This window comes from Indicator indicator, chromosome 3 (genome assembly GCF_027791375.1).
Source record: "Indicator indicator isolate 239-I01 chromosome 3, UM_Iind_1.1, whole genome shotgun sequence".
Lineage (NCBI taxonomy): Eukaryota > Metazoa > Chordata > Aves > Piciformes > Indicatoridae > Indicator > Indicator indicator.
Window position 1 is genome coordinate 6,065,613 of NC_072012.1, and position 123,381 is coordinate 6,188,993.

The 123,381-nt window shown below is 42.7% G+C and overlaps 1 protein-coding gene across 2 annotated transcripts; it reads left to right on the forward strand.

Annotated features, from left to right (window-relative positions):
- The first annotated feature begins 40,096 nt into the window (after positions 1-40,096).
- On the forward strand, positions 40,097-111,724 carry FAR2 (fatty acyl-CoA reductase 2). 2 transcript variants are annotated; one of them, XM_054399633.1, is made up of 11 exons: positions 40,097-40,285; positions 78,101-78,276; positions 80,306-80,485; positions 86,729-86,906; positions 88,214-88,258; positions 92,745-92,863; positions 95,414-95,486; positions 101,295-101,464; positions 108,231-108,360; positions 110,100-110,227; positions 111,554-111,724. In XM_054399633.1, the coding sequence occupies exons 1-11, from the start codon at positions 40,097-40,099 to the stop codon at positions 111,714-111,716; spliced, it is 1,551 nt and encodes a 516-aa protein (XP_054255608.1). In that variant the 3' UTR covers positions 111,717-111,724. The 2 variants fall into 2 exon arrangements, with proteins under 2 accessions (XP_054255608.1, XP_054255609.1); XM_054399634.1 differs by having other exon boundaries at positions 95,414-95,481; positions 101,293-101,464.
- The last annotated feature ends 11,657 nt before the right edge of the window (positions 111,725-123,381 follow it).

Sequence of the window (123,381 nt, forward strand, 5' to 3'; positions counted from 1 at the left end):
CATATCTCTGGCAGGCTTCCTTTCAGACAACTGAACAGTTTTTTACAGCTACTTCAAAAACATCATTTCACAAGTCAGGCTCTGAATAGAGGTAGAAAAGTTAGAATCATAGAATCAGTCAGGGTTGGAAGGGACCACAAGGATCATCCAGTTCCAACCCCCCTGCCATGGGCAGGGACACCTCACACTAGATCAGGCTGGCCAGAGCCTCATCCAGCCTGGCCTTAAACACCTCCAGGGATGGGGCCTCAACCACTTCCCTGGACAACCCATTCCAGGCTCTCACCACTCTCATGGTGAAGAACTTCTTCCTCACTTCCAGCCTGAATCTTCCCACTTCCAGCTTTATTCCATTCCCCCCAGTCCTATCACTACATGAGATCCTAAAAAGTCCCTCCCCAGCTTTCTTGTAGCTCCCTTCAGATATTGAAAGGCCACAATAAAGGTCACCTCGGAGCCTTCTCTTCTCCAGACTGAACAGCCCCAATTCTTTCAGTCTGTCCTCATAGGAGAGGTGCTCCAGCCCTCTCATCATCCTGGTGGCCCTTCTCTGGACACGTTCCAGCATGTCCAGATCCCTCTTGTAATAGGGGCTCCAGAACTGGATGCAGTACTCCAGGTGGGGTCTCACTAGAGCTGAGTAGAGGGGGAGAATCACCTCCCTTGACCTGCTGGCCACACTTCTCTTGCTGCAGCCCAGGCTCTGGTTGGCTTTCTGGGCTGCAGGTGCACATTGACAGCTCATGTTGAGCTTCTTGTCCACCAGCACCCCCAAGTCCCTCTCCTCAGGGCTGCTTTCTAGCCAGTCACTGCCCAGCCTGGATTTGTGCTTGGGATTGCCTCCACCCAGAAACTCATGTTTTACTAATTTTAAGTGGAACTGGGCAGAGGGACCAATTCCTTAAGCAGATAAGTTTCCACTTTGGGTTGAAGAGGGTGTTTTGTAAGTTAGTTTCTGGTGCTGTTTTTCTGGTTTTTAACTCTGAGTGGTTCCTGAATTTATAAGCATCAAATGATTCCTTGGTATAAATTTCATCCTATTGGGACCTGCACCCCATAAATGTCAGGGAGAATGAAAACAACTACTTTAACTTCAAAGTCACTGTTATTCAAGACATTGTCTTTGAAAGCATTTGGACATTTGGTGGCACACCCACGTTGCTGTGTTTTACAGCCTAAGCCGGTGCATTACAGATACGGCACAAAGAGATCTAGCTGGAAAAATCCCAGTAAAACAAGTTTTGCAAACTGTCTGCCCTGGCACATTCCTGCCTGCCTCCCAAGGATCTGCATCTCCTGAATGTTGTTGCTCTGTGCGCTGTGCCCCAGGACACTGGGCTGCTTGCCACAGAGAGGGAAAGGGACAAAACCCTGCGAACAGTAACTTCTGGGGGGGCTGTGTGCCCTTCGCCCTCAAGTCAGCAAGCATCTCTGCAGCCTGGAGTGATGGAGTGGAAAGCTTTGAGTGTTCTGGTTGAGGATCCTTTACCTGCTTAGTAAGATATGTGTTTTTTCCTTGCAAGGGGCAGAATGAATCAAAACCTGAAATTGCTGGTGTTCGGCATAATGCAAATAAATAAATAAATAAATTTGGTTATTGATGCCTATGAAAATATATCTATATGTATAGATATAGATATAGATATAATTTTGAAGGGTTGTTTTGTTCCTAGCACCACATGTTAGTCCTCCTGGTTGGGCACCTCAGCTAGGAGTTGCTGGATGTTCTCAACATCTTGCTGTGAATATACAAAAGAATTTTGAAGACAAACACTGATAAAAACAATAATTACAGATAATTAGGAAAGAAAACTCTTTGACTAGGAATTGCTGACTATCCATGGCTAGGAATTACTGACTATCCCCCTGCAGGAGCATAGTAATGCTGCGAAATAGCACTGAGCAGAGCATCACCATGCAGTGTATAAATGCACCTGCCAGGTATGCTAAACATCTTCTTTCTGATTTCTGTCACGTCTACAAGAAGGTAGAAGTTGGGGTTTTTGATAGCCCTGCCCGGCTACTAACACTTGTTTCTAACACAAAGGGGCTTTGATTCAGTTGAACAGTCGTTGGGATTGGTGTTTAATGGAATTAGGGAGAGAAAGTACCCCTTAAGTGCACTGCAAGCAGGATGGTGTACACAGGCTGCCGTTACTTTCATCTGTTCTTTATCAGTGATCGTGCAGTTTGGGGCATGCTGCTTTGTCTCTCTTTTTTGTAAATCTTGGTAAAACTTTAATTGTCCCATTATCCTCCCACATCTTGCTCTCTAGCAGGTCTCAGGGATGGAAATGCATTTTCTATGAAAGTAAGAGGTTGAACTAGGAAAAGCATATGCAAATTCTTTGATTTGGGTATGTTCCATATTTGTTATGTGTCTTGTCTTTCCTCAGGTCTTTTTATTATGGGACTTTAACTTTTCAAATTGTTTTTTGGTACTGGTGAACATAAGATGACCAACAAGAATGTTCTGTTTTACTGGCTTTTGAAGAATTTTCACCGTAGAAAAGAGAAGGAATATCTTACTTCTTTTAGCCCCAAACATTATGCAGTAAGAATTGCCTCAGCTTCTGCCAAACCTGGCATTTTACCTTTCCTCTGAAGAGCAGTGACTTTTAATATTTATGCAGCATCCCAGCATGACAGGCTGAACAGAATTAACCTGCATATGACAACAGGAACACCATGGCAACTTTATCTTCTGTCTCAGTTGTGGTAATACTTTAAGGTTGTTATGACCTCTCTCTTGGAGACCTTAAAATGGTAACTGTTTATATTTAATGATAGCTCTTTGTTGTGCTGGAGTTTTTGTTCATCTTGGAATCTGTTTTTGTTTTGTATTTCTCTCTTAACTGTGCGTCTACCAAAGCAGGATAATTAGAATATTTTAGTTTGCATTTATTAATAAATGCTGGCACAAAAATGTCAAGGGTGGTTATGTTTAGGTAGGGTATGTGATAACATGAGGGCAATCTGGAATTAAACAAAACCTAAGGGCAAAGACATGGGCAGTTCAAGTAAGTGCCAAGCCTTGTCATCCACTCAATTTACTGTCTGTTTTATGTGTTTCATGTTGCCCCAAGCTAGGATGATGTTGAAAGGAGCAGAAGGTACTGGCATCTATAAAATCTTCAGATTGGTGTTTAATGTTGCTGTGCCTGCTTTCCAATCTCAACACCGAGTAAATTCACTCATTTCCTAAGCAGCACACTGATCAAATTGGCAGCACTTTATCTGTGAAAATTAAAATATATACAACTCTTTATGTTCTTCCTACCTCTCCATTTTGGCACTCATTCACATGCTCTCTTAGGAGTAATCTTTGGCCACGGTCTAGGGCACCCGGATCAGTGGTGGCAAACCAGGGAAGAGAAGTCATGAAAGAAGAGTGTGTGTTTGTTGGCTAGTTCGATAGTGTCAAGCTAAGAACATTTTTGTTGTGAGATATACAGAAAGTAATTTCCAGCAGGGAAGACAGAGTAGATGCTGCTTTACTGGCTCGTCCTTTAGAGTCACTGATTTCATGAATCCAAGGCCTAGAGTCTCATTGTCATTCATGTGCAGGATGAGCAGGTAACAAATCCAATGGTGGAAACTCTATGGGATGAACTGTTTCAGTCACCTATCATGTCTGCCTGCTGGATTGAAGGGAAAATGAGTGATTGCTTTTTAAAAACCTCAGAGCTAAGCCAAGTTACTTTTGATAGTAGCTGAAGTACCTCTGTGAAAGGTGAAACCTAAAAAGCAGCCAGACAGGGACAGCTGGGGGCATTTGTTGAATGAAGTTTTAAGGTGCTCCATGGCAGTGCAGTAGAAGAGTGAGAGGATTAATTGCAAGTTGTTAACAGGTCATAAATCTTTCTTTTAAAAATGAGTCCTTATGTGACTTCTTAATTCTGCCTGGTCGGGTGCAAGGAGTAGAAACCATCTAATGGTGTCTGAGAAGTGGAGGGTATCCTACTGTAACTGGCTTGGTGCATCATACCCTGTTTTTCCTAAGTGAGGCTTACGGAAAGCTTTCCCTTTGTTCCCTTCCCTGGAAGCGCGTGTGTTGTAGATGGCGAGCTTGTGGTTCTTCTTACTCATTGTTTCTTTTTATTGAATGGCAGCAAACGGATCTTTCATTTTTATGCACGTCTCCCTGCTAGCAAAAGATTACAAATACAGGGTATTTACATGGATCTTTGTTTTTTCCAGGTAGATATTATGAAAAGCTTATGTGATGCTATTTAATATGGGGGGCATCAAATAGGTTCTCAAAAGTAATCACAAAATTCCTGCCATGCAGGAATTATTGTTCCTGCTACAAGGTGTTAAGTAGAACTATTTGGAATCTATTTTCCCCAGATACCCATACTTTCAATGTCAAGACTTCCTTCCAGTTGCTGTTTTAAAGCAGTTGAGTTCTTCTGGTCAAGAACTGTCTCCTTGCTTTATGTTGGTGCCTATGTAAATGATGAGTTCTGGGCTCCTGGCTGCAATTCAGCAATGGGAGTTGGAAAGCTGATTGTTTAATCAGCTTCCCGCATCAAGCAGTTTGTGAAACAGGTTAACAGAATGAAAAACACGGTTTCTCTGAAATAAAAAAAAGCAGGGGTTAATTTTCTGCCAACCATAATGTCATTTCCTTTGAGTTTGGTTTTGTGTGGATTCTTGGAGAGCTGCAACTTTTCACCTTGGAAGACACAGTTTCACTCCTGTAAATATATCTGTTAAGAAACCAGGTCCTAAATCAGCTGAATTCGTAGTTATTTTCATTTGTTACTTACTGAGGGCTGAATACACACAGAATACTAAATTGTTAGAAGGGAAGCTTGTTCAATCACTGAAAAAAAATATTAGCACCCTTTAGTTTTGTCTCTCCTCTGAGAAGAGTCTACAAGTTCAAGCTCTTCTTTGGGGAAAAAAAGCACATATATGTGCATAATAACACTTTCTGCACTTAGAAGCCATATCTTTCTATTGTTTTCATTGTTCTTTTTTCTTAAACTACTGGTAGATTTGTGTTTGTATAAAAACTCTGCCTGACAACTATTTCTCTCCTTCCTTTCCCACCTGATCACTTTACTTAGTAAGACTGTAATTAAGAATGAAGGGTGCAGGGGGTATGAAGTGGGGAGAGACTATGCATCCTGTATCAGATATTTATAAGACTCTGCACTTGCCCTTGTTGAATTTCCTTCAATTTCTCCTTGCCCAGCTCTCCAGCTTAAGTCACCCTGAATGGCATCACAACCCTCCTGTGCCAGCCACTCCATCCAGTTTGTGTCATCAGCAAACTTGCTGACAGTGCACTCTGTGCCCTCATCTAGGTCATTGATGAATATATTGAACAGCTCTGGTCCTGGTACCAACTGCTGAGGGACTCCACTAGATACAAGTCTCCAACTAGACTCCATCCCATCTCCATCCAACCCTCTGACTTCTTTCCTTCATCCAGTTCTGTGTCAGTGTGAGCTGAAATTCCCCCCCCCCGCACCGACAATAACCAGGCTAGCCCAGTCTGGAAGCAAATGAAAGCTGTATTTACAAAGCAGAATCTACAATCTATGATGAAATGCAATGAATATGTACAAATATACAAAATTCACAACATTTACAAATATATGCAATCAACAGAAAAAGCACAACCAATCTCCCTTTGCTTCCCCCCAAACAGGACCTTCCCCAAAGGGGCCTCCCTCTCCCAGGAGCTTCCCCCCAGACACCCCTTGGACAGAAAGCAGAGTTAGTTAAGCAGAAAGTTGTTAACTTAGCTGCCAAGGTCAGTGTGTGTTATCTTCAGCCAGAAGAGAAGAAGAAGAAAACAGCAGCCAGACAGCCCAGCAACTGCCCCCCTGCAGAACGCAGAATGTGCAGAGTGCCTACTTTGTTTTGGGTAATAGTTCTTAAACATTTCTATCTATCCAATGGAAGTGTTTAGAACAATCAGTATTTTGATTTCTTACACCCAATAGTGACTTATTTACACTCTTTCACTTTCTCTGTTTTGAACTTTGCAAGGAAAAATTAAAAAGACAGTTTCAAACCATCACAAGTTCCCATCCACCTCACTACCTGATCATCCAGACCACACTGCCTCACTTTAGCTGCAAGGATGCTGTGGGAAACAGTGTCAAATGCTTTGTTGAAATCAAGATAAACCACATCCACTGCTCTACCATCATCTATCCACCTGGTTATGTCCTCATAAAAGGCTATTAGGTTGGTCAAACGTGCCTTCCCCTTGGTAAAACCATGCTGACTGCTCCTATTGACCTTCTTGTCATTGATATGCCTAAGGACAGCACCAAGAATAAGTTGCTCCACTCCCTTTCTGGGAATGGAAGTGATCCTGCTTTTCCGTGGAAGGAGAAAGTGATCTGGTTGTAGCTGTTGGGAAGAAACTGCTCACCCCAGCAAGACAGGCTGTCATAATTGGACTGTGTGTTACAAACTCTACCTTACAAAGACAGGGATGTGTGGATTCAGCCACCCTTCTTGGGATTGCTTGGGAAAAAAATTGCCTTTCTGTCTATCTACTTCTTGTGGGTGCAGCAGCACACACCCATGATAAGGCACAGTTCCTACGGTAATTTGGGGCACTTATGAAACAGTGGAGGATGTAACAAATGCTCTAAGATACGTGCAGAACAAACAAGTTTCAGACACTGCATGTGAGCTATGGAGCTGTGTCTGTGTCTCACTAATACTTTTCAGGGCAGTGCCACAATCATTCTCTTACTCCGTGCTTCCATATGTCTTGTGAAGGGTTCAGCCTTATCTGTTATTTTTTTCACTGTGTTTCAGGCATGATGGCATGGAGAAGCAATGCAGTTAGGGAACCTGCTCCCAGCATTTTCTTCTTCCTGCAGCCTTCTGTGGTGATACTCCTCTTGTATGCCATGTCTGGGTTGGGGGGACCTGTGTGCCAAGTGAAAAAAACAGTGCTGGGAGACCTATATTCTATATAGCCAGCCAGCTGCTTTGCTCAGCAGATGCTTTCCAGATGTTGGATCCAGCAGTTGGGTGGAAGTACTTCATCTTTCAACAACCTTCTCAGTGAAAATCATACCAAAAATTAGTTTCTCTTCTGTAGCCTGGACAGCAGTATGCAAATGGGAATGAGTGGATAGGTGCCTGTAACGCCTGACCTTGTTCCAGTGGAGATGAGTCTCACTCTACTTTTGTCTGATTGTTACTTCAAAAAAATGGACATGTTCTGGACTTGAATGGTTCAGTTTCTGTCCCTCTGTTTTTCCTCCATCTTCTATCTCCGTCCTTTTCATGTGTAGTGGTCATAGCTGCTGTCACTGCCATTTCTTTTCTGAAGGCCTTGAGACTCCAGCCACAGCTAATTAAGCCTGTTAGAGGCATCCAAGCCCACCTGGAGCATCTCAAGTGTCTATGCACTGGGCTTCCCCACCTCCCTGCTTTGGGGAGTGCAGCACAGGTGTTTGCCTAACATTGCAGAGTTCCTTCTGGCTGGGACTCTCCTGCACACCATACTGGCAGCATCCTCACACTGTTTGAGTGAGGGTCTCTTTAGCCATGGAGATCATCTAGTCAGTGAAACAGTGTCCACACAAATGAAGTGGCACAACCATTCACCCCTGGCGTGTTGTTAGGGGGGCTGGGTGATAGGCAAGGGTGTCAGAGTGGTGCCAGTAAAGCTGGGTACAACTGGTGGCAATTTAATCACTGTGTAAATACATGCTGGGTGTGTTTGGTGAGTGTTCTCTTTATAGATCACTCATTTCATAGGAATGTGAAGAAGGAAAGAGTTTTCAATTTCAGATAATTAAGCACAAGATGTAACAGTCAAGGAAGGTTCAGGTGAGTTGTGCCATCATGGCTTTCACCTCAGAGAGCAAAGTGTGTGGCCAGGTGTACCTGCTTATAGCTGCCCGTGCAACAGAAGAGAGACTGCAATGGTGTCATATTAATAGTATTTAAGGGTAGTATCATTGGAGTCAAGATTCACAGAGCTTTACTTCATTAAAATTACTGCACCTTTGGAGTCTCCACTATCTCAAAGAAGTTGAAGGCCCATAGATAACATAAGCCTATTGTTTCAAGAAGCTCAGCCAGCAGGAGCAATGGAACACAGTTTGTAAATGTTCTGTTGGCTGAAGGAATGTTTCATTAACACAGGAGATACAGAAAGGGAGAGTCTCTGCTCTTCATAGAATTTTTCAAAGATTGCAGCTTATTATAGCCTGTTTGTTAAACATCCTCCACCTTGCTCCACCACTGGTGCTTGCACTGGCAGATAACAAAAGCTTGGAGATAAATGAGGAGGCTGTGTTCCTGTGTGGGTGAGCTGGGAGAGGCCCGAGGCCAAGCAGTTCTTCCATGTTTGGGTTTTCACGCCCATTAGGGCAGGAGTAGGGAGCACATTGCAACTCGGATGCACAGGCTGGAAACTGTTGCATCCTTTGTTCTGGGTCAGTACCCCCAGTTCTGCTCTTGATAATGTCTCATTGTGCAGTTGGGAGCTGGGCAGAAGGAAAAGGAGCTACTTCTGTAAGCCCTCCCATTCTTTTCCCTTCCTGTGCAAACGAAAGTCAGAGTGATTTTCTATACTCTTGAATCACGAAAGGAAATGACTGTTCTCCTGCATCCTTTTTCTTGCAAAACTCTATTATACCTTTTGCCCTCTCCCTTTTGCTTGGCGTTTCTCTTGCTATGTTTTCAGGAGAGCACTGGTTCCTGAGAGCATTCTGGTGAAGTTCCACATGGACCAGTCCAGAAGGTCCTAATTCTGTTCTGGTGAAGCATTGGTTTGCAGTGGTTAAAGCACTCAAATTTCTTTAGCAGGAATCACATTCTCTCTATCTAGGTTTGACTCCTTAGCAGACATACCTGTTTCCAGGTAAATCAAGTTGGAGAGAGCCCTTGGTATGAGGTCTGACCTGTAGTGACAAGCTTTAACATCCCTGCCACTATCCCCTTGATATCAATGTAAGTAGACATTATCTTAAGCTTACCACAGTGATGCCACTCTGCTCTAACTGCAATGCAGCCTTCAGAATTGGAGAAGTTCCTCTAAATATAGATTCCAGAAATGAATCAAAACTTCTACCTTTTTATTTTGTTGTCAGAAAATCACCAAAATTCTATTTTTTTTTAATCTAAAAATACCATAGATATGAAAAAAGGTAATAGGTAGATTTTCCAGCATCCTCCAAATACCAGGAGCACTGAGTACAACTGGATTGCTTTAAGATCCCTTCTAGTATTAATGTAATTTATTTGCATCTTTTCTCCCAGCTGCATTTTTCCTGACTGAGCTGCACTTGTTTTCCTTGAGAGAATATTTTGTTCTCATCCCACTGCCACTGCAAACACTCATACCCACGGTGAAAGACTTCTTAGTGAGCAGAATTTACCCATGTAATTGTACCCTTTTTCTGATCAGAACATTTACCAGATTCAAATAAAGCTGTAAGGAAGAAAAAAAAAAAAAAAACAACCAAAACACAATAGCTTTGTTGTTTAAACCTTGCCTGAATTGCCCACAAAAACAATTCTGACAGTGCAAAGAGGAGGAAACTCCACTACCACTTCTGGTTTGTTTGCCAAAACCCCTGGTAAAATCTGGCAAGATGCAGTTTTGTGTTTGTGCGCTGGGGTTTTTAGCTGTCTTTATAAAGCTTTTCTCTTTGGTGTTGCTGGTGAACAGAGCATGCTGACATTCAGCAAGGGGGCCCAGGAAATGACAGAGGCATGGAATTTGTTTTAATGGCTTCATAGAGTAACATGGTGTCATCTGGTGAAAGGAGGGTTTGACTAAAATAGCAATTTAAAATTACGGGTCTTCCTGGTCACGAAAAGAAATTGTCCCCCTGCTGCAGAGACCCGTTTCCCTGAATATAAAACAGTCAGAATAGAGCTGCCCACAGCTTAAAGTCTTTTGCAGCCCTGAAGTTGTACATATTCATGTTTGTGTTCTCTCTCACATCACATTTTCTTCTCCTGCCATGATACTTCTCATGCAGATCCAAAATGACACTGCATGCATCCAAATCTTTTGCTCCTCTTAACTTCAGGAGGATCGATTTGCTCCCAGTCTGTTGCTTTTGTGACACTTGATGGCTGGGGTGTTCTCTGTCCCTTGTGCAAGAAACAGGACAGCTAGGAGGTTGTCAGGTGGGGGTATGTCTGTGCTGGACAGTGGCCTGATGTGTGGAGAGCAGTCACTGGGCTGTTACTTCTGTGTCACAGCAGGATGTTGAGAGCTTAGACACTCCAAATGTGTTCCAAGGTGTCACTGGCATCATTGCACATGGGTGACAGGAGCAATGTTAATTAAAGCAGGGAGTAGTGCTGTCTAGAGCTGATTTTTATCTCTCCTCAGTTTTGGAAGCAGCTTGGTCATAGCTACACCAGGGCATTGCTGCAGTTCTCTGTTGCAGGGCAGGGGTCTGCTCTGTGGGCATGTCAGCAGTCTGTAGCCGTGGTTCTTGCCTTGGCTGGTGATTCAGGTACTGCAGATGAAAGGGTTTAGCAAACACAGTTCTGCAGAAAGCCAACCCTGTAAGTGGATGGTGTCTTCAGGGTACTGGCAGTACTGGGATAGCCTCGAGGGATTTGTGTGATTTTGTGGGGAGGTGGGCTTGCCTATTGGAGCTGGTCTGTTGTTTTCTTACACTGCTGCTTTGGGGGTTTATTAAAATGCAAAAGATCAGGGTTTTGTATGTAACAGAAGAGCATTGTGTGAGGAGTGCTGCGAAGGATGGTGGATATGGAATGATGCGTGGGGGTTGTATTTTATTGTTTTGAAGACAAACATTGCCCCTCCTCTCTAGCTGCAATCTGCTAACTCACTTGGAGAAGCAAGGTCAGCTTTCATCCCTCCTCTCTGTTCTTTTCTTCTTATACTGTAGGAGCATTTTAGAATATTCCTTGTTCGCTGCCAGAGAGCTTCATGCTTGCTTTCTTAGTTTTGCAGTCACAGAGGGCTCCTGGGTGCTTCTCACTATGTTTGCTTCACACCCCACCACAGTTTGAACTGAGGCAGATAAAAAAGTCTAATAGCTGGGAAAGAAGGACACCTGGAGAACAGGTCTTATGAAGAATGGCTGAGGAAACTGGGATTGTTCAGTCTGGAGAAAAGGAGGCTGAGGGGAGACCTCGTTGCTTACAACTCCCTGAAAGGAGGTTGGAGTACAGTTAGTGTTGGTCTCTCTCCCCTGGCCACAAGTGACAGGACAAGAGGAAGCAGCCTCTAGTTGCACCAGGGGGGGTTTAGGCTGGATATTAGAAGAACCCTTCACAGAAAGGGTTCCTAAGCACTGGAACAGGCTGCCCAGGGAGGTGTTTAAATGATGCAGAGATGTGGTGCTGAGGGACATGGTTTAGCACCAGACTTGGTAGAGTTAGAGGATAGTTGGACTCAATCTTGAGGGTCTTTTCCAAGCAAAATGATTCTGTGCAGGTCACAGATATGCTAATAGAGGAGGCAGGATTGCCAGCAGCAAGAGAACATCGAATGCTCTCACATCTGTTTGTGCGACAAATTTTAAAGCTGGCCAGCTAGGACGATGGTCACTCACATGCAGTTACACAGGACTTGCCATACCTCACACTGTGAGTGACTGCAGCTGATTCACTGCAGAGAATCACAGCAATTCAACCACTTTTGGTGACATCAGATTTCTGAAGCATGCAGCTGGTGCTCAGCAAAAGGAATGCATCTGCTGCATGAGAAGAGACAAAAATGTGCACCAACAGAAGACCACTTCAGAGTGGATCAAGGAAGGCCTCATGAGGAGAGGCAAAAATAACATCTTCAGTGCTAGATGAGCTGGTTTTGGACAAGAAAGATTTTCAGACACCTCTCAATTAGATGACTGTTGCACCTTTTGTTTTCAGGCCATTGCAAAATACTGAAGAGGAGTTGGTGGTGGTGACACATGTCAGGTGGCTTGGAGATAGGGTATGAATCCTTGCTTCGGTTGAAAGGAGCAGTCTTTCACCACTGCACTGAAGCCACAATTTTTGTTTCTTTGTCTATTTCACCATCTGTTAATCCTGGGAAGTAATTGAGAGAGGGAGCATTGCTAGTACTTGCAGTTACAGTTGAGCATTGTCCATGTACAGCTGTAAGATAAGACCATTTTTCTCTCAGGAACTTCCTGGTCATTCGCAGCCTTGGTGGCAGGTGATGGATGACAATGTAGCTGTTGGGGCAGCCAGACAAATGAGTAGGTTTGGAAAGCTGCCTTGCCTGAACAGATGTTTCTTGAACAAACAAATTTGGAAAACCCCTTTGAGCAGGTAGTGTGACCAGATCATTGTGTTTAATTTTTGTGGCAGAGAAATCAGCAATTTTGAGATGGAAAACTTTCTTAAAGTTCCTTTCCTGCTGTTCTGATTTAATCAACAAGAAATGGAGTAAGAATGCAATTATGAAATAAGTAAAAATGGCAAACCTGTCATAACATTTTATCCTATTTCTATCCATTGCCAAACACGGCAAGAGGGTTATTTCAATGAGGTAACAAATATTTCATTTTGTGGTGATATTTGGAATAGAGAAATTCAAGGAAAGATTGAGAGTATGTGCTCAGAGGAAATGGTAATTATGAAGGGAGTACATCTTTTCAGCTTTCCAGTGTTTGAAGTATTTCTTTACAAGAGCCATATGCTGCCTATCTTCTGTCAGCACTGGTAAAGGCGATGCCTTGCTGCCTTGGCTACATTGCTACCAGCCAAACTTTTGCAGTGAGTTCTAACTGGCAGATCTGATCCCCTCCACCCCTCAGATGTCCATGGAGAGTGTTACCTTTGCTGATGTGCATGGATAGCCCTGGACTCTGTGTATTGCTGTCTGCAAACTGCTAAACACCTGGCCTGTGGAGGAGTTCCTTTGATCTCTTAGGAACTGGCATAGAACATTCTCGCACCTGTTGTTGCATTTCTGTGAGCTTATATGGTAGATGCTAGGCTTGAGAAGAGTGAAGTAAGGTCCAAATTATTTCCTTAAGAATTAAATATTTATATTGTATCAGTTTTTTTAAGAGCTTCCTACTTAACTGTTCCCATTAAAAAAACTTAAATGACTCCAGCCAGTTAGAAAGATCTTCCCCTAGCACTGCCAAAAGATTAAAAGCAGCATTTCTCATATAGACTTAGTTACACAGAAAATCCTGGTTTCTCCAGTCCTACCTTCACCACACAGGCGGTCTGAGACATTTCACAGGTTGTGGTTATCCAGCAAATTAGAGCCACAGAAATGATTAAGGGAGTGGAACATCTTCCTTACGAGGCCAGGCTTCAGCTTGGAGAAAAGGAGACTAAGAGGTGACCTCTATAATGTTTATAAATATATAAAGGGTGAGTGCCGAGAGGATGGAGCCAAGTTCTGCTTGGTGATGCCCAATGACAGGACAAGGGGCAATGGGTGGAAGTTGAGGCATAGAAAGTTCCATGGAAACAGGAGGAAGAATTATTTCCCTGTGAGGGTGACAGAACACTGGAACAGGCTGCCCAGGGAGTTGTGGAGTCTCCCTCTCTGGAGATATTCAAGACCTGCCTGGATGAGTTCCTGTGTGATTTGGTATAGGTGATCCTGCTCTGGCAGGGGGGCTGGACTGGATGATCTCTCAAGGTCCCTTCCAGCCCCTAACATTTTGTGATTCTGTGAAATTCTTACGTCTAAATATATGCATTTCTGATTTGCAACCACCACAAGCCTAGGCTGGGATTTGTTGGAGCAATTGACACAAGAGCATTCCCAGGCCTGCCTGGAGCTCAGCTCTGGGTGGGGAACATCCCATGTGAGGCAGTTTGAGATGAGTGCCTCCTGAGCAGCATCACTGGCAGTAAATGTCAGGCATCTCAACCTACTTGAGCTTCCAGGTAAATGCTCTTGAACCACTCTATATTTTCCCTCTGTCAAATACTTCCTCACCTTGCAGACTGCTCTCCTTATCCTTCTATGATCTCTTCCCTCTCCCCAGCCTTAATGCAATATCAGTGCTTAATGCTGCATGACGGAGTCCACTTCCCTTCCTGATGCTTGGCTAAATCCATCTTATTCCTCACTGAAGGCAGGGGCAGCCTGAGAACAGGTTTAATGCTACAAGTGATCTGAAGGAAACATTGCTCTGATGTCACTGTGCCTTAATGCTTTGTTAATTTTTTTTTTAATTATCTGACAATTTTTCTCATGCCTCTGTTAAGTTTGAAATCTGGTTGTATACCAAGCATCTTGGACTACCAACAGCCTCTCTGAGTAGGAAGAGCTGCAGGTCCAGGATTAGTTTAGATGGCTGACTTTCGTTGTGTGTAGTGCTGTGGTGTGCTAACCAGAAGGACAGGTGAGGAAATCCTCTTCAGATTATGATTGTTCAGTGGTGGTTGCAGCTGAACACCCATCTCTGTCCTTGCTTTTTTAAGTTAAGCATAGCTTTGGGGAAGGAGTGGAGAGTATCCAGCATGGCCAGCTGTGCTGGCAGTTTTGCCTATTTTCACATTTAAAATTAAAAGAAATAGGGTACACAGGGCTCAGCCTCTACAGCCACAGGATTGTTGTACCTAATATTGGAAAGTTATGATCATCCTGTTCCTATTTTCCTCCTTCCAAAGAGGTCTGAAATGATAAGAAGCTGCATGCCTAATGATGCCTTTTGAGTTTATTAACTTTGCAGGACAGGCCCTTTAAATTGTCTTTTTACAATTAGAAAATCAATTTTTTTCTGCAGATTTCTCAGAGGTCGGTGACTTGACTTACCCTCCCTTAGCCCCTGGGCTTCATTTAATCTCTAGCAAGCTCTGGCTGCACTCACAGTCACCCTCTCTTTTCCTCTTCTCTTGCTCTGTAACCTTCTGCCCCCTCTATTCACAGTTCCCCAAAGTGCACAGCTGGTGTGTTAAACTGTCTGCCCTGTTAGCGCTTGTTTTCTGCTTCTCACTCCAGATTTATTCCTCCTCCATTTTACTCTGGAATCCCTCCCTAAAACCGTATTTGTTGAACAGCAGGCTCTTCTTTTGCCTAAGTCTCCTAATTGTACACTGAGTCCCCCTAGTAGGTTATTATCCTCAGGCTTTGTCCTCAGGTTTTTATTTTCTGTGGTATTGTTCTCTACTGCTGCACATTCACAGATCTTGCTGGCTTCTCTCCAGGATATAAACAGGTAACAAGAAGTCTCATTGTACTGTTACCAAAAATGGATATTAAGATTTTTCTTAACAGGGCAGGTCCCATCCCTGCAAGGGAATCCAAGCCCATTTGATCTTTTGACCAAATGTTGCCTCCTTCAATTATATATAGAAAAAGAAAGGATACAGCGAGCATTTGGAACATATGGGAAGAAACAGTAAGTTCTTTCCTTTATTAAAAACACCAGGAATAACAAAAACTACTGCCTAAATTCAGATGTGTGTGGGGACACTATAAGGGGTCAGTGTGGAGCTGATTGTTACAGGCAGTTTTGGAAATGTTTATCTGTTTACATCTCAGCTATCTTCTATAGGACCCCGTTTACAGCTGTAGTTTGGGAAGAAAGTTGTAGGGGAGCACATTTACTTTTATTATCATTTTGTATTAGTTTTCCTCACTTTTTCCCCTGGCTTCCTTCTGATGCCTATGTAGGATGCAGCCTCATTTCATTAATGGCCATCAGGATTTTACCCAGCAATATCTCAGCATCTTCAGCCGCTCCAGCAGCTGTTTTTGTTTACTGTGTTTTCTCTGAGCAGTGAAGAAGGATAATTTACTCATAGCTGAGCAGCAACTAAGAAATAGTTTTGTGCATGGTGTAAGACAGCCCCCTCTTACAAGCAAGCCCCCTGCAACAGGCAGGAGGGAAGGTCACACAAAAAACCTGAGCTGAGATATGGAGTTGTTTAATGGAATGACAGGAGTACAATTAATTTAGCCTGTTGCAGAAAAGCACAGCAAAAGCAGAATCAGCAGCAGAAGCCAGCCATAAAACAACCACTGCCACTCCCCAACCCTGTAGCCAGCCCAGCTGAAAAGACCAACACCCCAAAACCAGCACCAGGAAGGCTCCCATGCTACAATCTGAACTACAGCCTCATGGTGCTTTGCTCAAGCCAGCACCTTCCTTATACAGCTGACAGGACAGCAGCCTGGTATTGAACAGGCATCATCAGATTCACTTGGCTAAAAACACGTGTTTTGCAGAAGTTTCTTGCTCTACAGTGTTCCTAATACGTTAAAGGAACGCCCCCCAAAGCAGGCACATCCTCACCCCAGCCTGTAGGACTGGTGCTGAATGGATTCTGTAAGAGAATGAAATTCACCAGAGCAGAGCTTTGCTCTGTTTTCTCCTGTTAGGTTTCCAACTGTCTGCTGGATTATTCCTTTGCATCTTTGATCAGATCCTTAATTTCCAAGTGTCCACCCCTAAGCTGTCCACATCTCACAACGAAGCAGTGAGCTGGAAACAGCTTTGCAGTGCTTGTCTTAAGAAAGAACAAAATAAGGGAGGAATTAATAAAAATCACAAACTTTTGTGGATTTGGATTTATTTAAGGGTGTCCAGAAAGTCTGCAGTGAATAGAATTAGAGCCTAGTTACTGTAGGGTCTAGTCTAGCAAAGGCCATTCTTGAAGTAAAAGCCCCAATCATGAGGTCAAATTAATTCTCGTAGTGTGTATTGTAGTAACTACAACCAGATAATTCTGTGTCTTTAACAGCTCTGAAAGAAGATGGACGTACATTCCAATATTCCTTAACTATGGCATTCCTCAAAATATGTGGGAAAGTCATAGGGTGAATATTTGAAGCTCTGGAGTGAATTGAAGTTACTTTAATACAAATTTCACCCTCGTATATATGGTTGCACTTAACAGAAAAAATGTATTTAAAGTCATTTGATTAAAGTGTACCAAAGGTATTCACTCCACCTGGAAACTGCCTTTTTCTTTCTGAATCAATCTTCCTGCTTGGACACTCCCTAATTTTACTCATTCAGTAGCTATTTGGAGAGTTTGCCAATGCTGGAAAGATAAAAATATTTCATTTGAGTTTTCATAACCCTATTATTAAGCAAGCAATGTTCGCTTGATGAAAAGGAATTGTTTTCTGGGGAGCAGGTTGAGGCAGGAGGCTGAGACATCTCAGGAAAGCCTCTCTGGTCAAAATAATTATTAGGTTCCATGGCAATCTATTGTGCAGACCCAGGATTTGTTGTACTAAGAAGCTAGGTTTGTGTGGTAGTTTGATTAGTGCACTAAGAAAAAAATGTGTAGGGAAGTTGCATAACTCTGTAAACTCCTGGGGACGGGTGGTTAGAAGGGCTTGTGGTGACAGGATGAGGGGCAATGGTTTGAAACTGGAGCAGGGCAGGCTTAGGTTGGACATCAGGAGGAAGTTCTGCACAATGAGAGTGACAAAATGCTGGAACAGGTCTTCTAGGCATGTGGTTGAGGCCCCATCCCTGGAGACATTCAAGATCAGATTTGATGTGGCCCTGGACAGCCTGTTGTACTTGGAGGTGTCCCTGCTGACTGCAGGGGATTTGGGCAAGGTGACCTTTGAGGGTTCCTTCCAGCCCAGTGCAATCTGTGAAGCTGTGAATGAAATTCAGTGAGTTTGAAGGTATTTTTATTTCTTTCTGGAAAGAGTTCTCTATGAAGCTTGGAAAAACTAGGTGTGTTTATGTCCGTCTATAATGTCTAAGTTGGTTTTGGCTAAACTACAGGAGAATTTGTACTGAGCTTTGATTATTTATTTTTCATCATTTTCACCAGTGTTAGTGAAAACTGTTTCCAAGGCCTGCACTCAGGGATATTTGCCAGAGGCCAGTATGTCATTTTCAGCAAGCAAAAACTGAATATCAGCACAGTAAACAAACTGATCTTCAACTATCCTTCCCCTTTTGTGTTTGTCTACTTCTTCCTTGTCTTTCTCACAAGAGAAAATGATACAAACTGTGGTTCTAATCATAGTATTCAATAATTCCTAGATTCATAGAATGGTTTAGGTTGGAAGGGACCTTAAAGATCATCTAGTTCCAACCCCTTTGCCATGGGCAGGGACGCCTTCCTCTAGACCAGGTTGGTCAAGGCCCTGTCCAACGTTAATTCTAGAAACATGGAATGGTTCATCTTCCACCTTTGCCAGTTTTCTTTCTTCTTGTCCCTTCTGGAGATGGTCCTGACTTCTGCCTTTGCTTGCCTGTAGGTCTGTTGACAGCCTCCATGGCTTTCCCAAAATACTGGGCTCTTTTCTCTTGTTTACATGGGCAAGTTTTTTCAGCCCCTTTAAATGCATCCCATCCAGTCCCACAGAGCCTTGTAGGTCTGCCGTGCCTCACTTTCATCTTCCTCTACCAGGCATGACGTTTTGCTCCCCCAGACTCTGCTGTGTACCTGGGGAGTCCGAGGGCAGAACTTGCAGGTAAAAACTGTACATTTATATTCTTCCACAGTCTTAGCAGAAATGTAGAGTATTTCCTCTACTGAAGTGAGGGTTTGCTATCCAAACATCTACATATGGTCATGTGGACTTCAGTAATTACACAAGAAACAGAAGAGTAAAGTGATGGAATCCTAATGTCTCTGACTCCATCCATCAGGGTGTGACATTGTCTGCAAATCATCCAAGTTTATTCTCCTCAAACTGGGCAACACCAGCTGTTATTTCATCAGGTGTTTTTGGAATGCTGACATTATACTGGGAGAGTGTTGTAAGGAAAAGGGAAGGAGAAGGCAGAAGAAGAAATGGGTAAACAAACAAGAAAGGTAATTAGAAAAAGAAGACCTCCTCTCTTGTGTGCTTTCACATATTGTATAAAAATATGCAATTTCAAATACTTTATTTTAATGTAGCTGCTTCTGTGTGAACTTGCAAATTAGAGAATTTGATGTGACCTTTAAGTTACAGGGAACCTCAAGTGGTTTTAAAAGGCTTGTGAAACTTTTTTATTCTTTTCACTTCCAAGGTGAAGATTTTTAGCTTAATCGCCATTTGCAGTTCTGGCTAATTTTAGTTCTGTGATTGCACTATGCCAGGAGAGTGCAGTACTCAGAGCATCTCTTTGTCCTCTGTAGCTTGTGTATTATCTGCCATTACAGAGGATGTGCCCCTCTGAGAGAATGGATTTTATGGGCAGAATAAAACAATTTCATTTCTTACACAGGCACTCCAGAGAAGTTAAGGGTTGACAGCAGATAATAAAATGAAGTTTGGTTTTTGTGGTATGGTGGCAGGAGAGACACAGAAATGATGAGGGAAAAGGCAGATGCAGCTCAGTGATGACTGGGCAGGAGAAGTGCCCAGGCTTCCGAGGGCAAAATATGAAATGGTGATGGACACAGTTTCATCTGCTCAGACAAATACTTTGTGACGCTTTCCTGTGGGGGAGAGCTGTGTCTCATCTATCTCTGATACTCAGCAAACCAGAGAGAGTTTCTAAAGAACAACTTAAGTAAAAGATTTGGCTGGGAAAGATATATGAGGAAAAATTTAATACTAGAATACATAGCAAGCAGTGATTGAGATTAACTGAGGAGGAATAACTAAAGCTTATTTAAAACTCGGGGAATTCTGCTAACTTCAGCATTTATCTTTGTGCTCGATAGGAATTTAAAAAAAAAACAAAAGTCTCATTTTTTAGCTAGAATGGGAGGTTATGAAAAATGTTGTTTTTCACAAGAATGGTATGGGTTTTTTTTTTACAATGGACATTATGTCTTCTGCCTCTGCTTTTGATGAGTCCTGGGAACCACAATGCAGAGATGACTTTATTGATCACTGTGAGCTGGGGTCACTGGCCAAACACTTGGTGAATCACATTTATGTGCTTCTTGCTCTGCATCCAAAGACTCTAGCATAGTTGAAGTCACAGTATACAACAGGATTTCATAGAATCATAGAATTGTTAGGGTTGGAAGGGACCTCAAGGATCATCTGGTTCCAACCACCCTGCCATGGCCAGGGACACCTCACACTACAGCAGGTTGCTCACAGCCACATCCAGCCTGGCCTTAAAAACCTCCAGGGATGAGGCTTCCACCACCTCCCTGTGCAACCTGTTCCGGTGTCTCACCACCCTCATGGGGAAGAATTTTTCCTAACATCCAATCTGAATCTACCCATTTCTATTTTTGTTCCATTCTCCCCAGTCCTATCACTACCTGACACCCTAAAAAGTCCCTCCACAGCTTTCTTGTAGACCCCCTTCAGATACTGGAAGGCTACAATAAAGGTCTCCTCAGAGTCTTCTCTTCTCCAAACTGAACATCCCCAACTCTATCAGCCTGTCCTCATATGAGAGGTGCTCCAGCCCTCTGATCATCCTCATGGCCCTTCTCTGGACAAGTTCCAGCACATCCATATCCTTCTTGTAACAGGGGCTTTGGGCACCTTTGTCTCTGGGGAGATACAGCCCATCAAGAGGCCCAGGCAGTGATAACAAAATCAAGACCTACATAAGCTAGAACTGTCTTTTGGCATGATGGCAATACAGGTGGATGCAGATCAGTGTCGAAACGAGACAGGATTTGACAGAATGACAGATCCCATTTGATTCTGAGTGGCCTTGGCAGCAGGAGAAACATTTTACTTCAGGATTTTTGGATGGAAAAAAAATCTAAGTATTTCAGTAAAATGACTGAAAATATATTTGTAAATTGACAAGGTGGAGGGAGTGGGGGAACTGGCTTCCCCCTGTATATGTAGCTATTCCCAAACTGGCTTCTCCGTATCAGTGAAGTTACTGCATGTTGTGACATGGTGAGATAGTGTCATGGTGTGTATAACATGTTGAAGAAGCAGTGCGTGCTCATAAAGAAAAAGTGTGGTGCCTGTGTTGGTCTGGGTAGAAAAAGGAAGGTAAAATAGTTTATTGGAGCTTACTGAGTTGAAAAATAGGTTTTATCCAGAGAGATTTGTGCAACACTTGATAAAACTCAGGTTTAATTTAGCTGCATCTCGAAGATCTCTAGTTCAGATGTGTACTTCATCCGTTGCCTGTATAACAGCCATCAGCTGTTACCCTTCAGTGAATGTTTCTGTGAAAGGGGTATTTATTCATGTGGGAGAGTACTTAACCAGGATGGTCTCTGGGGGAGGAAAGCCTCCATAGTAGCTCGTACAGATTTCTTTCTTTGTCATCAGTCTATAAAACACCTGTTGTAGGAGTCACAGTAAAACAGGAAAGAAAAGAATTATATCATTTCAAGGGTAATGCAGCAAAGATATCAAACTGGTATTTGGTTATTTTTTAGCCTGTGGACTAAAGTGATTCCTGTAGGAGAAATGGAAGTTGTGATGGATATAGAATAATGAAATGCAGACAGGTCAAAGCCAGTCCCTCAATACACAGCTTTGCTTGAGTGGAGCAGAGCTCAGCCAAGCTGTTGAGAGCTCCATGGGAAACAAGAGCCCTTCCTGGATCTCTGAGTGGGGAGGTTTCCCACACCAATGGGCAGCACAGACTGGAGACCCAGGGTGGAGTTCATTGAGCTCTGTTTTTGCTAGGTGGTTCCTGCCCTTCTTCTTCCCTACAAACCCCTTGTGAGTCAAGGGAGGCTTTTATTAGATTAGCAGCTACTCACTCTGTTTGTTCAGGACTGTGGGTTTAAGGTCTTTACGTAAAAAAGAGCTTGTCACTTTTGCTATGCCTCTAGCTGTGTCAATATTGTCCTTTGCAAGTGAGAGGACAAGTTACACGAGTCAAACTTACGTATTTTCACTTGTAGTTTACCAAGCTTTCCAAGAAAACTCCTCTGGATACAGCTGAGAAAGGTGTGTCCTCTGTGGGGAGAGAAAGTAATGATTATTGTGCTGAGTTTCTTCTTTCTTGTTGGACTGAGTGGTTTTGCTCTATGGTAGGGCATGAGGAAGAAGTACAGCTTGAAATCTGTCTGCTGGGAGGTGGAGAACACTGAAGCATCTAGTAGGCTATTTCAGTGCAGTAAAAAGGCCTTAGGAAAGGAGTGCTAAGTTGTCTTGCCAGAGTGTATTGTACGCACAGTAGTTCTGCTCTCACAGGCTGAAACCTGAGGTAGGAACAAGCTGGTTTGTGATCGTGACTCATCTTGCCATTCAGCTGCAAATGAACAAAAACACTAAGCTCCTTGTGCAAAGAGCATCTCCTGGGAATGGCTGTCAAATAAAGCACTGCTCATGTTGCCTCAGCCTAGCTGTTGTGGCAGCTTGTCTGTCAGTGTCAAAAGTCTCCTCCTGTGTTCTGTAGGGTGCAGTGACTGTGTGTGTCCAGTGTATCTTAGAGCTGGTTTATTTCCTAGTAACTGTTGGCTTCCCTGCTTCCTGCCAACCTTGCTGTACCTCCCTTACAGCAAATAGGAAGGAGGTACCTCTGTCCTGTGCTGCAGAGTTCCCCATGTCTGGCTGATCTTCCAGACTAAACTTGCTGTGTGCAGATAAACTTCTGATTTTTGTCCTTGCTTTGTACTGAACCTTCTGAGATTCTCCCGTTTAAGGAACCTTCCCAGTCCTCACTTCTCCATTACTGTCTCCGCATTTGGAACTCTCTAACAGAAGTTGTGGATTAAGGCTAATGGTAGCTACCAGGGTTTTGGGTTACTCCTCTTTTCTCGGTGGTCATGGAGGGTGTGATCCTGTTATAAGCTTCCCATTTCAGAGGACAACACAGCAAGTCAGACTGAAGCATAGAGAAAGGGAAAGAAAAGAAGGGATTTGAGGGGCAATTACAGAGTATTGGCAAAACACCCACAAGTAGCTGGAGAGGTGGCCTGAAGTTACTCAGGTGAGGCTTCATGCAAATCCTGAGACAAGTCCCTTTTAGCTGTTAGGATTGTTAAATTTGAGGAGTAGATTCCTTCCTACAAAGGAAGATGAAATGTTTCAGTCAGGAGGCCACAGTTTCACAGCACAAAGCCTTGGCAACAATACAGGACAAAGGAATTCTTCCTTTTTTCCTGCCCCTGCCTCTCATCCCACCACTGCCTCACAATGCCCTCAGTGGTGCTGACACAGCTCTTTCTCAAGCCGCATTGTAAACCAGTCCAGTGAATTTAACTCACAGCTTTATCCCACAAGGATTCTTCTTGCATGTGTGAAGGGGCAGGAAAAATATGGCCTGAGATGCTACAAATTTCTAAAAAAAACTAAAGCTGCTGCCGAAACCTCTCCATTTAGCCACCGTGCAGCACCAGAGATGCATGCAAGAGGGCAACTGGGTATCTGTAATGGTTTTACCTTGTGAACTACACTGCCTTGATTGTCTCTTACTGTCAGAGCTGAGGAATGTTGCAGTTAAGGCTTGTGTTTATACACATGGAGCAAATCAATTGACACAGACTGTCTCAGAATTAAACTTCAAGTGTTTTAAATTTGAAAAGATGAACCTCCTATGAAAAAAATGTTTCTGTGGTGTAAAGATGAGCTTTGTTATCACCTCTGGGCACCTCTGTGCTGTGTAGTGATGAGTGGCCCTAAGAGCTTCCATAGACCATTTGCTGCCTGGCAAAGCTGACATCTCCCAGCCTGCTGAACAGCCTGGCATGGCAGAGGTGCCTTCTACTTTGCAGGTCATCATTTGTCTTTTAGATCTTAGATAGGAGTTTTCATTTTTATTTCATTGTTTCTAAAGTCAAGGTCTTGAAAGTCTCCCTCTTTGGAGATTTTCAAGACCTGTCTGGATGCATTCCTGTGAGACCTGCACTAGATTATGTGGTTATATGGTCCTGCTCTCACAAAGGGGTTGGACTTGATGATCTCCAGAGGTCCCTGCCAACACCTAACATCCTGTGATCCTGTGATCTTATCAGTTCTTATAAATACTTGAGATGTGCCTTTATATAGATGCCTATCTATAAAGTATGCCTATAAATACTTAAAGGTTGCGTGTCAGCAGGATGGGCCCAGGCTTTTTTTCCAGTGGTGCCCAGTGACAGGACAAGAGGTAACAGACACAAATGTGAACGTGGGAAGTTCCATCTAAACTTCTTTACGTTGAGGGTGGTGGAGTACTGGATCAGGTTGCCCAGAGAGGTGGTGGAGTCTCCTTCTCTGGAGCAATTCCAAACCCACCTGGATGCCATCCTGTGTAGCCTGCTGTCTGAACTGAGTGCCCCTGTCTCATTTTCAGGATGTATTCCTGGGTCTGTAACTAACCTAAATTTAAATTATTCCAAAAATTAAACTGTGGGTTGACTTTTAAGAGGACTGTGTGGGATCCTTGGAAATAAGAATTTTTTTGTTTTGTCTTGTAGATCATAGTAGGATGAGAATCAGGCTGTGGGGGAAGTCAGCATTGTGAAATTTGTGGATCTTTTTCTTTACCAGATAATTAAGATCTTAACTCTTAGTCACTGAGACAAACAACAACAAAAAACATTAATAAACCCCCTTTATTCAGTGTAGGAGCATGTAAATTTTGAATGCAGAGCTTCTTAAGGACCAGAAGGTAATTTGATATTCAGGAAAACGTGTGTGCTAATTTGAACCGATTACAAGATTATTCAAGTGCTTTAAACTTAACCTTTTCTTGACTGTTTAGAACCAAATCATTGCTTAATTGCATCTTTCCATTCCCTCCTTGCGTTTCAGAGTGCAGGAGATGTATTAGGTGACATTAGCACAGCCTGACCATCCTTTTCTGATGCTGCACTTATGTTTTATTCAGTGCTGGGTCTTTTTGAACTTCTATAAATGTGCCTTGTCATTTCTCATCAGCCTGACTTCTAAATATTGGAGAAAGGGGGAAGAAAAAAAAATCTTTCCTGTATGTAGAAAAAGGGTAAAAATTTTTTTTTGCACCAGTGTATGCCAGCCAAGAGGCATTTTCTATTTACATTTTATTATCTCTTCCTTTTGGAGAAGCCAGCGTGTTTCAGAAGCTCTCTGCTGCCTCATTATTGAGAGCTGCTGATGTGCTGAACAAAGTTCCTTGATGCAGATTTCAGCCACTCCAGGGAATTCTCTTTTGAAGTTTCCTCTTCCTGCTCTTCTCCCTCTATCTGAAGAGGAAATATTTGTGTTTCTTGGAGTACTTAGGGGAGACAAATCTGCAGACTGTGATGCCTATCTTCCACAGAAACTGAATAAAGAGATTTAAAGAGTTGTGTTTTTCTTGGAGTTTGTGAGGAAATCTGATTTGGAAGGGTATTAATGTTTTGATCTTCTGCTTTGGCTTCTTCCACATATAATGATAATTTCCATTCTGAATCCACAGTGTGGTCTGTGGGCTCTTGAGTGACAGGAATAATTGTATGAGAAAACCACCACAAACAAACACAATGCCAAATGCCAAAACCCACCAAAACAAAAAAACAAACAGCAACCCAAACCAATCAACTCCAACAATACCAACATGTTAAAGACTTTTTGTTTACATAATGCATATGAAATTGCAATGCTGCAACAACTATTTTGGTCAGATCAATGTTTCTTACAGCACAGATAAGTCTTTCTTGCTGCTGTGCTCTGTGGCTTGTGAAATGGCAACTGCAATTTCAAAGAACTAAACACAACTCACAAAAAGAGGGGGAAAAAGGGCTCCTTGACACTGCATCATTAACTCTCATTCATTAACAGCCCCTGTGAATTGCCTTGCTTCTAATCATGACAATAATTAAATGCATATCTAGGTTATTTCTCTGGAGCATTTCAGAGGTCATCAGTTAGTATGTGTAAAACAGGGTGTAAAGAAATACACTAAATGCAATCAGCAGCATAAGGGAGGGATAAACATTGCTGTGCTGTGTTTGCTGTGCCTGCCCTCGCTTTATGACTGATTTACATACACAGATTCAGAAAAAATATTTCCTCTCTGGTACCTTCTGGGTGACTTGGTTGTGGTGATAGACCTGTTCTTTCTGGTACAACTGCACTTGGCATAGTTCCCATCCTGGAGGATTCAGGATGCAGCAGATCTGTCCTTTCTTCTGGAGGGATATATGTTACAGAATAGTCCATCCAGCTCTGTATTTTCAAGCAACATACAGACTTGCTTCACATTTGCTTTTCAGTTTTATTTCTCTTTTATGTTTATCCTAGTAGAAGAGGGAGAGATGTATTAGCTAGAAGAGTTGGAAATCCTTAAACTCCGTCTCATGAGGATCAGCAAAACTACCTCCTGAGAGTAACTAAGCTCTCAGAAATTAAGATACTATTTAGTATCAAGAGTGCCATCAGTTGAATTATGAAAGATTTTATGAAAATGCTCTCACTTTTAGAGGGATGAGGGATGCTCCTAGCCCACAGCTGGGTTTCAAGTAAGGGAAGAGCTGGTGAGAGGTAGAAAAGGTTTGATATATTCGTAAGAGCAAATAAGACCATGATGTCTGCCTTGTTGTTACCTCCTTAGAAACTGCCCCTTTAAATTTTTATCTTAAAATACTGTAGCATTGGCTTGTTGCATGGAAAAATCTCTTAGGGATTGGTATTGATTAAGTTTTCAGAGATGAGAAAGACTCAGTCCATTTCCTCTGAACCAGCTCCTGCTTGACAAAAGCCTCCCTCCTCTGCAAGCTTTGACTGGCACTCATGTTGCCAAATAGCCATAGAGTGCCAGTTGGCAGATTCTGTGAGAAGTGTAAGCTTTACCAGGTGCATGAGGAGACCCTTGTAAGTTGTTTTAAATTCCATTCAGCTATTAGTCTCTTCTTAGTCTTAAGGAAACCTTTTTTTGGAAGAGCTTGGTTTCCATATCATTAGCGTTGGAGATCACTGTGATACCACCCAAGAGGAATTTGGCTCAGTGCATTTAGAGATCACAGAGTTACTGTAAATTTTGAGGTGCTGTGTATAGTTCTGGGCATAGCATGGTGAGGTCTCTTGGGTTTGCGCAGTTGGTTTGTTGTGAGATGCAGGCCTAGTGGTAGGAGATGACTGGGAAGCCCTCTATAAACAGACTGACTCAGATACTAATCAGAGAGTCCTAAAATCTCTTCTTTTTGCTGCTCTCTTGCTTCTTCCAATTTTTAAAAGAAAAGCTACACGATACAGTCTCGTATTTCTTTTTCTGTTGGTAGCAGTTAGCACCCCAAATATGTTCACTGTCAGCTTACCCATGTTCAGTAGAAGTTCTTCCTCTTTGATCAAACACTGGATTACTCTGTTGAAAATCCTAGCAGCTACCTTGGAGTTGCCTGTTAATACATATTGCGTGTTTTCATGTGGTTAGTAAAAATTCTGCCTTAGCTGGGCTTCATCCTCTGTTAAAGTTTCCAGAGAAGGAGGCCCTCTTGCTCATCTGTCCACATCTGTGTTTGTTAAACCCAGCCACACTCTGAGGATGGCATTTTTTGTTGGAAGGGGCAGAGGCAAAGCCAATAGTCTTGCTGTGCAGCAGGAATCAGCTGTGCATTCTGCCTTCATGCTTCTCTTGTCTTGCTAGAAGCAGTAGATCAAGGACTGAAACACTTGTGAGTGCATCTCTGCAGGGAGAGGCAGACAAAGCAGGGGAAAAGTCTACCCTAAATGGTGAGGTGTGATGGAAGGCAGAAATGCCACTGAGTCTCTGAAGTGCCTTCTGGCTCACAGACTTATGTCTTAAGAACTATTATGCTTTATATTTTTATTTTAAAAAACATTATATACATAAAGTCTGAAGCTTTTTTGCTGTTATATTTCCTCACCCTCTCCTGGGAAAAAGGCAAGCCCTATATTGCTGTCTCCATTGCTTCCTCCCAGTGCTCCATGCACAGGTAGTGATGGCATGGCCTGCTAAGGTCTCCTGACAGTGGTTTATGTGCATTTGCAAAGGGTGAATGAGACGTTTGTGAGTTGATCACATTTGCACAAGAGTCACCACGTGGCAGCAACCTGCCAGCTGGAACAGCTGGAGCTTTGCAGCTGTGACTGTCTCGCTGTGCACCTTTACACCTTGCCTGTGCAAGGTCATTCTCTTAATGCCAAGGCCTCTGGCAGCAAATATGTCAGTGTAGCATGGTTGTGATCCACCCAGAATAGTCCCAGAATATCTCCAACAAAGCAGGGGATGCAGGGAATTGATGAAGAGGTGGGCACTGCTGCTGGTGTTCTGGCTTGCTGCAGAGTAAGCCAGCTAGCAGCATGCACTAAGCAAAAAATTCCCTATGGAATTCCTGCATCAAAATAAGCTTTGGCTGCATTTCTTCCCTGTTCCTGAAGGGCTTGATCCTGGTTTGTCTGCTGAGAATTAAACTTGACAAGAGAATTTGCATAGCAGAAGTCTGGATAGCTTCTGTCCTGTTTCTGATGGATTTTTGGGTGCTCTCAAATCCTCCAAGTGTGAAAAATGGAGTATTTTTTTAAATAGAAATAATTATAAAAATAATTTACTTTTTATTGGTAGTTAGCCTGACTTTTGACACAAGGATGAGGTAGATGTACAGGCAAAACTATAGTATTTCCATCAATAATACTTCCTGTTAGGTTTCAATATGAAAAGGAGACCTGATGATGTCTTGAATCTTTGGTTTTGAAAACACATCTTTATTTCTATATTCTATGGAATTGATAGTACAAGCTCCCACGTCCATCTGCTCATCCTTTTAAGAAGACTTCTCTTGGTGGGAAATACTCCAAGCATTTTTGTCTTTCAACCCCAGCAGAGTCAGGACTAGGGTTCTAGGCTGCACTTCTTAATAAAACCTGAATATAAAAATGTTCAGACTGCTGAGCATAGCTTTCTGTTGGAAAGAAAAATAATTACAGTTATTCAATTAACCTTAAATCTGAAGCCAAACACAGCAGGTAATTTTTTACACTCTGTTAGCTCTGATACCTAAAGTGTGAAATTCCATTTGAGCTTGCTGTCACAGGACTTCAAGGCTTCTCAGTATGGTCACCAGAGTTTTCTGTCAAGCAGCATGCACCACACTACTACATGATACTGGAGGGAGGAGGGGGCAGCTGCATCTCCTTGATGGCAAACGACAGGACCAGAGGAAATGGTTACAGGCTGCATTTGTATTTGTTTTGCACAAAAGCATGCATGCTGCTGTAAGGAAAAATTAATCCAATCTAGAAGTTCCTGTTCACAACAAAGACAGAGGCGTTTTGTAAAACTTTTTTCGAATAAAGGGAGGCTCCACAGTACAATTCTCTGTGGGCTCTCTCAAATTGCTGGAAGGCACAGCTTCCCTTCTTAGTTCCCTGACGCAAATTTCCCTCTCCCTTTCCCTCTTTGGCTGAGGTGCTCAGGATTTACAGCCTTCCCTGATACGCCTGCTACGTGTACCCCTTCACGTGTAACCACCCTGCATCACACATCTTGTGTTCATTTAAATTAAGTTCTTCACTTCTCTGGGTGGAGAAATTAATACTCAGTAGTCTATTAAGCCTGTGCTCTCTCCTAAAAGTTCAGAAGTTCAGGCTATGTTCAGACAACCTCCCACTGATTTACAGCAAGATCCCAGGTGAGGCGCCTAGAAGCCCTTTGCAATTTACATACACATATATAAGGTGAACTGTCTGGTTCTTCCTTTGTTATTTCAGCTTCCTCTTAGCCAATTCTTCCTTTGTGAAGGCACTACCTACTTTTAATCCCATTACTGCTGAATCTGCACAGGAGTACAAAGCAATGAGTCTTTGCTATATGCAGCTTCCGTTGGATATAGCTGTAGAAAATGTTGTAGGAACAGAAAGGCAACGGGGCTGAGACAGTCGCCCATTGATGACCCTTAAGGAGGCATTGCTGTGACCACACTCCTGGTGCTGCTCTGCTTCTTTTGGTGTGTTGCGCTTTTTGTAGGTTTTGTTATGAAAACATGAATGCAGTTCTGTTTGATTTCATTAAGACTTCGTGACAAGACAGCAGGATGGTGTGGTAGTTTTAGGCTATGCCTTTAAAATTTTTCACAGATCTTGAAGAGAAAGTAGCAAAATGTAAATAAATCACTATGGGGTGTGAAAAGGAAAATAATTATTATTTTAAACAATCCCATTGAAGAGGTATCTGCCATAACATTTGGTTTCCAAAACAATCTCTCTCCTTGCTTCCTCTGGTTGGGAAATACTGACTGGCTTTACTGACCTTGGCTGCATTGTTTTGACTGGTACTAACTTCTCTGCTTCTGTCTCTTGTCCCTTTTGTATAGGGGTTTAGGGAAGGAAGCAGGGAAGGGAGAAGCTGTTGCAGCTTCCCCTTGTCTTTGGCCAGGAGGGTCCTTGTGCTGTTCGTTAGTTGTAGATACCTGTAAATATTGTATATTTGTACATATTCATTACATTCCATTGTAGATTGTGGGTTTGCTTGTAAATATAGCTTTCATTTGCTTCCAACTGACTTGATCTGGCAAATTTAATGTTGGGGGAGGGGGGGAAATTTTCCAACCCACCACAGATGGAGACTACAGTGACAAAGGAGAGAGTTTTAAGACTGAAGGAGGAATCCCTCAGGAAGGCAATTTCTCTCCATCATTGCATGACAGATTTACTTATTGATCCAAGCAGAGCATTGTATGGTATCACTGCTGACTCAAAATCTTGAATGAAGACCATTCTTCTTTACGTGTTGACAGTGCCTTTGTGCAGAACATGGTTGCTGCAAACACATAAATATTTGCATTGCTCCCATCAAGCACTACTTTTTTTCTTTTCTTTTTTTTTATTTGTTACAGAAATAGCCAGCATTTAGATTCTTTTGGTTGTAGTTACCCAGTCTGTTTTGAGGTAACTATGGCATGGTTTTCTATCAGCATTGGAATGTGGAAACTTGGAGGAAGTAGAAGTCCTGATACTGCCCTTCACAGCAGCTGTGCTAGTTGGACTGTTCCAAAAGTGGGTCTTGAAAGAAACACCAAAACACTTCAGCCTGCTGTTATTCTCAAAATGTATGCTGGTCTTCTTAAACTGGATCAGTCATGGAATAACGGAGTCATTTAGTTTGAAAAAGACCTTTAAGATAATTGAGTCTAAGTGTTAATATAGCACTGCTGAGTCCACCACTAAATTGTGTCCTTAAGCACCCCATGTACACATCTTTTAAATATATCCAGGGATGATGACTCAACCACTTCTCTGGGCAACTTGTCAATACTTGGCAACTCTTGTGATGAAGAAATTTTTCCTAAAATCTAACCTGAATCTCCCCTGGTGCAACTCAAGTCTGTTTCTTCTTGTCCTATCACTTTTTTATTGGGAGAAGAGACCAACACCCACCTCACTACAACCTCCTTTCAGGGAGTTGTAGAGAGCAATAAAGTATCCTTGGTCTGAACTCTTTACCAGCTTCATTGTCCTCCTTTGGACATTCTTATAGTGAGGGGCTGAAAACTGGTGCAGCCTCAGCAGTGCAGAGTAGAGAGGGGACAATCACTTCTCCAGTCTTCTGGCCACACTATTTCTGATTCAGGTGTCTGAGAGAGGACTGCTAGTTGTAGAAATGCCAGTCAGAGCTAAAGAAGAACAAGGTGATAATGGCTGTGAAGAGTGAGCTAGTAGAAAGAGAAGGGGGAGGATGGCCTTCAGAAATGCTGTGACATAGGATGTCTGCATTTAATTATTCTGATGCAGGGCAAAATCTATCTTCTAGTCCTCACCTGTGCACAGCACCTAAACTTTGATCCTGCAACTTGATCAATGGCCTCTAAGGTAAAAACATGTGGGGACAGTGAGCACTGTCACTGGTCTGTCATACAGAAAGGAGCCTGCAGAAGTTGTACCTTTAAGTCTCTGAGAGCTGCTGTTCTCACCAGTGGGTTAACTAAATGGGAGTGAGGCAGAATACATCTGTATTTGAGCTGCTAGAACACCTGGGGTTTAAAATCCCATGTCACACGTATGTAGGTATGTTCTTAACAGAATTGCTCTGTCTGAACTCTGAAACACTTACGGGCTTGTTTTCATCAGTTTTAGGGGGAGTATAGTGAGACTGAGAGAAACTAGCAGGCCTCAATGAAAAATCAGGAGGCTGCTCTTGGATTTCATTGCACCAGGGACCCCTCTGCTTCATTCATTCTCTTCATTCTTAGTGGCAGTTGAACAATTCAGGCTACTTAGGAGAGTCAACCAATCTGTGAAGCCATCGAGATAATGCTTAAGCAATGACCGAATCTTGAAATCTAAGCTTTTTCCCTACATCTGGCGTTTGTTCTGCAGGCAAATCTCTAGCCTAGAAGCCACAGCTCTCAGTGGTTTCTGTAGGGTTGAGAGCTTCTGTCCACATGTCATGTAACATTCAGCAGCTTGTGGGATCTGGCTGGGCACTCTGCTCATTGTCTCTAGCCCTTTAATTATGCTGTCACACTGCACTGTCTCTTCAGATTTAACTGTCATGAATTGAAATGGATTGCAAAGCTGGTGTAATTTTTCAAGCATTGGTTTCTGGGAGCAATGAGTGTTTCTCCTTGCTTGTTGCTACTTGGGTATGCTGTTAAAGGAATCAAGTTGGTACTGTTGGCAAACAAAAAAAATTATTTGAAGTCTGTTATCTGCAGAAAAGTGATTTAACCTTCAGGCTGCTAGCAACAACATTTATATTTGGTGTAAATTGTTTTGGAGCAAAATATCTTTTGTGAAGAGGATTATCCTCAGGAGTTGGTTTGGCTGTAAATGTGCTCATCTTTGAATCACAAGATTTTTATTTCTCTGAGCTGTATTAGCATCTATAGTGCCTGTACAAGGGATGGATTATGACCTCCCTTTTCATTCTGCAGCTAAATGAGAGAAGGTTTATCTTCACCAGTTTGTTGTTGTTGTTCAGTTATTAAGGCTATTAAATAACTGTGGATGTTTTGCACACCATAAGAATCTTTTAACTTGTCCTTTGGTCAGCCATTTTAACATCCTTTTTGTTTTGTTTTCTGCCATCAGTAAAATCTCCCCTACCTTTTCCCAACTACCGTGTTGTACACAAATCAGTCTGCACCTCAGAGACCTTTGAAAAGGTATTATGCAATTTTGTAGATTCATAGAACGGTTTAAGTTGGAAGGGACCTTTAAGATCACCTGATTCCAATCCCCCTGCTGTGGGCAAGGACACCTTCCACTAGCCCAGGTTGCTCAAGGCCTCATCCAGCCTGGTTTTGAACACCTCCAAGGAGGATTCATCTACAACATCCCACAACACCTGCACAGTGTGGAACTCAGTGACACTAGGGCCACAGCATGCTCTTTTGTTTAAACATGTCCTGGGGCTAAAAAGAATCTTTGAAGTGTCTGAAGCTGAGCCTAGGGCTCAACAAGACCTTGACATCCATTTAAAGCATCTCAGCTGAGGGAGCCAAGCACAAGTAATGTAGCTGTACACATGACAGTTTCATTGCACAGTGATGGGTGATGTTCTGTGCCATGTTTCTAGTGCCAGCACATAAATGAAACCTATAGCTGCTTTTTGCACTTTTCTGTGTCTTTTGTGGAATGGAGTGTTCTGTTACTCTGAGAACCAGAAGGTTGGAAAGCTGCTGGGAAGTTAGACTTTGCTCCATAGGAGGTGGTCTGCAGGTGTGGAACTTTTAACAGTATTCCTGCCTCTTTATCCATGTCCACACTCTCCTTGGATTTGCTTCAAAACATAGAGTTGTTGTAGATGCATTAGCCCTGGAGGGGAACCTGCTTGGTGTTCAAGTATCCACCAAAGTGAAGGGATCAGGTTGTTCCTGCTACAGTCATTGTTGTGGGATTATTTGCTTGCTCATGATTAACTAACAAGAAATCACACACAAATGCTTTGGTGTACAGAAGGCAGATGTTAGAAAGAATTGCTTTTGTGCATGGTGATTACATAGTTTGAGAAGTCCCTGTCACATGTCTGGAGGGAGGGAGTGGTAGAAAAAGAAAATAATTATATGAAGATAAATTGTTCTGACATCCACAGTGTTCAGTCCATTTTAAACTCATAAAATAATTAATAGACCGAGGAAGCAAACTGATGAGATTGAAATAGTCTGTGACCACTTTGTATTGCTGCTGCTGCTGCTGCCCTCATCTGTCCAAGTTCTCTGAAGTGACAAAGGAATATTTTTCTTAGTGTGTGCTAAGTTAATTAGGACTCCTCCAGAATCCTAAGTAAAGAAAAGATTCTTATGTATGATTAGGTATTTGTACCCAGGATTAAAAACTTACATTCAGTGGCCAAAACCTAGTTTGTCTTAAAGGACTCTTGCTGTCTGTAGCTTTGTTTCCAAAAAAGTGTTCCTTGTCATTAATTGTGATATTAGTTGAAGCTGGTTCATCACATTTACTGTGATGTCTAAAAGACTCATCTGACTAATACCCCCTTTTTGTTTTTCAGAGGTTACACCCCCGTGTAAAGTTGTGGAAATGCACTAGAAAGGAGAAAACGTATGAAACTCAGACTGAGGAGAAAGAGATGCCAGAAAGAACAGTTGTGAATCTAGATTTAGGGGCTTCCTTTTCTCATGCACAAAACTGATTTTTGTTGTTGCTGTGCTGTTGAGTTGGAAAGGTAAATTCCTCAACAGACAAGCTTCTGAAATGTCCACTGTGCGAGTTGAGGAAGGCACAGAAATCTTGGCACTGGACCAAACAATAGTGAAATATGAATATGTTCCAGTCTCTACCTGTCTTTCATGGCTAGGGCTCAGTTGTGCCATCTCACTTTAACACCCTGCTGCCACAGACCCACTCTGGGCAGCAGAGGCACATTTAGATAGAGATATCCATTTAGATTCTGATAGACATTTCCTTTCCCATTGCTCTGGCTTTGGTAGGTGTCTGACTCTCGGCATTACGCTGTTGTAATCTGAATGCAGATTTAGCATCATTGAAATACGCGGGGATGAAGACAATATATAAGGGTTTTTTTGTTAAGTATCAGCTCATTCTATCTCCTCTTGCTGGGGGAAAGGTGTCCTTTACTCTTCTGTTTGCAATATGAGGGCTTTGTTTCACAGGAGGAAGCTCCTGGGCTGGTAGGATTCCTACCTTTCACTTTGCTTGTCCTTTGGCATATGCCCCTGGCACAAGATTGTGGCTTTGTATGTAATGCAGCAGTGTGGATTGTCCTTTATGTCTGATCCAGAGGAGACTGTTACAGGCATCAGTACGAGATGCAGCTTGCGTACTTGTGTCTGCAGAGATGCTCAGTGTGATTCCTGGCTGACTGTCCAAAGGTGTTATTTTCACACTACTCTTGGAGATGAGTCACCGTAAGAGAAATGCATACTGCTGCAAAGATGCTGTGTTCAGTAATTCAGATGGCACCAGTGATTGCTTTCCTGCTCTCATTAGTGCCTAAACCATCAGTGTAGCCTGTAATTACTCACTCAAATTGGGATTCAAGAAGCCCTTATATGGGTTCTTCTCCACCATTCAGTGGCTTTCTCATCTTCGGTCAGTTCTGGAAGAGACAGGAACCTCAGGCTCTCAAACAGTCTTTAGCCTTCACTTTAATAAGGGTCAGCTCACTTCAGCTGCTGACCATGGTTCAGACTTTGAATAGTTTTCTTTTATCGAAGACTTAATCCCTTGCAGCTTAATTGACTGGGGAATAGTTTAATGCTCATTATTGGCTGTTTATTCCTTAAATTGAAAGCAAAGTAAAAGATTCTGCAGGAAACTTTTTTTTTCTTCATTTGACTGAGTGCCAAAATTAAAAAAAAAAAAATGCATACAGTTCCTTGGGTTCTGAAGCAAATGGTCAGGTCAGCAGGTTTTACTTGGATCACAACCTTTGACCTTAGAAATCCTCTTGTTCCTTAAAATCTTCATAACTTCTGCCCTCCTTTCTTTCTGAATGCCAAGCAAAATCAATTGAAACAGAGAAGAATAAATTCTGTTATAAAATCAGACTCTTAAAAATATAAAAGTTACAGCAGCCTATATTCCCTAAGTTAAAAGGAAAAGGTGTTGGCATCCTGAATAGAAACTGGAATCCACTTTTGAATTAGGAACCTGGTAAAAGCCTCTTTAAATTTGCCTGTACAGTGGGGATTCAGGTATCTGTCTGAACATAGTAGATTGTAGCACGGTGGCTTTTGTATTGTTGATTTCAAAGCTTCCATTTGTTTGTGCACATTCAACAGGTACACAGATCTTCTTTGCTGATAAATTAGCATGGCTTTAGGTGGGTGCAAGGTTATTGTCTTATAAAGCTAACTCAGGAAAAGAGAAAAAAGAAATGCTGCAAGGACATGCAAATCTGATCCCAGAATAAGCAAAGCAAAACAAAAATCTGATTCCTTATGGCTCTTTCTTGTGGATGAGGCCCTGAGCAACCTGATCCAACTCTGAAAGTGGCCCTACAAGCTGCCTGAGGTGGGCTACTTCAGTATAGAAAACAGAAAGAATGTGGTTTTCTTTCCTTTTAACACTTATAAGGGTAAGTCAGTAACCACGAGGAAGAGTAGATTGCTTTAGAAATTCAGCTTTCTGTGGCTGTCTCTGGTGTTTCAGTTGTCATCATATCGGAGTGGTTTGAAAGATGCAGTTGTTCTGACTTTTTGGAGTCAAACATTCACAATGGTCTCAAAACTGCATGGGGAAGAACTGTCAGTTATGCCTGCAGTTCTTGCCAGAAATAAGGAAACCCATCTGCACAGCTCATTTTAGGGCTATTTTAGATTTATCTGATTTTATTTTATTTTTTTCTGTGTTCTGGTAGGCATCCAACGTCTGGCCAAAACAAATGAAGCCCCGTTTGGATAACTCAAACACAGAACCCAACTGAAACACCATAATAATTTGATGTTGACATTCAGAAGTCTTAGCAGTTGCTTTTGCAGTAGTCTGCAGCTGTAATGCAGAGCACTAATGTTCAGTGATGTAGGTTGGGTCTGTTCCCTGACCGCTGGAGAAGAGTGGTTCCTGTTAAACACTGCTAATATCCCAAGTCTGTGGCATAAAGTACTTTATAGATGTGGACTATTAGGTGAGGTTAGGTAGATAGGATCTTCTGAATACAAGTTCAAAGTAGGTATCCAGCGGCTGGTAATGGTCTTATACTTCATATTTTGTTTCCTTATGTTCAGTATCGTTTGTATGGCCTCTAGAGGCTAAGAACTCTCAATTTTTCTGCCTTTCAGGACATATATTGTACCAAATTCTTTTTTCATCTTCATCTGGCTAAAATAATACCTACTTTTGAACTCCTATCCGCTTTCACACACTTTTGGGTTCTGCAAGTCCCTGTTTTCCAAATATCACTCAGCTTTTCCAAACCTGAAGGAGAAGTGATATTTTATACTAAATAATTATCTAATAGTTTAACCTGTTTGGCTAACTTCCCAAGTGGCCAGCTCCTTGATAAAAAGCAGGTTTTTAATAGGCCTAGATGAGCTTGTTAGGGTCATTTAAATAGTGATCTAGGCCATATCTGAAAGTAGGCTAATACCCGAATTCACTGAGCCAGAATACCCACAGCTATTAAATTGTAAAATAATGTCCTTCAGAAGTTATGTGCTTGACCCACTTTATAAATTGCATGGCACACCAAATGATTTGTTTCAGATAAAGGAGTTTGGGGATTTTCATTTGTTTGATGTACTGCAGTTCCAGGCAGCACTGGGAAAGAAGAACCATGTTTTGTTGGGCTTGAGTCTCTCGTTTATGTGTCTGTGCTGTAGCCTGTTACAAACATGCATTGAGACTGTGGAATAGGCTGCCCAGAGAGGTTGTGGATGGCTCCTCCCTGGAGATGTTCAAGGACAGGTTGGATGAGTCCTTGAGCAGCTGAGTCTAGTTGAGAGGTGTCCCTGCCCATTTCAGGGAGGCTGGAGTAGATGAGCTCCAGGGTCCTTTCAAATCTAAGCCATTCTGTGTTTCTATGATTCACTGTTTCCATGCAGCAGTGCAGTGATTGTGAAAACTGGCAGAGTTAGGAATGAAAAGTCAGGTATGGGTAGATGCATCAGCTACAGATCCAGATAATGACAGCACATCAACACAGACTGTGGATCACTTTTTACTGCTGTGAGTAGTAACACCTTGGGGATCACAGCTAAGCACGTTCCTGAGTGTTGCAATGACCATCATACACCTTGTAACGTGTAGGGGTTGTAAAGGTTGATCTCTCTTGACCACTGTTGTAGAGTAGCATTTGCCCTTGCTACCCCCCCCCCCCCCAACAATTGGAAATTCACCCCCAGAATGGAGGTTACCTCCAGAATAAATCACCAGACTAGCTCAGAAAGTTTGGAAGCAAAATCAAAGCTGTATTTACAAAATGTGAACTAAATATGAAATTATATGAGGTGATAAGACATGTACAAAATACATGTACATATATTTACTGCTCAACAACCACAGAAGCTCCTGCTTGGAAAGATTCACAGCTCTCTGGGCAGCCCAGAGAGAGACTGCTTCGCCTCCCTGCCCTTCCTCCCTTCGCTGTGCCTCACTGACACAATAAAAGTCAGTTCAGCCAGCAGAAGGTCAAAAGAGAGATAAAGCAGCCAAGCCGAAGCACCAGCCAGAGCAAAGGCGAGAAAGAACTATCTGTTCTTTCAGATATATAGGAAATTAGAGAGCCAATGACATGAAATAATTTTATCACTATTTACTTTGCTTAGCCTATTAGAAAAGTTCTTCCAGCCCTTCACCTGAATTCCCTGGAAGGATCTAATTCTTATTTTCAATTTAAGCATAGCTTATAACTGTAACAACCACATAGCTGATGGTCAATTTTCTGGGATAAGATACCTCCCTAGATCTTGAGGAATGCCTGGGCTGTAGAACAGGATTTATTTCTCTCATGGTCCTGTGTGGTGAAGGGAATTCTACCTACTGTTGCATGTAGCCAGGGTTCTCCCAGTATGTAAAGCCCTTTGTTATTGTTCATTTGTGTTGGTCCAAGCCAAGGCTTGCAGGTTTTGCTTCTAAGCTAGGCTACTTCACTGTCCCTGAGTGGTTTACTAAGTTTCAGAAACACAAAAGTTGGTGAGAACCTGGAACCTTGGAAGACTGCAAAAATACTTTGAAGTATTTGCATTTTGTTAGTATGTAGTTGGCTCGTGTCATGTAGAGAAACTTGAAATGGCCAACAATATTTCTGAAGCTTCTGCAGGAGGAAGAGAAGTTTTTCTGGGCTTCCTGAAGATCTTTGTCCTGTTTTTTGAGTTCTTGATTGACAGTGGTCAACCATTCCTGTTTCAGATTTGGTAGTGTGGTGGTTCATTTGCTTTTGAACTGAGCTAGCCTGGTTATTGTCAGTGTGAGAGGGATTTTTCTTAACCCACCACAGGTAGGCTTTTCCCAAAACATTTATTTATGTTTTTCATGAGCCTTTCCCTTGCAATATTAGTGGTTTGTGCACACTGTGATCTGTGGCACTTCAAAGATAGGAATCCTTTTTTTCCATCTGTTAGTCTGATAAAGAGAGAGGCAATTCTAAGAGGAGTCAGTCAAGCCTTGTTTGTCATTCAATCAACTTAGAGTTTGAATCGGGATGGCTGGGACCATGTAGACCTGAAACTATTGTATCTAATTAAAATACTTAACTGGGACACTTCATGTGGGAGCCTAGGCATGTCAGTCCCCTTATACAGTCAATAGATCTCCAAAGGGAAATTCAAACAAACTCTCCAGAGAAAGCATATGACATCTGTGCTCCTTAAACTGGATGAAATTTGGCCTTAACAGACCATAATGGGTGGTTATTTACACACAGGAGCGTGGCATTGCTGTCTTGCAGAGCAATGTCATTGCACTGTGTCTTACATGAAGAAGAGCTTTCTTCATGGTTTTATTTCAAGAAAAGACAGAGCACATTCCTGATTAATGGCTGGCAAGAAATGCAGCAGCTCAACACAGTGGAATTAAAATGGAAACGACAGCATTTGTATCTGTAGTGCTCATGAGGAGATCTGTTGATCTGTTGCTACTTTGTCTTGTAAGGATAGCTGCATATCTTTATGGTGGCCACTTCACAGTGGGCAAGGTAAACACTGTTCAGCACTGCAATGAGCATCTACTGTCAGGAGTCTTGGACAGCACAAGCTGTGTTCTGAGCTGTGGCAGTTGGGTATAGCTGTGGTATAATACGGAGGATAAAACTGATCTTGATTTCTTAAGATTCTCAGGTCAACCTTTTTTAATTTGTGTGGTGCATTTTCATACTAAAGGGTTTTTTTTAAACCGTTTTAAAAATCACCATCACCAGCAGCTAATGTGAGCTGCCATAGCTAACTAGGAAAGGTTATCTCAGACTGTAGGTCCCAAATAACTGTACTGTGTCTTGATTCAAAAGGCCTTAAAGCTTTTTTTCTTTCTTGCATCTTCTCAGGTACCTGCCATAGGAAGTTAAAGGAAGGACAGAACATGTCTTCAGTCTCAGCTTTTTACAATGGCAAGACCATACTTATCACAGGAGCTACGGGGTTCATGGGCAAAGTGCTGGTGGAAAAGCTTCTGCGCTCCAGCCCTGAAGTGAAAGCAGTTTATATACTTGTCAGGCCAAAGGCTGGGCAATCAATGCAAGAAAGAGTGGCCAACATGTTGAAATGCAAGGTAAGTTTTCTGAATTTTGTTCTAGAGTCTAATCTGAAAGCCATTTAGCTGTGTGAAGCAAAGGACTTCTCTTACGCTGAGTTCATGAAGGACAAGCTGCCATCTCTTGCTGTAACTGTTGTGTGGTTTTGTTGTGCCTAAACTGAACAAACAGATTGTAGACGAATGAGCCTGTAGCTGCCTGATCTCTTATCTTTTTGCATGAAGGGCACTATTTGCTTCCACATACTCTTTTCCTTCTCCTGCTTTCAAAACTGGATGTTTGAGCAGTAGCATTCAAAGCTGAAGCAGCGTGAGTCCCACCCTGCTGCTTGCCGTTGTTTGGGGCATTAATTTCCTAAGGCAAAGCCTAGTGGCAGTGTGTCGTGGGCTGTGCATTTCTGAAGTCAGTAGGGCAGCTGCTATCTTCTCCATTCCAGTTTAACCTTAATTATGAAGTGGTAAAACACTGCTGCATTTGGAGAGGGTGTTTCCAAAGCTGCTGGCACCAAAACATGAAGGCTAAGACAGACCTGTGAGCTGAAGAGCAGACCTGCATGACTTCCACTCTCGTGGCAGGCTTGTGGCTTGTTTCTGAGCTTTCAGCTTGCAGCTCCGGTGAGGAAGTCCAGATCTCTAGTGTCAAGAAGGATGTCAAAGCCCTTTGCTCCATTTCATGTAAAGGTTTGTAAGGAAGGACTACTAAACCAGTTTCTAGAGTTGACTTGTCCTGAGGACCTCAAGGTCATGAACTTGTGCAGCCTCCTCCAGCTATGATAAGTAACAGAGTTCAAGCTAATGCTTACTGCTGTTGTAAATTTGTACACAGCTGATGTGAAGTGAGGGGAAGGGACAGATCTGTCCCTAGTAGGCAAGGAATTACTTGGGATTAATCTGAAAAATGTCAACATATCTTTAGAGTATTGATCTAAATCTCTGAACATGACTTGACTGGAAAAGTACTCGTCTTTCAGCTAGAGTTAGAGGTTAAAAAGGTCTAGAAATAACTTACTCAGAGACAAGTAGGTCTGGGAGAAGGCATGCATTTTTCTTCCTAATGTTCTGAAGCATCAAGCTAAAAAAGTCTTAATTATGTCCAACAACAGAGTTTGATTGTTATTTTTGGGTGTGTTTTCAACAGAGTAAGCTATTGACATGTTCAGGAAAATTTATGAGTGATATAAAAGGAAACCACCACATTGATTTTTGCAGGTCTGTCAAGTGCAAAGTTTTTCATTATTTTTCCTTTTAATGAACAGTTTTCAGTTGTTTCTACAACTTTCCTCAGTGAAGACCACGGGTAATGGTTTTCAGAATCAAACAACAAAACCCCAAATGTGATGTATTTGCATGGGGTTTTGCCCCCCCCTTTTTTTGTACTACTAAGAAAATGGCAAACCTTGCTATTTTTCAGGACTTCTTTAAGCCTTGTTTGCATTTGATGTATAAATATTACTGGGCTATGTCTTCAGCTGGCCATCACAGCTTCGTGGTGCACTGGGTGAGGTTCCCTGATTGCTGTCATAATGTTGCAGCTGATCGAGATGTACCCTTTTTTTTCCCTAGCCTGTGTCAGCAGTTTTAGACATGCCAACAGCAAATAGGACTTGATAACCTCTCCTTGAACCTTTGACAGACTGCTTCAAGGTGTTTCAGATGAACACAATGAGGAGGAAAGTCTCTAAATTATGTTGCTGCAGCCTTGAGAAGAATAAAAACTCTGGGGGTATGCTCAGAACTTGTCAGAGCCTCTCCAGGAAGAAGAGGCTCTTTTGCAAGCTGTTCTTTTTAAGTAAAACAAAAATCCTTTCCGAAGGTAGGAGCTCAGCTCAGCAAAGGCAAAGTGAAAATGATGACAGCCTCTGTTTTTCTAGAAGTGAAACTGTTAATTCCAGTCACTGAATGTGCTGCCAGATGATGAGGGCAAGAAAGGTCGTAGTTAACGTTTTTGCAGATTCTTTCCAGTTAAGTTTGTCCTGAGCCTTTAGTCAGTCACCATCCTGGGGCTACACTTTCATTTACAGTTGTGGTTTTCCTTCTCCAGTTTGGAAAGCCCCTGAGCTAAGTGACAAATGAAAATGCAGGAAAATCTTATTCAAAGTCTTCAGGCAACATTTGTGTTTGACATTCCTGACCATGATCTCTGATGAGCAATGCATATATTTAGTAAGCACAGAAAACTCAGAATTAAATCCGTTCTCTTCCTTATCTGTATATAGATAGTTTCTAATCTCTACTGCATAGGCATTCTTCCCTCCCTCCCCCCCTCCAATTGTTGGACATAATGCAATACAGTATTTGTGTCTAGGTTTAGGAGAAAATACTTTGTTTCTGCCTTTATATTCTACCTTATCTAATCTTATTTTCTGACCAATCACACATTCACTTTGAAAGTATTTTTTTCTTCTTTTACATTATGTTTTGACTCAATACTATCCTCTGGAATTCCTTAGTTTCACATTCAGAAGGGAAGTAACCCAGGGACCAGAGGAAGAGAGCAAAACAGGTTTCCAGCTTTGAAGTGTTCAGAACAAACAGGTAAAAATAGTATTTGGGATGAAATAAAATGAAAGCCGAGAAGAAAGCTGGCAGGAATTAGTTGCATTGCTTAATGCTTAGGTTCTCCAGATAAGATCCTCCAGGGACTCCTGATTCTTGGTAGTACTTAACAATGTTTTGAAAGAAGTTGCTTATCATTTTCAATCTCTCTTCATATATCTCCATGAGATTTTTGTGGTTTCAATCATTTTGCCTGCAGGCATGTAAACTTTGAGGTGTTACATTTGTGAACTGCATCCAGTTCTGGTGCCCCCAGCATAAGAGGGACATGAAAATGCTGGAGGGGGTCCATGAAGAGGGGCAGAAAGCTGGAGCACCTCCTCTATGGGGACAGGCTGAGAGAGTTGGGACTGTTCAGCCTGGAGAAGAGGAGGCTCTAGGGAGACCTTACAGGAGCCTTCCAGTACCTGAAAGGAGCTACAGGAGAGCTGTGGAGGGATGTTTTACAAGGGCTTGGAGTGACAGGATAAGGGGCAGTGGCTTTGAGCTTGAGGAGGGCAGATTTAGGCTGGAGATTAGGAAGAAATTCTTTACTGTGAGGATGGTGAAACTCTGGAATAGGCTGCCCAGGGAAGTTGTGGATGCCTCATCCATGGTGGTGATCAAGGCAGGTTGGATGAGGCCTTGAGTAAGGTGGTCTAGTGGGAGGTGTCCCTGCCCATGGCAGGGGTTGGAACTGGATGATCTTTAAGGTCCCTTCCAACCCAGACCATTCTATAAGGGATTGAACTATCTTGTTCACAGTGTGTACATGCATATATGCTGGAAGATGACTCCTGTTAAATGAAAAAGCAGTTGCAAGTCACAAAAGGGTGATGAGATGGGGCAAAATACCTTAGTTTGTGTTTTTGAAATGTTTCTTATCTGGAATTTTTACAATTCTGCATCCAACATGAAGAGTAAAATAAAAAAAAAATTGTTCATGAATTGGAATTCTTCCACTGTATTCTGGAGTAGCTGAACAGATGGCATTGAAATGTACTATAATGCTGGTTTTCTTCAGATCTTGTACAATTAGTTTTACATGAGGGTGCATTATTGCGTTAATATGAAGTGCGTAATGAACAGATACTCAATTAGCTCAGCATCAGCCCCAAAATGAGTGTATGCATTGAGAAATGTATGGCACAGGGTGACCTTGCCTGACTATGCCAGGAGGTGTTCTGTTTTTCAGCAGTGAGTCCCAAAGGGAATCAAGCTATTACCCTGAACTTAATGAAATGCCGTGTCTGCATGACACAGGGCACAGCTGCTACACACAAAAACGTGCTTGCTTCACTCTGGATGTGCCCATGGATCACAAGGCAAAGTTTTTAAGGCCAGGCTGGATGTGGCTCTGAGCAACCTGATGTAGTGGGAGGTGTCCCTGCCCATGGCAGTGGGGTTGGAACTAGATGATCCTTGAGGTCCCTTCCAACCCTAACAATTCTATGATTCTATTTGCTCATTAGTTGTTGGGAGAAGTATATTTATCAGAGGTAGGGAATGGTTTCAAGAAGTACTTTCTTCTTGTGTGGTTCCTCTGTGCAGAAATAGGCAGGAATTCTAGGAGGACTTGTCTCAGATTCCCTGGAGGGTGGTTCCTGGGCTCACAGTGAGTCACTGGTTGTAGCTTGTACGTTCTCCTGGGAGAGCAGAGCTTTTTCCATGCCCCTGCATGCAGCGTGCCAAGGCTGCTTGCTGCTTCCAGGCTGTTTCTCAGATTTGTTTGCTCAGTGCTCCTAAGTAGAAAGATCAGTCAAAGTTGAGAGTAGAAAGAGGTCTTGTTAATGTTTCTGATAATTCAGAGAGAAAATGGGAAGGCTGTGAGGCTAATGAAAATGGGGAACAGATACTGCTGGGTGTGACCAGAAATAATTTAAGTAAGTTTTACGTATCATCCAACCACAGTTAACAACTCTTACAGTTACAGTGGGCAGAGCTTCTCTTCCCTGCAAAGCTTTGGAACTACACACAATGATGGGGCTGGCCCCTGGAAACAGTAGAAGTCCAGTGTTACCAGACCCCTTTGCTTCTTCAATATTTCCTTGTCAAGTGTGCAATGCTTATCAAGAGTCACTCAGCAAGACCCTCCGCTAGCTGTATCAATTTCACCAAATCATGCCAGATTTCTCTTTTTCTACCTGCCTTGACTATCCCTTTCTCCACTCCCTCACTCATGCATCTTTCTCATCACCATAAACACCATACCATACAGCACCACTCCCTATGGAACAGCATCTCCTAAATCTGTTGTGACTACTGCAGTGCTGAATGGATCACTACCTGGATCAGATCAATGAGGGTTTTTTTGGTTAATGGAACAAGATCCTGTTGCTCAGCAAGAGATCCAGAAACTGCAAACTGAGCTGAAGATGTTTTCTGTTTTATTATTTTTCAGATTTGCCTCACTTTTGTCAGTAGATTCTCAGAAACCACTCTGGTATTTGTGTACCAAAGAAACAAATCTGTCTTTTTAGCAAGAACTTTTTTCTTCCTTGACCCCATGACTTGTAAACCATGTGGTAGAGAGGAGCTAAATCTTGAGGGTGGTAACATAACTGATGTGAATGCAGGCCCGGATCTTGAACCGTTCTGTTCCTCTCTCCTAAGCTAATACCATCTGTTTCCCTGTTCCATCTAACTTGTTTCTCTTCTCCAATTTGTCTTTCTGTTTGAAGAAGGCTGGTAAAGTTTTGCTTTCTATGTCAGGAGCTAATAGCCTACTTCCTGCAGTACAAGGAGGGGCCAACAGGACAGCTGGTGTTTCCAGCAAGATAACATTTCACACTGCACAAAAAAGAAGCAACTATTAGCCCTGAGCTTCAGACTCACTTGCATGTCCTTGGTGACACTTTCTGCTGTTGGGTGTTTGCAGTCATTCTGCTGCTGCTGCTGCTCCTTGGCTCAAGGCTCTGTTGGAACACAGGCAAAGTGCAAGGCATTGCCTTTTCTGGGTGCTGCACCGAAGCTGCAGACTTGTATGGTGACAGCTCCTCCTCATTTGATGGACATCCAAACCATGCCTTGATTCAGGGTATAGAATCTTAGTCATCAACTAAGTTGGAAGACCTGGAAGCCATATCTATTCTTTCGCCCGTTCTGCATGCAAAGCCATGCCTACCAGGAGGCTGGTGGAGAAGCTGAGCAGCACAAAGGCCTATCTTAATTATCAATAAACACTGGCAGAACTTGGTTTCCTGCACCTCTTTGCTCCTTGGCACTTGCACAGCTGTCAGCACAGGCTGCTGCAGAAGTGCTGTGAGTGCAGCTAGGTGGAAAAGTTTTAATGCATACTCAGATGTCAGAGGAGAAACCATAATAAGAGGAAGGGGGAAAGAAATTGTTGAAATTATCTCCTCTGTTGCATCATTCAGACAAACTTAGGCCACAGTCTGCTAAGGAAGAAAAATGTCTTTGTGTGAGTGAGACAATTCCCAGAGAACATCAGCTCGTCTCACAGTGTCACAGCCACAGTGCACTCTGGCACTGCAGTACACCTGGGGTGCTGCACATTCACCTGGAATTTCTCCCCATGCTGCGTTAAGGCAGTCAAGAGTGCACTCAGAGTTATGGCTCTAAAAAAATCCTAAATCCTCTTTGTTTTGTGTGGTTTGTTACACTTACACGTGACGAATGGCAGCGTTAGAAAGAACTATAGCTATGCTTTTATGTAAACAGTGTATTTATTTGCTAAAAAGATGTCGGTGTGCCTAGTGAGCCTGATTCATCTTGGTGACCTTTCACAGACAGATCCCCTTTGAGATACTTTAATTTGCTTAAATTGCATGTTTGAAGATGTGTGGCTGTGTCCATACTCCTTCCCTCAGAAACACAAAATTATTCTGTAGGATTCTGTGTATATACAAACTGTAGGGAAGTATCTACCTACTGCTCCCAAAAGATCAGCCCTCCTTTTTTTCAGTGAAGCTGGAGAGAAAATGTGGTGACAGGATTGTGATGCAGATTGGGCATCCCAGGGCAGAGAGGAAGCAGCAATAAGTTGGTGATATTGCTGAAGAAAGGACTAACATTTTGGCTATGAGAAGTTAAAATCAACATCAAGGAGACATACCAGCTAAGTTGAGAGATTGCAGAGAGAGAAAGAAGCAGATCAGGAACAGCAGAATAAGGGGAGAAGCTTATGACATAGTGCTGATACCAGTGGAAAGTTTAGTAATGGAGGGAAACCAGTGCAGATATGCAAGATAGAATGACTAATAAAAGGCTGCAGTGATAAGAAAACTTAGGAAGGGATCCTGAAGAAACAATCAGAAGAAAAAAGAGAAGACAGCAGGTCTGCACAGGCTACTGGAGATAATATTTGTTTTAAAAAAGACTTCGTAAAAAAGCATCATAGTGTGAGGAGAGCATTATCGTTGGTAAAAGGGCAAGGATCTGGAAGAGAATGGAGTTGAGGAGGTAGATGGAGGGGAAAAAAGCAATGGAGGACTAGAAAAGGATGTTGGTAGGCATGAGGAAGAAGAAGAAACCTTTTTTTCTGGTATTGATATTTGATGACGTTTATTTGCCTTGTGTTGGCATTCAGGAGCCACAGCTATGCCAGCACAGGCCTTTGTACCAAACATCTTTCAGTCTGAATGGAAATCCTGGTTAGGTCATGAGCAGAAAGGAAAGCCCATGGGAGGGAAACAACACCGTGACTTCTGAGTGATGAAAAGGATTATGTCTGAGTTAAAGCCAAACCCTTGTGCCTGTTGAGTTCATCATTTCTGCTATATGAATATTTTCCTGCTTATCCCAAATTTTGCTAAATATCTTAATCTTCATTGAGCGTTTAGGAGCATGGGAAAGGAGTTTTAGGCCTTCTTTAAGACTGTCTGTGAAAGAGGTCTTTTGTCTTTCACTTAGATGCTATTTTTTTTTCTGTCATTTATTTAAACAGCAAATTAATTTTGTTGATGAGTGTCTGTTGTACTACACAGAGGTTATTATCTACCCCTCTGTCTAGACTGTGTTTCAGAACTGAAGAGGTTAAATAGGAGAACTGCCCATCCTGTTCTTTTTTTTGTGCAGTTCCTGACATTTAGCAAAACTAATATTTTATTTTGCAGAAAAAACTCTAAACTCTTTTTCCTTCAGCCAGCTAAATTGTCCATTCTTCTTCTGCTCTCTGTGTCATGCCATCATGTAGATATCCCTGTGGCTGAGTAATTCTCTGTCTCTCCCAGCCACTAATATGAGGAGTCTGAAAGAGGTACTGTTCTCCAGTTTCAGGGCAAAATAAAATCTCCTTCTTGTCTTCTAATTAAGATCAGTCTTTGATACTGTCAAAGTACAGCAGCTATTTCCAGGAAATTTCATCTCCTATTTTAATCAGTAGGGAATATGATAAAGCCTCTGTAGTGATCTTCATTATATATGTAAAAGTTAATGATTCTATTCACTCTAGTTTCAGCTAGTTTTTTATAAGCGTGAAAATATAAATCTCCTTCTTTTCTGCTTTACTTTTCACACTCTCCTCTCTGCAGCTTTTCAAAGAATCATAGAATTCCCATACTTAACAGGGACCACTGGAGTCTGTCCAGGCCAATCTCCTGCTCAGAGCAGGTCAGATAACTGCCCAGACCCATGTCCATCTGGGTTTGGAATCTTCAAGGAGAGAGACTCCGCAACATATCTGGACACCTGTGCCAGTGCTCCATCACTTTCACAGTAAAAAACATTTTCTTGCTTTCAGCAAAATATCATGTGTTTTGGTTCTTTGCCCATTGTCTCTTGTCCTGGCACTGTATACCCCTGAGGAAAGCCTTTATATTTAAAATGGTCAGAGTCATTTTGGTTGGAAAAGTCCTCTGTGATTCTGTGATTTAACCCCTGCTATCAGGGATTTATAAATGTTGATCAGACTCCTCTGAACTTTTTCTTCTGCGGGTTGAACAGCCCCAGCCTTTCGTCATGGAAGAACTGCTCCAGTTCCTTTCACACCTTTGTGGCCCCTCACTGGACTTGCACCAGTATGTCCACATCCTTCATGTCCTAAAGATCCCACAGCTGTGCATTGTGCTCTCCAGATGTGTCCTCACCAGTACTAAGTAGCAGGGAAGGTTAATAATTTTTGGGCAGTGCAGCTGGCAGATAAGTGTTGGGCTATTCAGTTCTGAAGTGTCTCCTCCTGAGGAGAACTCCATCCATTACATCTGACTTCCAGAGCGCTCTATAGATTCATTTTGCAGTAGCAACAGATACAGGAGAAAGATCAGGAGTTTCAGAGTCTCCTTCTCTGTCACACTTCAGAACCACTCTGGACACCAATGGACTTCCTCATGTACCAAAGCTCATGTGTGGGCTTGGGTTCTTTGCTTTGAATGGGGCTGAATAAGGACACCTAACCTCAGACAAACTCAGGTGGGAGAATCTTGGCCTGTGAATCATAGTTAAGAATAGAGGCTTAGCCATTTTCTTAAATGGGTTGGTAATGGAACTATCAGTCAGCACCCAAGAAGCAGAATTTGCTATTTGGTCATTCAAAAAAACCCCATGAAGTTAACTCATGATTCATCCTTCATGTCTGATTTTTTAATATTCTGTTTAATATTTTAATATTCTATTTTTTAATATTCTATTTAATATTCTATTCCTAGCTGTTTCTTCCATTTTTCTCCTCTTTTCTGTTTTCCAAAATTTAACCCAGACTTTCCTTAGCTGTGGTATTTGTTCTGTCAGCTGAGTATGACCAAATCCATGTCAGAAGAGCTTGTGAGGAAGAAAAGCTTGTTGTGAACAAAGCATTGTATTTTAAGAAGAAATCCTAGATATAGTGGGGCAGAGTCTTTAATCTTCTGCTTTGGCTTCCCAGTCAAGACCCTCAGAGTGGGCGATACTCTTTACAAAGAAAATTAAAATACTGAGGAGATGGCAGGGGCGGAATGCTCAGAGCCTTAGGGCTTCTAAGGACATGTGACACAGTGGTGTGTTTGGATATGGAGTCCAGAGCACTTGATCTTCTAGGTGTCTTACCTGCAAAGACTCTCTGGCTCAGGCATCATCCTCCTCTCAGACACTGGCAGTGAGCCATGGCTGGCAGAGTGGAAACAAGGTAACCCTGTATAGCAGAATGCCGTTGATTGTCAGAAAGTACTCTAAAAGGCTCTTCATAAAGGTACTGGCTGCTGCATTGTATACCAAACAACTAACTCTAAAACTGATCCTCCAGAAACCAGACAGATTAAAAGTTGGCTGTAGGCCACCTTAGGCTGCACCAAATTGTTTTTATTTCATTTGCAAAAACTATGAGGACTGCCAAATGTATTAGGGAGAGGGCTTTCAAAAAATGTGAAGTTCTGAATCACACCAATTAGACACAAATCAAAATGTCCGAATTGTGCTAAGGAACCCAAGTGTGAAAATGGGGTTTTAGTAATTTTCTGAGGGCTTGTACTAAGCCTTTTGTTTTCTTTTAAGGGAGCTGGGAGTGAGACTATTGTTATTGTTAGCCTGTTTTGATTCCTGAAAGAAAGAACTGCTGTGGTGAAGCAGCTCTTCCATTCTAGTTAACATTAACCTTAGTGTTAGCAAAGCTTTCAGTATAGTCTCCAACATCCACATTGGAATGTTGCAGGCAAGATAGGGAAAGAGGTTGGACAGTCAAGCTGCCAGGATTTAATTGCTCAGGTCCTGCCTGGAGGCTAGTTATAAGTAGCATTCCCTAGAGGTTTATCTGGCTGGGCACCCGCCCCATTTAATACCTTGAGAAAATATATTTCCTGTCTATATTGCCTTCTTGATGCTAGCCTACTGATATCTGGCTGTGCTTTCAGAAGGAAGATCTTGTTTAAGAAGCTGGAGAGAGGAAACAGAGGAATAACCATAGCCTGCATCAATTCTGAGAGCTGGTAGCTCTCCCGGGTGTTTTTGTACATCTCTTGCTGCTGCTAGACAGTGTTCAATACAATGAAGTTTCTGTGTGCAGAGGTCACTCACTAAACAACCCTTGGTCAGATAACTGCTTCCAAGTGCACCAGGCACATCCTGGTGGAGTGCTTTAGTTCACAGGAATTACTGTTGTTGGGGACAGTGAAGCAACTGCACCAGGCTGGCAGCGAAGGGATAAAGGAGATGTAGTGCAGCTAACAATATTAATATGCAGCTTCCAACCAAAAGTATACTGGAGGCCTGCTGTGGTTAAAGGTCTGATTCAGAAGGCACCTGCTTTGATTTAGCCATGTGAAACATATGTATCACAACTTCATATTCCTCCTTCAGCACAACTATCAGGGATGAAGCATTTCAGTTTACCCCTTCAGTCAAAGCAAGGAATACGACTTGCCCTGTTTTAAAGATGTATGGCTCACAGACCCAGTGTGTCAAAAGCTGACCTAATACAAAACTTGCAGTGATTTCCCTGCCTGGGCACTTTCCTGAAGGAAAGCCTGCTTGATTTGTGCCAAACTCACCAGTCTGTCAGCAGAAAGCAAGGTAGCTTCTGTCTCAGGAGTTCTGATTTGTGGCTTCAACCCAAAAACCTTTAAGAGCAGAGTTAATCTTGCCTAGCTTTAGCTTCTAAAAGAGGCATTTACTTAAAGGATGCAGTTTCATAATCGACCTGAGCCAGTCAAGTCCCTGCAAACTCCACCAAAAAGAAGTGCCACATGATCTGTCTCTGCCCTGTGCTGCTGTAACACAGCTATAACAAACCACCTGACTGGAAAACCCGCCGGCAGCCCTCTCCATGCCCTGCACAAAAACCAGCCCTCAAACCTGGCACCTAGTGAAAATAAAACCCAGCCTCTGCCTGAAAATGCAACTCTTGCCTGTGTCAGTTCAGCCTCTGGGAGGAGGGCAGCGGAGAGGCTTGGACTCTAGTGGCAAAATGGATTAGGACTTAGGCTCTCAGAAGGAGTAAAGGTAGCTTAAGTTCACATGCGTTTACTCTCAAGCTGTTTCAGGGGGCAGCATTTTAGACTGAAGGCCTGGCTTTCGGATGTATAAAGTTTGAAAAGATGTTACAAGTGCATGAGACATGGAAACAAATAAGCCAGTGAGAGGATGCTAAGCTGGAGCACCTTTGTCTGTGCTGTGTGTAGGTAGAAGCTTCTGCCTGGACCCAGAATCCCACACTGCACAGTCAAAAGTTAAGCAGAATGTGATTTAGAGCCCATTCGTGTGGCTACTTATTCAAATATGCTCTTGCCAGCTCATTTCTGTACCAAAATTCATGCCCAAGATGCAGTTCAGATGTATAGGTGCACTGTTGAAGTTACCCAAATTTCTAAGAGCTTGGAGGTGGACCTAGTAAGTTCTTGTAGCATATGACCATTGCCTTTGCTTGGCTACCAACCATGTCACACACTCTCTGCATACTTGGCGTTAGGAGAATGGGATATCTTTTTGAGAGCCCTAAACCCACCACATGTCTTCTCTGAGATACCAAATTATTCTAATGTGAAAACAGGGCTTGGTATTTTATTATTTTCAAGATAGAAAAGCTGGGGTGAATTTGAGGGGGGATGGATTTCTCCCCCTCCCCCCCCCGCCCTGCCACACCAAAAAAAAAAGAACAGAGAACTATAAATATATGCACATGTTTTTTGTCATAAAGAGTGTGGGGAGATGTAGAAGTAGCCTGCAGAGTATCTGTGTTGTAGATAAGAATATTGAGAGGAGTGTGTAACATGGTTAGGCATATCCAGAAAGATAAGCAGGGAAAGCACAGCCTTGGTCAGGGGACTGAGAGACCAAACTGTCCTCTTCATCTCCATCCATTTTCTTTCATCCATCTGCTCCACGTTATCTCACAAAAAGAGTGGTCAGGCAGTGGAAGGTGTTGCCCAGGGAGGTGGTTGAGTCACCAACCCTAGATGTGTACAAGGGTCATTTGGATGTGGTGCTTGGAGATACAGTTTAGGGGTGAACCCTGTAGAGCAGGGTTCTGGGTTGGACTCGGTGATCCTGAGGGTCTCTTCCAACCTGAACGTTTCTGTGATTCTGTGATCACACAAGTTCTCCACAGAAGGGATTTTCTCTGCATACAACTCACGCTATGTTCATTAAAGAAAGGTCCATCAGGTTTTGATTCTATCTTTCCACTGATTTTAAAGTACTAGTCCATTTTATATCAATTATCAAAATACCTGAGTTTTTTGTGGGGTTTTTGTGTGTGTGTGTAATAAATAGATTTTAATTACTGTATGAATATGTGCCAAAGTATTGATTTAGCACCTCTTTCAAGCATCAAATAAGTAGTTTGTAAAATAAATCCATTTGAAGAGTTTACACTAAGAAAGGATGCACAAGAGGTCAAGGCATGGAAGTTTAGAGAGGGGAAAAAAATCTTGCATATGAAGACTTATATGTGCTAAAAATACATTGTGGCATGTTCTCTGGAGATACTACTCTCATGCTAATATTTTTAACCCAGTGTATCTGCTCCATTAAAAGCCTGATATCTGCTGCAAATCCTGAATGCTGATTTTGCTTGTCTCTGTTTCAGCACAAGCAGAAACACAAACTGTGATCAAAGTCAGTGTATTAGTTTTGGTAATGATGTCCAAAGGACATCAGGACTCTGTACACTGTAGCCTGAATACTGAAGAAATAAAGAATAAATCAAGTTCACAGCAATTCAGAATGGTTAATGTAGTGCCTCTGTGATTTTGATGGAGTTTTATTCATGGAGAGTCTCTGAGCCTTCAGGGAATGATAATTAGATTCTTCCCTGTCAGATTTTTCCATGTGCACAGTACGTTGAGTTGAGAGGTCAGTAACTGTTCTTGGCAGCATAGAGACCTTGAGCTTCAATAGGGCATGGAAGCAGTAATTAATGTTATCCTTCCAAAATTCTTCCTTTCAACCTTTCCTTTTGAAGCTTGGAAGATAACCCTGCTTTCTACCTTTCCCCATTACTACTTCCATTTCTTTCTGACAGCTTCAGGGCCTAGCAAGCTATTTCCCCACTGCCCATTAACCCTGGCAAACTCCAGGGCAGGTTTTGATCACAGCCTCACTCTGACATGGGCAATGCCAGCTGCATCATTATGTTTCCACAGCAACTCCTAACCCAAATCCTGTGCCCAGCCCTATGTCTAATTTATGTTTAGTGATCTGGAGAGCATTACAGCCATCATCTGCTTAGTTCCTTCTTCATATACCTCTTTCGTCTCCTGCCTTTGTCAGGTCATTTGTCCCTCCCATGTACCTCAGCAGCTATAGGCTACACTAAGTAAATTCTTTGACCTTTTCCATCATTGCAGATGCAGAAAGGGGGAAAATAAGACACAAATTTGCTGAGGTTCAGTGCCTGCCAGCTGTGTGTTCCTGATGAGCATGAGCCATCACCATATCTGGGTGATGGCCAGCAATGTTTCCTAATTACCTTGCCTCACCAATCTGTATTTCCACAGCTCACTTTTCCCACTTTCACAGGCCGCCCTTTAAACTGGGTGGTAGAGCTGCACTCTTCCCTATGAACATCCTGGAGTTTTAAGTGCAGTCTTTGTGAATGTTGGAAGAAATCAGTATACATCTGTATCTTGGATTTGAACTGGAGAGTGCAGTTCATCATACACAGGTGAGAGTTTGCACCTACCTGCTTGATCAGTCACATTGCAGAGTCTGCAGAACTGAAATAAAGCTGCTTGCCAGGAGAGCTCACATCTAGACAGCTCCCATAGCCACTGCTGGTTAGATTGGGACTGCTCAGTCTGAATGTGCCTGCCTCTGAGAGTTCCCTGAAGAGCTTTCCTGACTCTTTGATGTACTGGAACAGCTGCTGGCCAGGGATGTTGAGAAGGAAAATGTTCGGTTATATCTTAGCTTGGCAGTTGCCTCAGCAGGTGCACTCTGCACGTATGTCACACTCAAAACAAGGTGACTGAAGTGCTGTCCCCTGACCTTCACACATGGCATCATCCACCTTGGTGAGATGCTGCTGTCCTCTTTGGCTACAAACCCATGCCCTGGTGAGGGCAGAATCATGTTTTTGATAGCTTTGTTTGCAAAGCAAGGGGCAGCCGCTAGCTAGATCCTTTCATATCATTGGAGGGTTGAGTAAAGCAGTAAGTGTAGTGGAGGAGGAGAATTACCTCAAGTGTTCAACAGCAGCCCCTTGTCAAAAACAAAGTCTTGTAACAGTGATTTTACAGGTGCATCTTCTGTAAGACAGTGCTAACTCACCTCAGGCTTAGTCTTATGGATTGTGGCAGTTTGAGGTTGTGGGTACCTTAAAGAACCAAATAGTTACAGACCTCCAGAGGGGCCAGAGTGTCCAGGAGGTAGACCAGAAGATGTATTTCATACCCATAAGACCTGCATCCCTATAAAACTGGCTGAAACATCAATTTTCTTCCCTTTTTCCCTCTCTCTCTCCTGGGAAGGGTGCCCAGGTTCTTATCTCCTTGGCAGGGGAGTGAGGCCTGGTGTCGACCTTGGCAGTGTTGCCAATTAGGCCTGGAGCTGCCAGGATGAATTTTGTGCTGCGTCACAATGGTGTGGTATGGAGGTTAGAGAGGCTTGGTAGGGAGGGGGGCATGAAAGCTTGGGTTTATTAACCTGGTTTTAAGGGAGGTTTGTGTGAAGCCTTGGCTTAATGAGCTTCTGCGTTAAACCCAGACTATGGAATTTGTGTATTTTGTATGTAGTTGTAAATAGCATTTCCATTTAAACTTTATCCAATCCTTTGTGTGAGTGGTTTTCTTTTGCCCCTTTTGGAAGAGGTAGAAGAGCAATCTGTCTTGTTCCAAACCACAACATGGATGCTGATTAAAGAGTACTCAGTAAGAGCATGTCCCGGACAAGCAGACCAGCTGACCCTAAAAACCATCTACCTTTAGGAAGTAAAGTCCTTTACTCCATACCCCTTTGTATGTCTTTTTTCCCCTCTCAGCACAATACACATCCCTTACTCCTGAAAGCTTGTCCTTTTCCCCAAATGGGATTCACTATTTGCTCTCCTTTTCTTCCTCTCTCAGGTAAAGGGTTTTCTGTGTGCCTCTCTTTCTAGTACTTGGGCAAGCACGTTAGAAACTTACTTTTTGCCTTCCTTTTAATATTTTCCTTTTAGCTTCTATTTTAATTGGTATGGTTTTGGTCTGCCTAACCGATATGAGTTGTTATGAAAGAGCTGGGGCTGTTCAACCTGGAGAAGAAAAGACTCTGAGGAGACCTTTAGAGCTATATTTCAGTATCTGAAGGATACCTACAGGAAGGTTGGGGAAAGGACTGTTTATAAGGGCTTGATCCTTGAGTACTGTGTCCAGTTCTGGGCCCTTCAATTTAAGAAAGAGTGTTGAGTTGCTTGAATGTGTGCAGAGAAGGGCAACAAGGCTGGGGAGGGGGCTGGATCACAGCCCTATGAGGAGAGGCTGAGGGAGCTGGGGATTTAGCCTGGAAAAGAGGAGGCTCAGGGGAGACCTCATTGCTGTCTACAACTACCTGAAGGGAGGTTGTGGCCAGGTGGGGATTGGTCTCTTCTTCCAGGCAACCAGTGACAGAAGGAGAGGACACAGTCTCAAGCTGCACCAGGGGAGGTTTAGGCTGGATGTTAGGAAGAAATCCTTCCCAGAAAGAGAGATTGGCCATTGGAATGTGCTGCCCAGGGAGGTGGTAGAGTCACTGTCCCTGGAAGTGTTTAAAATAAGACTGGATGAAGCACTTAGTACCATAGTTTAGTTGATTAGATGGTGTTGGGTGGTAGGTTGGACTTGATGACCTTGAAGGTCTTTTCCAACCTGGTTAATTCTGTGATTCTGTGTGTGAAGTGATAGAACAAGGAGCAATGGTTTGAAACTGGAGCAGGGTAGATTTAGGTTGGACATCAGGAGGAAGTTCTTCACTATGAGAGTGGTAAAATAGTGAAACAGGCTGCCCAGTGATGTGGTTGAGGCCTTGTCCCTGGGGACATTCAGGATCAGACAATGTGGCCCTGGGCAGCCTGCTATAGTTGGAGGTTTAACAAGATGACCTTTGAGGCTCCTTTCCAATCCAATGCAGTCTATGAATCTTGTTATCTTCTGTGTTTGGATATTTCACTACAGAGTACAAGCATCCAAACTGACGTTTCAGAATAAAGATTTGAGTAAGATTTCAGCTGGCATTGTAGTGTCCACAAATCAAGCAGCTTAAGTACACTTGTGTTATTCAGCTGTACTTGTAAAATGAACCCCATATTCAACAGTCAGTTTAGTATCCCACTGGGACAGAGGATGATCTTAGGAGGTCCATTCCAACCCTGATTTTTCTTCATTTATGCCTGTGATAAACAATGCTATTTTTTGTTGGAACCACGTGAACAGTGAGGCAGCAATCTAACCATGCACGATGCTGTATCATTTACTAGAATGACATTAAGGCTGAGAGCCTGTGGCAGTTCTAGGGGCAAAAAGAGATCTTGTAAATCTATTGCCTTATAGAAAGGAAAGCAACGAAACACCAAGTCAAATACGTATCTGAAGTGCACTGCAGGTGTAGTAACCATTCACCCCATGGATACTAACTGGAGTAAGGCTATATGTTTCAGCTTTTGTCCTTAAACACAGAACTACATCAGTATCTTGATATTCTGAGCTAATCCCACCTTGGGACCTAGAAGAACTTTCTCACTTTTGCTTCTGTCTTTCTGGGAGTGTTTTAGGCAGTATATATATCTCTATAATAAAATGTAGTCATAAAGATATAGATCAGTTGTTAAACTGCCTGATGGAGACAGTTCTCAGTTTTTGCATCAGGAAGCTTACTTGTTTCAAAGGTTATCATTTTACTTGGAGCCTTGAAAGAGAAGGTGTTGCCCTCAGATTGTTGTTTTACCAAGGAGAAGTGTATTTAATGTTAATTTGCTGTAAAATATTAAGCATAAACAAACTAAAGTAGAATTTGTTGATGGACTTGTTCCCATCTCCTGAGGTAGACTGCAAATTCACATCTCTGGCAGAAAGCATGTCACGCTGAGCTGAAGTGCATAAAATAAAAGAACCTGTGTAATGCAGATTTTGCTGCAGGCTTGAAGCAAAATGACAGTTTCTCATTTCTCTAGCAGTCTCAGTGTTGGTTAGTATCAAATGATTATACTGCTTTTATTCTATCCATATTTTTTCCATGATATTATAATGTCTCCACTTAGTTTAGTTCAGGACAGGGAGGTCAACCCTTGCGATGTTCTGACATTCTTGTTTGGATGACATGACTGGAAAAGTTTCACCTTTATCCCAAGCAATCTAAGTGGGTTCACACTAGAATAAATTAGAGCAATGTTAGAATTTCTCAGGACTTCCATTTTTAATTATTCTGCCAAGACCTTGTGTCAGAATTTGATAGGCCAGCCCACAGAGATAAAAATTCTTGTGTGAACAGGGGTAAATCAATCTTTAAGAGCTGTCAGTGATAATGTTAGGATACTAGATAAAAGAGAAAATGTTTCTAAGCAAGATCTCAGTTGCCTTCTTTCTATAGGACATTTTCCCTTGCTTTTTCTGCCTTAAGCCCATATGCCTTTAAGCCTTGAGAGCAATATCTAACCATGCAGGATCGCTGCAGCCCAGCCCTCCTGCTTGTGTGTCTGCTGTGCCTTCCCAGCACCCTCACACACCTGCTACCAAGGAAATGAGCAATAAAATAACATTTATTACCATGAAACAAAGGCGTAACAAGGGCAGTGAGGGAGGAGTACCCTGTAGTGGCAACAAAAAAAAGCAATAAAATGCCCAGAGGGCAGGGTGCTTGGAGCCTCAGTACACTGTGCTGCAGGAATTGCTGCTGGGCAGGGACCTCGCTGGATGGCACTAGGGAAGTGCTAGGGGTGGGACAGGTCACCTCCGAGTGTCCTGGACCCATGCATGTCAGGAGGATAAAAAGGTGGGAGCAGTGGTACCATGAAACGGTCCCTATCCAGGTTGCAAGCAGCTTTTCTTCAGCACTGCCTCTGGATGCAGGCTCTCTGCTGCATTACAGTGATGTGCTAATTCTGTCAATGCCCTGTGAAACAAAGTGCTGACATCAGGTACCAGCTTGGCAGCTCCAGCCTGTGCTCCTCATCAGCCATCCTCCTGAAAGCACCCATCATTTCTGTTTCCTTCAGTGTCTAGCACCATGTCTTCAGAGGAAAACTTCTGCCTGAGCTTTTGCAGAAATTTAAAAAAAAAAAGTTCCCTTTCTCCCATTCGTTTCCTAATCAATTAATTACCTAATTTCCCGTGTAGACCACAGAGGAAGGAATTCAGTCTGCATATTTATAGATAGTAGGAGGGAAGGGATGGAAAATCAGATCACAAGTTTGAGGGACACTTTCATAGCAAAGGGAAAATGCACAGTTTGTGTTGCTCTGTAGCAATCAAGGTGGCCATTTCACAAGGTCAGGTTCAGTTCATAGCAGCCTTGGTGTCTGTGCTTTTACACAAGCAGAACGTGTCTGGCTCTGATTTTGGGGCTATTAGGCCTAGTTCATCACCTGGTTTTTAATATAAAGCACGTCCCTTTATCTCTGCTGATGGTTGCCATGATTGTGAGCTGAAGGTGTCCTGGAAAATAGAGTGGAAGGACATTTGAGACATTGTGCATGACCAAGAAGAGAAATTTTGAGCTTTTTAATCAAATGGAGGTGGAATTGTATTACAGAAAGCAGGGGAAGCTATTTACTAGTATGCAATTTAGATGGGAGGAAAGAGTAGGAGAGGGATAGAGAAAGCATGAGCGGAGGCAATTGCAGTGCAAAACACTTCTGGGAAAGAACATATTGCAGTCCAGAGAAAGTTGAATTATAGCTGTTTAAAAAAACCCCAAGAACACTCTCTGGGATACCCATATTTTATAACTGACATGTCTCAGGAGGGAGACTGGGTGTTACTTGGGCAGAGAGGCACTAGCTCCTAGAAATCTTCTCTGGTGTCCAGAGGATATTATTAGTAGTGTCCTTAAAAAGAGCCACTCTAACCTCCTGCCACTATGGAGCTTTTGCAGCAAAAATACTGCACTTTGGGCTCATGTGAATGCCCTGGGAAGAAGAGAGGGGGTCCAACCCGCTTCCTCCTGGGAAGAAGAAGAGAACCGCCCTAATTCCCCATATCATTCATTGCCAAGGCGTAAAGAAAGAGAAAGCAGAAACTCGAGTAAAGACTAAAGTAGAAACAGCAGCAGTGATACATCTTTGAGTATATCTTTCACTAAGCATCATGATTAACACTTCATTTCTGCATGTGTGACTATCCACCTGCCCTCTCTTCCTGTGTACCAGCCAAGAATGGACTAGATTAAGGTAGCAATGCCTCCAGCCTGGGTCTTTGCCTGCCTGTGGGGCTGGAGGCTGTGTGTATTGCCCTTTGGCTTCAAAGAGCAGTGACACTGGTGATTGATCTTGCTGCAGTCCTCATCATCTGCTAATGCTGTAATTGTGGAAAATGCAGGGGTCCCACAGGGTTATAAAATCTCACCTTACTAGTGGCACATTTGGTTAAAAACCTGCACACATATTCTTAAACTCCTTCTTGTTTCATTTTTGTTTTCAGGATGTGTTTGTACTTCCGAAAATGGCAATGTGGGATCCCATCTGCTTGTTAGGGATAAACAGTAAAATTGTATTTTTATCCCCAGTAGATATTTATCAACATTGCCTAGGCTTGTATTTATACAAATCTGGATATCATATTTATTCAAATACACTTATTCCATTTATTCTTCTTTAATCTCTGCTCATGCAGTGTCTCTCTTTTGGGGAGGCTGTTTGGGAAATAAGGATTATTTTGCATGTATTAATAATTCCTTCTCCCTGTATTAAGATGTGTTTCAGTAGGAAAGACCAGATGATAAAAGAAATCAGACTGATGGACCAGGAACGAAGGAAGTCGTAGGCTTGGCAGTCAACCCATAACCTCCACCAATAGTAGCTGGAAATGTTTCCTTGGAAACCAGGCTGAAAAACCCAATTCTCTCCCACTAAAATTTCAATTCAACTGAATAGCCAATTGTACACAATATTAACTCTGTGTGTGTGCCATTTAGTATTTCAAATAGTGGTGAATAACCTGTGGTAGGGGCCAGGTATCTGTGAAGTTGTAATTTGTCTTTGGTTCAAAGCTGACCATTTCCCCAGTGACAACAGCAGAAAGCAAATAAGTAAAATTCACAACTTTTTCCATGGAAGTATGTGTTGCTAAATCGCCCTCTGTGCTGGACTGAATCAGTTGCAGAAAAAAAATGCATTTGTGTGTTATTTGTCAAAATAAAAGACATGGTTAATTTCCTTGGGAGGTTCCAAAAGAATATTTTAGCAAATGTGCTTGATTCATTACTTAGCATAAGAGTTGGAGGGGCAGAGTAACTGCAGCAAGAGGGAGCAAGCATTTGTGGTGCCAGAGGCCCAAAGGTGTGGCTTTGGTCTCTAATAAAGTGCAAGGATGAACCTCCTGCAATCCTGAGGCATTGGTTCCCTGCTGCTGTTTATAGCAGTGACATACATTGAGCCTAACCCAGCTGAATGTTATCCATCCATTTACACAAAATGGGCAATATGAAAAACTCTTGAAGGGTGGTCTTGAGATCTGAGATCATTCCTATAAATGTTTTTCACATACCACTACACCCCTACATCAGCACTGATTCAGGATCTGTACTGCAGCAAATGAGAGTGACACAGCTGCCTCTGTGGTGATTTGTGAATTGCAGAGAAGATTGTTTTGCATTTCCACCTTAGTTGCTACACATATATTTATTTTAATTGCCAGCATATGCCTCAGTCACACAGCAGTCGCTCCTCAGTAACCCTCAGATGTGTCCCTTGAGGCTAGTTTTCACCACTTTCCTTTCATTTAGATGAAACCTCTGGATCACCAAGTAGCAATTTCCACATTTCCTGACTATGTTAACTGTGTAGGACACATTAGAATTGCCACCCCTAGGAAGTTTTCCTCCAGATAAATGTTAGGCCCTGATTAGAATGTGTCAGAACCAGTTTATGGGGGGTAGTGTAAAGGCACAAAGAGCAAAGCAGTTACCTACCCTCTTTATTTGTAATCTTGGTACTATAAAGGTACTTGCCAGCCTGCCGGGAGGGACACAGAGGCATTCTCTACTTAACAGCACCTCTATGCTTTTCCCTAAGGGCTGGTACTCTCTGGGGGTGGCATTACTCTTTCTCACTCATGTGCTTTCCTCCTTCTCCCTAGGGGCCTGTGGTCTCCCTACAGTCAGACAGAAAAGCAATGAACAGAGGAAAGCACAGGGCACCTACAAAGAGATTCTTTCACAGGCCTGCCTTCCAAGTCCATTACTATTCACTCCAATGCATCCTGCCTCTATTAAACACAATTTCTTCTGCCTCTGTTACAAGGATTGAATATTGCAAATCCTAAAATGTTTTCTGGATTTTGGTGGGGGTTTTTTTAACCCTAAATATGAGTCAGAGTCATAATTTTCATGTTAATCTGGCACGCAAGTGGCAGCTCTCAGGAAAGAGACACTTGGTTAAGGAAAGAGTATGACCTGTTACAGGGCTTTAAAATAGCTATGTTCTCCTCCCAGTTCTGCCACTGCTTAGTTGTGTGACCTTGGCTAAGCCACTTCACATCTATGTGTCTGTTTCCTCCCCTGAAAAATTATGTGGTACTTCTTTACAAAGAACTTACTGAGGAGAAGTCTGTGTAATACTTAGGTATTAATGGAATTTTTTATCCGAAAAAAAAATATATTTGCAACTCAAAAGATACGTCTGGAGACCTGTAGTTATCCTTCTGTCCCTCCTGCCTCTAATCTAATCTGGAAGGTTCGGGGACATCTAATTGGTGCCACTCCCTGGCCACTTACATAAGTTTGAGATTGCCCTCTTTAAATTTGTTTTCTGTGGGCTGTGTGCCTATGGAAACAGTGAGTTCCTTGGAATCAGATGCTCTCTAGGAAAGCAATCAGCTTTGTGTGATTGACTACGGATCGCTCATGTACTAATAGATGTTCAAACCCCTGGCATCAGGAGAATTAGCAGAACACGAAAGCAGCATGGCCAAAGACATCTCTGCTAAAAATAAATGAAACAAAATAAGATAAACACAGTGTCCAGAAAAGGAGACATTCAGTGAAAATAAAAACACATTCAGTGCTAAAGAAGGAAAGACTACATTACTAAAGAGTAACTAGATTTTGAAAATGATTGTGTGTGCTGTTGCCGAGGCAACGAAATGAGGCTTCAGGCAGTACTGAACTTTTGGGATGGAAAAAAATAGTATTGTAAGTAAAAGATATGTAGATATAAAGACAGTGTTGTAACTTAAACACCTAAATCAATCCCTTCCTCCTATAAAGCACAATGAGACCTAAGTGGGACGAATTCCCAGCAGCCTGATGAGGCTGCTTAGGGGTTTGATGGAAACATCCCTTGAAGTTGTGTCAGACAGGGGCTGTGAACAAATGCACCTTAGATCTGCTCCCACACGGTAGTTCTTGTGCCTCTGGATAATTTCTCTGCCTACACCTCACTTTGTGCTCCTGTCCTCTGACAGACACTGCATTTAATGTAGTCAGTGCTCCTTGTCTCTTCTTCCCATTAACTTTCATTCCAACAGCAAGGCTGGCTGGATTTCGACTCCAAAAGCAGGTCCCTGCGCTGCTAAGATGCTTGGACTCCTGAGGTGTAACGCTGGAAAGAGGAAGTGCCACAAAATGCCATTTCCGTTCTGAAAGCTTTAACATTTTGTCAAAAGAGGTTAAATTTTTTCTCTAAGGCCAGCAGCATGCCTCCAGGGAGTTAGATCAGCTGATCATACTGGGGATTGAGTGGAAATACTGTGTAAGAGCGCAAGAGAAATTCTTTCTTCAGTAGTATCCCCTTTGATCTGAAAACTCCTTCCCAGTTTTCTGTTGAAGGCATGGCTTGTATTTACTCACTCACTTCCCCACTGCAATTTGCCTTCCTGCTTGAGTGATGTAAGTGAAGGTGACAGCTACCCAGGGTGCACTTGATCCTAGTGTTTGGTGAAGCATGAACACGTATTGCAGGCTGCAGCCCATCTTCTTGTCTGTCATCTGCATCCCGCACGTTGGACGAAGGCCCCAAGATAAGGCTCACACTTCATTGTTATTATTTGGCAGATGTAATGGATGTGATGCAAGATGATACTTTCATAATGGATCTATTAGCTCTTTCAGTTTAATCTGATTAAACTCTCCCAGGCAAACACTTAGGTAAGGTAGCTGGGATGAGTCGGAGTCAGAATGATTAGGTGACTCTTACGTGATCACAAAAAGGTCAGAGGCAGAGGAAGTACTTTGAAGAGCATCACCCCTAGCTTGCGCATAAGCACACTCAGTGAAATCAGGGCTCAGACTGTGGAAGGTGAAAGGGAACTGATGCATTATCATTCACTCCCTTCCTATCCCTGCATCTTGCACAGGTCTTGTGCTGTTGGTACTGCAGCAAGAGAGTGGGAATCAGCAATCACTAGAGAGCAGTGAGCTGAAGCTGGTAAATCCGTATCTAAATCTCAGGACAGCCTCAGGTCAACGTCTCGGCCAGCTGCCCTCCCTAAGTGTGGCTATGTTACTTCAGGAGAACCCTCAAGATGAACTTTCACATAGGAAAAATAAGAGCTTTGTCATTAGCTAAAGTAGGTGATGTCAGTGGAGCTACTACCACTGAACCAACATTGACACAGGCTGTGATCAAACTGCCTCCATTAGGCTTGAAGGGGAGGACAAAACACAGTGTTTCCTCTCTTTGCTGTTTCTCAGATGACTGACAAAAAGAAGTTGGACAGATTTTCTCATTTGTTGCTTGTGATGATACCACCACGTCTTAGAGCATCATGTTTAGGATTAAATTCTGACTCTGGGAGGGTAGACAGGTTTGCTTACTCTCCCGAGTCAGTCTTTGAGTAGTGGGAATTGCACAGAAATGCTTTAATCATGATAATGAACAAAGCCATGAGTACTTGTGTTGTCTCCCTAGGGACTCATGTCACCTAGCTTCCTATAGCCATTCCTTTCCTGATAGAAGAAACTTGTTGTAGGCGTAATTCTGCTATGGTGTGTGGGAGGGGAATCTTGGGGAACAGATGGTTCTTGGTGAGCAGACTCTAGTGACTAAGACCAACTCTCAAAAAAAGAATGAATCTAACCAGCTGATTTGCTGAAGAGTAGGAATATGAAAGATAACCATAATATAAACACAAACATGAACTACAAAGCAAAGCTGCCTGTTGTATGATTGACAGTGGTATTTCTCCCTGTTAAAGAAATAGCACTCTAGTAACTCCCTTGTGGAAAGCTGTTTCTTTTTAAAATGCTGATGTATTTGTCATTGAGCACAGAGGGCAGAAAACCAGGCAGTTAAAACTGGTAAAGAAAAGGAAGAATTCTGCACTAGCAGAAATTTTCCCTCTACAGATTCATATCTATGTACTTGAAGGTCATGTAGGAAACCATTGAGGATTTCTGATAAAAGAACATAAGTCTAATTTTCCCATGGTGTCACAAATGATTGGAGTGTACCTTGCTCAGAAGAGAGGAGCAACAATGTCTTTTATAGAGTTAAAATAATAATTGGACAGAGTTTAAGAATTTTGATGGAATTTAAGAAAGTTTAGCAGTGGCTTACCAAGGTTCAATAAATTTGATGGAAACATTCACCTTATTAATTACTACATGGAAGAAAGATACAAAGGAAAAATGAGTTAGAAGAAATTTAGAATGATTCCTACAGAATCTGGAGCTGCAAAAGGTGAGGAAGACGCTCCCATTGAGTCATGAGGTTCAGACTGAGAACAGAATGCATCGACTCAGAAGGTCTCTTAAAGGTCACGTTGTCCAAACCCCCTGCAGTGAGCAGGGGTGTCTTTAACTAGATCAGGTTGCTTAGGGTCCCATCAAGTTTATTCTTGCATGTTTCCAGCAATGGGGCCTCCACCACATCCCTGGGCAACCTGTTCCAATATTGCACCACCCTCACTGTGAAGAACTTTCTCTGTATGTCTAACCTAAACCCACCCAGCTCCAGTTTAAAACCATTGCCCCTTGTCCTATGGCTCTGTGAGTGGACCCCCTTTTCTAAGCTCCTTATAAAGCTTAGGTGCAGCTAGGTCCAATCTTAGGCTTGGGCAATTTCTCTGCAATGTTTATGATAATATTGAGTAGGTATGTGGATTAGCAGTGTTGCATTAGTATTTATTCAGCATGCTATCAGTCACTTACTGAGGATCCATTGCAAGTAAGGGATATCTCTGCTTTGATCAAAGAAGGATCTTTAGTGTGAGGTAAGGAATCTCAAACCTTGCAAGGTGTCCCTGCTCAAGGGGTGTGTCACCTGTCATGCAGTCCAGCTGCAGTTCAGGGAGAGCTCAGATTGGGTTCATTTTGATGTCAATGACTAGCTGGCTGCTAGTCAGTACAATAGGCAAGACAGATGTCTTCATATTAGCTATACTATCTTGTTCTTTGGTTATCTTGCATTTTTGGGCTTCAAACCCACCTTTAAAATATTCCTCCAAGGCACCTTCACTTCCTTGTATGTGAGCCAGAAGCTTTTCAGCTCACAGGTTCACCACAGGGCATGAGAACCTTCACTCCCTTACTAAGTGAGCCAGGAGCTCTGCAGCTTACAGGTTGACCACAGGGCATAAGGCCTGTTGCTCCTTAGTCAGCCTGAACCAATGTGAAGCTAGGGGTCAAGTGTATCTGTCATACATGGTATCTCAAAGGTCTTCAGAGAAAAAGGAGAGTGGTAAACCATACCTGGGAACACCAGTAGGTACCTTTGAGCCATTGGCAGAGATTCAGATGCATTTGCCTTGCCTGGGCTTCCTTTCACAAGCAGCAGCACAGGTCTGTTCACTAGGCAGCTGCCCTGTTAGGTGTATCCTCAAACATGGGAGGAATTGAAGCAGCAGGAGACTGTGCTGCATGTCTGTCTCAGATGCATCCTCCTGCAGAGTGATGGGAACTGCAAAGATACAAGGCTAGGAGTGCCTCTCTCTGCAGCTCCCTGAGGAAGTGGCAGTTTGCATAAAGAAAGATTTCAGAAAACATCATCCTCTAGACCCACCAATATGAACAGTTAAAATGGAGACATTCTTCAGTTAAGCTCATTTCAGTCCACAGGTTTTTGATAATGACATACTTACAGTTTACTTATCAGTGTTGATAATGACTGTCATGACCAATGCAGAACAATTTCTGACCCTAGGTTGCTGAGTAGGTGGATTAAAGTCTCTCCCCATGAAAGGGATTTTTCTCCTAAAGATGTACCCAGTACTGTGGGCTATATGCTCAGTTATGAGCAGTCTCTTAAGAGAACTCCTTGCCAGGCATTTGATAAGTTGGTGTTTCATTTTCAGCATGTTTCAGCATCCCAGCAGCTAGGAACTAGATAAACAGTGTCTCAGTTTTGCTGGTGCAAGAACCAAAAGTGGTTCAGTAAGTAGCCTCTTCTTACTTGGCAGTACTTTTTCAGGACTTGCTTGATTACTATTTTGACTGAAATGAATGTTAGGTCTATAGGCCTGCAGACCCAGCACAGCTCAGGGGAGGTAATTTTAAAGTCCATAGCTATAGGGAGCTTTTCAATATGGAGTGGGCCACAATTAGTGGCCAGCATACTCTGTCTGCTGAAGCAGACAAAGCATAGTTTAATACAATGCCTTGTGTTTAAGAGAAGCAGTACTAAGCAGTCTGAAACATAATTCTACTCCCCTTTGGCATTACAGTAAAAATGTCCACTTTAAAACTCAATGTCCAGTAAGTAAAACTGCAGAGCTAAAGGCTAACCACACAAAACATCCTGCAGTAATGTTTCATCACTGGCATCTACCCTTGTACAATCATATCTAAACTGCTGAGATCTTCCGAGCGACGTGCAAAGAAAGGCACATTTCCATGGCTGCAGCCCCAGACATTGATTAGCATCCCTTCAGAAGCAGGCTTTAATCTTGGAGATTACCTTCTGATCTTCTTTTTCTACAATGGCACATTGCTGATCTCCATGCCTCATAGGGCATAGATGGCTCCAGCATTGTCAGTGTCATTATGCATTAGTTGTTTTTTCTCTTGGTTGGGACAGTGATGATCAGATATATAATGTGAGCCTCTTCAGGAGATGCTTTTAGGCATGTGGGAGGGAAGGAAACACAGTGTTTTGAACAGTCACCTCACCCAGTGTAAAAGGGAAGAAGATATTCTTGGTTTAGTACATTTTTACTCTCTCTGAAGTAGATAAAATTGCAGTGCTCTAAGTGACGAATTGGGTGAAAGATGGGGAGATAATAACTGTGCTATTATCCCTGGAGAGAAGATGCCAAAACTGCTTTTCATTTGAAAGGGATGAACTGCCATAAAATGTCCAATGTAAGGAAATTTTCACAGACTAGAATTTTCCTTGTTCTGTCCTTAGAGCCCCACTAACCTAGCGAGTTAGACACTACTGCTGCAAAAATGGGTCTGAAAACAGCATACCTCTGAAGTTAGATGAATCCATACATGACATACTTAGCCATTAGCCCACGTTCTACTGGAGAATCCAAGACAAAAAAGACACGAGTTCACCATTAAGGGCATGTGCCACCTCAGAGACCATCTTCCACAGCAGTACTTTCACTTTCCTGCTCAGGCATTCCATAGAGCTGCTCAAGGTTCTTGGAATCCCAGAGGTGGAATGTGATACTGCAGGACCAGAAAAAGGTACTGCAAAAAAAAAGTACAAGGGAAAACGGGACCAAGAGAGTGTGAGAGTCCCTACAACACAGTTATGAGTTCAGTGGGGAGGATCTGCTTATGCTGTCATGGTTCCCTCAGGTTGACAGGGATGCCCTTGTGAAGCAGTTGCAGAAACTCTTTAAGATGATAATACACGAGTGAGCTTTCCATTTTCCTCTACAGGTGTGAGAAACAAGAGTGTTGTGAGCTAAGCACAGAAAGTCAGAGAGCACAAAGATCAATGTTTTCTCGTTCTAAGTACTTTGGAGCCTGTGAATTGCAGGTGTCATTTGGTGGAAAGACGGAGAACAGACTGGTTGAGTAGGGTGGTGCTGCCTCTGTTGATTAATGGATAGAGCTGGGCTTTCAGGCTACTGAGCCAAAGGCCATACTCATGTGCTGTTTGGTGAGTCTGACTCTCCCCTTCAGGTTGCAGGCTTGAGGCATAACTGAATTAAGACACTGATGTTTTTAAGTTAAGCAATAGAGTGCTAAAAGACTAATAAAGCAATTAGATGATAATTAATCTGAAAGTACACACACAAATATAAAGCTACTAATTATCATTCTTAATTCTTATGAATCACACCCAACTATTAAGAAATTGCAATTCTACCTCCTTTCCCACTATAATTCTGTCTCTCCTTTTTCCATTCTTACTTCCAACTCATTCAGACAGAGACAAGGATGTAGGTTTGAGCAGGTTATCAACAGGAGTCCCTCCAGCATCGCTGTGGACTTGAATTCAAAGGTCAGCTTCATCACCATGTGTAGGTGTCTACATCCTACTGACAAAAAAATCCTGTTCTTTATTCTGTACCAGATTTTACATTTTAGCTCCCAGCTGGATGTGTCTTTTCACCACTCTTGCACCTCCTTCTCCATCCAAACTCCTCCTCTATCCCCAGTTACTATTTTTTCTAGTTGGTCCCTTTTCTGCTGCATGCATACCCAAGTTTGGTGTTTTCTTCAGTGCAATCATAAGCAATCTTGACTTTGTATGGTATTACTTACATGGTTGTCTGGGTGCAAGTGATTTGGAAAACTTTGCACCCCAAAACTCCTTTCCCTGTGTCCAGTTCATCCTGAAATCAGACTGTTTACCATATACAGGCAAATGTGAGAATCGATGGGCTACCTCTACTCAATATGGCAGAACAGGTGGAAACTGAATATAGCAGTGAGTTGTACTTCCCTCAGTTAAATATATAGTTAGGGTGTGTCTTCTCATGCAAATAGCATTTGCAGAGCATTGTGTATTTCTTCTTTGTGAAAGCACTGTGTGGGATGAGAGGTGCATTTCAGTACATGTAGTTGGTTGTTGTACATTCTGCTTGCTGCTTCTTCACTCCTTCAGCCAGGGTTTTTCACCAGTAGATTTAAAGCATTAAAGTGGTTTATATCCTCATAGGACTAGGGCCAAGGACACAGGCTCATTAATGGTAATCCCTGCTCAGACAGATGGGAAGACTTTTGTGTACAAACAACTTTTTGTTGTTCAACCTAGTTGGAAACATTGCTTATTCTGGTGGCACATGGGCAAGAGATTTGTTACGCTCAAGCATAATTAGCCCAAGTACTCACCTTTCTGCCTTTTGTGTACTGGGTAGCATAAAATTAATAGGTGCAATCTAGATCTACAAGCCAAGGACTGAGCATGCAGAAAACATCAATTGCATTTCAGTTTAGATGAATTGTCCTGTTTGGTCTCCATTGGAAGCAGCATGAGCTATACTTGCAGGGAAATCTGACTTTTCTGTTGCTAGTTGTACAGTATTTGGGGTATTTTGTGAGTGACATGAGGACTGCATGTCAGTGTGAAAGATGCCTGGAGTCACTGATCCTCTGATAAGAAAGTTTGAACATAGGTCTTTGGCTGAAATGATTAATAGGAGTGTCAGAGATGGTAAGTTGGGCTTGCAATGGTTGATTCCCTTCAACAGTCTCTGACAGATGTCAGGGTGAGCTAAAACCTGAGCTTGGCTTAGGGACACTTGATCTGGCTTTCCTGGTCCTCTTTAAAATGCATGTGTGTTTCCTTCCATACTAAAATATCTGCTTTTCTCTACTGCTAAGGAAAAGAAAGGAAAAAAAAGAAGCAGCAAGAAAAACTCCAATCTGCCTGAAAACAAAATTCATTCTTTTACTGCCTTAAAGAGGAAAAATCTTACAGGATACATGAAACATCATCTGGCTTGACTCTTACCATCAGCCCTGACTAATGTCAGAGCATTCTGGTCAGGTACGACTGCAATGGAAGGGTAGGCAGAAAATTTTGGTGTGGTGTAACTGAGCCTTCTACAGCAACACTCTGATCTTTGCACCAGGAACTAAACAACATCTGCTCCTGGGAGAAGTGTTACTATCACAATCTGACGTGGTGTGGCCCTCTAAACAACAGGTATCTTTATTTTGAAACAAGACTACACCTCCTTCTTGATGAGACCCAGGCTAGTGGAAAAAGCAGTATACATGTCAAAGGCTGCTATGGACTTCAGGGGCCAAATTTGCAATTTCCTTATATAATGATAATTTGACGCAGTTCGGTTGCATTGCTTACTTTCTTACTTTTTATTGTTATTTTTTTCATACCCATGCCAGAAAGAAGTGAATTTTAAGAATGTTTATTATAGGCAGAACCAATTGATCCAAGCACTGTCAAAAGGAGTTTCAAATTCAGGATGAGGTTCATGTTTTGTGTAACATGCAAAGAAGCTGGATTTGGAGAGAAGGTCAGAGCGATGAATCCAGCTGTCAGGTTTGCATATGGATTTCTGCCACTGTTTCTGAAGGGTTTCCATGGATTCTTCTGAGAACTGGCCGTGCTAAACCGATATTAATTACAGCTGGTCTCTGCTAAGAGCAGTCCTTGCAGAGCCACACTGCACTGTAAGTAGCTGGGCACTGTTTGAACAGATGGTTCTATCTTCTTAAAGAAGTTTTAAATTCATAAGCTCCTTGGATGGAAATCAAGGATTACTTGTAACTCTCTACTTCTTTGCTTGCTTGGAATAGTGACACTATAGAAAATCAGTTTATAATGGTGTCAAGGGTTAGGGGTGAGCCAGCCACTATATGAGGGACAGATACTTCCCAAAAGGGGTGAAAAACAGAATATGGGAGAGAGATTGTAAGAGCTGGAAAAGAAAACTACAACTGCTTTAATGAAAATAATAATAAAATTAAACATATACAAATATATACAAATCCAGTATCAAACCCTCTCCCCCTGATGGCAGTGACATCACAGTCACCACTGATGCTGTGAGCAGGCACTTGGAAAGTCCCAGACATCAAGAAGAGTTTGGCAAGCAGGTTGAGGGGGAAGTTCTCTTCACTCTGCTCTGCCCTCTCACAGCCTCATCTGTGTCCAGTGTTAGGCTCCCCAGTTCAAGAACGACACGGAACTGCTTGAGAGGATAGAGCAAAGGTCTTCAAAGATGACTAGGAGACTAAGAACATCTCTCTTAGGAAGAAATGCTGAGGGACTTGGTGCTTTGTAGGCTAGAGAAGACCGAGGGGGGATTTCATCAATGTTTATAAATAAGGGTGGGTTTCAGAAGGCTGGGTCCAGTCTTCAGTGGTGCCTGGTGACAGGACAAGAGGTAATAGGAACAGACTTGAACACAGGAAGTTCCATCTAAACATGAGGAAGAACTTCCTTACTTCAGAGCACTGGAACAGGCTGCCTGGAGAGGTGGTGGAGACTCCCATCTCTGGTGTCATTTAAAACCTGCCTGGATGAGCTCCAAGTGTTGCCATCCTCTTTCCCCGTGTTCAAATTCTTCCTCTGTTTTAAATGTCAAGCATACCATCAAATGCTGATAGTGATATCTGAGTACCACAGAGGGGCACAGGAAACGTCTGTGGTGAAGGTAAAAAAGCTCCATATTCTGTCTGTGGCTTGTCCACCCACTTACAGAATGGTACTGGAGACCACAGAAAGCTTTTCCATGTCTGTCAAGTCCCTAGTGCTCTAGCCTACAATGCCTGGCTCTGAAGTAGCTCCTTTTACCACTGCAGATTAACTTGCATGTCACCCAAGTACTCTAGTTAGAAAACAGCAGGCTTTGTCAGCAGCCAGTTTTCAAGGAAATTGGCCACCTAAAACCACATCCTAAGCAGCTGGTTGTACATATTAGCCTTAGCTGACCTATATTGAAATTTGCTGTCTGTCATCTCTTTGTTTCTGTAGTCTCTATCTTTAAATAATCAGCTGTTTTGTTTGCTAGACGTTGGTCATGGGCACTGTATTTCCACTACATTAGCTCTACTCAGGGGAGAGCAATGGCTCTAGGTTGAAGCATGAGCCATTTGTCTCCCTGTAATGGGGAGCACTCTGCCGCCTGCTTTCTAACTGGTTAGATGAATTATGCTTTATTGGCCTTGAGAAGAGCCATGCTCCAAAGCAACTTTCTGAGGAGGAAATGAGGCAGAGTGTGCACAAAAGAAAGAAAAGGGTCTGTCCCCATTAGTGCTGCCTGAGCTGCATTCTCATGCATTTCTTGGCTGAGCAATGCATGGAAATGCACTGGGCTCAACAGTCATTGCAGGCTCAATACTTCACCTCAAGAAGCTGCCCAGTTACTCCTCCAGTTCACTGCAATGGCAATTCTAAAAGTAGCTCTGTACCTTCCTTCCTTCTTTCCAAACTGTGTTGTGGAGAACACAAGTAGGGCAAGTCCTTTCCTCTGAATAGAACTGCAGGGATCAGATGCTTTTTAAAGAGCTACTTTCATCACTTTGTTACCTTCAGTCATTTGAATTTGTGGTGGTCGCTCACATCCATTTATGATGCTGCCATTGAAATCACAGAGGGATGGAGTTGTACTCCAGGGTGTTCAGTTGTTTATCTAGATATGGTCTGTTCCCTAGCATTTATTCACAAATGCTCTGTCCAAAAGAGGGATTTCAAACACCTTGTTTTAAAAATTATGCAATGCACCCAATGAACACCTTGTTCTTTAAAGAAATTGCTGGCACAGTGTTTTACCCCAGTGTTTTTTGGCCTATGTCTTACTTAGAAGAAATTGTTTCCTTTACAGAGGCAGTTCATGCTTATATTCTCCTAAATTGTGCTAAGCAATCCCTTCCATTTCTTTATCTGAAAGCATGGAAGCTTTTTGCTTTAGTGCTTTCTTTCTTTTCTTAATTGAACTCTCTCAGCCTTAATCTTCTCAGTAGTTCCTCATTCATGAACTACATTTTGTGGTAATTCTCTGATTTTTCTCCATTTTAAATGTTCTCATACAGTAGTACCTTGAAATGGGCATGCTGTAATCTAAGTTACCATCTTTTGTTAATCCTCCTAGAGAAGAAACCTAAAATCCCAGTGCCTATTAAATATACTTTGCCCCACTGTGCGCCAGTGAAGACAATTTTTTTATTGGTGTTCCCAAAACAAAAAACCCAAACAGCTGGCAACATCTGGTGAAAATTGTGTAACTTGGATGCCTGAATGGATTGTTGGTTTTGTACCACAAGAGGAAAAAAGGTTACCTCTCTGGGCCACCCTTAAACATTTGATGCTTTCTGGGTCAGTCAGAAAGCATTTGGCCTTGATCTGGTGGAGGGAGAGCTGTGAGTGCTATCACTGAAGGAGCTACAGTGAGTTACAGACTGCTGTTAATGTGACAAAGAGCAGTAGTCCACCTTCACCACAGCTTGCATTGCTGGGATGTGTTTATTCAGCACTTTGGAAGATGACCCCTCCACACCAGGGAGGAGCACAGGAAACGGTGTTAGGTAACTCACCAAGCAAACAGGAGACCTGCTTTCTCTCTCCTCCTTGTGTAGACCATGGCTTAGGCACTCTACTTTTCAGTAGTTTGTATTTGCTTCACTGAAAATGTGTCCTGGGGACGAAGCTAAGCCTTTGACATTTTACATTGTTCAGTGGCATCTTTATTTTTCAGCTGTGCTGTTCCATAAATGTGCAATTTGCCCTTTCTTTGAGGTTTTGGTGTCTTTGTGGTATGGAAAAAACTCCAGTTAAAGATTGATGGGCAGAACTCTTTCTGAATTATGATGTGCTTTAAGGCAAGAGCAGGGAACGCAAAGAGTTACAGATGTCCTTTGGGATGGGAGGTCAAAGCTTAAGTGCATAGGAATAGGGAAAGAGATGCCTATCAAACACACTCAACAATAATGCAGAGAGAAATTCTAGGTGTTCTATTTCAGAGTAAGTGCTTGACAATGTAAATTTAAATCACAGAAAACAGAGTAGTATTACTATAAATGGGAAGTGCCTGACTATAAAATGAGAAAAATTTAGCAAATTTCTCCCTTCTGGTGGGGGACAGCACAGGCTGTACAGAAACTGCATCCTGTTTGAGGTTCAAAATGAGAGCAGCAGCAGTTAGGTTCATTTCCTTTGTTTCAGTCAAGGCAACAGTGTTGCCCCTGGGATACATTGCTCAAAAGGACACTGAAATCAGGATGTGTTATTACTGATTTCCTTCAGTTTACTATTAGCCAGCTTGAAATCAAACATGTTTCCTTTCTCTTCACTATAATTTTCTGACAATTTCATATATCACTTCTGGAGTACTGGTGACTTGGCCATTGTTTTCACACACAGCACAGCACATCAGCCCACTTCTATCCATTCGATATATTCTGTATTGGCAGATGGCCTCTAAAAAGAAAAGAGAGAACTATAAGGAGACCATATAGAATAAGCTGCATCTGTTCTGTCTAAATCTTCCCCTTTCCTGTAAAACACTGACAAGTCTGAAATCTCAGAGTCCACAAAAGAGGCAGCAGACTTCAATTAAGCAGCTGGTCCTGTTTTCGGATCTCATGGTGACAATGAACTGAATGTTCTTGTGATCCAGAAGGTTTCCAAAGCAGTATGCTGATTTGTGAGCTTGCATTTAGAAATTGCCCTCAATCCTTCAGAGAAATGCAGTGAATCATATTTGACTTCCAATTCTGTGCAAGAGTTTTTATTTTACTCCTTTGGGGGGTAAAATAACTTTCTGTCATAGAATCATCATAGAATCGGTCAGGGTTGGAAGGGACCACAAGGATCATCTAGTTCCAACCCCCCTGCCATGGGCAGGGACACCTCACACTAGATCAGGCTGGCCAGAGCCTCATCCAGCCTGGCCTTAAACACCTCCAGGGATGGGGCCCCAACCACCTCCCTGGACAACCCATTCCAGGCTCTCACCACTCTCATGGTGAAGAACTTCTTCCTCACATCCAGACTGAATCTCCCCACTTCCAGCTTTATTCCATTCCCCCCAGTCCTATCACTACCTGATATCCTAAAAAGTCCCTCCCCAGCTTTCTTGTAGCCCCCTTCAGATACTGAAAGGGCACAATAAGGTCACCTCGCAGCCTTCTCTTCTCCAGACTGAACAGCCCCAACTCTTTCAGTCTGTCCTCATAGGAGAGGTGCTCCAGCCCTCTCATCATCCTGGTGGCCCTTCTCTGGACACGTTCCAGCATGTCCATATCCCCCTTGTAATAGGGGCTCCAGAACTGGACGCAGTACTCCAGGTGGGGTCTCACCAGAGCTGAGTAGAGGGGGAGAATCACCTCCCTTGACCTACTGGCCACACTTCTCTTGATGCATCCCAGGATCTGGTTGGCTTTCTGGGCTGCAGGTGCACATTGACAGCTCATGTTGAGCTTCTTGTCCACCAGCACCCCCAAGTCCCTCTCCTCAGGGCTGCTTTCTAGCCAGTCACTGCCCAGCCTGTATTTGTGCTTGGGATTGCCTCGATCCAGATGCAGGACCCTGCACTTGGTCCTGTTGAACCTCATGTACCCACCTCTCCAGCCTGTCAAAGTCCCTCTGGATGGCATCCCTTCCCTCCAGATTGTCTGATGCACCACACAGCTTGGTGTCATCAGCAAACTTGCTGAGGGTGCACTCAATGCCACTGTCCATTTTGCCAACAAAGATGTTGAACAAGAATATTGTTGTTAGCATTGATTTAATCTTTACATCTTTTCTTTTAGTGTGTTTAATTTATGTCACACGGTTTCCACTCTTGCATCAACATTGGGCAAATCAAAGAGCAATCTCTAGGAAAACAAGAGGCCAAGATGGTAAAGAGATTTGAAAAACTCACTGTTGCCAGTGAGTAAGCTACAGAGTAGAGGGAACACCCAAGAAAAACATTGCTACTGAGAAACCAGCTGGCACATCCTCCAGCTCCAGGGCAAGTTCAGCTACTCCCTACCTTTCCTGGCAATGCTTATCTAGACGGTTCTTAAATGCTTCGAAAGACAGTGGCCCCCAGCATCCCCCAGCAGTCTTTCCCAGTCCTTAGTTGTTCCTGTTGGTAATCTGGTTACCTTTGAAGTGTGGTTATCCTTTGAGATTATAGCTCCGCAGATCCCACAGCCTCTAGATTATATTTATACTTTCTACCCTTCTTCTGGTCTCTCTATCCCAAAAGGGGGGAGCTTTTTGGACTTAACTCTTTCTAATATTGTGGGTGAAGTTGCTCAAATACTACAGTGCTGGCCAGCAATACAAAGCCCTTAGAACTGATGCTTCTGAAACTTAAGATGATGTTTTCAAGTCCTCTGGCAAACTCACATAGTGTTTTGAAATCCAGGCTTCGTCTTCTTTACCTGTGAGATGTACCAAATGAAAGTTCTGTAGGCAGAACCCACAGCAGCTGTCTGCTTTCAGGGCACAAGCAGAACTGCACCCACACCTGCCATGTTGTTGTCAGTGACTCTGAGCTACTCACTGTGCAGAAATGGGAACTGAGCAACCTGCTGTTTTCACTTAGGCATTTTTCAGGTGATGGCAACATCGATTTCCTTTTCACTTCAGAATGTTTGTGCACAGTTGTCATGCTGTGTAGGGTACCTGCAATTGCAGGCAGAGCAGGGTACCACATGCTGATTTTGGACAAGTTGTAAGAGAGAACAGTATATAAAAATGTAGGTATCTTATTAGAGGACAGATGCACAGTCTTGTCATTCTGCAGAAGGCTGGGCAGAAACTGTGTGTTGGAAAGAGCTATGGATCATACTGAGAGATAGAAAGAAGGGGATGGAAGCCAGCTGGAGAGGCCAGCTAGCTATAGACTTGTCAGGCAAAATTGCTGTTTGCAGTCAACATCTTAAGTAGTATGGGTTATTGACATTCCTCACCTTTCCGCCCCAAAGGCAGGTCCCCACAGGACTCATCTAGCATGAACAGAGAGTGACAGTAGGCAAGGAGCAGCAAATAAAGAGGAGGAACCAGAATGTGTCCAGTTCCGTTCCTCTTCTCAAGTCCTTTGTAAAACCATCAAGAAAATTGCTAAGTCTAATGCTTCACAGGTTTTCCCACTCTATATTTAGCCTTCCTCCTTTTTAGCTCCTTACAGGCAGCTTTTGAGGTGAAATAACAAGTGATTGCACGAGATATGGCGATAAAGGAATTTCAGTGGCTGTCCAGTGAAATAAAGGTGCACAGAAGATTCATTTATCTCTTCAGGACAATGCATTAACTCCTATATTTTTGTTCTGTTTCTCCTGTGAAATTTTCCTATGGGACAAAACAAGTGAATGAACTATTTCGTCATCTCACCTGTGTCCTCTCTCTGGAAGAATCAATCATTCTCTTTTGTGCCATTTTCATTAACTGACGTAGTTGGACTGGCTTCTATTCAAAGTGATCTCAGTAGCCTAATTCTGTACCTGATCTCTCTCTGTTTGTGCTTCAAGGTCTTTGACAGGGTCCGAGAAGACTGCCCTAATTTCCATGAGAAGATTAAGCCTATTAATGCTGAACTCACTCAGCCCAAGCTAGCCATCAGTGCTGAAGATGAGGAGGAGCTTCTGACCCGGGTCAATATTGTCTTCCACTGTGCAGCAACAGTTCGCTTTGATGAACCCCTGAAGTATGTCCTGCTTTCTGCTTTCTGTATGTGCCCAAGCATGATTCAGAATGCACAGCAGCTCATAACACACCATTCAGTGCATCTCTTGTATGGCTGTGGTAATAATGCTCCACTTAACATTTTCATGCTACACGTGGTTCTGTGCTGAACGTGCAGTGTAAATGCTCTGAAAATGTCACATGTGTGTATGCACGTCAAAAGTGAAGTATCTTGGCAGATTTCCGTGGAGAACAGAAGGAACTACTACAAGCTTTGGTTGTCAAATAGTTGTTAAGTGTGACCTAAAATTGGGGAAGGGAAAAATGTGGTTTGGGTCAAGAGGGACATGTTTTGGCAGAACTAGCTGGAGACAGCTTGGAGTGAAACCATGTTGTGTCTGTCTCTGAAGCTAGTGTTAATGGCCTTTCTTTGTCACTGAGTAATTGCAGAGAGAAATGAGATGTTGTTTAAGAAAACAGTCTATCACAAGCTTTAAAATACCCACCACTTGTAATTAACTGTTGATAATAAAATGTGCAGTTTCTCAAGGAGCTCCCTTGGGTGTGCCTGTCCAGGCAGGCTTTCCATTAAGAAAGAGCAGCAGAAATAAGCCACTAAACCAAGATGAGATGTGTAAATGCCTCTATGCAAATTGTAACCAACAACAAACCAAGACAGATAGTCTGGATCTTCAGAGTGTTTTGAAAAACACTAAAATACAGCAGAATTCCAAAGAGTGCAACAGAATACGTAGAATCGATGGGTAAGGGAGATGCAGCTTTTGAGATACTAGTAAAGCAGGAGCAGAGGCACTAAATGAATGACTGGCATCAATATGCAGGACACTTAGGGAGTTCTCCAGACAGAACTCTTGAGGGCAGAAATCTGAGAAATTGTGTTATACGGAAATATTAGTAGATGCAGTTTTAGTACAAACAGAGAAAACAGAGTAACAAATCACCAGGTTTTGGTGATATTCCCCTAGAAAGCTAAAGGAACTCTTGAATGCCTCAGAAATCCATGCTGGGCCTGTATTCTGAGCACAGTTCTGTTCATACCCTCTCTGTAGGGTTACAATCAAATAGAAGAGTAACTTTCATGTGAAGGGTAGCAAAAGTAGAATCATCCATCCTGCTAGAAGGGCAGGAGGAAGAGAAATATGTAGAAAATGCTATTCTTTAACAGCATCATGCTAAAAGAACCCTTTCTGGCTTTAGACACTGTGATCCAAACATTCTTAACTTCTGTTTTTTTCATTCATCTGACTGTTTACAGTTTCTCTTAGATGTTAGTGTAATTAATTTCTTTAGTGTGCACTACATTTTGTAGCATTATTGTTAATCTTGTATGTGTTGTTGAAGCTTCTCCTTCTGGGATGAACAGATTACCTGTTCCTTAGCCTTTTCCTTTGTGGGCAGGAAAGTGTCATTCTTCCAGTTCAGTGCATGCAATGAAGTTGAACATCTGTTCACTGAGATCCATCGTAGATAATCTCTTGGACAACTTCTAGCTATGCAAGGTGCTTCAAGATCAATCTTGCTAACCAGGACTCTTTTCAATTCCTTGGGAATTCAAGCTGTTATCCCTAATTGTGTCTTCTTTCAGTATAAGTCTGTTTTTCTGGGCCCAAGGACCCTTGGCAGTTTACTGAAACTGTGTGTTTATCCAGTTTAGCAGTGGTCCCTTCAGGAGAGAGCTGAGTGGGTACTGTAGGAACCACAATGCCTCAGTGGTCACGTGTATTGGAAGTGTTTGTTCCAGGATAAAGTGTAAAATACATTAGATGTAGAGATGTTAGCTCAATGTTACCCCTGATCCTTGGGACGAATTAAAAATATCTGAGAGACATTCTTTGGCCAGAACAACGAATCCAACAGAACTGCTCTGAAAGCTGGGTTTAGCCCTAGCATCCCAATGAAGCTCCCTGCTCTGCTGTGACCCTCTCCTCTTCCCTTACTTGCCATTTCACTCTGTGGGGTTTGGATCACGCTCAGCCCCAATGTATTCTTCCCACTGACGTGCATTTTGTTTCTTTTCCCCTCCTCTTCAGACACGCCCTGCAGCTGAACGCCATGGGCACACAGCGGCTGCTGGAGCTGGCGCGGCAGATGCAGAACCTCGAGGCCTTCATCCACATCTCCACCGCCTATGCAAACTGCGTCCGGAAGTGCATAGATGAGGTCATCTACCCACCCCCAGCCGAACCCAAGAAGCTCTTCGATTTAGTAGAGTGAGTAGGAACCACATCCCCTCTTCTGACACTGGTTTGGCTTCACTCTGCAGAAGACCTCGGAGCATTCACGCAGCCTGGCCTGTGCGATTTCCGCTCGTAGTCGCCTTGGTTGCTGTGTGGCCTTGTCTGTGTGCTCATGCCAGCAAGAGGTGCTCGCTGTAGTAAAAGGGAGACACGGGAAGAGAGAACTTGCTTTCTGGGTTCTTGTGAGGGGCACTTCCTGCAGAGTGCTGCCCAGCAAGTCTGTCTTCTCCAGGTGTTGTCTTGAAACTGGCTTTACTGAGGTCTTTTGAAAACAGTAGAAATAGAGACTCTCTTTTGGAGGCTTTTTATCAGGAGAGCTACTGAAGTCATGCTTTATAAACATTTGGTTGAGCTCTTCCAAACACAAGCCAGCTTAGTGATACTTAATAACCTTGTGATTTCAGTTACCTCTGTATTTTTCCACACATCACTTTAAAAAAGGCTGTGATTTCCTGAGAGTCCAGCACTGAATAAATTCTGCACAAGTGCATTTGCTGTCAGGAATGGGGTCCTGATGTGTATTCCTGTAAGACTCAGATCTGTTGCTACCTTAGTAAGAACTGAAATTTTTTGCATACCTTGTATTAATTTCTTTATCTCTTCATCTCCTCATCATTGTTTCCACTTATTTCAACAATCCTGTCATATTAAAGTGGAATTAGATGGGGGTGAGTCAAAAACAGGCAGTCCTGATGTATATTCCTGTAAGACTCAGATCTGTCGCTACCTTAGTAAGAACTGAAGTTTTTTGCGTACCTGGTATTAATTTCTTTATCTCTTCATCTCTCCATCATTGTTTCCACTTATTTCAACAATCCTGTCATATTAAAGTGGAATTAGATGGGGGTGAGTCAAAAACAGGCAGTCCTGATGTGTATTCCTGTAAGACTCAGATCTGTCGCTACCTTAGTAAGAACTGAAGTTTTACGTATACCTTGTATTAATTTCTTTATCTCTTCATCTCCCCACCATTGCTTCCACTTATTTCAACAATCCTGTCATATTAAAGTGGAATTGGGTAGGGGTGAGTCAAAACCAAGCTGTTTTAGAAAGACATCAGTGTGAGAATCCAGGACTCTGAGAGAAAACCAAAAAAGCGTAACTAAATTTATTGAAATGAAGAATAGATAGAGAGAACAACAAAATCTGCTGATAAAAGGCTAAGGCTGCTCTTGCATTAACAGTTGTATTAAGGGAACTTGATTTGCTGATGTTTATAAGATGTAACAAACATGCAGGATTTCTTTTGCTTGCAGAAGAAGATGTTTCTCAGCTGCAGTACTAGATGCAAGTTATTAAAACCAGACCTGTAATCTATACATGGGACCTGGTTTCATGGCTGTGGTGGTCTTAGGTTGACAGTGGGACTCACAGATTTTAGAGTTTTTTTCCAACCAAAACAATTCTATGACAACTTCCTTCCAGAAGAATCTTCTCACAGCTGTAACTTTGTTTTCATTTCTTTTCTAATTTTCTTGTATTCCACTTGTGTAATACAAGTAAGTTACCTGTGAACTACTAACTGGAAGAACTGGTATAAAATGTTTCTTTCTTTGATTTAGGGTAATAGGAAATGAGATGAATTCACATCCAGCAGGAGAACCACTGAGATCTTACATAAAAAAAACCTATGTGCAAGCCCCTGATAATTTGATTAAGCACTATTCTAGAAAATTCATGGCAGATTGGTGTTTTCTTTTTTAATTTTTTCCTTTAGCCCGTATTCTTGGATGTGTTTACTTCCAGTTAGAAGTCACCTATCATCTATGATGTATTCAGCAAATGAAGGATTGTAAAAACATGAGAAACGCCCTTGTGCACTAGAGCAATGGGCTGCCTCACCCGGTAGTTACCCTCAGCAGAGGCACTGGGAGGTGCTGCTGAGGGTTACCTAAACAAGCCTGGCTAATTTTGTAGTCCATTCCTCTTGTAGCCTTCCAGAAAGCAGAACTGTAGTATGAGAGATGTTACATTCTATTATTTTTGACTCTTTTTTTAATCCAGTAATTAGTTTAATCTCTTTTTTAATTTTCTGCTACTCTAATAGTTTTGTTCACACTCCTAGTTTGTTGTCTGTCCAATAGTTGCATCATTGCCTTGCAGCATTTAACCCTATTCACAACCTCTGCAGTTCTGTAAATCTGTACTGCGTTCACCCTGGACCTTCTTGGCCACAGCCTGGAGAGTTCCAGTGCTTTTACTCCTCATATGTCAACTGATCTGTCTCCTTGGTGATTTCTTTGCCTTTTCTCTCTGTCTTTTTAAACTCCACTCCCTCCCTGCAGTTCAGGGGCCAAACAGAAGAACTGCACAAAGCACTCAAGATGTGGTCACTCAAAATTTTATCAAAATATCTTCAAAATTGCACCATTGATCTTGTTCTCAGTACCTGATGATGTCCGACATTTCACTGACTTCTTTGTCTTCTGTTTCTCATTGACCATGTAATTAAAGATGGAGTTTCTTGCTTTTTACTATTTTGGTTTACTGCTTTTTCTATCTCTCATGCTCCAGAAGCTTACCATGTTTCACTACATTTAGTGAGACGGAAAACAGAGCATACCCTCAGCCAGGAAGGCACCTATCTCTTTGCAGTGTTTGCAGGTAGCACTATAATTGCAGCAAAGACAGCTGTTTCCTTCAAAGGCACTGAAATCAAGTGAGTCTTGTTGGAAGTCAGTTTCCAGGGCCATTGGTTTGGAAGGGGTTCTGCAAATCAAAGGTAGTTATGTGAAAGGGATGTGTGGGGCTGCAGAGTGCATGAAGGAGTGGGATGGAAAGTCTTTGGGATGGCATGAGGTGACAGAATGGAATAAAGAAAACTCTGAGGCTGTGAAGGACAGGGGGTTACTTGAAGGAAGAGAGAAAAGGCAAAGATGGAAGATGAGAGCTGTCCACCTTTTCTTATACATCACATAAGTAAAAGAAATAATATGTAGATATCTGGGTACAAAAAGTGTTGGAGGAAGGAGATTAACAGGTACAGAATGTTGCATTCAAAAAGGTGTAGTGGGGGGAGCAGACAAGGAGATATAAACTCCTTTCAAAAGGGGGAAGAAACAGAGGTCATGTTTTGCATCAGCCAGCTGTGAGAGCTTCCTTTCACAAACTATCTTAAAACGCTTTTCTGCAAGTGCATTAAGAGGCATGATCACACAACTGGACACAAAACCAGATCCATTTAATGATGCTCTTGGCCACACACTTGATACATGCTTATGATTCTTTATTTAGCTGAAATCCCAATTAGGACTCCCAGCTGTTTCTTTTTTTCGGTTCTTAACCTCCTGTTACATCCCTGCTTTCCAGTATTTTGATATTTAACCTGCAAGTAAAGCCTTAAGATTAATCTGTGTCAACCAAAAGTCACACTTGTAAGTGCTGCCAGGCCAATAAAGGAAACATGTAATCTGCCACATTAGGCAAGGTTTGCTTTAATCTGAAGCTGAGGGAAATCAGCTTTGAAGGGTATGCTGAGGTAAGGAACACAGTGCACAGTGAGGTGATGGGCTGAAGCAGAGCTGTTTCCATTCTTGCAGAAAATGTAGGTCCATCATCACTTCCAAGAAAGAGTTTCTTATTACTGCAAAGTGCTTAACACAGAGAGCTCTCTTTTGCTATGGCAGGGTAATTTGGTGCACCTGTGTGATGAGAGGTTACTAATTGTTTAATGTGAGGCAATTGCAGCGCTGAGCAAAAGCAGTAGCATTGTGATTTAGCATTTCAAAATCAAAGTAGGTCACAGAGGAGTAAGAACAGTTCACCTCACTGAACTGTCAGCTCAGTGCTCCTGTGATGGTAATGCTGGTAGATCAAATCACCTGGTAGGATGGTACCCTAGAGACAGGCAGGAGCACAGTCCTCTTAATGACCACTTAAAGTGATGCAGAGGCCTGTCTGGAAGGGTGGGAACAAGAGGAAATTTCTTCTCTTTGTATTTCTGCACCTGTCTTTGCTTTATGAGAATGCTAAATTGTAAAGTCCTAATTTAAAGAAAAGAAAAGAGAAAAGAAAAAAGGAAACAAAAGGGAAAAAAGAAAGAAAAAGAAAGAAGAAAGGAAAGAGAAAGAGAGAAAGAAAGAAAGAGAAAGAAAGGAAGAAAAGAAAGAAAGAGAGAAAGAGAAGGGGAAAAAAGCCTTGTATACAGCTTAACCTGGGTGCCCAAATGACCCTGGTCTGCCTCCAGGCTCTGCAGAAGCAGACACCTGCTTTTACTAGACTGGTGATAATTCTTGACAGATTCAAACAGTGGCAGTTTAGCTGAGGCTCCTAGGAGGCCAAGTTAAATGGCTACCTAAAAAACCTTTGTAAATTAAGTCAACATTGTGTGCTACTTCAGCCACTGCATAGCTCAGCTTCATATCTTATGCTTAAACCATTTTCCTGCCTTGTTTATGAAGCATAGGAGGAGGGTTGCAAAAGGAAGTATTTGTGCCTCTGTAAGAGGGTTTTTTTGTGTAAAAAGAAATAATTTCTATATTCTTGTCCTGGGTTAAGTTGAATATTTGCTGCTGTTGTTCAAAAGCATCCTGCCTCATGCCAGCTTCAAAATGAGAGTACTGGCTGGAGTGAAGTATTATGGGGCTTGAAGTTCGGCTTGTAACATGGGAGGCTTCCTGTTCCAGCTGTGGCTTTCGGGTTCTGGGTTTTGGGTGCTGGTTCTTTTCTGCAAGGATAGTGGCAAGATGAGTGGGAGTGGGGTTGCTGCTTGTTTTCTTTTATGCTGGATTTTATTTACTGCATTCTGCTGCATTTTTTCTGCAGGTAGGCTAAGCTAAGCTCATTTATAGTAAACTCTTATCTCACTCTGTTTCAACCTGGAGGTTTATTTGTATGTTGCTTTTTCCCTTACTTCTGTGTTGGGGGGAACAGACAGATTAACCCCTTGCTTAAAAACTGTCAAATTCTTTTTAACGTGTTCCAAAACTGAAAGATTCACTGGATTCAGCCCTCCCCTGCAAACTCTGTGGCAGTTTCATTGAATCAGTGTTTTCTCATGCAACAATTTTGTGTCGTATTTCCATCTGTGTCTGAGAGCAGTCTGAAAAGCAGTGTGCCACCTGAGCCATTTGCATGTGTAAGTTGGTATGATAAGTAATTTTCCAGGTGTGACAGTCTTCACCTTATTCCTCTCCCCTTGACCTCCACCTGGTCAAGATAAGGAAGGGTGAAGACAGGTGAAGACACTATATCCTTGCAGTGCCCCTGGAAGAGCACACCTGTTCAGTCTGAACTAGAAGACTTAATTGCAAATTAGATTATGGGAGTTAATCTTCGATTCCATGGTGTAACACCAGACTGCTGAAAGCCAGTTGGGCATTGGCAGCAGTGTACAAGGGCTCTGGAAGTACAGCCAGTTCCTGTCCTCTAGACCCAAATGCTGGCAGAACCAGTGAAGTCTTGATGGAGTGCCAAGGAAGAGCTTTTGAACCTTAATCTTTTGCTGCAAAACCACAGTAGTGAGGGCCACTTCATTGAAGGTACACTCACACCTACTTCTGATGTATTAGCTACTTGAATATCTCAAAAAAAACCCAAAAAACAAAACCAAGCAAACAAAAAACAAACACTAAGCCACAAACTTGTTGGATGTTTTTTAGTTAGTTTGTTGTTTTGGTTTTTTTTTAAGCAGTTAGCACTGATAGATTCCGAGAAGCCTGTGGAAAACAAGAAGGAATGTCTAACACTGCTAATAGCCCTACTGGAACAGTACCCCCGTAGTACGTTGTTCTAGCTTTCGAGACCTTTGTGATGCTACTCCACTGAGTAGCTAAAGGTTACCAAGAATCTCCTGAATTATGCCTGGGAGTATATAAGGACTGTGTTGCCTGAGAATGAACACTGCCTGGTGAAACTGCTAGGCTGGAAAGCTCCATCAATCTGTAGGCTATGCATATATTTATATTACAGATTTCAGTGAATCATAAAGCACACAAGACTGCTGTAAGATGCCGTTGTATGCATACCTGAAATGGAGCTGAACATCATAGCATGAAGCTCATCACAGGGTTATCCTGCATCTGAAAGAAAAAAGTACCCTTTCCCCCATAGAGTTGTTCTAAATCCAAACTGGTTCCCTCTTGCTTTGTCTTGAACAACTTTGATTTGTTTATCTTTTTGTTTCAGATGAGGGTTCCTGTCTCTGTGGTCTTCTTTGCGTCACTCTTTTTTTTCTCTCTGCACAGCAGATAATGACATTCTCCTTCTTTCCTGTAGGTGGTTGGATGAATCTATCATTCAAGACATCACACCCAAGCTACTTGGGGCCTGGCCCAACACTTACACCTACACCAAAGCCTTGTCAGAATACCTGATTCAGCAAGAGAGAGGAAATTTGAACATTGCTATCATCAGGCCATCCATCGTGGGAGCTAGCTGGCATGAGCCTTTCCCTGTAAGCGTGAATACATAGCAGTTCCCTACCAAGAACCTTTTGATAGAGCTGTAGTACTGTCAGGAACCTGCCCCTACTTGTATCACTATCCACTTGAAAAACAGGTACTGCAGTTCATAGGGAAGCACATGGAAGAGGTGGGGAACCTTTGCTGGTCTTCTTCAGCATCCTCAGGAGTGAGTCATGTCCCAGGTGAAAAGAACTCATTTAAGGACTAATAGCAAGAGCTGGGATGGTAATGGTGCAAAGTGCTGGACTTCCAACTGTCAGTCTTCTACACAGAGCAGTTTCAGTGCTAGCTGGGGACACATGAGATCTGAGGGTCGCAGTCATGCGTTGATCCATTCTAGTTCAACGCTTTCTGTGTACTAGTCAGGCTATTACTGAAGTCCTGGTGAGCACCCTACACCTCACATGGTGCTTGCAAGCACTCGGTAATGTCAGGTATCTCCGTATTATGTTGGTAGTCACTGAATTGGCTGCATTCAATCTTGTATGGGCCTGTTGCAGATGCAGATGTCGACCACAGTTATTAAATGCAGTGGCACTTCTGGACCAAAGCAATTCACTAAGCTAAATATACTGGTGGGAATAATACACCCCAACACTGCAGCCAGATTGGAAATGCCACATAAAGTCACCTCTGGCTTTCATGCTACTTGAAGTGTGCCAGTGGTGGCTGAGATATATAGCCAGGGCTCTAGCCCAAGCTCCCCATACTGGAGAGAGAGAGAGCAAGCTGTTCAGTGTCATAACCTGTTTCAGATCAAACAGCTCATCTCTTTACTCCAGCTCCCACAAGCAGCAGTTTCCCTGACTTAAAGTAGATTGGGATACAAAAGTGGAGTGGTTTGGAATTTTTGTTCTTCCTCACCTTAGAAATTAGCTGTAATGATCAAATCAGTCTTAGTGACATCTGTATGTTGTATACCAGAGGGTGCACAATGTTTTCGGCAAGTGTAACAGCACCAAGACACTGTAGTGTTTAAAGATAGATTTTATTCCTGTGGACAGGTTATTATGGGAAAGAAGTGGCTTCTGTAAGCAAAATCAGATTCTGTTGTTGATGGGTGAATTGCAGACAGCATGAGTTATCATACAATGCATCCCCTATTGAAAATCTATTGGGTACTTTGTACTGGTTATCTCCCTGGCAGCTGTCCCAGATAGGCTGGCATCCATCTTAACTGGTGTCTTGTTGCTTCTTTGTCTACACCACAGCATTGTAGCCCTTCTACCACTTCAAGGGCTGTAAGCAACATGTCATTGAAAAAAAAATAGTAATCATTCTTCTTGTTTTTTTGCAGGGTTGGATTGACAGCTTCAATGGGACAAGTGGAATATTTGTTGCGGTATGTCTAGTTACTACTTCAGGTGCTCTTAAAGTGGAGTTTGAGTAACTAAAATAGCAACTCTAAAGTTACTCTGCAGCCCCACTTAGAAATTGGGGGGGGGGGGGGGGAAGAAACCAGAATCACAGCAATTTTCAGAGTCTTGTAGAAAGATGTCACACACTTGCCATACATCTATATGCCTGTACTACCCAGAAGACAATTTATGCTCTGCTCAAAAAAGGGACATTGAAAGAGCATTCATGTTGCTAGTTCACTAAATGTGAATTGCAGTTTCTAAAAACTCTGGGGGGAAAAAAAAACGGTTTTGGACAAATTTTCAAAGAAAGGGCAAAAGATGCATCCTCAAAACTGGGGTAATTCACAGATGTCAAAGCCTGAATCTGACAACAGAAGTTAATTTTCCAGGCCAGATTACCATACCATCGATACAAGGCAGCACTGTTTTCCTTTCTTTTATCTTCAGATGTATTGTTGCTAAGCCCGCTTGCTATAGTTTGTGACCACTCCACAGTAACAAAGACTCTGTGTCTCACTTGTCACTGCTTTATACAGAATTTCTCCGTGTGCAGAGGGCACTGAAATAATGCCCCTCACTATGAACGCAGGCTCTGCCAGGAATGTGGAGAATTCACTGCAGTCTTGCTTAGCGTTGCTGTCAATGCCAAGTGTGTGAAACAGCAAGGAGCACATCCATGAGATAAATAATGAGTAACATGATAAAATATTCCCTGTAATACAAAAACAATCATTACAATTCATCATATCATAGAATCAAAGAATGCATTGAGTTGGAAACAGCCTTTAAAGGTCATCTAGTCCAATCCCCCTGCAGTAAACGGGGCCATCCCCAACTAGATCAGGTTGCTCAGAGCCCTGTCAAGTTTGATCCTGAATGTCTCCAGGGATGGGCCTTCCACCACTTCCCTTGGGCAGCAGTAAAATTGCATACCTTTTGTCTTGGCTTTTTTTTCCCCCTGAACTGAAATGATTGCCTTAGGTCTGTTTGTCAATGCATAATGCTGTATGCTACGAGCAGATATTTTTGTTCATGCATGATTTGTCCAACTTGATTACCTTGGAAAAACTGTATTGTAATCAGCCCGATGCTGCCTATAAAAGGATTAGTAGTGTACAATCATAGGAGAGCAGAATAAAATCCAAATATCATCTCGTTAAAAAAGCTCATTTAAACCTGGAAGACAAGCATAAAGACAAACTGTTACAGGCTCTTCTGAAATCCACAGGAGGGGTGAAATCAGTGGGTATGTCCTAGCTATTGCTTTTATCTGTGAAACCCCAGTTACATGTTTCACAAACAGTCCAAAGCTGCCAAATGCATCCTTTGTGTTCACAAAGTGTTGCTAACTCCAGTTCATGTCAGTTTCTTTAAAATAATTATCTCTCAGCTTTTTACAATCCTTGCTGACTGCCTGTAAAGCTTGCACTGCCTCTCTGCCCTACTCCCAGCATCTTGTGCTGTTTTCTTTCATGACATCTTGTCATCCTAAATAATGGTGTTGCAGTTCCTTAATTTTGCAGATCCACTCCTTACATTTTCATTTGGCAGATTCTAAGTTCTGTAATAACTGTGAATTTTTATTCAAGTTGTGCCAGGGAAGGTATAGTCTGGATATTAGGAGGAAGTTCTTCACAGAGAGAGATTTGCCATTGGAATGGGCTACCCAGGGAGGTGGTGAAGTCGCCGTCCCTGGAGATGTTCAAGAAAAGACTGGATGAGGCACTTAGTGCCATGGTCTAGTTGATTGGATAGGGCTGGGTGATAGGTAGGGCTGGGTGATAGGTTGGACTGCATGATCTTGGAGGTCTCTTCCAACTTGGTTGATTCTATGATTATATGATATTTTTCCTGATTACTTTTGAGCATGGAGGTTTTACTGGGGCCAGGTTTCACATGCAGATGCCAGATTAATTCCATGAAAAGTAATGGTTTTAAAATTCTAGGGTCTCTCTAGTAAATAACATCCTTTCCCTTCTGTATAAAAAGCTTTGACTTGTACTGAAAGACTTATGGAATAGAGATGGTATATTTGGTTCAGGATTGCAGCTCTGAGGTTCTTCAGTGTAGGAAATATAAAGACATATAGGTTTTGTCTGCACTAAGCTCTTCAGTGATGAAATATGATGATTTGATATGTAGCTATATTGAGACTTAGCTAAGAAAAAGACAAAGAGCAATGACAATAGGGACAGGGTGTAGGGACAAGGCTGTTTTCCATGGGTTTTTTTGTCCTGTGGGAGGCAGTGGTTTTGGCTAGCATCAGTCAGGAGCAGAGACTCCATGACGTGGAGAAACTGGTGCTGCTGGACAATATTTTTCTTGTACCATCACCAACTGCTACTGAACTTAGTTGGACTGGTACTAGTTTTCTGGAAATTAAGGGTCTTCATTATTAGAGAGGCCAATAGGCCTTTGGTCTTCCAAGGGGGAAACAAATAAATGCATGATTTGGACTAATACTCCAGGATATGGTGAATTGGTACATCCTGCCTGGTAGCTTGAAAATTAACCCCTAAGCATGTAAATCACACAGCAGTTTGAGTGACTACAACCAGGTCTCTCAGCCAGCTGTATTTCAACGTGTATTTATTAGTCAAGGGCTTATTAGCCTTAATGAAGAATGGATAGTGGTTTGGTATTTGTGTGTTCAGGTCCCTCTCATACTAAAATACTAATTTACCGCTGCTAACCCGAGCTCATCCTGTATGGGGAGCAACCACCAGATTCAGGTTTGGTGCAGATATGTTTGGCACCATCTGGGCAGAATCTAAACTCCAAACCTTGCCAAGTTTTGTTTTTTTTTCATTCCTCAGTCACTGCCACAGTATTTGAGACTGATAATTTAATTCCACAGATAGATTTGTTTGAAATATTTGTGAAATACGGGAGTTGAAGTTGTTCTTGATATTCCAATTATGTTTCTTTTGCCTGCAGTTGCTCCAGGTGCTGCGAGGAGAAGCTTTGTTGATTGAAATCAAAATGAAATTAATTAAGTTTCCATTGGCCTGTAATTGAGGCATTTTGTCTTGCTGTTCTGTGTGACATGTAAAAAGACCTTTTTCCTTGCAAGGCAGTAAAGCTGGAGGGCAGAAACATGGATTAATTCATGTTCTTGACAGTGACTGGCCCCAAAGCTCTTCAGCTGGGAGGCTGTCCAGAAACATCAGACTCAGACCTGGAAATTATTTTGGAGGCTTCAGCTACAGTAGCTTCTATTTCACTAAAGAGAAAAAAGTCAGCAACTATAAATAGAAATAAATCCATACCTGAAAAAGAAATACAAAATAATTTCCAATGTAAAATGTAACTTTTTAGAAGCTTAAACCTGAAATCTTTACTAAATACAGAGTATTAAATGTTGAAGTCATCCATATGTATATGACCGTCACACACTGCTCTGAATGCAGGCATGTTTGCAGCACATCCATCAAACTTCCTGGTTTTGAAGGCCTCAAAAAGGTGTACCTGTGAAAATGTGATAGCTGATCACACAGTGGTCTCTAGTGGGCATGGGTTCACTGCAGTGGAAAATTCATAGCTGAGCTTGATTTGCTGCTTTGGTTCTTTTTTGCCTCTTTTTATTGTTTTCTCCCCAGCCATAAAAAATCAGTAGTAGGAGCAAAAAAAAAAAATCATAGTGGTGTTGCAAGGAAAGGTTTTAATGACTAAGCATAACTGCAGTTCAGCTTAGGGCAGCAGAAGTTAACTGCATGGTATGGGTTTGAGGAGGATGAAGTCATGTGGGGAAGCTTCCATGGTTGCCTGTGTCTGAATGTTGGCCTGTGATCCTTCTGCCTGCTGCACCAAGAGTGAGATGTGTCTTAGCTCATGAAAATTAAACCAGTCATAAGTGGTTTACTTGCAAGCTCTAAAATGGAACAAAACTGACTATAGAAGGGGAAAGGAGGAGGGGAGAGACAGAACAAAAAAAAAAAACCCAAACACCTCCCAGACAGGTAATGCAGTGTCCCTTAAAATCCACCAGTGACCAGTAGACAATGGCCTGTGCTTTACAAGTTTAGTATCAAATCTTAAATGCTTTTTTCATCATACCTTTCTTCTTCCCAGACTTCAGGCAAGGGCTTTTGCACAACTAGGCACTTTCTGTGTAGTTGTTGTAGTTCTGTCTAGTTGTTGTAGTAGTTTGACAGCTGGAGAGCTATTTCGTTGTGAAATGTGAGTCTCAGCTGGAAGAAAATAATAATTTAAAGAGCTATAACATTTCCATTGCCATAACTTTCAAATATTCATGGATCTGGAGAGCATATTCCTTTGCTCCATCACTCAGTCCTTCTCTCTGGTTTTGCACACATGAGTTCCGTGTTTGTTTTCACAGGAACCAAACGATCCTCTGCAGCTGCTGCCAGGCTTGAAAACTGCTGACATGACGCTCTGTCCTCAGCCTAAGCTGATGAAATCTTAACCATGGTATTATGTCAGTGACCATCTTCCTCTGTCCTGCAGGCGGGCAAAGGGATTCTGCGGACCGTGATCGCCAACAATGAAGCGGTGGCAGATATGATTCCAGTAGACGTCGCCATCAACCTCACCCTTGCGGCTGGGTGGTACATCGCTGTGCACAGGTGGGAAGGCATTCCCCTTTTTGCCAGATTTGGGACTTTAAAGGAAATCAGAAGCTAATTGAAAACCTGTGCAAGAGCCCTCGTTGGCTTATTTTTCTGGTTCTTTCGGTTTGGTTTGGTTTTTTTGTTTCCTGGATTGGCAAGGACTTAGGAGTACAGAGAAAACAATAAAGTCAGGTTTTAGAGTTAGGAGACCTCTAAAGCTCCAGATGAGACCTGTTTCCCTGCACAATGTAAGCTCAGCTCTGTCTCAGAAGTCGCTTTTCTGAAGTCCAAGAGTTTTACTGCAGCTTTCACAGCAGCTGTTGTAGGGCATCCTTTCTCAGGCAGCTGCCTTAAGTCGCTGTTGAAGTGGCTTCTAGAGTTTTCTCAGTGAAAATGCTCTGCATGTTTTCCTTGGAAAACACTGCATATTTTATTATGGTCTTATATGACAGGGGATATGAGTAAAAAAAACCCCACAACATTCTTTGTGTTGCTGAGAAAGGTATGCATAAGTGACATTGTGGATTTAAGAGCTTTTCCTGTGAACCTCTGACTCTGACCTTTAGTCATTCAGTAGGAAATGTTACAGAGTAAGCCACATGAATTATTCTGGAGGTTTATGCATCTCTGAGAAGTCAATATCTGGCAAATAAAAAGCAGAAATATTTTACTTTGAAAGACAGAGTAAGCTGAGTAATCCCTCTGAGCTGAGTAGAGGAAGTGCTGCATACAGTAACCTGCATATAAAGATCATAAAAGGATCACAGAAGACAGCTCACCAGCTTTCAGATTTATTTTCCTCATAGTTTCATCACTATCCATCAGCAACAGGCAAACCACATGACCTGGGAAAAATAAATACAGCTTCCCTTTACACACACACAGACATACTTCTGAGAGCCCCCAGAAGAAAAGGGCTGTCCATAAAGCTGAAAAAGCAGAGCATGTGCTGATGAGCAGTGTGTCAGCACACAGGTAGACTTCCTGGCTCTGGCCATGGTAGAAGTGCCATTTTTTTAACTTACCATTGGCAGAAGATACGTGCTTTTAATCTAGTTCCTGTAATAATTATTAAGCTACAGGAGCAACTGCACAACTTGATTTAAAGCTTTGTCTGGTTGAGCACAACCCCAAGGTTAGCAATCCATATACAAAAAAAATGAGAAACTGAGCCTTCTGTAAATTTAATTTCTCTAAGAGAGTTTCAGGTTTAGGTGCTGTCATGAAGTGGCATGGCATGTGTGGCTTTAATGTTCTGTTTTTTCAAATCAGCTAGTTAGAAAGTCAGTGTCCTTCAGGGCAGGTGCCATTACTGAGGGAAATTGACAACTTGACAGAGAATTGCAGTCTTCACTATATAGTGTGGAAGCTCTACAAAGCTCTACACTAGGTGAGTTTTCTGCATGGACACATACTATGGGTTTAGTCCTTAGTGAGTTGCCATGTTGAGTTTCTCACATTAAGCACTAGTGTGCACATTTATGTTTAACAGTCTAGCAGACTTCTACTCAGTGATTTGAAGTCACAGAACAGATTCATTACTTGACACATCTATTAGTCCTAATCATCCCTAGAAGTCTGCTGGGGATTAATAATAATTATAATATACAATCAAATGCCATTGTTTCACAGCATTCTTTCTAAAAAGCACCATTTAAACTGTGCGTTATTCAGCTGCAGTTTTCAAACGGTACTGTGAGACATTTCCTGTCCCAGTATCTCAGGCTTAAGGGTCCTCTCTCCTGATCACTTCATTCACAGTTTTAGAAGAGAGGTTCCTCACAGGCAGCCTCCTCTAGTGCAAAAAGGCTCTGAGCCCCACAGGCAGCCTAGAAACAGAGTGTTGTATCCTTGAGCCAAGCTGTTAGCCCCTGTTCAAGGCCAGATCTTACTTCTTTTAGCATTTTGGCAGATGGCTCCAGCTGCTAATCTGGAGTAAGAAAAATGCTGTATTAATGGCATCACTTGCACCCTTGGCAAGGCAAGCTTAGAACAAAAAAGCAGACTGAGTAATTTTTGCCTTACAGCACAGGAAGAAATAAAACCACTGTGATCTGTGTTTATTTCCACACCCAAATAACCACCAAACTTTATTTGGTATTAAAGTAAGGATTTTGTTGAAATAGATTGATTTATAATCACCACCCTAACAAATGGAATTTAAAAGTAGCACAAATGGGATTTAAAAGTAGCACAAAGGGATTGTCAAACACAGTGTATCCCTGAGGTTGGTGTGGGCCAATAATTTGCAGTGTATTAAGAGAAACTGTAAAAGAATAAAACAGGAGCTTGCCAATATGCAGGCTTTACTTACTGCTTTTACAGTTTTTGAAAGGTGATAGGTGGATGATTTTTCTTAAACCCCATCTGCCTTTATTAACTTCATATGCTTTCCAGAGTCTGAGTGAACCTTATCAAAACTTGGTGGTTTTATATTTATGAAAGATGCCCTTTTTTCATGAGCTGATGTTACAGTTTCTCAGGCTGATAGCATTTGTGCTCCATTAATAAAGCTCTGGGGACTTTTCTTCACACCTTAAAATAATACTTCTTTCTCTTTTTCAGACCAAAAAACACTTTAGTGTTCAACTGCACAACAGGTGGAATCAACCCTTTCTTCTGGGGAGAAATGGGTAAGGTCTAATTTAAACCTGAAAGGTGTCAAACATCAATAGCATTCATTGGCCAGGCTTTGAAAAAGTGATTTCCTATATTTAAGTGGCATTTAGCATCTCCTGTTAGAACTGTACCTAGGAGGCTCCACTGCAGTCAGTGAGAGTCCTGTGAGAAAAAGCTCCTGCTGCTGGGCTTTCAGCTCAGGAAGGCATCTATTCAGTTTTCATTGTGGGTGTAATCACATAATGACCCAGCAAAGTGTGTGCTTTGCTGCATTGAGGTGTTAAAGTGGTGGGAAAAGGAATAGAAAACCAGCCCCTTAATTCTGAGGGAAGATACTCTGTGTAGCTGTAACAGAACATCTGACTGAGAACCTTTTCTGAATTTGGAAGGGACTGGGGGTGTGTGCATTGAAATCCCTTGGGCAGCCTTGATAGTGACTGAAAACTAATGTACTAAGGAAGTGGAGTAGCCTTTCTTCTTTCTCTGAAGAAAATTCTGAGGGGAAACAATTGGTGTAGACTTGAGAAGGCAAACAGGCGTGCCTCAAGAGCACATTGCCCACATTTTGTTTTGCTGCAATCGTGGGAAGGGGGGAGGCTTCCCAGCTGATTGTAGGAAAATGCAGCCAGCCTTTAGAATTTGAAATGTCAGATCTTCCGTGGCTTTTTCACAGGAGTAAATGCAAAGCTCTTCACAGGCTGCTACTTCAGGCAACAGTGGCTGTAGCACTGCTACCTGTGGTTTACCTTTCTTAATCCATTTTCAGTGCACTTTTACTGAAGAAGGAGTAATGTATTTAATGCATTGTAACTGACCTTACTCTGATGCTCATAACGGTGGATTTTCTAATGAAGTCATCCAAGTGCAGAAGAAGCTCAAATAAGCTGTTCAGCTGTGTGATGAAACTGAAGGCAAAATTTTCTCTCTGGGTGACACTTTGGGAGCTCTTTCTACCACGTGTTGTATCCACAGTTTTCCAGACATCATCAAGCTGCAGAGGGATATTAGACAGGATCACAGGATGTTAGGGGTTGGAAGGGACCTCCGGAGATCATCAAGTCCAACCCCCCTGCCAGAGCAGGACTGTGGAGTCTAGTGCAGGTCACACAGGAATGCATCCAGATGGGTATAAATTCATGAATAGGAAGTAGGATGAAAAGCTAAATGTTGCCCTTAAAGATGTTGCGTGGTTTAGGAAATGAGTTTGGGAAAGATTTCTTGCATTAGGGTGTAATGACTGTGACTACCCACTCTGAATTTTCAACTGAGTCTCCTACCAACTTCTTTTTGGTAAATACAATTCAAAAATCGTTATATTTGTGATAGAATTTCTTAACCCATTATTTGGCAGCCAGTATCATGGCATGAGTTTCCACATGGCCTTTCAGAGCCATGATCTGTCTTAAATAAGAGTTACCACTGAGTGGTCCAACCCCGGCACAGAATGACTAACTTGGTATTTCCCTCCTTCAAAAAGGAGCAGCATCTGCTCCTAGAATTGTCACCTTCTCTTTTTAAAAGCTTGTTTCCAACTGTGTTTAGCTCTCCTAATTTTTCAAGCTGAAATAGTTCAGTCCAGGCCTCTACCTCCAGTGATTTTTCAGCTTTCTCAGAAGAATTTTTCTTCATCATGAAAGAAGCTGTTTGATGCTAACATACAGGAGACATAGGAACAGCAGATGGAAGGAGAGTCTGTTCAAGAAGACTTGGGAGGCTGAACTGGCATAGGGTCTGTAACTGGTCATTGAGGTGAAGGAAGCTGTTGAGAATCAGGGGTAGGGAATGGGAGTCATCTGGCATGAGACTGAGAATTTTAGTGCAAATCAAACATGGTGTTTGCAGAGGGGAGGACCTGGTTACGGAGACATCCACAAGGGCCAGCTGTAGGACAGGTGGACACAACAGAATAGAGATTTTTTGGTGGAAGAGGAGGAAAGAAAAGAGAGAAACTGAGACTGGAGTGTCTCAGTCCTGGGTAAGGAACAGAAGTGTCTGAGATGGGGACATTTTGAGTACAAAGATGATGAGCTTGAAGGAAGGCAGGAGAAAGGGATCTAGAAGAGATTTTTTTTTTTTAATATTTATCTGCTTAGGAAATTGTATTTCAACATCCATTGCAAACCAGTTTATTCTATAAACCTCCAGATTTGTTGTTAAATAAACTTTACCTGACTTACTTCTTTTCCAAATAATGCTTGTGCCTTGGGATCTTCTATTACTTCCTTGTTATTTTCCCTGCTATTACAAAAATCTGGTCAGACAACTGGGTATTAATCTGAAGAAGTGTATTCTGCTTTGCTGCAATATACCTTCTTGCTTCTCTGGCTGTGAAGTACATTCTGCACTTCATGCTCAAAACTAAAGCTTGAAGCAGACTTTAAAATGGTATTCAGCATGGGATTCAATTTATGCTTGGCAGTCTCCCTAAGTGAGATTGGTGTCTGACTTTCCCTTTGCTAAATCAGCCCGTGAGTTGTAGAATCTACTGCTGTGTTTTGTTGGAGGGGAAATCCCACCCAGCTGCTGCATCATTTCAGTAGCTCCTAGAGGTGATACGTTTCTGGTTCAGGGTTTTATGCCTGCCTGCCCCTTCTGTCTGATTCTTTGTCTCTGTCTCCAAAACCAGCTGTTTGAGCGTAACATTGGCTCATGGGATCACAGGATGTTAGGGCTTGGAAGGGACTTCCAGAGGTCATTGAGTCCAACCCCCCTCCCAGAGCAGGACCATAGAATCTAGTACAGGTCACACAGGAATGCATCCAGATGGGGCTTGAAAGTCTCCAGAGAAGGAGACTCCACAACCTCCCTGGGAAGCCTGTTCCAGTGCTCTGTGACCCTCCCAGTGAAGAAGTTCCTCCTCATGTTGAGGTAGAACCTCCTGTGCTGTCGTTTATATCCATTGTCCTTTGTCCTATCCCAGGGTGCAATTGAGCAGAGCCTGTTCCCTCCCACTTGACACTCAGCCCTCAGATATTTAGAAACATTTGTTAAACCCCCCTCAGTCTTCTCTTCTGCAGACAAAAAAGCCCGAGGTCTCTCAGTCTCTCCTCATAGGGCAGTGTTCCAGCCCTTTAATCATCCTCGTAGCTCTCCATTGGACTCCCTCAAGCAGACCCCTGTCCAATTTGAAGTGGGGAGCCCAGAACTGGACGCAGTATTCCAGGTGAGGTCTCACCAGGGCAGAGTAGAGGGGGAGGAGAACCTCCCTCGATCTGCTGGACACACTGCTCTTAATGCACCCCAGACTTGGCACAATGGTGAAGCTGACCATTTTCCATAAATTAGGAGACAGAACAATTGTGCCAAGTAGTGCAAGCCAGGGTAAGGGAGGCTTGTGAAGAAAACCCCCAGAGCATGAACTGTTCTGAGTTAAGCAGCTGGTGTTTTCCTGACTCACTTGCAGTACATGTATCAAGCTTGTCTCACTACCACCTTATGTGCATTTTAGAACAGTGCCACTTTCCTTCCCAACTTTCAGAATTTTTCTTGAGTTTTCAGCAGATATCTGATCTCTTCTTGACATACCTGCTTCTTGCACTGAGTAATATCACAGCATAATGTTGTAGCTCCTTTACTACAGCTGCATTTTCTGCTCCAAGCCTTAAGTAACCAACATGATAAGGACATTGCTGTTTGCTGTGAATTTGATGTACGGCCAAAGGTCTGAAATAACATGGGCTGCATTTTCCACTTACTGATTAGTTCTTTCTTCTATACTGGCCAAAGATGCGAAAAATGGAGAGAGAAAAGACAGGTAGTAATGTCTTTAAAGTTTTTCCAAAGGAAAACCTTCTCAACCAAATTGGAGCTGAAAACCAGATCAGTAATCTATTAACATCAGACTTTGGTTGAACAGAGCTGTGAATACATGGTGCAACACAGTAGCAAAACTATCGCAATTCCAAAACAGCAGTGGTTCCCAGTTAACCTGATAGGTTTCCATTAGGAAATGAAATGACCAAATGAAACTAAATTAACTGAAATATTGATAAGAAGATCAGACTTTGTATGTAAACTGGATTAAAGGTACCTCTTGGAGGAACCTCCTTAAGGGGAGAAGCAGCAGAGTTCAGTGGTTGCTTTACTGAGTTCAGTGGTTGCTATATGAATGAGCATAGATGTATAGCCCTCTCCAAACTGGGAGCAGATCTCTTTACATTTAAGCCAACTGTTATTTTGTCAAAGTACAATTGTACTAAATGTCCATGCTGTTAACACGGAGGAAAAAACCTCCTCACACACTGCTTACAGGGGCACAGAATTCCAAGAGATGGGCCAGGACAGGTGCTTCCTTCCCAGTAGCCCATTCCAAACTGCTTATTGCCACTCCCCTGCCAGGAATAAACAAACGTCTTCCCAAATCTTCAGTAAAACCACTCCAGCAATTCCTCCCTGCCAGGCACAGCTATATGGGAAAGTTGAAAAAGGAGACTTTGCTAATCCATGCTGTTTTGAGAGAAGATTCCGCAAAGGGTGATGTTTCCATATTGCAGCCCACAAGGTGACCACAGGATAGCCACATCATTGCAGTGTGGCTCTGTGAAAGAGAAGGGATGACAGGCAGTGCAAAATGAGTTTCAGGAGAACTGGTCTTCAGCCATTCAACTCACAGCACGAGGGACACAAAAGTTAACCATGAACTTGCACTAAAACTGAACTGCATTACTTTGCACGTCTTTGTCTACACTTAGCAGCTAAGTGGCTAGCAGGTCTCCTCTAATTGCTATTACTTGGAATGACTACAGCAAAAGTCACTACTTGAAGTGCAGGAATGAGCCAACCACAGATACATGAGAGTCCTGTCTGAGTATTATGGTTATCTGCTTATCTGAGGATGAGCTGGATGTTTCTTGTGACTTGCAAATTCCCATCTGATTTTCTGTTTGTAACATAAGCTTAGAGAGTAAACTATAATATGAGCACAGATTGATGTCGTAACTCTCAAATTAAAGAAGTATAAAAAGCCTTCATATTCTTTGTTGAGCTCACTGGTGCTCAGGAATAGGAGTACCATCTGTTTACCAGTCCCTAGGGTCATAGTTGTGTAGTCAGTCTTACACCACAGTTCTATTAAGCCTCTGCAATATGCAAATGCCCCAGATATGCACATATAGATGCCACTTCTGTGGCATTCTGCCCCTGCAAGAGCTCAGAATCAGACCCAGCATATTTTGTGCCTTTATATCCAAAGGGAGTGAAAGATCACCATCCTGTCATTAGTTTTCAAGTTAAGAATTCAGGACAAGTTCTTGCTTTAGTGCACCCAGAGCTCATCTGAACACAGGCTGTGGTATTTGGGTTTGTGTCAGATACAGTTTGAAAGGGTATAATGAATCTTTCTAGAAGCAGCACCCTATGTGTGTAAGCAACTTGTCCCTGACTCAGACTAGTATCGACATCAGCCCTTTTGAAAATTTGAGTAGAAGTTTAAAATGTCATTTTTTGCTTTATGCTAGCAGATCAAACTTTGCTTTCAGTGATCTGAACATATGTTAACAGCAGTTTCTGTTGCATCTACTGCAGGTGAAAGCAGAACTGCAGTTCCTGTGTGACACATTTCAGGCTACAACTGCTTGCTTTCCCTAAGAAAGTTGTTGTCTGCCACTAGAATCAGATTGTGTTTCAAGTAGGCAACCGATGGAGCCAGAAAAGGGGGACCATGAGATGATCTTGTCCAAGCCCTGTTGCATAGGTCACAGCACTCTAGATTGAGCGTGTTAAGCACGGTAACTTGGGCTGGCTTTACTGCAGCCTGTTGGCCCGGTTGTGCCAACCCAGCTGGAATGCAGTGCCTGAGTGGAAGCTGAGTGCCTGTTCCCTTGCAGAGCGGTACGTCATGTCCACGTTCAAGAGGAACCCCCTGGAGCAGGCCTTCCGGACGCCCAACACGCACCTGACGTCCAACTACCTGATAAACCAGTACTGGGTAACCGTCAGCCACAAGGTGCCTGCCATACTCTACGACCTGTACATGAGGCTCACGGGGAGAAAGCCCAGGTAAGGCAGTCCCTAGTGCTGTCCCCCAGGGATCAGTGTTGGGCCCAATCCTCTTTCATATCTTTATTGATGATCTGGATGAGGAGATAGAGTCCACTATTAGTAAGTTTGCAGACGACAACAAGTTGGGAGCAGGTGTCAATCTGTTGGAGGGTAGGAGGGCTCTGCAGAGGGACCTTGACAGGCTGGACAGATGGGCAGAGTCCAACATGATGGCATTCAACAAGTCCAATTGCTGAGTTCTGCACTTTGGCCTCAACAACCCCATGCAGTGCTACAGGCTGGGGTCAGAGTGGCTGGAGAGCAGCCAGACAGAAATGGACTTGGGGATACTGGTTGACAGCAGCTGAACATGAGCCAGCAGTGTTCCCAGGTGGCCAAGAAGGCAAATGGCATCCTGGCCTGTATCAGAAATAGTGTGGTCAGCAGGAGCAGGGAAGTCATTATTCCTCTGTACTCAGCACTGGTTAGACCACACCTTGAGTACTGTGTCCAGTTCTGGGCTCCTCCGTTTAAGAAAGATGTTGAGATGCTGGAACGTGTCCAGAGAAGGGCAACAAAGCTGGGGAGGGGTCTGGAGCACAGCCCTGTGAGGAGAGACTGAAGGAGCTGGAGAAGAGGAGGCTCAGGGGAGACCAAAAGGAGGTTGTAGACAGGTGGGGATTGGTCTCTTCTCCCAGTGGCAGAGCAAGAGGACACAGTCTCAAGCTGTGCCAGGGGAAGTTTAGGCTCTAAGTGAGGAGAAAGTTCTTCACAGCAAGAGTAATTGGCCATTGGAATGGGCTGCCCAGGGAGGTGGTAGAGGCACTGTCCCTGGAGGTGTTCAAAAAAAGCTTGGATGTGGCACGTGGAGCCATGGTTTAGTTGTCAGGAGGTGTTAGGTATTAGGGAATAGGTTGGACTTGATGATCTCTGAGGTCTTTTCCAGCCTGGTTGATTCTGTGATTCTGTGAAGATATGGCACATATCTGCAGCTTACTGCACACCTGCTGCTCTTCTGCAGAGCAGGTCTCTGACAAGTCCTTAGCACCAGTTGCCTCAGCCTGGAGTCTTCTTCCCATCTCCCTGTCTTGAGGAGATAGTTACATGGTTGCTTTTCTTTTTGAGCAAGGTGCAGTCTAGGATTCCCGCTTTCCAGTACCTGAGGAACAGCAAATCTTTTAAACTCAGCTTCACACACCACAGAGGTTTCTAAGACAGAAAAGGAAGACTGATAGTTATACTGTCTTCTCTATAGCAAGGCTGCCACCTTTGCACATTCCCTGCATCAGGACTTGAGATTGGCAAGATTCAGAACATTCCAGCTAATGTTTCTTTTCCTGTAAATCAGATGTGTAATTAGTCATTGCCAGCACTGTCCCAGCAGCCTGGAATGTGGAAAGCAGTTGGTTGAACTCTGGAAAGCAGGTGTTTGGAATCTAGAAGGCAGTTCTTTGGAATCTAGAAAGCAGCTGTTTTACGTCTAGAAAGCAGCTGTTTCTGAGTGTGGATAAATTCTGAGTTGTGTTTATGAGGACAGTTTACTATTACATGACCATTATTTGAGCTAGGAGGAACCTGGGACATGCACATGTCCCATGTGGAAGAAATCCTGGTATAAGTAACATAACTCAGCCAACACCCTCCTTTACTCCCTGCAGCCACAGGGGAGAATTTATTGTGCAACACAAGAACAGTTTGGCTGTGTTGATGTCAGCTGCTCTGTGCTCCTCTGCTATTTAGAAAGCTGTCTTCAGCTGCCTGCAGGGAAATCTGTGGGTGATGTATTGCTCTGCTTTCTCTCTTGCATTCTCCTGTGGAAGGAAATTGGTCCATAAAAAGACTTCCAGTTACCCAGGAGGCAATAATTACCCCAAAAATAAAGGTAAACTGGGATATGACCAATAATAGTCTGGCAACTCCCAACTCTTTTGAAACAGACTGCAGTAAGATCTTGGCATTACCATTGCAATTATTGATGTTTCTTTTCATAAAGCTGATGGGCATAAGCAGCCAGTGGGCATCATCTGCAATACTGTACTTAAATTTCAAACAGAGCTCAACACAAACTCATGGTGAGAAAGGTCTCTTCTTCTGATTTGCAGCTTGAGCAAACATGGCTCAGCAATGAATCTGAGTTAACCAAGGGGTTTTTTTCTTTCTTTTTTTTTTAATTTATTTCTTTGTTGGTTTTTTGGTTGGTTGGGTTTCGGTTGGTTTGGTTGGTTTTTATTCTAAATATAATTCCCCTTTTCTTTTTGCACACTACATAAACTTATCCAGGTATGACAGGCTGAGGGAGCTGGGATTGTTCAGCCTGGAGAAGGCTCCAGGAAGACCTAATAGTGGCCTTCCAGTACCTAAAGGGGGCCTATAAGAAGGATGGAGAGAGACTGTTTACAATGGCCTGTAGTGATAGGATGAGGGGCAACAGCTTCAAACTAGAAAATAGTGGATTTGGATTGGATGTTAGGAACAAGCTGTTTGATATGAGGGTGGTGGAACACTGGAACAGATGGCCCAGGGAGGTGGTTGGGGCCCCATCCCTGGAGATATTCAAGGTGAGGCTCAACAGGGCTCTGGGCAACCTGGTCTAGTTGAGGATGCCCCTGCTGACTGCAGAAGGGGTTGGACTGGATGACCTTTGGAGGTCCCTTCCAACCCAGACCATTCTATGATTCTATGACTGCAGTGTGGTAGAAAGCATAGTAGCAACTCATTCTTTCTTTTTACCACAGCTAGCTAAATATAAGACCTTTATGGTATAAGGGCAGTAAACCACATTAAAAAAAAAAAAGGCTGAATGTGTCACAGAAACTGCTTTAATATTTCCCTGTATTTCATCCCTCTGCTTCAAACAGAGCACCTAGGCTTAACTTCCTTCTTGTGACACCCTTCTATTGAAGTACAAGCCACCTTCAAGGCAGTTTTTTGAATTCTCTCCATGACCCTAGGTCAGATTTGCAAGCAGAAAGGAGAAAGACTCAGGCTTCAGTTCCCTGCTGGATCCATATTCAAGTTACCACGAAGTGATGGGTTATCATGGGGAATAAGTTTAATCTGGGAGCTGGCTGTGGTTTTGCAATTCTAATGTTTATTAAAGGCCAGCCTATGACCTTCACTAATTTGAATTGCTGAGTAGTTTGGGGGACCTGGGTTGTAGTTCTTCCTGTAGTTATCACATGCAGTACCCTGTCTACCAAAGGGTAGGTACAGGACTCATCTTTGAGTTGCAGACTTTTATATATTGCCTTTCCTGAGAAGCTTACTTTAAGTGTTGGCACATTTCACATAAATTGCCAGCTGCCTAGCAAAGCTGCCCTAAATGGCTTACTGTTATTGCTGCACATCCATCCATGACTTGGAAAATAATGTGGTTTATGTCGTTAGTAGTCTCCTAGGGCAATCTGGTGCACCTGAGAATCAGCTTGTGCAAGGCACAGTATGGGAGCAAATAAAGAAATCATTGCTGTAAACAGTTTTCTGGAAGACAAGATGCATTTCTGAAGTCTAACTCATGAGGCTATCAGTTGCAGCTAATACTTGCTGGGGAGTGAGATTTTCTATAAGAAGTCTTTGACATAGCCTCTCAGAGGCTACAGAAAAACATCTTTCTACTCAGTTGGTATTTTTCAGTAGACCATTCCTTCCTTCAGCCAAAGCAGTCAATATTTTGAATGGGGTCACATTTTAGCTCAGTCAGATAACATGAAAAGCAGTTTTCATGTGTACCTCTTTGGATGCTTTATTTCTCTTTTCAACTCTTACTTTTATCTACTCAGCTATGTTGCTTTGAGTAGATCTACAAACATAGCTATTCTGCCCACGTTGGTAGGAGGCTGCATGGATAGTCTATTTTAAAAACATAAGTAGAGACACACAGTTGAATCTTGATTTTTTTTTTTTCTGACATATTCGATTATCTCTAAGCACTCTAAAATGATGTTTTTGGGGATCTGGTTTGAGGGACAACTTCAGATCACAGGATGTTAGGGGTTGGAAGGGACCTCTGAAGATCATCAAGTCCAACCTCCCTGCCAGAGCAAAACCATAGAATCTAGCACAGGTCACACAGGAATGCATCCAGATGGGGCTTGAAAGTCTCCAGAGAAGGAGACTCCACAACCTCTCTCAGCAGCCTGTTCCAGTTCTCTGTGAACTTAGAATGAAGAAGTTCCTCCTCATGTTGAGGTGGAACCTCCTGTGCTGGAGTTTCTATCCATTGCCCCTTGTCCTATCCCAGGGTGCAGTTGAGCAGAGCCTGTCCCCTCCTTTTTGACACCCAGCCCTTAGATATTTAGAAACATTTATTAAATTCTCTCTCAGTCTTCTTCAGACAAAAAAGCCCCAGGGCTCTCAGCCTCTCCTCATAGGGCAGTGCTCCAGTCCTTTAATCATCCTGGTAGCTCTCTGTTGGAGTCCCTCAAGCAGATCCCTGTCCCTCTTGAACTGGGAAGCCCAGAACTGGATGCAATATTCCAGGTGAGGTATCACCAGAGCAGAGTAGAGGGGGAGGAGAACCTCCCGCAATCTGCTGGACTCACTCCTCTTAGTGCGCCCCAGGATCCCATTGGCCCTCTTGGCCACAAGGGCACATTGCTGACCCATGGATAATTTGTTATCCACCAGGACTCCCAGGTCCTTCTCCACAGGGCTGCTTTCTCGCAGATCATCTCCTAACCTGCACTGGTGCAGTTTATTCTTCCTTCCCAGATGCAGGACTCAGCACTTATCCTTGTTGAACCTCATTAGGTTCCTCTCTGCCCAGTTCTCAGTCTGTCCACATCTTACTGAATGGCCTCACAGCCATCAGGTGTCTCAGCCAAACCTCCCAGCTTGGTACCATCAGCAAACTTGCTGAGCAGACTCTCTGTCCCCTCATCGATGTCACCGATGAAGAAGTTGAACAGGTCTTTGCAAACTAGCCATATGCTGTGTTTTCCAAGTTCCTAATAGATACTGCAACATTCTCAAAGCATTGCCCCATCCTATTTGCCTACACAGGCACGACTGGGGACATTAATATGGAGTAATTTTAAAGCAGTTTGGGTTAAATACATTCAATCGGTGCGCACATAATCATTCAGAGTGAGGGTTCCCTTAATCTGATGGTGTATGCTTTGCTTCTAAAATGAAAGCCACTTTAATGCAGTGTGGCAGTGCCTGTGTAAGGTTTTGGTGCTCTCAGAGTTCGCTTTGGGTAGCTGTGCAGCTCTCTTCTGAAGTACTCATTGTGTCTTTTCTGCTGTGCTTGGTGCTTATTGTCGTGGCAGTCACATCTGCACACGGAGAGGCCAGCCTGGCACCATTCTTCCCCAGACTGCCGCCTTTTATTTGTCACAGCAACTGTGCAACCCTCTGGGCAGCTCAACATTTCTCATCAAAACAGCTCTGTTTTTCTAAAGAAATCAGCCTTTTGATGCTCTCTCTTGCCCTTATCCAGTCTGAGAGAACATGGTGTTCTCTCAGAACTGACCAAGTGCTGTACGTCACGCTTTAAAACAGCTGCCTCCCAGAGGCCTTTTGTACTCTGACCATTGGGAGAACTGGAAAACAATGCTGCAAGGCAGGACGGCATTACTGTCAGCCCCTTTCATACAAAAAATGAATGATAAAAAAGGCCCAAGACATGTGAGAGATCTGAACTTAATTTCCAAAGTCCCTGTTAAGCAGACATACCCCTGAAGCAGCTTTCATCTTTACCAGGACACTCATGCTCCAGAAGAAATTCAAAGAGCTCCCCCTCCTCCTGCCTCCCAAAATAAAAGCCTATGGACTTGGCTGATTTTCAGGGAGCACATACTATCAGCCCCTTCATGTATAACGAAGGACACAAAAAGCACTCCAGACTGCCACTATCTGACACAGGGAGAGGAACAGCCTCTGGGAAATATGATGTTTTCTTTGTGAGGGATCAAAGAAACCCAAAGGCATGAAAACCATGCCACAAAGCTGAGTGGTGTGGGTGATGCTCTGCAGGGAAGGGGTGCAGTCCAAAGGCAGAGACCTTGGCAGGCTAGAGAGCTGGGCCCGTGTGAGCCTCAGCAGGTTCAACAAGGCAAACTGTAAGGTGCTGCACCTGGGTCAGGGCAATCCCAAGCGTGGTTACAGACCGGATGATGAGCGGATTAAGAGCGGACTTGCAGAGAAAGATTTGGGGGTGTCAGTGGCTAGAAAACTGAGTATGAGCTGGCAATGTGCACTCAGCCCAGAAAGCCAACCACATCCTGGGCTGCATCGAAAGAATTGTGATGAGCAGGTCAAGGGAGGTGATTCTGTCCCTCTACTCTTGTGAGACCCCAGCTGGAGAACTGTGTCCAACTCTGGGGACTCCAGAAAAAGACACAGACCTGCTCAAGCAGGTCCAGAGGAAGACCATAAAGAAAATTAGGGGTTGTGGTACCCCTCCTATGAGAGCAAGCTGAGAGACTTGAGGTTTATCCTGGGGAAGCCTCCAGGGAGACCTTACAGTGGCCCTCTAGTACTTAAAGTGGACCTACAGGAAAGGTAGGTAAGGACTTTTTATCAGGGAGTATAGTGATTGGATGAGCACTAATGGTTTTAAACTGAAAGAGGGTAGCTTTAGATTAGATATTGGGAAGAAATTCTCCCTGGAGCAGTTAGGCTTGCTGAGCAACTTCTCAGCCTGGTGACCACCAGTGCAGTGCCCATCAGGAACTGCAATTTCTGTTCTTCTGGGTTGGTGAAAACACATACAGAGCAAACTGACAGCTTTTGCATAAGGTCAAACTGCCTATCCACCTCTGATCCTTCCCCTCTGTTTCAGAATGATGAAGATTATTAATCGACTGCACAAGTCCATGATGCTCCTGCAGTATTTTTCCACCCAGTCTTGGGACTGGTCTTCAGATAATATGAATATGTTAATGAGTCACCTTAACACAGAGGACAAAAAGGTAAGTATGTCTTGAATGTGGATTGCCAATCTCCAATTCTGTTCATCTGCAGCAATTATTTTTGGTGTATTGATGAGCTTTTGAATGATGTTCAGATTACTGGAACTGACTTTAATCTTTAATTAATTTATTTCCTCCTTTTTTTTATTAAATAACTTATCAGGAGTCTTCTGTCTATTGCAGTAGAATATTTTCTCCTGAGGTGTATTGCTTGTTCTTCTGAGATTGCTCAGTCACTGAAGTCTTTCTGGTTAACATGGCAGTTGTGGTGGATGATCTAGGATGGAAAGTGTTTGAAAGGTTTTAATGGGCACTGCACGGCGAAACTGCGTTAACACATAGAGTTTAACCCTGAACAATATGGAAAAAGTTCCTGTTTTATTTAAGACCCCAAAGAGGAATTAATTTGCAGGATGCCAAGCTCTGTTGTAATCTTTATAGGTTTGAAATACTAGTCCTCAAGAGTGGGACTGTAACTGAAAGATTGAAGGGAATTACAAAGAGGAGATTAGTGATAAGCTTGAATGCAAATTTGGTCAGTATCTCCTTGCAAAGAGATACTTAGGCATTCACATCAAACTGGTCTCACCTCATGAGATTTCTGCACAGATTCCTAGGAGTAGAATCAAGAGTTTCCTTTTCTAATCTGCAGTGAAAGTACATGCAGCAAATTCTAAGGGCACTGGCACTGATGTGAGTACAGCAGATGTAAAGGAAACCTAAGTGGTAATTATGAGAAAGATTAAAATTAAAAATGAGCATCAAGGACTTCAGAGAATGTTTCCATCTTGCCAGGCTGCTTATGATAACTTTGTGAAATACATATATACTGTAAGCAGTATTCAGGCTTGATAGTTTATGGGCAGCACAGGTGTCTGTACAAATCTGACACATCAGGATCTGTACAGTAGCTAACCCATCTCTGCTTAAGTTATTGCTGGTCTGATACCAAAGCTCTTGCACCAAAGCAAGTGGCCTGGATTGGCTTGTGGGTGAGAGCAGGGTCTTGTTCTGAGTGTCTTCCATTTGAAGACTCTGCAAATAAGAAATGCCATTCACTTCATTCTTGACAGTGAAACTCTCCCTCTTTGCAAATCTTTTCTTTGCTCTGATAGACAGAACAACTGCCTGAGAGCTTGCTAACATTTTTTTTCCAGTACAAACACCTGAGTTTAACTGGAGTAATTTTTAAAAAAAAATCTCATTGCAGAGCTAATGCTAAACACCAGAGTAACCAATTCCTTGGGCTTCTGTCAGTCTAGCTGCTGAGAGAGAATGCAGCCCAGCAGAGAGTAACACTGATGCAGAGGCATTGACTCAATGTCCAGTTCATTTATTTGCACTTAATTCTAGTGACACATTAAAAACTGCTTGGAGATTTTCATATGAATCCATTTAACCGGATGGAATGCCATTTTTCTTCCACATTTTTTTCTGTCCATAAATACATGCATTTATGCAAAAAATTGCCATCTGAAAGACAAACTTACCTTTATTTTATGCCAGCTAGCAATAAATTTCTGCTTGTCTTGCCCTAATTCCCAGCTGGGTAATATATTAATTGACAGCTCTGTTAGTGCCCATGTCTTCTTGGAAACTTGGTGGCTTTAACTTCAGAGGGTGGGGGGGCCTTGTCAAGAATGGAGCTCAGTGAAGCATTTATGCTTAGAGTGAACTTGTTTTGAACTTGGGTATTTAACTTCTGGGGTGTTTTGTTTTGTTTTGTCTTGTAATCTTAGTTATACAACTTCGACGTTCGTCAGCTGCACTGGTCAGAATACATTGAAAGCTACTGCCTAGGTGCTAAGAAGTACTTGCTGAATGAGGACATGGCTGGCATCCCAGCAGCAAAGCAGCACTTACGAAAGTAAGTCATCCCCAGTGACAAGGGCAAGAGTTCCTGGCTACCTTGAATGGGTTTTGAAGAAAATTATTCTACCTACACTGAAACGATTGTCGGTGAATGATATGGAGATAAACATAGCATAGTTGTAGACGTTGTGCCTTCCCAACAAATCACCAAGTAATGAAGTTGCAGTGCATAAGGGGCAAAAAATGAATGCAGAAGATCTTTGTCATTCAGAATTGCAATAGTCAAGGGTCAGATTTAGATTCTGTGAAGCTCCTAGAAGTTTTAGCAATTCAAAGACAATGCGTAAAAAGCTTAAGCATTTTTATGATTTAAAATTTCCTTTTAAAGTTGAAGTGTCTAATTGCCTGGGGGGGAAGGGGTAAAAATTCTCCAAAATCAGTAGAGGGCTTATGCATTCAGTCTTTGGTGACACTTTAAGAGTCTGCATGAGCAGTTCGAGATTGTCCTTCTATTCAGTTAAAGACTGTGCTCCTCCTGCCTTCTCCAGCCCTTTCACTGAGAAGTGCAGGCAAAATGAGAAGAAGCAGAGCTCTTGGAGTAAGAGCCTGGCTGCTTCCTTCAAGAAAACCATTCTTGTGCACTGTAAATGCTAGAAGCATAAATCAGCCTGTTGCCAAAGCAAGGAGTCCTGAACAAGTGTTTCATTCATGGGTCACTTTTAGAGGATTTACAAGAACCTCTGTAAGAAGCCAGCAACTCCCTTGTAACCCAAACTGGCAGTGTAGTATAGTCACTTTCAAAAGATTCACAAGAGTCTCTCTAACAAGCCAGTAACTCCCTCATAGCCCAAACTGGCAGTGTAGTATAGTCACTTTTAAAGGATTCACAAGAACCTCTGTAACAAGCCAGTAACTCCCTCATAGCCCAAACTGGCAGTGCAGTATAGTGCAGGGGTAAAGTTTTACCAAAATAAAGTTCTCCTGCAAAGGTCCTTTAGCCTGGCACCAATCCTGCTAAGTAAAAATAGCAAATATACCAAATCAAAGCAAGAAAGTATTGGGCCTAGACTATCATAAAAAAAAGAGAAACCTCTCAGTATGACTTCTGTTCTAGTTTGGAATGAGTGTACACAGAATATGAGAGACTTGCAGGGCAGGTATTCCACCTACTCCCATAACTCTTCACTGAACTCTAGCTTCAACACAGTCAGTGTTGACAGTAGGGACACCTGAGGCACAGTGTCTTCACTCCAACAGGAACAGCAAAATGCCCAAGGGCCACTTGTAAGCAGGATTTTGTACAAGATTACAAGTGTAGCAGTTGAAGCAAGCTTTTGTTGTTGGTTTCCTCCCCTGTAAGATGCCTCTTTCTCTTCCTCAGGCTGAGGAACATCCGATACGCATTCAACACCACCCTTCTTGTGCTCATCTGGCGCATTTTCATTGCAAGGTCACAGATGGCTCGAAACATCTGGTACTTTGTGGTGAGCCTCTGCTACAAGTTCCTTTCCTACTTCAGGGCATCCAGCACCCTCAGGCACTGAAGCCGTCCATCAGCAACCAGCCTCTTCCAGAAGGACCTCCATCTCCACTAATCAGCAACTATGGGCATCGGGGCCTGAAAGTAGCAGAAAAATCCACTCCCTCCAACAGCAGCCTGCATTTATCATGCACTGTTATATGTTCACCTTTAACTAATGCTTTAATACATGGTGGTCTTTCTTCCATAGGACGATGCCAATTTTTAAAGCCATAACTGAAGCTTTAGGAACAAGTCAAGCTGGAACCGTTCATCTAGAGTCTGGTGTGCAAGAGTAAGGATTAACCAAAGTCATTGTCTTCCCATGTACGACCTAGGCTATCTTAATCCCATCTTCTTCCTCAAAAGAGGAAAATTTAAAGCCTTGGGAGAAAAGAATGCCATCAGAGAAGACCTATCCGAGGAAATTAACCTGCAAGAGGTCTTCCTAAGAGGCTATTCCTTCGTTCTCATGCAACGAAATGGTACATTACTGAAAAGCATAGTTTCACAGTTTCGGTTTTTCAGAAGAGGAGGGGGGAAAAGGCAGTTACACTAGGCCAGTGAACACTCTGAACAGTTTTCAGATCTTGTCTCATACTGCTACTGAGGACTGCTGCTTTCAAGCCATAACTGAAGACACACATAGAATTCATGTATCTGTGTTAACTCTACTCACTCACAGGCTGCTTTCTCATGGAGATGTGTCTTTCCTCTCTGGTTAAGGTTGCAGTCTGTTAAACCCCACCCAGTTCTTGTATTTGTCACTTTTGCCTGGAATATTTTTTTTTGCTTGAAAAATGCTGTATTTATTCTGAGAATTAAGAGAAAACTTCTAAAAAGATTGAAAAATAATACAGAAACTCTATTATTTTTGAGGAATGGGTCTTTCCCCCCCCCTTCAATTTGTCTACAGAAAACTTTTCTCCCTGTAGAACAAAACCAACCTGATACTGTCCTTCACGCTTTCATTACAGCTAAATCACTTTGCAGTAGGTCACTTCCATGGGCAAAGAAAGTGTAGACATGTAGGAGGAAATCCCATCAGGCCAATTCTGCTGGCACTCCAGTCAGCAGGAATTTAAAAGTCAGAAACTTGTTTTTTTGTTGAGAACAGAAAAGGTTTCATTGACTTCTGTGTTAAAACCATCATGCAATGCATTTTGTCCTACGATGCAGTTTAGAAAGGAACCCAAGGATCTTCCTGATGTTCGTAGATATTTGAGAGACTTGTTCCACCAAAGTATGAATTCCTGCAGGAGGAGAGAGAAAGAGAGAGAGCCTTCTGCAAAGAAGCTGGTGCAGCAAGGGCCTTAGTGCAACAGCAACAAACATATCATGGTATCAGATTTTCAAAGGCAAATCTAATACTGGAATATTCTTTATTCAGATAGCACCGAATAAGTACTTTAAGATTACCAGACTTTAAAGCAGCTAGTTTTTGAAATAATGCAGTATCCAATTTCTCTAGTCTTTTGTCATACTAGCTGTCTGAAAAAGTAATGTTACCAACAAATGACAGTTGCTCTTTTGGGAGCCAAGAATAGCAGAGTGTACAAAGCTGGCATTCCTCAATAAAATGGTGTTTGCTTTTTGGCAGTGGAGAGCAAGTTATGTGACAGTGTATTTCTATCCTAGGCCTCCAGGCCAGTACAGAAGTCTTTCTAAAGGTGCAAGGAATTAATCTTCCTCCATATGCTCCAGAAAACTATTTTCAAGCACTTAACAAAGGCTCACAGGATGTTAGGGGTTGGAAGGGACCTCTGAAGATCATCAAGTCCAACCCCCCTGCCAGAGAAAAACCATAGAATATAGCACAGGTCACACAGGAATGCATCCAGATGGGGCTTGAAAGTCTCCAGAGCAGGAGACTCCACAACCTCTCTCAGCAGCCTGTTCCAGTTCTCTGTGACCCTTCCAGTGAAGAAGTTCCTCCTCATGTTGAGGTGGAACCTCCTGTGCTGGAGTTTCTATCCATTGCCCCTTGTCCTATCCCAGGGTGCAAGTGAGCAGAGCCTGTCCCCTCTCTCTTGACACCCAGCCCTCAGTTATTTAGAAACATTTATTAAATCTGCTCTCAGTTGTCTCTTCTCCAGACTAAACAGCCCCAGGATGCCTGCAGCAGAACCTGATCAGAAACATGGTGTCCAGAATGGCATCACCCTGGCATTCCCTAACAGAGGCCCCAGTGTTTGTTATGTATTCCTTCTGATCTGTGCTTAATTAGGTCTCAGGCACCCAGTTTATAAAGATGCAGATTTGTTTAAGCTCTTGCCTTGAAAGCATACTTCCAAAATGAAGCCATGCTGGTCATTGGATTAGCTGGCTTCCAACTTCAGGGAGCTGGCAGTGCATGCTTTGCATTGAACATTAGCAAATTATCACTGCCTGGGAAAATAGGAGCTGTGGGTTCAGGTGCCAGGGACCAGGAATTTCATGTACAGTGTTTCTGTAGCAGTGTATATGGTGAAAGCTAGCTGCATTATACTTGGCTAACTCGGCAGGGTGAGGCAGGTTGCTGAAGGGGTTCCTCTAGAAGGACTGCATTCTCTCAAGCACATGGTCAGGTCATCAGCCAGTTTCTAGTTTTCTCCTCTGAAAGGTGAAAAAAAAAAGGAAACAGATTATTTTGAAACAGATGTCTATTAAAACAAAAATAAATTAGTAAATAATTTTCAACTCATATCCTAAAAGTCTTTTTAAGTGCCTGCCTTACATACAAAGAGAAGCAACAGCTAAAGGGCTCTTAAGTCTTATGCTGTGCACATGTGTGGTGAGTTTGGATTACCCCCCAAAATAAAATTGCCAGACTAGCTCAGTTGGAAAGCAAATGAAGCTATATTCACAAGCACACTAAAATCTAGAAATATGGAATGCAATGAAAATGTACAAAATATACAATATTTACATATATTTGCAATTTATAAACAACACAAGAACCCCCCTGGACAAAACCGGGGGGCTACTAATAGCATCCCACTCCCTGCTTCCTTCCCCCAAACTATATAAGGTAAAACAGAGAGAGGGAAGAGCAAAGCATAGCCTGTCAGTACTTAGCCACAAGAAGAACGCAGCCAAGGTCAGCAACAGCCAAGCAAAAGCCAATAGTTAGTACCTGCTAGAGCCAAGAAGCCAAAAAGAGGAGGAGTTAGTTTATACAACTAACTTTATGTGAGTTATCAGCCCAATGGGATTATTTAGACCTTACCATTATTTCCCTTTTACATCCAGTGGTAATTTATTTACATTCTATCACTTTCTACACAAGATCTGTGGAAAATTTTCCTAGGCATCAGCCTAAAACTGCCACAACATGACAGGGGAAAAAATTGAGTCTCACAGAAAAGTCAAATACTGCAGACCTACCACATCTGGTCTACGTCATTCAGCTCTATGATGAGAAAAGTGTCCTGTCTTCCCTTCCCCAGTGCTAGTCATGCCATGCATTCCTCACATATCCCTGGAGGCATTCACAGTTCTTTGACAGGCTGCACTGTCCCAGCAAGTAGGAGAGGTGTCTTTTCTCACCTGAGCATATCTAGACTTGTTTCCTGCACATACAGAAAGATGCTTCAGGTTTCCTTTAGAACAGTGGTGGTATTATGGTTTGAAGCTCTTCACCATTTTGCTGAAGATAACAGCCACAGCAAAGCTCAGCCCTCAAAAAAAAACTGGCAGGAACTGCTTGGGATGTTGCAGAAACATTGCAGATGCTGTGTGCTCTTCTGCAGACCTTTCATAGCCCACACAGCACTGAGAGCAGCTGGCTCCAGAGGTCTGGCCTTGCCTGAGGGGAAATCAAGCTGTTCGCTTTTCTTAACACAGACATAACATGCAGTGAAGCTTAAATCTTTAATCCATTTTTTTGTGGCTTGAGGTGTTTTCAGGTGGTTGGCTCAACCACAGCAATACTTCAGAAAAACCTCAGTGCAGAGATTGGTGCCTGGTAATGGCCTTTGGGTGGCAGTCATGACTGGCATCATCATGGAGAGCTGGACTTGGCATGGGAACTTGTTCTCACCTCAAGTATTGACTTACCTTTGATGTTTTAGTCTGTGCTCCTGAGTGTATTTGTATGTGCTCTGAAGAAGCACAAGCCTTGAGGAAAGTATCTGAAAACAATGTGACAGCCACTCCTTTTCTTCCCTGTTCTCTCTCTTGCTCTTTCCTGTACACTCAGCAGTTGTTAAATCAAAGGTCCTGTTGTGACCATGTACCACTTAACACAAACAGCTCAGGAGTGGATATTTGGATATTGCTCATGGCTGATGGCTAAGAGCTTTTACTACCTGTAAGACTGAAGCAAGACTCAAATTTTTATCCTATGAAGGTAGCATGGTCAGTGCTATGGGAAGAAGAACAGGAGCCTTTCTGCAGCTTTTGCTGATAAGCAGCAGAAGCATTGCTAGGCACAGAGCATCCAGCTCAACCAGCAAAGGGAAGCTCAAGGGAACTGAGAAGTATGAGCTGCCAAACTCAGAGGACTCTGCTTCCCAAGGAGAGGGGCAAGAGCTCAATCAGCATTTTGTTATCAGCTTGGGTTCTTGTAATCAAATGTTTGAACTAAACACTCCTCTGTCCTTCCTCCAGCTACCACTAGGCAGCATGGAGGACAGCACTTGCAGTCATTCCGTACAGACACAACAGAAAATACCTGCAACAAGACAGTCTAAGGGGGTTATTTGTTTGTATCCTGTGAACTTGCAGCATATGTACCCCCTCACAATGTCAGAAGCCTGGAGTCCTCCTACAGAAGTAGCATGTAGCACTGCTGAACCCCATGCACTGTGGTGGTGGTGTTAATGCTCTCCATGCACACCTGGCTGTGGGCTGTAGCTGTGAACTGCTGTGAGCTGTCAAAGGGCAGTGGGCACAAGCTTGCAATTAAGAAGTATCTTTTATTAAAATTAAATTGCAATAACAAACCCACATCCCTGAAATTAATCCAAATTTAAACATCCTGTTGCCTGACAGCTGAAGATGTTGATCCCCAGCATGTCTTACCAACACAGTAAAATTTCTCACCCCTCCACCTTCTGTTCCAATAACTTTGATCAAGAGAGTTCTTCTTGGCAGAGATGGGGGATGATAGACACATTGGTATATTACAGATTGTTTGCCTGTTGCCACCTCTTCAAGAAGTTTGTTGTTTTACATTTAAAGCATGATGATATATGCCTGTGTACATAGTGACATCTTTCAGCACCGAGCCTGTCATACGACATACAGAGATGGTGCAAGGTGGTGGAGCTCCTCTTGAGAGGCCAGGCTTTGCTTGTGTGGTATGCACTGTTCCAATCCAGTCTCAGATGAAGTGATTAAAACCTATCCCTGTAACGCTTACCTTTCCAGTGTAAAAGAAACCTAACCTGTAGTGATAGTAACCAAATCATCATCACGAATAAGCAACTGGGAAAAGAGAGAGGGGGGCATTCTTTTGTTTGTAAATAAGCTACAGCTTCATGGTCGAAAGCATGCTGTTGCTTTTCCAGCACTGGCCTTCTACTGCAGAAAGCAAGGATAAACTTTTTAATTACAATTGGACCCTTTATTCTAGTGCAGAGTAGATAACACGCTGCACGCTCCCCAGAAGCTAAATGGTGAATATCCCATTACATGGTGCTAAATGTCGGTGTGAAGGTGGTACAGACTTGATGAAGAGAATTTACATACATACATATATATATATACACACATATATATATACACACACACACACACACATATATATATATATACACACACATTATGTATTTGGGGAATAAATAAAGATGTACTTACCCCACTTTATTGCTTACAAGTCAGCTATGAAATGAGTTGGTTTGTTCTGATTAACCTGGAAAAGCTTGTAAAAGGTTTCTTGTCCTTACCTAATCCTGGAAGCCCCGTTTATAGCAAAGTAGGTACTCTCCCACTGTCCAAAGTTTATACAGTTCTGTCTGCTATTTCTATTCTCTTGTTAGCTCTGAGACACCTTACTGTTACAAATCTTAATTGCAAAATTTCTAATGTTAAAAAGTGTAACCTTTTGAGCTCTCAAATCAGATGAAACGGTGAAGTCACAAATTATGAGAACCTCAGCCATAAGATTGTTAATATGATGTTTATGTTATTTTAAACATTTAATAAAACAAAATATTTTAAAACTATGATCACTTTGCATCGCTTAAGTTGCTGCCTCTGCACCTCAGCTGCCAGCACGTGTGGAGTGTCAGCCCCACCTATAGGCAGCTGCCAGCACAAGGACCTTTCGAACAGGCAAGGAGGGGGAATTCACAAGCCAGGTACCTACGACCTGGAAAGGTCCATCTCTGATAAGCATCCTCCAGAAAGTGATGGGGATGGTTCTTCATCAAGAACAAATTGGTAATAACCCAATCAACTTCCTGAACAACATACCATTTGCACCTGAGAATATTGCCCTCAATTCGTAGTTTTGCAAGGTAAAGACTTTAATTTACACTTGGTGTTAACACCATAATGCTTTTCTGAAGTAAAGAGCTTTAAAAGTCCAGGGAAATAAGGCATACTCATATTTCAAGACCCTGCCTTACAGCAAGGCCAGTTCAAGGATGTTATTGCATAGACACGTGTGGGTGGGAAGTAATCATGGTGTAAATGTGTTTCCAAGGCCTGTGCACAATACTGCTTCAGGCTGTTGGCTAAGGTCTTAATCTAGCAGTTCTCAGGATTGCCAAGCACTTTCTGACTCTATGACAAATTCTTCACTGTACTTGATGTCTCCAAGGCCATTTGGAAACAGTGGCACAGTAAGATAATGAAATTACTTTCAAAAATACCAGAACTAACTAGAAAGTTCTCTGGTTTATAAGTAGGGCAGTTCTTATCTTTTCCCAGTTCGGGGGCAGGGGAAACAATTAAATTAAAAACCAAACAAAACCAACACCTTTCTTGTTGAAATAAAATCTTCACAGCTGGGAACTTCAATAGTTAACAAATCTTCAGCTGCCTAAAGCAAAGGCACTGTCTCAAGGTCTGGGATCAGGTATTCTATCAGAGTGTCTGCAGACAAAGAGAATGTCACATTTTTCAGTGGTCTCTTCTATCAAACCTTCAGGGAAAAAGAAATAGCATTCAAATCCACCACTCAGCAAAATCCACCCTTCCTCAGTTTTCCCTGAGCAGGGTATGCAGAGACTTGCAGAGGGTGTTCAACAGAAATTCTCACCTCAGCTGGTGACCCAAATTCTGTATTTCTGATTCACTTCTCACTGCAAGCTCCTCAAAAAAAAAAAAAAAAAAAAAGTTTAGGAAGGCACTTGGGGAAAGTTACTGCCAAAGTGCAACATAATTAGTCAGAGTCAATGTGTATAAACTAGTTGGAGAAATCAGGGCTGGTGAAAATGCCATCAAAAATAGCAAAAAGGTGCGTAGGAAGACATTGTGCTTGTATTTAGATGTGTAAATGTAATCAGAGAACATGCAAGATTTGAGGCATGGGAGGCAAATATTTTGCTAGTTATAATGCTGGTCCTTTGCCATTGTCAGTTGTCATTGTTTCTGTCAGTATTTGCTGTACAAGACACTGAAAAGTCCACAAAAGAATGAGCAAACACCCCAGACATTCAGTAAGTCACATCTTGAGAAGAAATAGAAAGCTCATAGTGTGGCACAATCTTGCAGAGAAAGGAAGGTGCATTTGAATGTCTATCTTGTTCTTTCTCATAGCCTCAGGCCTTCAAGAGTGAACACATTTTGGAACCTGAGCAACTAAAGAAAATTTTACAAGCAGAGGTAGGAAAAACTAGAGTTGATCATTGTAGAGTAGTGAATAAAAGTTTGGCTACTTGGAAGTGTGGCAGTAAGTTATTCAACAATGACTGTGTTTATGCAACATTTAGTTTAAGCAGGAATGTTCCCTTGAGCTAGTCCTGTCTTTACAATCCATGATTATTGATCATTTTAGCAGATTCTGTTGCTCTCTTCCCAGCAGAGACTGGTGTGCAAATTCGTCTGGGAAAAGGAGAAAAACGACAGTCACCTACCTACCACTTAACACCTCTGGAGAAACTTTGTGGAAAATTCAGTGCAAACACTTATTTTATACTGGAAATAATCAGTGTGAGAGCTGTGGGCTGGTGGTAACCAAATGCCTTGTTTGGGGTGAATAAAAAGGAGTGGGCGTTTCTGGGTGGAGTAATGATGTCACATGGGGAGGGTGTTGGTGCAGCAAAGGAGCAGGTGAATGAGGGATGGGGGCAGCCTCTTGCAAAAGGGTGCTTGCAGCCCTGAATGCTGAAAATACTTGGAGGGGATTGAAAACTATTTTAAACTATAAGCATTAGTTCGAGGTGCTCCAATAGATAAAAAAGCTCCCCCTGTATCTTCTCTATAAAGGCTTTCAGAATACTAAAAAACTCCACATAGGGTTTTGAAATATAAATATCAATTGTGCATATATAAATTAAAAATAGTGGATTTTCCTTTGTGTGCGTTGCTTCAATTTAAATAGAAAAAAAAAAAAAAAAGGAGCCAAGCTGAGCTGCTGACCACGCACTGAATTCTCAGTGCTGCCGCCTTGTGTTTAATTGGCGGCACTGCAGTTCTGCAGCAGCGTGTGCCGCACGGTCCGTGCTCAGTGCTGCCACCGTGTGTTTTATTGTTGGTACTGCAGTTTTGTAGAGGCGTGTGCCGCACCGTTAGTGCTCAGTGCTGCCGCCTTGTGGTTTATTGTTGGTATTGCAGCTGTGCAACATCGTGCGCCTCCCGGTCGGTCCTCGGTGCTGCTGCCTCTCTTCTAAAAGCCCTGAATGCTTGAAGTGCCTGAACATTCTTAGGCAAGAGAGGGGAAGATTGAGAGAGTTTAAAAATTATTTAAACGTGTAGGTATTAGTGTGAGGAGTTAAAGAGAAAGAAATCACTTATTTTTATATAGATATTAAAATATTGTATTCATTTACAGTTAAGAAAGGATTTAAAAATAATAGGCCAGTATCTACTATACTATAAAAAGGATTTAAAAAGATCAAAACCCATGCTGCAGCAGCATTGGAGCCAAGCTGAGCCACAAGTAGCTGAGGCTGATAGGGCCAAGCTGGATGGAGTCGGAGCAATCCAAGTCACACTTCCATGTCCCTCCAGTGCAGTGGCCTGTGTGATGGGTCTGCTTGGGAGCAGAGGGGTCACAGAGAGCCCGAGATTCAGCATCTGACAGGCTTCTGAGCAGCCCCTGATGCTAGTTAGCTGCCATCTTTGCAGGGGGGAAAGCATCTTGCAGGCCCAGAACCCCCAGCCATGTCTCCCCCAGGATCTAAAGGTGTTTTGAGAGTGACAAAGGACTGGGGGCATCTAAAATGGGTCCGGGGACATCAAAACGTTTTGGGGGGGCATCTAAAGTGGTCTAAGGGTATATATAGGTGTCTGGGGGCCTCTGGAGGATTCCTTGGCAGCTCTCAGGGCATCTCTGCAGGGTTCCAAAGGAGCTGGGGGGGGGAGGGGAGTGGAGCAGTCTCAGAGTTGTTTTCGTGGCTCTGTCAGGTCCCCACAGTGCCTCGGTTCTATGGCGTTTCTAGGGATTCACAATGAAGTGCCACAGACGCTCACTGCTGCCGCCTTGTGGATATGGTGAGGTACTGCTTGCTGCCACAAACTGCTAAGGAGTCCGAGGATCCTCTAAAGGTGGTTTGGAGGTGTCTAAAGTGCGTTCTGGGGCCTCTGGAGGCTCCTTTGGGAGCTGCTGGGGGGGGCTCTGGAGGGTCCTGAATGAGCTGGGGGGAGGGGAGCAGTCTCAGTGTGGTTTTTGTGGCTTTGCCAGCTCCCCACAGTGTCTAGGTTCTAAGGCATTTCTAGGGATTCTGCACCAAAGCGCCGCGGATGCTCACTGCTGCCGCCTTGTGGATATGGTGAGGTACTGCTCGCTGCCACATAGTGCTAAGTGGTCTGAGGGTTTGGAGGCATTTAAAGATGTTTGGGGGCATCTAAAGTCGGTCCTGGGGCCTCTGGAGGCTCCCTTGGGAGCTGCTGGGGGGAGCCCTGGACGGTCCTGAATGAGCTGGGGGGAGGGGAGCAGTCTCTGTGGTTTTCGTGGCTCTGTCAGGTCCCCACAGTGCCTCGGTTCTATGGCATTTCTAGGGATTCGCAATGAAGTTCCACAGACGCTCACTGCTGCCGCCTTGTGGATATGGTGAGGTACTGCTTGCTGCCACAAACTGCTAAGGAGTCCGAGGGTCCTCTAAAGGTGGTTTGGAGTTGTCTAAAGTGCGTTCTGGGGCCTCTGGAGGCTCCCTTGGGAGCTGCTGGGGGAACTCTGGAGATCCTCGAAGGAGGGGGGTGTCAGTGAGGTTTAGGGGTCCCTGTGGGGTTTCAGGTATTGGGGTCCTGCAGGATTTGAGGAGGTATAACTCTGGTTTTCACCAGCCAGATCCCGTGTCCTCCCACCCCCCCAACAGCTGGCAACAACTGAAAACATCAGTGTGTTATCAACATCATTCTCATAGTAAATCCAAACCACAGCACTATACCAACTGCTGTGAAGAAACTGACTTTATTCCAGCCAAACCCAGCACATACAGTAAAAACTGAACTGGTTAGGTTAGTTCTCAAAGATTGGTATCAGAAAATAAAGGGGAAAATTTTTCTGATGTCTAGATTCATCAAAAAGCAAAATAATTAATTAATAATACTACAGAGGTGTGCTGTGCCATGTGGTACAGACCATAGACTCATAGAATTGCTAGGGTTGAAAGGGACCTCAAGGATCATCTAGTTCCTGCCATGGGCAGGGACACCTCACACTACATCAGGTTGCTCAGAGCCACATCCAGCCTGGCCTTAAAAACCTCCAGAGATGTGCAACCTGTTCCAGTGTCTCACCACCCTCATGGGGAAGAACTGCTTTGTAGATCACACATAGCAGTAAATGCTAGGCTTTAATGAGATGAATGTATCTTTAGGGAGGCACACCAAGCATAAGTGATCTGTCAGAAAATATGTTCTTGCACATTTTCTTCAGGGTTTCCACTTTCAGTCAGCATTTATGGCATTCTTTATTTGTTCCTTTCACCCAAGAACTTCTGTTTGGCCTCACAGATTACAAACATAATAATAATGTATAGATTAATATATTATTAAAATAAACTAATAACTAAATTTAATTTAATTAATTAGATTAATAACAGCAGGACAGGCACTTTCCACAATGGGCACTATCACAATATGCCACTAGATGGTACAGCAAGACTCTGTCTGCACAATTCTGCAGCCTCTTAGTATTCATGTTAAAACCCTTCCAGTACCTGACTAATTCTGGCTAAAGATTCATAAGTTTACTTGGGATTTTAATTCCAAGTGCATACATCATATTCTCTGTCATTAACTGTTAATTGTCGTGTTCCAGAACTCTGGATCTTCAGCAATGGCTTTCAAGGTGCGGTTACAGAACAAGGTACATCATCAACACACTGTAAAGGATAAGTCTCAGAGATATTAGTTAACACCTCTAATGTGATGAGCTATGAAAATTAAGCCAAAGGGTTCATTTGTAGATTGTAATACCCTGTGGAAATCACACTGCCTGGGAGGCAAGAGCAGCTACAAGGATCTTCTGCCCTGAAGCATCCTCCAGGGGAGCTACAGCCTCTCTGGGAAGCACTACTTTCCCTCTTGCCTTTCAGAAATGTATAAAGGCAGGGGTAGGGGAAATGACTGCCTGGCCTTCAGTCACTTCCACA

Excerpts from the sequence above, each read along its gene's own strand:
- FAR2 (XM_054399633.1), top strand. The coding sequence starts at position 40,097 with ATGTCTTCAGTCTCAGCTTTTTACAATGGCAAGACCATACTTATCACA. Across the intron at positions 78,277-80,305 it reads CGCTTTGATGAACCCCTGAA|ACACGCCCTGCAGCTGAACG; the intron begins GTATGTCCTGCT and ends CCTCCTCTTCAG. Across the intron at positions 110,228-111,553 it reads GCAAAGCAGCACTTACGAAA|GCTGAGGAACATCCGATACG; the intron begins GTAAGTCATCCC and ends TCTCTTCCTCAG.